Source organism: Rhea pennata, chromosome 2 (genome assembly GCF_028389875.1).
Source record: "Rhea pennata isolate bPtePen1 chromosome 2, bPtePen1.pri, whole genome shotgun sequence".
Lineage (NCBI taxonomy): Eukaryota > Metazoa > Chordata > Aves > Rheiformes > Rheidae > Rhea > Rhea pennata.
This window is the reverse complement of record NC_084664.1, coordinates 16,979,032-17,123,210: the sequence shown is the minus strand read 5'-3', so window position 1 is coordinate 17,123,210 and position 144,179 is coordinate 16,979,032. Positions and strand designations below refer to the sequence as shown.

Below are 144,179 nucleotides of genomic sequence, written 5' to 3'. Positions count from 1 at the left end.
AGAGGCCCGGCCTGCCTGGGCAGGGGAGCAGCCCTGTGTTATCTGCATTTTGGCCTTCCCCAGACAGAGGCGCCTGCTGCGAAGAGAAGAGGAAGGAGCATGTAGAAGTGCTCAGCTTTAAGGTGTGGGGCTGATGGCTGTTCCTGCTGCAAGAAACTCGTCCCTGGGATGAGTTGAGGTGGGAAATTCAGAGACTTGGTGTATGTCGTGCTGTTTGCTTGTGCCTTACGAGGCAGAGAACCCTTAATAAAAGGGTGTTGGCCAAGTTCTTGAATGCAGCTGGGTGCAGGTTACAGCATGGTAAGACACACTGGTGTACCTTGCTCATCTTCAGTCCTGTTTTCTTGGATGTGATTGTATTAATTGAATGAGAGACACTTTTTTTTTTTTTTTTTTTTTTTTTTTTTTTTTTTTTTTTACTGTCCTGATAGGAGGACATTTCAGCTTTCACTTTAGAATAGTCAAGTGTAATTATAAGTCTTAGAGCTGTATTCCAATGTGGGTGTGCATGCCTTTAAGTTTATGTGGCCATAATATCATCAATAACCTCTCCAATACAAGCAGGACTGAAGTGGGTGTGCTGTGTAGAAACTTACGAAGTTGCTGCAGGAAAACTATGGGCTTTTCAACAGTAAAATTCTGAATAAAATTCCTGTCTTCAGGTGAGTGTCAGCTTCTGCTAGACCCAGCCTGACTCCTGCCTTGCATGCTTTCCCTCCCCTGGGGGAATCATTTCATGCTATTTGTTTCACTGGAAGTTAATAGTTCAACTACACTGCAGAGTTCTGTGTGGATGCAAACTGTGCTGACTCATATTCTGAACAGTTGTAGCCTTTCTCCATGTAAACACAAGCACACTTCTAAAATATTTAATTTGTAATGTCCTCTGTGGAGAGCTATCCCACAGCTCCTGGCATAATTCCCAGAAGCAGCAGATTCTGGGGTACTGGGAATTTCAAAAGCTATCCGTGCCTGGTGGGATAACTGTCTGAACTAGTTCAGTGTAGTTTATGCTGGCACTGAGACAGTTCAAACTGAACAGGTATTTAATCTTGCTTAAAGCAAGTCTGCTTTGAACAATACTTGGTATGTGTATAAACCATTTAGTGCCTGTTGAGACATGGCTGTCAGGAGATCTACATGGTAGGCAAGTCTTTGTTAGGGCAAGTGAACTTTAGTGTGAATGCCTCCTAATAACTTTAAAATAATGTTATCTCTGTGTAGTTATAATAAAATCAGGAATAAGCTATCAAAAGATTTGTTTTCTTAGTTCCTCTGTTACAAATAATAACATTAATAAAACTAATAGTAATTTTGTGAGAGAGCTAAATGTATATCCGTGTGTAAGAGCTTTGTTAAAAGGAACTGGGTAAGATGGGAACTTACAATTGAAAGACCTACTATGGTGTGTAAATAACCTCTACAACATACGACTTGACTGGAAAGAAAGGGAGTAGAAGCAAGGAATGGTTCCAAAGTACTTATTTTGTCTGTTTCTGATACGTTTTAATTTTAAGACAAGTACCTTCTCCTTTTAAGGAGTAAATGGTTTAGTAGAGACTAACTAATGAGGAAGTAGAGTTTGTTAGCTGTTTGTTATTGTAATCTTGGTTGGAATAGTAATGCATAGTAGTGAGCGCAGGGAGTCACCTGAGATTCAGTGCACATCTCACTTGATGTTGTAGATTGACTGTCAGTGTGTTACATGTCACTGTTAAGTCAGCTGCTTGCCAGACTGCGCTAGACTTCATGGATGTCTTAACTCATTCTGACATCCTGCTCTTGTTTCATACTTCTATTTTTAATTTTTCATTTTCAGAGCAAGACCTTAGAGGCAGAGTAAGGGGAGGCACCCGTATCTGGACAAACCTGGATAGCAATCCTGGTTCAAAATTTTGGCGAAAAAGCTCCTGTTACAGATGGGGCCTAGACTTCATACTGAGGTTTCTTGGGACTTTAAGACATCAGCCCTGCTTGTGCAACATGGCTGCACTAGTAACTGCTCCTACTTTAAGTGCAGCTGGAAGAGCGAATCTGTTGTTCTACCATAGTGATTGGTGGGATTTAAGGGTAGCATGCCTGTGCATGGAAGGGCACCTTGCTGTAGCAGAATATTATTTTGCTACCAGGAAGCATCTTTTCTGGAAGTGTGGTCCAAGGCTCTACTTATTTTCCTCCTTTACTCAGCATGTATGTATTTGGTTCATATGGAAATGTATTAGAAATATGGCTTAATTCGTGAATTGATTTCACTAGAAAATCTGTATTGGAAGTCTGAACCTGAAGTATAGGGATGTAGAATATTGTTGCTCGGATATGCTGAAAAATACACTTACCTCATTACATTGCATAGCCTCATTAACTACAAAGCAGTCTTACAATCCATATTTTCAAATCCTTCTTTCTGTGACAGCCATTAGTGGCACTTATCTTTATAAAATCAAAGGAGGTTAAAAACTGTGCCTGCATCTGTTATTGTTGCTATGACAGCTGTCTCTGTCCAGTTTTAACTACCGTACTCTGAATAGCTCTTCGCTGGGATTTTAACATTAATAGTTACTTGCAGAGGAAGTAGAAGAGGAAATCTTTTAATACCATCTCCTTGTTTTGCTCAGAAATGTTTGTTTTGAGTTGTATCTATTTTTTTTAATCAAGATGTAATGGAATGTTTCAACCCACTGCTAACTGTGTTTTGGTGTCTAGTGTAATTAGAGGTGGTATAGTTATGGTGTAAAGTAGTAGCCAATTTGTCAGTGCTGCTTAATCACAACTTGTTTTGATCAAGAAAGATAGTACCACTGGTATGTTGCTTCTGAGACTTGAAAGGTAGGAAGACAACATCAGATGATACAATTCTTGTGCAAGGTCATATACAAAATTGTGTTGGACTTGCATGGCAGTTGTGAAACAAGTGAGCACTCCTAGCCACTTGTCAGTGATTGCATAATCAGCAGCAAATAAGGAATATCCTTCTGTCTAAGGCGTAAGTAGTGGATATACTGTCTTCAGGTACCAATTTATTTTCAAACTGATGTGCAGCACTAGTATAAAAAAAGCTATACAACAGTCTATTCAAAACCTGTTTTCTAGCACATTGAACTTTTTTTCCCTCTAAGATAGCTGACTTCTCTTAATCTAGATATTGACTGTAGAATTCTGTTTTCCTAATGCTAGCTGGAAAAATGCTGTAACAAGAGAAAAATCTTTTATATGTTAGATAGCGACCTATTGGTCTGAATAAAGCCTTTTGGGGGTAACTGGTGGTGGTAAAATAGCAGCAGCTTGGAAAGCTCTATGAGTTTAATTCTGTTTTAAAGGGTAATTTGTAGTGTAGGATCTCATACAGTTTAGTCCAGTTGGAGGAGCAGCTGTCTATTTTGGTAGTCAAGCTGCCGCGTTTCAAGATGAAAGCCATCATACTTCAGTGAATGTGAACTTTTTTGTATCTGCTCGCTGTGCCTTGTCTGGAGGAAGGAGCAGCTGTAGTGCATTGGCCAGACCTGCGTTTGGCTGTTGCTGCCATTGTGTTGTGTGTAAACACGTACCATTATTTTGGATCACATAACAGCCTGTTCAAAAGGGTCTCGCATTTCCCAGCTGTTCCGCAACTTTTCCATCTCTGAGCTTGCCAGCTGCTTAGAACAGGCAAATGTAGCTACATTTGTTGCTCCAGTGTTAGGTATTAGTGGAGATAAAATTGACTTCTTGTTAAATGCTAGGTGCTGCGAGTCCCTCTGCTACTACTAATAGACTTAAAGCAAAAGTAGACCATTTTTCTTACTATAGAAAGATTGTCAGGAGAAACTGTCTTTGCTACTAGTTGGGGTGATTGCATAAAATGTTTTCTTATGTTTGGCACAATATAAAATATAAGTGCGTTTACCTATGGATATACTCACACAGCCTGTGGTAGGAACTAATCTAAAAGAGCTGGAATATGAAAAAGTGCCCCTTAGAGTAATGTCCATAACTTCTGTTTCCCCACTTCGAGCAATGTTCAGTTTAACAAGGCATCTTCTGCTCACTTGTCAGCTAACTCTTTCACTTACTTAATTGTGAAGTGAGTTTCATTTTGGTGATGATCCTGCTCTGGTCAGATGTTGAGGAAAGAACAGTAGCAGTGAAATGACTTGTATCTGAGGGGAGTGCCCAGTCCAGTTGATGGACCATAAGCTTTTCCCACCCAGCATGCTGCAATGGAAGGGATAGGAGGTGTCCAGAAAGCAGCTTGGGTGACTGAACTCCTCTTTTCTGCACCAGGGAATCCATGACCATTCCACTAGAGACAGAGAAGTTGAGGGCAGCCTTTGTTCTTGTGTACTTGACCAAAAGTTTGAGAGAGTAAATTCAAGCACCTTTGGAGAAGGGAGGTGATTGTTTCAATGACTTGAAGGTAGTGTTTTAAACGCTTAACTGTTGTACAGTCTTGGTTTAAAACTTTGGATGAGGGGGAGTGTAAACCTATTGCTGCAAGAGATTATTAAAGATAATGATAAAGCTAATATTGGTTTCATTAATGAGTATTCCATACCCCCTACAAGAGGATAAAATCAGGCACTTCCCTGAAAATGTATTTAATGCAATCTCTAGTTTAAGAATGTAAATTTGAATTTCGCTGGCTGTGTGAATTACTTCATGAAGGAAACTGGGAATGAGTTGTCCTTTCTTGCTATCGATAAAGGCTGGCTCTGGCCCAGGTGCTAAGTTACAGATTGTAACTGATCTGAAGGCCCTCCTGTCCAGAGAAGAAATTTTCAAGTGAGTGTAGAGAGATCTCTTTTTTTCTTAGGCTTTTTTCTTTTGCCAGGCCTACTCCATCCTAGCCAGTTCTAACTTTCATGTTGGTGTTAAACATCAGTACTACCTAAGTTATGTTAATAGGAGGGTGCCTCTGGCTTTAAAATAGACCATTGCCCTGTAAATACAAATTGAAAGCATGAAATGAAGCCTCTTAATTTAAAATAGCATATTTCAGGGTCTGTTTTTCATATTTCCAAATAGCCAAGATTTTGAATTTTTTCCATTCTAATGCTAGTGTCTTAAAAGAAGTTGAAATATTGACTGTCTTTAGCTAAATGTTTGCTCTTTTGGGAAAAGAGCATATTTATTCGTGTTCAGTGCTGGAGTACTAAACTTTGTGTTTTTCTGAAGTCATAGCAGAAATACAAGCTAACAATTTGAAATTATCTTCTTAGATACATAGTTACATTAGTTGAACACAGTCATGAATATTACTTTAAAATGCGTAGTTAATATGGAAAAAATATAAAGTGAACACATCTTCTATGTTTAATAACCACAAATGGGAATGGCTCTTCAGAAAACATTAGAGGAGTCCTCAAATAGAGGAGGAGAAGTGACATGATAGCGAGGGCAGGGAAAGATGAGTGGGGTGTGAAGGAGAACCATCTGTCAGAGGGGGTTAGGGAATGCATCTTAATTCGTATTTTTAAAGTGCTATTGACTAATCCATAAACCCCTTTGAAGTGAGTCTGGGGAAAGGACATCAGGAAGATAGGAGAAGAATTTGAGAATTACGAAAGTAAAGGAGTGTTGGTTTGTCTTCAGTTGAGCAGAGGAGGAAGAATATATCTGATTCATAAGAGATGTTAAATTATTAAGGATTTTAAGAGAAAAAAAATTACTTATTTTGGAAGATTGTGGGAAGATGTTAATAGGATTAAGTGGCTAATCACATTTAAAAGCAAGAAGAAGGAGGGTCTCCCCCACGCCACACCTCTAAGAGTTGTTCTTATCTAAAATTGGTGGAACTTCTGGAGAGATGAGGAAAAGAAACCAATCACTGGAAAACCTTTTTTTTTTTTTTTTTTTTTTTTTGAAGATTCTGCCTTCTGCCAATGCTGTTAAATTTGCTCCATCCCCTGAAGGGGAAAATATTTATTTTAAAGCTTCCTGTAAACTTTAATTGGCTTCCCAGGCAATTTAAAGACATGCCTGTCCGTGTCATGCCTTCCAACTCCAGGAGAGCTGGCAACTCCTCAGCAGAGGAGACCTTATGACTGCACAAGAGAGCAGCATTACCAGCAGTAAGGGAAGTTGCTGTTCTGAAAATGTTACTTGAATCCATCCCGTCAACCTTTGTTTCCTTTTGCTGTAGTTAATGATTTCCCCTGCACAGCTAGTGGGAAGTGCTGCATTGCCTGTCTTGCTTCACTGCTCCTCCCATTGTGCTCCCAAACTAAAAACTACAGCTTGTGTTAATTTAAAAACAGAAATAAACCTGTGGCAGGTAGAGTTGCTTCCCCAAGTCCTAGGCTGATGCTTGCTGAGAGTTGTCCTCTCTCTTAACTTTGGCAGTTGAAGTTGCTTCACTCCAGGTAGCTCCTTGCAGCTCTTACAGCAGGTTCCCGTGTGCTGGCAGGCTCAGGTGCCTGGGGGGTCGCAAGCCCCCGCTGCGGCAGCTGCTCGGCCGTGTGTAAGGCACCAGACTGCCTCGTTACACACGGCTGCCTCCATCACCAGAAACGCTCAGAGGCTTGGAAGAATTTTACTTCAGCGTAAGTTTGCAATAGTAAACAAAATTACAAAATACATTTACTGAGGTACTATCAAGCAGTAAGGAGCTGGCTTAATTAGGCTACTGCTTTTAAGATTGCCTGCTTTAAGTGGTTGTGCCCTGGATACTTTACCTTGTTTGTGTGCTGCTTAAGAGAGTCTGTGCATGCGTTGGCATTGAGATGTTGTGTGCTAGTAAGTGTTTATTCTTCTCCCACCTTACTCCACAAGACTACTTAACTTAGATATTCCTGATTATATTACACTCTGGTTTAGGCTTAAATTAGTTAATAATATTGCATATTTTGTGGTTAGCGCTGAATACTGTGACAAATATTACTTCATAGGAGTTTGTAAAAAGCTTGCAAATCTCATAGACTGAAGAACCCGCAGAAGTCAAAACATACGGACGGCACAGCTGCACCAAACCCCTCACTCTTGCCCTGCCTGCCCTCTCCCCAGTGGGTTAGGTTAGGGGAACTCCAGTGTACAGACTGGAGTATAGATGTAGGCTTGCAACTATTTGTGCCAGTCCCTCTTCCTTCCTGTTATATTGTAGAGTGCCAGTAGTTGACAAACAAAGGATTTGGTTATTCTTAAATACACTTGGTTGTCTTGTCTCTGTAATATCTGGTGCATGCTTGACTCTACAACTCACATGCAAATGCCTATTTTGTATTATTTTTGTGGTTTGGCAGCAAAGTTGTTCTGGCTTCCTACTCCAAGCAAAAGCCTGGAGTATGGAAATAACTATTGTTTATATGGAGTCCTGGTATGGAATGCAAGTTTAATTCTTCTAGCTTGAAACAAAGTTACTTTGAATAAAATGAGCTGTGAATTAAGTGGGACCGAATAACAGCTAAAAAACTTAGAACTTAATGTTAAGAAAAAGGAACTGTAGCATAACTAACTACTGCTGGGTATGCGTTTTGCGTTCTTAAAACTTGTGGTTTAGAAGAGGGTAATACTACCTACTAATTCTGTAACAAATTGCAAATTCAAAACCTATTGGGTAGCATACTCTGCTGGATAGTACAGGCACAGACAACTTTAAGGGGGTAGTGTGAGCAGGGAGATGGCAGATTAAACATCCTTGGTGAGATAAAAATTTCCAGTAGTTAGTTTAGGAACCCAATCTGCCTGCCAGTTGGGAAATGGGTTTAAAAAAGTTACCAGTGTTTCTGTTCTCCCTGACTTACTGTTGAAGTCTTGACCTAATACCCTTTTAAAATAAATCTTTGAAGCAGTATTTGGTTGGACATGCCCATCCTGGGTTCCCAGGAGGTGCTTGCCACCAACAAGCTGCTGAAATCAAAAGCAAACACCAAAAGGCAGGTACACGTGTGTGAAGTAAGGAAGCTGTAGGTCTGAGTGCTTTTGTACTTAACTTCAGCCTGGCCAAAAGGTCTCACCAGATACAATACAGAAAGACACCTTAAATATTATCTTCCAGAATTAGGTTTACTTATGAAATTCCTAGAGCAACAGATATGCACTTTTATGATGTAGTAGTAGATAGTGTCTGTGTAGTAAAACAAATGCTACATTCACTAAACACTTCTTGGGCAAAGCCTGACATGAGAATTTACAGTCATGCCAGTCTCTGCTGAAACAAGTCAAGTAATCTTGGTATTACAGAAGTTAGATGCTAAAGGAAGCCCCAGAAAACCCTTTTTCCATGAACAAGCTGGTATGAATTGGCTTTCTTCCTTGCACAGGAAACCACAAATTCTTATTGTGGAAAACTTCTAACTCTTGTAAAAAAAAAAAAAAAACAGCCATTAATGCGTGCATTGAAGTTGTTCAGAATGTTCCAGCGTTTTTGGTGTAGCATCTACAGAGCTGCTGTAAGAAACTCTACCGTTTTGATAGACGGAAGATCACTTGCTCCAAGCTTTCCAGTCTCTTGCATTTACTCTTCACTCAGCATGTTACTAGGGCTTGGATACTTGTCAAATACCTACAGGCCTGAGACCATATTTATTCCATATTTAGTAAGTAGCAATTGAACATGATCCTTGTCATATCTATAGCATGGTTTGATTAGTTCCTTTGTTGGGATTTCTGAAACTGGTTTACCTGGGAATTGCCCATGGTGGTAGGATAAATAGGAAGGGTTGGTGGGGCAGGGTTAGTTAATTCATTTATTTTGCTTTTCAATGGTCACTTTTAAGGGTTTTCTGTGCTCTTTGTTTCATCTAAAGTTTAACACATTGTTCTTGCTTCTTTTTTTATTGCTATTCTTATACTTCCAAAGATCAGTTTTTCACTCTTTAGTGTAAACCTCTTAAATAAGAACTGCACCCATTTGTTCATTTCAGATATACTATCAAGAATATAACTCAAATTGCACAGTACATTCTTCTTTTTTCCTTCTTAATGAAAGAGAAAGACCAGTGGATAGGGATGTAGTGAATTGCCTAGGCTAGAAGTGATGAGCGTGGCTTTTGCTTTGCAGAGCAGGCTACTTTTTTGAAGCTGATTTATCACATCATCTTCATTAAAGTTTTATTCTTTCTGCTATTTTGGAGTGTTCGCTGGGCTCTCAAATACTGGAACATTATTGCTGCTATTTAAGGCAGGACATCTGTCATAATGTGTCTAGAGTCTGATTTCTCCAAGCCTTGAATAATTCTTGCCTCTATACTCTACCTATGTTGCTGCTGCTGTTTCTACAACCAAAAAATACGGCAAATAAATGAAGCTATAAAGAGGTTAAGAGACTCATTGAAAGCCTAATTTTTGAGAGCAAGAACTTGCCAGTAGCTGACTTGTCCTGTTGTCTGGGTAATACTCTGGCAGAGTTTCAGGTATTAAGAATTTGCTAAACTAGACCAAATTAACTTTCTTGTGTAGTGGGACATAACTTTCTATACTAGGAGGCTGTGCACAAAATAAACTCATGCTGAGTTTCCTCTCGCAGGCTGTGCTCTGTCTCCTGCTGCAAGTGCCCAGGGCTCTGGGCCCCAGCCCCAGCAGCATCCTGTTGGTGTGCTAGCCCTGTGCTTGCTCTGGTGCTGCTGGAATCATGGCTTGCGTCCTGACCTCATTCGGCTTTGGGACTCTTCCCTTGCAGTAGCCTCAATGTTGGCTGCCCTCTCAGTAGTAGTTTGTGTCCCAACAGCTATCCAGTTTGCACATTTTTACTGTAAAAGCTAGTATTACCGAATACCCCTGCAGAGGATAGTGAGTGGAGCTTCTAAAAGGGACAGACTAGTAATTTAGAGAAACTAATTTCCTTTTCCCATTGAAACCCAACTCTGAAAACTTGTTTCTAGAGGTAATTTTAATGAGCTTTGAAACTTGTATTACAGTTTTCATCTGTGTGTGTGGCTTTGCAATAATACTATTTTTGGAATGAGATTTCACAAATATAACAGCTTCCTGCCCCCTCCATTTCCCTCTTTCCTTCCTTCTTACTCCCAGCTCTATGCTTGTGCTGATTACATGGGAGGGTGGTCTTGGCCTACTCATTAAACCTCTCAGAAAGCTGTTTTACCTATGTTTTTAGTTGCTGGGTGAGCAGATCCATGTTCTGCTGGATTAGTGAACCATAGAAGCTCCTGGAGGTTGCAGGAGCTGGTGCAGTGGGAACAGCCCAGCTGGGAGTGAGGGCAGAGAAGGAAGCAGGAATTGGTGGGGTGAGGCCTCCTGACCGCCTCCTCTGACTTTGAGGCCTTTTGGGCTTCATGCTGGCTGTGCAAGATGAGATGGAGCCTGACTCAAGAGGAAAAAAAAATAAAGCGACCTCTTTGTAGTTCATTTTGTTTTAACTGCAATGCGGACTTGGATTTTCCCATCACACCTGTGATTTTGACAAATTAGAAACCTTCAAAAGGAAAACTGAAGAAGTGTTCCTTAATGCTTAAAATGCTGGAGTGGGAATTGGAAGCTGGCTTTTTTCCTTGTGTTTGTGGCTTCTTTTCCATGCTGTTTTTAAAAAGTCGTTTGTTTTAAGGAAACTACGGTTTTCAGGGAGCAGAGCAGCTAGAAAAGGCCAGAAACTAATGTAGTTGTGTGACATGGTTTGGTTTTATTGGACTGCATATGACAAGTGTTTCTGTTCTCAGTCTAAAATTGTGGATCCTTTACTTGCTCTTCAGATAGTAAAGATGCTGTGAGAGCATTTTTTTAAAGACAGCATGAACTATTAAAAGTTTTTGGAGTTAAAATAGTCATAGTAACAATGTGTATCTTTTATGTTTTTAAAAGGTGGATGAAATTAGAATGAGAAAGCAAATGCTGGGGAGGGAAGAGTCAGGAAAACTATAATCGGGTCAAGAAAAATATGATAGGAGGTTTCGGGAAGCTTTGTTAAACTTAATCTGAGTACTTAAGTTTACTAGAGAGATATAATATGTGTTACTTAACCTGATGGCTTTGGCTCTTGCTTTTTGGTGAGGACCTGTTTTTTCACCTAGTTTTGCAGTTAGGGATTTACTTTGGCACAAAGGAAACAAGTGTCTTGTTTGAGTTAGCATAATACAAGTGTCTGGTTGGAAGTGTTCCCAGCAGTGATCTGATTCCTAGCCTTTGCTGTCATTGCTCAATGGTGCCACCAATGCATATTTGGCAACCAAAAGTTATAACAACCCGCATAAACTCCAGGATTTGTGAATGTCTCAAACATCTTAACAAACAGCATATTAAAACATTGGCTTAAAACAAATTAATGGCATTTTTAACATGACAATTTTGCAGACTCTAAGTTTCGAGTGTGCTAGTTTCCAGGAAATTGCTAGCTGTGTTAACTACTGCTTCTACATGATAACTTTGTGGTGTTGCAGGTGTAGCTTGGTAAATTGACCGTGAATGACTGTCAGTGCACACCTACTTCACAATATAGAAACCTTGTCTCCTAAAACATAATCTTTCAGACTAAGATCTCTAGATCAGCAATACGCTTTGTCTACAAAAGACAATTTTGCTGGTTTTATTGGTGGCTGTTGCAGGTGTTTAACTGCCATAGTGTTTTAGAGAAGGCTAGTCTTACTATCAGTACATTCTCCAGGGTAATTCATTTAAAATTTTTTTACTAAAATAAAAGACACTATCGTCTTTAAAGAGCAAAAGCTTTGTTAAGGTCTGAAAGAGTAAATGGAGCTATTTGAGTTATAGTGAAAACAAAAAATATTTGATTTATTGCCTCATTCTAGTAGTAGATGCACATCCACTATGCAAAGGGGAGACAAATGGTTGTGTCAAGCTGCAGGTGTGGGAGGGTGTGCTGCATTGCAGGTGGCTGAAATCAATTTTGGAGCCATTTGGCAAGGAGCAGAGTGCAACTGCTTGACTTCATTGAGCTTTACTTGTATAAACAAGCCTCAGTAAGAGGTTCACTTTGAATTGGTTGTTACAGTGTCCTGAAAAGATTCTCATTAAATTTTTTGCATTATTGTCTGGTTATCTTACTGTCCAAAATATTGCATAATTCAGATCTGATATTGAGACTCGGTTATATCTACTGAGCAAAGTCCAAGTTGCCTGGAGATGGTCTAGCGTTAATTGTTAACAGGGAGCCCTCCCTACTCGGCTGAATTGCTAGGTGTGCTAGCTGAGCACGGCTTACGCTACTTTGGTAGTTTAGATTCCCACAGCGTTGATGTATTTGACTTCACAGGTGTGAAATGGAAGACCCTTATCCTGAAATCTGCTGCTAGAATGTTAAAGATGGGAATATTTGGATTATGAGCACAAATATTAGTTTCTCCAAGGCTAAATACAGCATTTATTTGATTTGTTCTGTTTAAGTAGTGTACCATAATTAATACTAGAGGAAGGAGAAATGACCTGAGCAAAGAGACAGAGTACCTCCTCAGCAAGTTTGCTGATGATACTGAGCTGGGAGGAGTGGCTGACACACCTGAGGGCTGTGCTGCCATTCAGAGACACCTGGACAGGCTGGAGAGCTGGGTGGAGAGGAACCTCCTGAGGTTCAACAAGGGCAAGTGCAGAGACCTGCACCTAGGGAAAAATAACCCTAGGCCTCAGTACAAGCTGAGGGCTGACCTTCTGGAGAGCAGCTCTGCAGAGAAGGACCTGGGAGTGCAGGTGGATGACAGACTGACCATGAGCTAGCAATGTGCCCTTGTGGCCAAAAAGGCCAGTGGTCTCCTGGGGTGCATTAGGAAGACTGTTGCCAGCAGGTCGAGGGAGCCCCTCAGCCCTGGTGAAGCCTCACCTCGAGTACTGCGTCCAGTTCTGGGCTCCCCAGTACAAGAGAGACATGGAGCTACTGGAGAGAATCCAGCAAAGGGCTACGAAGATGATCAGAGGGCTGGAGCACCTACCCTGTGAGGAAGGTGCCTAGAGAAGAGAAGACTGAGGGGGGATCTTATCAATGTGTATAAGTACCTTAAGGGAGGGTGTCAAGGGGACAGAGACAAACTCTTTTCAGTTGCCCCATGTGACAGGACAAGAGGCAATGGGCAGAAATTGAAGCACAGGAAGTTCCGCCTGAACGTGAGGGGGGATTTCTTCACTGTGAGAGTGACAGAGCACTGGACCAGGTTGCCCAGAGAGGTGGTGGAGTCTCCTTCTCTGGAGATCTTCAAGGCCCACCTGGACGCAACCCTGTCTAGGTGACCCTGCTTGAGCAGGGAGGTTGGACTAGATGATCTCCAGAGGTCCCTTCCAACCTTACTGATTCTGTGATTCTGAGAAGCTGAACTTTACTTTGAGCACGAGATCTGACATTATCTGATTGTTTGCGGAAATGTGAATACTGTGTTTTGCTTTGTTTTTAATCCTTTGAATAGCCTCGATATTGAGTGCTGTAGTTTCAAGTTGTTCCGTTTTTTTTTTTTTTAACCCATAGTTCTAGTTGTTGTTTAAAGCAAGCCTATATTTGTGTGTGTGCACGACTGATTCATGAGAATCACAATGATGTTCTTGTCTTCTTAAGCACTTCAGAGACTTGCTTCAACTTGTCTCTGGCTCTTGCCTCATTTGTTTCCGCTGTGTGTGGTACTATCTGTCTCCAGAACCTTGGGGAGGGATTTTCAGCTGTATCTTGCACTCTTGTGCAAGTCTTTAGCCTTATTCTTCAATTCTTCAGGGAAGAGAGCTGTCTCAGATTTGTCAGAGGAAGCTGAGATGCTTTGAAGAGTTACAGATCAGAAAGTAATCGGAATTCTGTCAGTTCTCCTGTTCTTTAGTTTAACATAACCTTCATATCGTTATCAGATTGAGAATTTTTGAAAATCCACCTAAGTGAATAGAAGTGCAATAGGCTGTATGATTCCCATGTGACCCTAATAATGTTCCGTTAAAAAAAATCTTTTTTTTAAACTTTAGAAATTCTTAAGCTTTTTATTAGTGAGTAATGTTTGTAGTTATGTCATCCCAAGATGCTTAAGCCCAGGAAATAAATCTTAAAAAATAATGTCTCATGTGCATTGTTAAGAGGTGATCTGAATAGGCCAGTGCATGGCCTGCTAGATAATGGTTCTGCAGCATTAGTCATGTCCTTCTGCCTTATCTGAGAGAACTAAATATTTAATGTTCCTTCCATTTCTGAGTCTGGCGTTTTCTAGAGACTGCACTCAGTTGCGACTGTTGTCTTTGGTAGGATATTTGACTGTTTCTATTTTGGATTTTATAGTCTGTTTCTGTCATTAGTCCGTTCTTGAGTGTTTGGGTTTTTCTTTTTTCCTTGTTTTATTTGGCTATGTGTTTCTCTCTTACCTACTACAAAGACTTCATCACTAGACATTCAGACCATGTTCAGTTGATCCACAAAGTCCTGGCAGCCAAAAAAAATTTTGCTTTCTATGGGATTTGGATGATGTGCCTGTGCGTTTTAGGATGGTGCCTAACCTGAGCAGGAGAAATGACTGAGTTAGATGGCCTCTCTGACTTTAGGGGAAGAGCTGCTGCAAAGCAAGCGTACAGTTAAAAGGCTGCTCTTCTATCAAGAGATGCACAGCTTTATTTCTTATTTAAACCTTTTTTGGATTACTGTTTGGATTGCTGTTCCTGTCTTTATCCAAATACACAAAAATTTTGCTGTGGTGACCCACTGAAAGATGTTGTTTCAGTACAGAGCTGTGCTAACTGCTGTGCTACCTTGGGCAGGAAATAGTCAATGCATAGCTATCTCTGCCAAACCCAGATCGGATTCTTGCTTTGTTGAGATATAAAAGGGGTATGTCCCAGCTAGTCCCAGCTCTTCTGCACGAAGCAAGTCTTATGGTATGGCTGAATGTAACTGAAAATCACAGCTACCTTCCAGACATTATAGTAGGTGATATGTGATGGGTCACATGGAAACTAATTTAATGGAAACTTGGTCCGTTTTACTGAAGACTTAATCTGTTTGGAATTGACACTTACTACCTAATTTGAGTGAAAAGGCTTTTATTTGACAAAGACTTTAAACAGCTTGTTCTCTTCTCCCTTTTCCATTCTTTCTTTGTATAAGATACTTCTGGATTTCCACTCGCAGCTTGGCTTGCCATGCGCTCAGAGTTACCGACTTGTGCTCTTGCCTGCCCTGCGCCAAATTCTCTCCTTTAGCCTCGCTTGCAGTGTCTTTCACTTCTGGCCCACAGAAAGCATGGTTGTTTTGGTCTTATTCCATTTTTCGGTTTGTGCCGCCCTCGTAATTGCGCTCGGATGGGGTAGCGGTGTGAGCGGAAATCCTCTGTTCCCTGGCAGCGCGGTGTCTTCCTTCCTCGCGTCCGCGGGACAGGCGGCCCCGAGCGCTGGCCGTGACGCAGCCTTGCTTTCCTTCTGCTGCGCCCCGGAGCCGACTGCCTCTGCTGACAAAACACCGCTTCTCCGAGGCGGTCCTTCCCCACCGCTTCCCGGGAGTGGGGTTAGCGGGCCTGGAAAGATCAGCGGTCCTGCTGCAGACCTCTCCTTGCTGGGGACACCTACGGCCACTTACCTAATTCCTTTCAGCTTTTAGGGGGCGTATAATAACCTTAAAGGCCTTTGCTTACCTCTCAGATGTTTGAGACAAGCCTGTGGCCCCGAAATTTGAGAGTTTGGAAGGAAGGAGGGGGACACAAGTTATATGACAGATACTTTCTCATGAGTATTCCTTTTAGAAGTAAAGCTCAAGGAGTGTTTTTTTTTGTTTTTTTTTTTTTAAGAAATAAGAAAAAAGACTTGAAGGCTAGTTTAGTAAGTGTCCAATTTTGAACTTTAAATTTTCCAAATATAGAACCTTTTTTTAAAGAGTTCTCAGACTTTTGGAGGGTTTTTTTTTTTTTTTTTTTTGCTTGTTTTGTTTTCTACTTGAAGCACAGAAGTGAACACTTGCTTATCTTATCTATTTGTTAGTTTTAGCAAGTTCAGATCTGTATGTGTTGCTGGTGATAGAGTAGAAATCCAGCGGTGAAACCTGAGCCAGCCCCCTTGCCGCTTTCCATTTTCAGGGCTTGATGTAGCAAGCCTGTCCCTCTGCAGCCCTGGTGAACAGTTGTAGTAACTGCTATTTCGCAGCATACAATAAGCACGATATATTAAAGCAGTAACATACGTTATGCTACAAATGGCTTTGAACTAACTAGATTAAATAGGAAGTGAGAAGTTACCCACTTAAATAGTGCTCAAGATCTTGTTTCTAAGTCCTGTTTAGAAATAAATGATGTGTTTAGGGTTACAGACTTTTTCCCTGTATTTCAGCTGAAGGAGACAGTAAGGTATTAGAGTCAGTGAAAGCAGGTGGAAGCTGGTTTGTGTTAGAGGGAGAACAGGAATGCATTTTAATTTGAACGAATGGATTTTCTAGATCTTAATGCTAGGTATTAATATTGAAACTTTAGACTACTTCATATGCTGCAAAATAAAATTACAATAGAGAGGTAACATGGCTGCAAACTGAGGTGAAGGTGTGAGAACAAACTAAGCAAATCAAATAAATATTACTCTGTGGTAATGAAGTCTTGCACGTACGCTCTTAAAGAGGTTGTTAAACACTGTAAAATGCAGCATAACCCAAAACGTCTTCTGGAGAGAAAACTGCTACTAGTGTGAAATCGGAGGATATGAGTGTCCATGAGCCTGAAGAACACTTCCAAAACCCATTTCCAGAAAACTTGGAAGACTGTCTCATGAGCAAAGGTGGGAATCTGCTCTATGGTACTTACAAGATTAAGACAGTCATTGGTTTACATGTCAATTGAAATATCTCTTTCGTAAGTGTTACTACTCAAGTAGTCTAAGAACTTCATAACTCAGTTTTACAGCCATTTCAGAAGGTATCCTAAAAAATTGATGTCCCTTCTTAAGGGGCTAAAAGAGACACTAGTGGAACGATTTCTGCTGTTGTCACGTTACAATTGCATATGAGCTTTAGTAAATAAACCTTTAAATCTAAAATCTTATTTTGTTTTGGCTAAAATTAGCATTTATTTAATTATAGGTATGCTCTAGTTTTAGCTGTTGTATGAGAACTTTTTGCAAGTTGAAAATGTTTTTGCAGTAATACTTAGTTGAGTGTGGTGGTTGATGTGCAATGAGACTTGCTGTAAATGTTTTCTTTTGTTAGAACAGCAGCTCAAGATGGGCTACTCTGTGACTTGAATCAGTGGCAGCTGATTTACAATATATTTAAACAAAACCCCTTTTCTGCTAGGTGTATCTTATTCAAAGATGTTGAAAATATTTAAGCATATGGTCAGCTTGTGTGCAGGCTGCTGTTTAAAGACTTAAACGACATTGTCACTGGCATACCCGCACTCTCACAGCGTTCAATCTTAATCTATCTAGAATATGTAACGTTACTTAACTCTCTTAAACTGGATTTTGGGGATGAACTAGTTTATGTAGCTGATTCAGGCTTTTATTTTGATATATTTAATCCATCTGTAGAGGATGAGGAAGGAATTCAAACTGAAGATTAAGGAATTCAAACTGAAGATTAAGGAATGAGTGTGCCCAAGAGCGCAAACAATATGATTTGTCGTCAGAACGGGTGCTTGACACTTTAACTGCAGTACATGTTTCTGGCTACTCCATCTGTCCTGGAGCCCTCTGTCAAAAGAGATTCCCACCTCTGTTGCGTAGATTGACACATCTGAGGTAACTCTCAGAAAGAACATACGTTATAAACATGCACAAGTCTGATTTATAATCTGTGTCTGCTTGAGCAGAAAACTGAGTTTTTTACAGCACATACTCTCTGAACTTTGAGAAGGAGATTGAAAAGAATAGTAGATTCCTAGACTGACTGTAAACCCAAATCTTTTTTGTTTGTTTGTATTGCACTGTGTTTTTTTTCCCTCGCTGCTTTTCTTTTAGCCTATAGGCAGAGAAATTCCAAAACTGTTTTCCCTGAACTTAGATGAAATGCGAAGATAATACAAATAGTTACTCATTTGCATCCAACACAGCGAGTTACCTAGCTGAGAGGGACTGGCTTTTTTGTGATGGGGCTAGCTTGTAAGAAGTTTACTTGCCTAAAAATAGCACCTTGCTTTTAGTAACTTCAGGTGAAGTAAGGCCATCTGAAATTCAATCCAGAAAGCATGCCCAGTTTACTATTCGTGTTGTAGTACTTTATGTGCAGAAAGTGTGTTTGTTTGCTACTGCCTAACTAGCGAACAGACCATCTGCTATAATAGTGTAGGCTACGAATTTGCATGAAGTTAGGGAAGAGCAGAAGGGTGAAGCTCCATGAAGAGCAGGAGCTGGTGCTGCCGTGCTTCTTTCTGCAGAGTTTGAAATAGCTAGGTCTGCTCTGGTCCTGATGCCTTTCCCAGCAGTGAGGGGGGAGGAGGAAAGGGGTGCTCACTGTGCTTGCCGGGAATGCTGCAGCAATCCAGGTGGTGATCACAGTAAACCTACTGTGGGAATCACAGCACTGCTTTCCCAGCAGCCACCCAAGGCAGGGATGTGCTTCGGTCACTTACAGTGCCGAATAATTCTTGGCCCGAGCAGCTAAAGGACATGTAAGGTAATCAAACTGTGGCTCGTCTTTGTTAGCAGCATTCTGGCTTACGGCACTGTGCTGCATTTTCAGAATGGAATTTGTCAACATAGGCAAACTACCTCACTCTAAAAATGTAAAATTTCATCACAAGTGCTTCTTGCGTTGTAATAAACACATAATTTCCCCTTACAACGATAGTTGAATATCAGACTTTTTTTGTTATTTTTTTTAAGAGTCTGCCAAATACCAATCTCCTAAAGAGATTAATGCAAAGCTGGCAAATGGAGTAGTAATGACAGTGCTTCCATTAAATTCAGAGTATTGTCCTTTACATACCGTATTCATGGTTATGTACTGGAGAAGGCTGCTGTTGGCTACGGTGAAATGCACCATAAATTTTTTTCTGATGGTAGATCTAAGCTCTAATTTGAGATAACTACCTTAAAACATGAGAGCCTAAGTCTGTAAATAAACTGTGAGCAGTGTAAGCTTTTTTAAGAGCAGAGACAGTTAGCAAGGAACTAAGAAAATCCCACAGGACTTAATAGTCTGTACCATAATTATGCAATCCACTAAGAGAGTAAAATTTCCAAAGCTTAATTCATGAATGAGATCTGTTTGTTTATATTAAGCAAGTTGTGATTTCCTAAAACAAAAAAAAAGTTTCAGTGAGGGAGACTAAAGGCTTTAGAGGCTACTTAAGGCTTTGCAGAGGGGCTAATGGATACTACTGAATTGTTTAAAATGTGTGAGGCAATACATAGCAGTTATAGAAAAAAAAATCAAAGAAAACTTCTCATTGGATAGGTGCTCAGTTTCTTTACCCATACAGCTGTACTTCCAACACTTTCTCTTCTGTCCACTATGACTTTTAAATGTTGAATGAGGTTTTTCACTGCTTGTTCTGCTGCCTAATATATGCTGCTAAATTATTTCTAACTCCTGTGTTATATTCATAAAGAGTATATTTACTGTGACATTTCTGGTCCTGCTCTGCTACTGTTAGCCCATACATATTGACTGCACAGGCCCCATCCAATCAGTTCACCTTGGACAGTTGTGCAAGTGGAAGAAGTAGGAAAAAATGATGATGCTTGCAGCAGTCCAGACAAAAGCACTCTCCAAAATACTGATGCTGGTGGAGAGAAAGCTGAGAAGAGATGTTCAGCCATGGAGTTGGTGGATTTCTTAATAGGTTTAATAGTCTTTCTTGGCCTTCAGGGAGCCAGACGGAGACAGCAACGGAGGCACATTAATCACAGTGAAGATCATACAAAGTTGTAGGCTCTCTTTGGGGTTATTTTAAGAAAGGTCCATCCAATCTGTTCGTGAGGGAGAAGAACAGAGGTTCTACTTTTGAGTGACATCTCACATAGGGAAACTCCTGAAGATCCTGTCATACCTTTTTTTTAGCTAGGTGTTGTCTGATCAAGATAAAGCGGCATGCATACTTCTGGCATAGGTACGTGCACTTGTTTGGGTAGATCTGCTGTGTACTACCCCTTACCCAAATACAGAAGGAATCAGAGAAGCAGCAGCAAATGGTGATCTTGTTGGGTGTGCAGCCCTGTGGAAGGAAGGGCTCTTTTCTACCTGTTTCCTTCTGCCTGTCTTGTACTAGAACTTCCTAGCACATAAATATTTGGCCTGGACTCTCCTGCCTCAGCATGGCTTTCTCAGAAAGCTTTCTTTTGTTTCAGTAAGTCATTGGCTCCTCATACAAAATTTAGAAATTTGGGTGATGAGACTCACAGGAATCTGAGAGGTATTTTGTGAAGAAAATCCCTTTTTTCATAGAGATATCGTCTATAGATTGTTCCAGTGGGTTAACATGAATCTTGGTGCCTTTTTAACCTTTGTTTATTCATCCTCAGGAGATCTCTATGAAATTGAAGAGCTTTCTTCATCTCAAATGACAGACTGGGAGCCTGAACATGGGAACTAGCTGTCATGGTTTTATCCACATTTACCAGCTTTCTCCTGTAGAACAACTCTGCTTTTTGGACCTAGCACTGAGTCATTTGTGTGCTGAATGAGTAAGGAATCAGTATGATGTTTTTTGTTGTTGTTTGACCCTGCACTGACTCATTTCAGAGCAGCAACAAATTGTGGAGCAGGGGAAGGGACAGACTCGTGCAGCCAGGGAGAGGAGTTAGAGGCTGGCAGCCAACAATTGGCTTAGACTGCTGTGAGGCACAGGCCAACCCCTGTGATTTCTCCAAGGTCACACAAACTTGTGTTGGTAAGAAATTTAAACCATCTCTCTCATCTAGGACACTGATCTGTGGTCTGTCACATGCAATAAGTGGTAGGAAGTGTCTTTGGATTTATTCTGCTTGGATTTCTTCCATGGTTACAGGTAACGCTGTATGAGTTAATCAGTTCTCTCTAGTGTATGCAAACATCCAAATGTACTGAGTTGGCCATAACTAAAGATCTTCATATATTTGTGTGTCTTTGAAGAAAACAGTTAACTTTGGATGTTTCCCTAGAAATATGTTTGTTGGATGGACAGTGATCTATCAATTACAACTCATTTATGAGTAAGGGCTACCGACTCTTAATCAAGATAGCTCAGGAATTAGTGTTTGAAACAAATCCTTATATGGCATTAGATTGCTGATTCATTAAAAATTGGGTCAATACAGTGTTGCCTGATAGCTCTCCTAACCTGCAGCGTAGCACTTTCAATGGTGAAATATGAAACTTAGCATGAAGCGTTCCATTAACCCTGGACACAATTTTCTGAACAGATGCAAAATCTTGAGCTATAATCCTTATGATTAAAGCCATGCTGAATGTAAGCTCTGCCCTCAGATCCTTACAGGTAATGGATTTTGTTTTCCATTTCCTTGCCTTATTTTTGTTTGGATCCATTTTAGAAGGAATAAACTAGGAAACTTCTTTAAGTGATGTTTTAAGAGCTCTGTGCTGACTATGACTTTGTCCGCTTCACTCATATGTTTTTACAGTTTCTTTAGAAAAATGGCTAGCCAGAAAAAAAAAAATCTGGATAAAATTTTATGCCACGTATGTGCATTTGTTCGGTCAAATTTTGTCAAGCTACCATTTGACTAAATTTCTATATGCTTTTTTTTTTTTTTTTAAACTTACTGAAACCAAAGAAAGCTTGTTGCAGTTTAAATAAATAAATAAAAGACATTGGAGAAATGTCTTCAGCAATCTAATGTATTGACAAATGTTCTTCTAGGAACAAATGCATCATATGTGAATTTTTATGTACGAGGATTTTTAGACTGTTAATAGTTGGGTGTTGGCCACAAGGTTCATGTGACATGACAAATGTGGAACATCTGTGTACTGATGCTCACCGCTGTTCTGAAACTCATTCCATCACCACATGCATTGAATTAAGTACAAGAATTTTGGGGAAAAAATAGTTGGAAGAACATATTTGTTCAAATACAACTACAAGGATCTGTTGTATAAGCCATCAGAACTTGCTTAGGTAATTCTTAGGCACTTTTTATTCGGAGGTCTGATGTGCTCTACAGATTAGTTGTTGCCTGCTTTGGACCAGGAGGAGCAGGACTGATAAGTGCTTCCCTAGCCAAGGGCAAAGAATTTGCACAGTAGAAATGACAGTTTGGCATTTGGGAGTTCCAGGTACATTTGCTCGTCTAAGTGATGTGTTTGGCTCTGTGTGAGATAAGCAGCAGACCGAGGTGGCACACCGGTGTGACTGAGTGGCTTAGGCCAGGATCCCCCATATTAAAGCGTACATTTTATTCATAACTCTGCCTGAACTGACCTAACTTTAGCTACTAATATCCTTCAAATTCTAATGCTCCTGTTCGACTTCATGCTGTAGCTACAGTAAAAGCTTTTGTTTATACAGTAAAAGTGTGTAGAAAAGTGATTATTAGAGGTGAGTTTTGGTCAAAACCTTTCAGTTTATGGACTAGTGGCCAGGAATTTTGTTTCTTCTCCACTGTTTACCACCCCACGGGAGGAGAGTTGCACTGCATTGCAACTCACATACTTGTTCTCATCACTTAAGCCTAGCAGAAGAGGCTGCCAGATTTAGTTAGAATGAAACTTGTTGCAAAATGGAACAAATCCAGAAAGCAGGATTTAGGATGCAGGTTGTGGCTTTTGTTGTGGAAGTCATTGCTGGTGTTCCTGTGTGGCAGCATGAAGCTAGCTGTTGCGTAGAAGGCAAGTGTAGCAAACGTTAACAGTTGTCTTCCTAGTGACAGATAAGTATTTATTGAATTCTGGTACTCGCAGCTAGGAACCACTCTTAAAAACGCTGTCTTTGCTTTCTGGGTAGTATTCTGGGACTTCAGTCTGAGAGCACAGGCATAAGGGATCATTTTCAGTCGGAATGAAGTTCGTTTCAGATGTCTATCTTTGAAACAGTTTCTGAATACTTCTTTCATACTTTGAAATTGTGATGGCTGTTGTCAAGTTGTACTTGATTCTTGTTAAACTTAGTATTTCTACAGCTTTTTAATATCTTGTTCAAAAGAGATTTCAGTTTCTGAGAGCTGCTGCTCTAATGTATAAATTCTCTTGTTCCAACATAAGCACGTATGTCTGCTTTTCAGAGGAAATGAGCACGGAAATCTGAATACTTGGCAATTTTGAGAAGGTCACTTTACTCAGAAGCAGCTCCTGAAAGACTTCCTGCTTTTAAAGGAAGGCCTCAGAACCAGTTTGAAGTAAATAGGAGACCTCTGGGATTTGTCCGTAGCCTTCTGGACAGGCACTTAGGGAGCAAACAGAAGCAGTATAAAAGGATTTCCGAAAAGAGTGTGGGCGTCCATCTCAACTGTCCCGTTCAGTAACACCACCTTAGAACTTGCTACACTTGCATTAAATAGCTGTTACTGCGAAACTATAGCTAGCTTATGACAAAATGCTGGGTTTTTATCAATGAAGTTGGGGGAAGTGTTTTTGCATGGGGGAGTTTAAGCCCATGGTTTTGAAACCAACTTGCTGTTTTGTTTCTTTGTTTCTTTCCTTCCCACCCCCTAAAGCAGTTAATCAAAAACAAGCAAGCACTCTCCCACCCCAGTCTGCACGTAGTCCCCGTAAGGAATGGCCCGCTCTGGCTGAGCCCTGAATTGTCTTTAGTTAGTGTCTTTAGATCTTTGAGGATTTTTGTATCATATTGAGGATGACATTCCCTCAGATTCCTAACAGATTTTATCGTGAATATTGGCTGCAGTAAGTACATCTGAGTCAACAGCTCTTTCCACATACCCTCCAAAACTCTGATACTGAATCTGGGCTGATTTAATTGTTCTGTGAGGTATAGGACTTGCCCCAGCCAAGTGTTCCTATTTCAAAAGGTTTTATTTGAGCATTGTAAAATTGTAGTTAAGAAACAATTCTGTACATCCAGAACGTTGAGGTGTTAAATTAAGCTGGTGTTCAAAGCAGTTAAATGCTGCTTTGATGTGAGTTGCTTTATGTAAACACAGCAGTAGCCTCACATTCCTAAACCAACTGAAGCTTTGTAGCTTCCCCTCTGCAACATGTTCCAGCTTTGTTAAACAATTAAAAGTAATCCTGTGAGACCTGTCTCACTTCAGTCTATTTTATTGCATGAAGGAGCCCTTCAGAGTGCTATGAAAATAACTTGATAAATATTTTTTAAAGCTTTGAAGAGACTTCTGATGTCTTGAGTCTTTATTACACTAGAGGTCAGTGTATGACAGGAGCTTCTGCAAGGTGGTGTAGAGTTTCTTGCAGAATCCTATTTCATCAAATTTGAAACCAGATTCTAAAAGAAACTACCATGGAAAAAAACCTTCACATTAACATATCTCATGATTTCCTTGGCTAAAAGGCTTGTTTGAACTTCCTGCTTTTAATTCTCCTTGCTTAAAGAGTATTTGGCAAGCATCAATAATAGCACTTTAATGTGGTAAGCACGAGCTCATATGCACAACTGTTCCAACACACTCCTCAAACTCATGTTGTGTGGCAATAACATTACTTTTTGGGTTGGATATCTATGTTACTTGGTATTTACAGAAGCTATCCTTATCCCATGCACTGTATAACTTACTCTTGGCATGGTGGGAGAATTGCATGTGCACCTATTATTCTTCAGTGTAGTTGTCAGCTTCCTGAGCACTGAGCTGATAACTTTAATATGAATAGTTTCACCTGTGGGTTTTGGGGGAAGTATAGTCATGCATACTTTTATTATGGTACTTGTAAAGATTGGCTCCTAAGCAGGTCTTTTCTAGCTCTCTAGAGAAATAATTTCTTTAAACATCTAGAACATGCAAAAGCATATATTTTCTGAAAACCTCATTGGGCAGAGGAACTAAAAAAGATGGTCTAGTTATGACAGTGTTATGTGGAATCAAACGGAAGAGAAATTAATTGCAGGGAAGTCCTGGTGACTGCAGCAGATCATTATCTTGGGTAGATACTCAAATCATCATTTTTATATGATGATGGAATAAATAACAATAGGGGTGGTTTTGAGCTCTTGAATGTGTTTTCTAAGAATTGGCTACAAACAGAAGCATCTGTGTCCTTTGGTACTCTTGTGTTGGGTTCTTCCTAAACAACTGAAAAAACAAGAAAAATAAGAACATGGGATGATCAAAGTTTACAGGCACACTTCAACGTTAAGCATAGGTGAAGGCATAAAACTGAATCTTGCTGTTCTTAACAGTGATTTCCTTAGAGTTCAAGAAGGACCCACAAAGACTTTGTGGCCTCTTTATGGCAGGGTAGAAAGGGGGAGGGACTGTAAAATCATAACCAGTAGTCTGAAAAATCTCCCTTGCTTTTGACTGCTGTCTAGTATGATTTGTTACATGCCTCTGACACAGGAAGGGTGAAGAGGGGTGATGTCTCAGTTAAGGTAGCATGAAAGAGGTATTGTAGACTGTTTTAATTGAACTCCCTATGAAGATTCCTGGCTTCACAAAGAGGCTGTTGCATTCCTCTGACTCCTTCCCAAGTCTTTCCAGGCTGCATTATTATTATTATTATTATTAATTCTCTATAAGAAATGAAGATGTACTAGGACTTTCCAGAAGAGTGCCTTATTGTAGCATCTGTTTAAGAAGTTTGTGGTATCAGGCTTATTTGGTTGTGTATGAAGAGTGTGAGAAAGGTTCAGTGTGACTTATGTTATTAACCAATAAATAAAACTCTAAAAGTGTCTTGCCTTTTCCTGTGCTTTTGCTACTGGAGAGAGGCAATGAGAAAACTTATCTTCTAGGCTTTATAAATGTGTTTTCTGCTAGAACTTGAGAGCCCTTTTGAGGAAAGACCTGCATTCAAGGCTAAAAGGAGAACTTGCGTTACATGTATTTAACTTGCACTAGAGTGGCTTTTTGCACTAGTTTTGGTGTGACAAAGGCTTTTTCTGAATCCTAGTTGGTTTTGCCTCTTTAGGAGAAATTTTAGATCTAGTAACTAAGACTTGTCTTATGGCCCATGAATGTTTAAGGGCAACCCCACTTGTTCAGCATGGATTTCCTTCTTGCTGGGTCCCCTTTCCTTTCTGGTAAGGACGTCTGAAGCACTTCTGAGATACAGCTCCCTTCTGTACCCTGACAGATTGGAGTGCAGTGCAAGAATGACAGAAATGCATTTATTACAGGTGGGCCAAATCGTGATGATGAAATAAACATTAATCTCAATTTAGCAAAATCTCTTTTCACAGTGCCACACATACATACTTGCCTTCCTAGTCATTATACTTCAGGGAGGTTTGATGTATAGAAAATGATAATGAATGAAAGTAAGTTGGAAATGAGGAAACAGTACTATTTTTGTGGGCTACCAGTATTCAGGGAGCTTTGGACTAGCTTCTTTGCTGAAATACAAATGCGAGTAGACCATAAAAACTGGATCGGTGAAAATATGTGAACGGCTGCATGACATCGGGGAGCAGGCTGACTTGCTGCCTTACCTGTTCCTGTGGACTATAAGGACTACTATTTTTTTTCCTTTCAAATAATTATTTTTGTTTTGACCTCTTCTCTAGATACTGGTATTAGTGTCTGACATGTTCAGCAGCTGCAGTGGAAGCAGAGCAATGATCTGACCGTTCTTCACAGTTGATATCCTGACTGATCAGAGCAACAAAACTTGATTTTATGCCTCTCTAGATAAAGATTAAAAAAAAAAAAAAAAAAGAAAGAAAAAAAAAAGAAAAGCTTAAACAGGCAGCTTGATTAGGCACAAGTGAAGGACTTGAGCAGTAGATTTGATGCTTAAAGTTAGTGTGTAGGTAAGCCGAATCTTCGCTTAGAACAGCAAAAATTATTACTACCAGTTGTCACAGGAGGAGTAAGTAATCTGTGCAACAGCACGCATTTTCGTGGAGCTCAGTCCTGCACGAGACAGCTGTCCTCCACTGCTATATAGAAACAAACAACTGCATCGGTGGCAGAGAACATAGTGACAAGCCAGGAGTACCTGTTTTTTCTGAGTTTGTATTTTATAAGAGATTGGCTTGCTTTAGAATACAGAATAACGCTGAGGTAAGTCAGCTAGCTTGAAACAACCTGGCTTGGATATTGCAAGCAGTCTAACCGTGTCAATATGAATCTCCACATGGAGATTTCACCATGCAGGAAAGCAAATTGCTAAAGGCATAGCCAGCAATGACCTGCTGTTATCACAGAAGAAGATAAAAGCAGTTATGGTTCAAGCTGTGGGCGTCAGGATTCAGGCCATGTTGCAGGTTGTTGAAGGCAGAGCTAGACTTGTTTGCTGACTCAAGTGCCCTTTTGTAGGAGAGGTCTCACTGCTGTCTCCTGCTTGGTGCTCTTCTAGGAAGAAAACTGACTATTCCAGTTGCATCCATATATCTTTAAATACAAGATTTTGATAGTCTTTTGGTAGATGCTACTGTCTTGTTGTCGTCTTCAGTTCTGGAGTTTATTGAAAGGTGTAATGCAGGCTATTTTCTGTGAGGGAGTTAACTGAAAGAGAAAACTGCTAGTTCCAAGAATGTGTGTCTTGTTAAAGGCTCAAACTCTGATACGGATATCTCTACTAACTGAAAGGTCGAGTTCTTTTGGTTTCCTAACAAATGCTGCAAAAAACTTCTCTCTTGCCCTGTGACTATAGCTACCCTACGTCAGTAGCTGTGCTTGGAAAGGTGCTATTGCTTGTGGTGAGCTTCTTGTCTATATGAATGAGTGAGGTAGCAATATACTCTAAGCTACTTTTTTTCCCTGTAATCAGGTCATCCCTTTTATGCAACTGCCTTAGTAGTTCTGAAATTGTTTTCGTATGTCATAACAAGTAGAAGTCCTACTCATTTTCTTGTCTTTTTCTGTTATCAGAAGATAGTTGGGATAAATTCTGAGTCTCTGATGATAGTTAACTATGCTGCTCCTGTGTTTTTCTTTCTGATCCAAGTTACTGCAAAATACCTTTGCTGAAATGTTTTCATCTTTTTGGAGGCACCGCATTCGAAAGTCCCATTCAGTCAAATTTGCAGACTTTTGCTAGGCCACTTTGAACATGTTTGAAAGGACTGCGGTTGAGTGTAAAAGTCGAAGTTTTATTTTTAATTAAAAAAAAAACGTATACATTAAATACTGAAGTTTTGAACTGATAACTTAAGGCATAGAGATTTCTCCTAAGAATGCTTCTAGTAGTGCTCTAGTATTCAGTACCAGTCATTACCTGGTAGGAAGAGAACAGAAAAGGAAGCAGACTTCCTTCTGAATTCCTTTAATACAAATGCTTCACTCTGATGTTTTAAAAATGTGTTAGTTTTACAGTAAACTTAAATTAGATCTATAGTTGTTACCCTGGATGAAGAAAACAGTCCTGCTTATGTTTGAATTAAAAGAAACATGCAAAAGCATTCTTTGACAAAATTGAAAACACTAATTGGTCATCTAGTAATTGGAGTGCAAAAGCAACTTGAAATGGTAAATCTAACAAGTAGATTAAAATTTTGTTTACAGTCGCAAGTACTAACTACTTCGTAAATAGGAGTGCAGAAGAAATCACATCTACTAGTGAAATCCTCTGCCGTATAGAAAACAGGGCAGCCCTTGTTGGCTATATTTGCTTTCTGTGCATTTATGAATACTTTTAAGTAGCACAAGGAACGGTTTACTGTGGACATGGAGTTTTCTGAAGTAACTCTTGCTTGAGGAATGAGCTTGAGTATCCCTGACTGAATGATAGGGTAGAAACTGCCATGAGATGTGCATTTATGGTTCTTATGTGTACTTCTTCCCTGTGTTATCCTTGTAGGAGGAGGAACATCTTTTGGATTGTGAGTCACTTCGACATGGCGATGCAGACCTTCCTAGAGAGTCAGACGTGGATGGTTGGGATTTAAGGTGAGCCTGTAATGAAAAATCGGTGCAGAGCTGAGCCATGATCTATGTTATTTTCCCAGAGTTATCAGTCATCTTTCTGTATCTTTCATTTAAAGAAGAAGCTGTGTGTGCCTCACGTTACATGTATGGAAGTAATAATGTGGTTTAATGGGTAAGATCCCAGAATAGCTTTTAGGGACCTACAGAACAGACGTGGTATTTAAGTATCTAAAAAATGCTGCTGCTTTAAGAATAAATCTTATTCAATATGAAAGTGACAATAGGAACTCCTAAAACTAATATTGAAGTGAGCAGAAGAGCGTTGGGAAGAGCACTATAAATGCTCTGCCTACTATGTGCAGCTAGAGACACCTCACATGCAACAGCTATGAGCTCTAGCAGAGCAGCAGAGTCTAGCAGACAGGGTGTAATTAGTGCTCATGTTATTTATCAGCACTGCAAAGGTATTTAAGGCATTGCGGTCAGATAAACAGGGCATCTATACTTAAATAACTTACTTCAATGAAGACTTGTGTAAGTCAAGCCTCCAGAAAATTTCTTACTGTTAGTACACACTATCATAAAATAGTTGCAACCCTTTAGAAAAAGATGCTCTCTGACTATGTGAGTGGTTTTTCTGGTCGTATTTTAAAAATAAGTAACTAAAATCATAAAGATTATTTTGGTAGTCAATTTGAGCTATCAAAGATTGTTATTGGTACACAATATATAGACTTGCATGATTAAGATAAAGTTTGAGAAGTTCTGATAACTAAAACACAGGCCATCTGTATATATAATTTTTAGATGAACATATTTAGGTTTTTCTGCAGCATGTTGAAATACTGTGCAATATTTACTGTATATAGTAACTGCTTTATAAGATATATTCAGTAAGTGATTACATAGACTCCAGATTATTAGACCATAAAGTGACAGTGGAAGAAAATTTGAGATCTCTGGAGGTCATGGCATAGCTTGCTACTTTGTCACTGAAGATGCATCTCAGTAAGACTGTCCCATTGTCTTTGGAGTGTGGGAGATGATCAGATGGGCATGGTCAGATTTGACTAGTAAGTCATTTATCCTCTCTATTTATATGACGTCAGTTGACAGAGTTTAAGAACAAGTGTTTTGTTTTTTCTGTTCTACAGAATGTTAGCTTGGTTACGTTATTGTCTAGCTGCGTAGCATTTATCAAGTACTGAGTGTATTGTATAACTTTCTGAAGGATGGCAAAGCCAAGGCTTCTTGAGCAAGTAGCTGTTGTCGTAATGGACGTTTTAGCAATCCTGCTTGTGTATATTGGAAATAGAATAAACATGCTGTGTTCCTTCTAATAAATCTTTAGTTACAGAAATTTCAGCCAGCTCTTCCTGTCTGTGTAGCTTTGCAAAACAGTAAAATCTTTCACTTCTGCCATTTAGGTTGGAACTGAAACATGAAGAATTCCCAGTCTTTATAAAGCAGTATCAATAAAGTTAATGTCACGTGCTGAACCCCTGTGCTAAATTCTGTCTAGCCTAACTGGAAAACTTATGTTCTCTCTTCTGAAGATAGAAGATAAAACCTTTATTTTCTATTTATTTTCTGAGATGTCAGTTAAACTGTTTCTGTTATGGTTTCAATTCAGCTATCTTTCTGAATACCTTGTAAGCTAAATGATAAATACTTGTGCCATTTAAAAAATAATGCTGTATGGTACCTCACAATCTTTTACTGACCCAGAAATTACTTGTTTTTATTATTCTGAGAACAGTTTACCTGGACTTGTATACTTTACTGCTACAAAAATTTAGCACTAGATTTCTTACAGCCAAGCATACAGTGAATGCCATCCTCCTGAAAATGAGCTTTGCTCTTGTACAGTTTATTTTAATGCTTTTATTGAAAAGTGTGCATTTGGAGCTGCAGCTGTGGTTACTAGTGTTCTCCTCTGGTGGTATTGCTTATGCTTACTTTGCCTGAGGAAAGACTGATATCTTGGTGTTGGATTAGCCTGGCTTCAAGCACAGGGAGTAGAGGATTTCCACTGTGCTTAAAACTTTTAAAGTGTTTTCTTTTCATATTGTTGGTAAGGTCTAGTGTTTTATTTTCTTCATAGGGTTCCTCTCAGGCGTTGTCATTGTACTTTTTGAAGGCATGCTGAAAACTTCATTTTTTTTGTGGTCCATTTCTTGTCTAGAGCACTGGGAGTTTCTAATAAAGATATTGCTGGGTGAAAACGATTGGGGTAGGTAGCTCAGTAATAGCAAGGAAAAAATGGACTGGTGATGGAAAACACATAAGATTTACCCTTTTTTGAGCAAGCAAAAGCATCTTTAAAGATGCTCTTTTCAGATCAAAAGTTACCAATAAAAAAGGAAGCTGTTCTTAAGTCATTTGCAGAGGTTTAACATGTATTTCTGCAGGTGGCAGACGTTGCCAGATAGCTTTAGCTATTGATTATGCAGAGCAAAACAGCATCCTGGCAAATTGCAACAACCAGAGGAAACCACTGGTCCATTCGATCTAAAATCTTTTCCGACACTGTGCTTCTCTCAGAAAATAGAAACTTGTAGTAAGGCTTTCTGAGGAGCAGTTTGTCCGCCTGGGGAGCTCTTCCTAATTGCTGTTTAGTGATAGCTTTTGATTTTGTTTCTTGAATCTGACTTACCTGTGCTTCTTTCCAAAGCTTTTGTGGGAGTGTCCTATTGCAAGTGTCAGAAACTTTTATCTTTAGGAATGTTTTGGTTCCCCCAAACTGTAAATGACTCAAACTGTTGGTGTGAAGGTATTCAAAGAGTAGGTCAGGAAATCTGAGAAGTGATGATTAAATTATACTGTTCTTCCTAATTCATTTGAATTGTTGATTCTGACTTTGTTAGTGGCTTCATAAACCTCAGTGACTGAATCTTGCCAACTGATACCTTTTCTAAAAACAGGAGGGGAGGAGAGGGAGCACTGTTTATTTCAACAGGCACATGCAATGCTTCCAAAATACGTTTGTGGCTGTATCACAGAGTTATGAATCTTAGGTTATCTAGTGGTGACTAACATGGTGAGATGGTAGCCTAATATGTCCACTCTTTATTTAGAAAAGGTAGTTCTTATCTGAAGATGAACAGCAGCGGTATTTCATTCAAAGTGTAAGTTGAGTCCCCAAGTACAGACATCGAGCCTGTTGGCAGTTCAAGCTGAAAGATACATAAACTCAGCTTTGAGTTGCGTTCTAAGATCCTGAGAATTTTATAGTACACAAAGCAACTCTTCCCCTGGCCCGCCTTCTCTGCTTACAAGGGCACACTTTTTAGGCCACCCTAACATTCGATCAACGATTAACAAAGAATTGTTAATTTTACCTTGATTTCACCTGCATTATGGATTTGTTTATTTTTAACTCTGTGTTATCTCACTAGCATGGTAGTTCAGAAATAGATAGTAACAACTTTCCAAATTCTTCAGGCGGAGCCTAGGTTATAGCAGTTACTACATCCAGAGAACCTTGCGAGTCAAGAGAAAACTCCGCTTTCCTTATTGCAAAGTTTAACACAGAGTTCAGGTGTGCCTCTTTAAGAGAGCACTCTCATACTGTTCTGCCTATGGGAAAATAAATGCAAGAACAAATTCTGAAAAATTCAAAGGAGACCCTGAATTTGAGGGCATATACAGTTTGCACTGAAGGGAAGCTGGGTTGGAAGGCATAGGCATTGGCATCAAATATGCAGCCTTGTTTCCACAGACAGGCAATTCAGCAGAACTGAGGGTTACTGAAGTCTGTGCACTACCCTGTCCTCCTCGATTTGCCACCTTCTCTTAGATGCAGAGCACAGTTGTTTGGCCCTGTGACAATAACACCAATTGTAATATGTGTCTGACAGGGAAAGAATGAACTATTCATTCTCCCAGAGTGAGAAAAGTTGGTTGGGTGAAAAAATTCTCTATGGGTCATTTTAGGCTCTCACAGAACCGTGAATATGCTAAATGAGCGTGGTTCCCTAAACGAACCAATAGGGATGGCTAGGCACAGGCAACCCTCTTATCCCACGGGAGGGAGGAGGGGGGAGTGAGCTGGAAGATATAAACTGAACAAAGCGCTGCTGCCCTTCGGAGTCACCCGGTGCACTGGATGGGTAAGGCTTCCTGCTTCCTGGGACACACAAGTGGGGTCATGATTCTGACAATGGATGCTGGTAAGTTATTTTCTATTTCGGTTTGCCTCTCTGTTATATGGGAAGTCTCTTCTCCTCTTCACCTCCTCAGCTGAAAAGAAATCTGTTCAGTTAGAAAACCTGAATTGTTCAAAATGCTCCAGGCATCTCAGGCTGTGTGCACTTTGCTATGTGTTACACTATATTGTTATTTCTTGACTGATATTTGTTGAAGCACTTACTCTCTGTATCATCTTTTGGCACAATGGTCTTGAATTGCAGGAGTGTGTCTGTTAATATGTGCTTCTGTCTTTCTTAATGAGACAGACCCAGTGGCCTGAGAAGTACATGTGTCACTTTCTTTGAAAGCAGAGTGTGATAGTTTTGGGAAGGTGTATGCTAACTCCTAAGCTTGCTGTAAAATCCTAGCAATAAATTAATGATTTTGGCTGTGACTTTATCTGCATTTACAGAAATTCTGTATTGGGATAGAAGAAGGAGGAGTTGCAGCACTTCTGAGTTAGTGGGTTCTGTTTTGTGTGTTTATAGCCAAGGAAGCTTATATGAAAACAGCATATGCAAGATTTATTTATCTATTTATTTATTCTCCTGTGCAAAAGTAAAATCCGTTAACATAATGCCCTGTGTGATAGGGAGAATGAATACTAGTAGTTAGATATAGTGTGGCTTATGTAAAATGAACAAGTAATCTCAGTCCTGCTCCTTGAGAGGGGGTGTGTTTCCATGTCATAACTTGCATCCTTCAAATTCCTTATTAATAAAAGACCTAGGATTTTAAATGGTTATGGATAAGGCAGAAAGTGCCAGTGCTTGTGCTCTGACAGCATGCTGATGACTGCTCTTTCTCTTACCAGTTGCGAGAATGCTTGCGGCATTTTAAGAGCTCTTTTGAATGTCCTTTGTCAGCAGTTGGTTCAGTTACTTTTTTAAATCAATGCACATAAGTATAATGCAATAAATTCTAAAAGTGGTGTTCGAAATGATAAACTTACTCTATTTTAACCTACTTGTCATATGCTCAGTCAACTCCATGCTAATGAAAAGTTCACTGTCCCCTGCTCTTGTACAGTTGAATAAATTTTGTTGGGCATTTGTTGGGGAAAAGTCTCAGTGCCTGCTTCTGACTCTTGACTTTTCCTTAAGGCTTCCAGGAGGTGACACAGCTAGGTTCTTCATTCGCAGTTTAGAGGAGATAACAAACCACTTTATTTAGCTTAATTGAAGTTACTTTGTCATCATCTGTGTAGGCGAGATTAAAACTAGTGACTCTTTTTGTGTTCAGTGTATGTTACACACTTGGCAAACCAATTAAAACTCAGGTCGTTTAGATGATAAGATCTAACACAAGCTCAGACAGAGGAGTAGGATCACAGAAGGACATAGACTTTTCTGTGATGTGGAGGCTGGTGATTTTCATATTTTGTTACTTTTTGCCAGAGTAGCTTCTAGAAGTGTTAATAAAAAGCAGATCAAATATTGGGAATTAGTAATGCTCTTCTCCCCCCACACCCCCTTGCATAAAAAGAACTGATTCCTAGATGCTAAGTGATGTGCCTGGTGTTATAGGAGGATCTCTGGCAGTGTTCAGGACTTAAGTGGCTGCAGGAGGCATGGGTTCAGCCTTACCTACAGAACACCACTTCCCCTTTGAAGTGCTGGACTTCCTGTATTTTACTGGTGTAACTTAACTCTTTGTTTTGGAAAGATTGGGGAGGCATTAATAATATATGGTTAAAAATGTATCCTTTTATTTATGTATACTGATGTACTTGCTCAGTGTGCTATTTCTTTGCACTGTGGTGTGAACCATAAAGATAATGTGGCTCACCTGTGCTTCGTTAGATCCAAACCTGTGTCCTCTTTCAGGACAGTGTTGTTGCATTAATTTCTCAGTTGTTGTTGTTGTTTACCAGTAGTCCTGGTGATAGTTTTCAGAGATACTCTGCCTTGTATTGTCAGCAAACATACATTTGGGAAGCTTCTTGTTACTTTTTTTTTTTAATTAAGAATTCCTAAATTACAGTTTTCAACTTGTTTTTGAGAAAATGATTCCAAATACGTGAAACAAAACATTGTAATATAAGTGTTTACAATCGTGAGTTCCAGTACTTCTTGATTTATTTAAGCTATAGAAAAAATATGCTAGTAATTCAATGCCTTAATTTGGGACATGGGTAGAACCCCAAGTAGCTTATCTGCGTGGTTTCACTTGTCTTGTAAAGCTGAGCTTGTTGTTCTTGGAACTGTTACTTATTTCAGATTGTATGTTTGCATTACCAGTCAGAGCTGATAATTTTTTTTAATGCATATCAAATTCTTAACCTGTTTCTAACAGAATAAAACTTCTGTTCTTTAAGCTAATTGTACCAAAAGATATAGAAACAAATGAACTTCTCATGCTTCTCTTCTTCCCCTCCCCCCAAGTATATTTTTATTCTCCTGCATTTGTATTTGCAGCTCTTATTTTCTTGCAGGAGCAGGACTGAAAATTTTGGTGGGGGGGTCAAAATAAAAGCTGCAAGATGGAGTTGACAGTGTAATTGGATTTGAGGCAGCTACAGGCTGGGGCTGTTGCAACAGCTGATTTGATCCTTCTGAGTTTCAAGAGCTATTTATGGTAGATTAGCTGTATCAAAGCTCTGCTGTTCCAACCATAAAAGGTTGGTCCTATGTGAAGTTGCCACACTGCATTTGGCTTAGTCCTCCGAGGTTGGAGAGCCTATAGCTTTTTGTGTGGATAAATCCAGTGATGGATGGAAATACTAAAAGCAGATCAGGGAATAACATTGTTGAGGACTTCAGATGGCAACGAACTTTTAAAAGGAGATTTTCACTAATAAATTTTTTCCTCTAATGTTTGGAATCAGCACTTGGAATATAGCTGCTGCATATTTACTGCATTTGCTGAACACATGCTTTTAGAAAAGCACTGTTCTAATTTTATCTGACTTATCTGAATCATCTTGACTGCACACGTACTTGCCAGCCTTGCATATTGATATTTGGTAACTTTTGTAATGTCACTTTTTTGTTTTCTTAGTGGCTGAATATTAAGTTGTTTGGAAGGGAATCGTAGTTGAACTGAGGAAGTCCTCTAAAATAGGAGTTATGAAATTTTTGGCTAAAGAGTTTCAGGAGTTATCAGTGACTGTTTTGAGAAGACTTTGACCCCTTCGCTGCATCTGTATCCTCTTCCCTTTCTGCTTTGAGTAAAAGCAGACAAGTGGATTTTTTACAAGATTCTGAAGTAAGTAGCACCTTGTTTGGAGAGCTCGCACGCAATCCTTGGAGACAGTTGTTTGAGAATATTTGAGGCTTTGTCAGGTTGAAATGTGAGTGGGTTTATTCCAGCCTGTGCATGCCAGTCATACAAGTCTTCCTTGAGGCATTTTGTGTTTTTATTCTTGTGGTTTTGCTTAGAGGATGAGTTCATTCTGCTATGAATGGTAAGTCCTGTCACTGGTTAGTCTGTGTGAGGTGACTTTTTCCCTTTCAGTTTTAATACGTGTTAACCTTGGCCACAGTGCTCCAAGCAGCTGTAAGAACGCTTTTATAGAAACTATTTTTCATTAATATTTTTGTCTTGTGTTCAAGAAGTTTTATGAACAGATGTGAATACTGTTTCATTAGATAACTGTTGTATTTTGACACTTGGAGTTTTCTGAAGAAAGGTTTCTCCAACTTTCCTTTCTCTTATTTTTAAACAGTATCAGGTCACCGTAGGTGAAAGTTACTGGTACTACTTTTGCCATCCACTGGTGTAAAAATATCAACTGTTAAAGGAGGGGGAGAATGGGGCAGAGGAGGTTCTTTGCCCCAGAGATATTTCAGATGTATTTTAATGCAACAGAAAGGCAAGAAGAGCGTCCTTGACAGGGAAAAACGTTTTCTGCTTTAAAAATAGCTCTACTTATTGCCTCTGTTTTCCTTTTGGGAGCTAGTAATTACAAAGCTATCTTCCATTTCCCTTGGATTGCAAATCTGTATTCCTCTGTCAAACAGCTCTAGAATTTTTTCTGAATTATACAAACTTGTAGTATCACCTAAGAATGCCAAAAGACAGAAAATATCTAGAGAGATCTTTTTTAAGAATAATTTTAATCAATTTAGTGCAAGGGATATTTATAGGGAAAAATGTATTTCTTAAAATCTTTTCCTTTCTTACACAGACTTAGGAGATATCTCATTAAATATTCACTGCCATATGTATATTTATAGGAGACTGAATCCTTCGGTGTGCAGAAGCAGTGAGTGGTAGAAGAAAACCATCTACATGATCAATATTCTCCTTCAGATAACCTGTTAATTCTTGTTTTATGTTAACAGACATGTTCTTCAGTTTGCTTCTGAACCTAACATTTTTACTTTGTTTCAGAAAAGAAAAAAAAATATTGGGCATCCATTTTGGTTTTTTATGCAACCTGATATTTTTTTTCTTGCACTTGCATTTGGAAAAACTTAACAAAGATTCCTGCGTCATGTTAACATGCCTGTGTTGTGCTCATATAAACCTGTTAAAGGTTGTTGGAGACTTTATACCTTAAAAGTCTTAAAGCAAACCCTGAGGACGTCAGACATGAAAGTCAATAACCCTTGAATCTGCACAAAACCAGGAAGACACTGTTAAGAGTCCTTAACTTGGGTTTCACTAAAGGTGTAATGCAGGAAATATTTTAATTGATGAAAAGTAATAATATCAGCTCTGCTTTGTGCAGCAGATACTTAAACTTGTTGGAACAGGTCAACTTCCTTCCTTGCTCTCTGGGGATTAGATGGTCAATTTAAACACTAATTCTACCTCTCTAGTGCTGTTTGTCTTAAGTGTATTGCTAAATGACATTCCTGGCAGAAATTTCCATTGTGAAGGAGGATTTTAGGTTTCCAGGAGACTCAGAAGAACGGTAATTTTATATTTGATGTTTCTCTGCAAAATTCTTTATATTGAATATAGAGGGTGAAGGTAGTGGGCCGTGCACAGAGGTTTAATCTTGCTATTCGATCTTGAATTTTTATGTAGATAAGAGAGATTACAGTACAAACTTAAATTTTGGGAGCTCTGCATACAGATTATCTAGGTGAGGGAAAGTAAAATGGCAGTACACATTTATTCTTTTCAGCAAGTCAAAGATAGACTCAAGGATGGTGGAATTGAGCCATCTGTGACCAAGATGTTTCCAGCGACAGGCTTAAGGAGTCTTTTGCCAGTTTTCTCGGTGTGGAAAGGATACATGGTTTATCGTGCTTACTACATTGTACACATTAGGAGTTGAGGTTTCTCTCTTCCTTAGATTTATGTTGATGAAGTAGTTTGAAGGTTCTTTATAGTCTCTGTACGTTTGTTTGTGTAAAACATACATACTAACACACGTAATTTTTGAAATGCGACACTTTCATTTTTTCTGCTTAGAACGGGTTCACAAGAAAGGCTCCTGTCTATTAATACTTCCATATAACGAACATAGGTAAAGAAACACACAAAAGCTTGCTTACAATTTTAAACTGTTGGAAAAAAATCTGGTTCCCCAATTCGTTGGCTGGTAACAGCTGTGCGTGGCAATTTCATTAAAATTTTAAGAGGCAAAAGATCTGGAATACTTTGTGGTAACAGGGCGGCTGAGATTGTTCACATTCTCGAGGCACTGCTGTTTGTAATGTGTTTGTGTGTTGAACGCCCCGGCTTCTCGTTCTTCGTTGAGAAGAACCCATCCCTTTGGCAGAATGAGCGGAATAGTACACTTTTACAGGAAGCTGTGAGACAAAATTCTCTCCACTTAATTGAGTGTTTCTACTGCTTTCTCAGCTGGACAGTTTAGAGTTAACTGACACATTCCCTTTTCTTTTTTTTTTCTTTAATGAACAAAGCATGTCCTAGTTGGAATCTGTCTTAAGCAGATAAGAATGCACTGGGTAACTAGTGATAAAACCGCTTCTGATGTCATTCACGTGGTGTTATATTCGAGGGAGTCTTTCAGTAGAGAGGACAGTGATTATACATTAAGTCCAGTACACCAGTTTATTTGTATTTAGTTGATGGAATGGTTTCTTTCTTTTTGCTATGATGCCAGTTTTGTAGAGTATAAAAAATAAAATCTGAAAAGTTGGACTTCACATACGCACATTCAAATAATTAATGTCTTCCATGGTTGTCCTTCTTCAGGTATATGAAAAAGTATCATGACAAACATGGACATAGAGCATCATATGTTGCAATAACTGAGACTGTGTACTTTTAGGAGAATCATCAGGCTGTGTCAGACTGTCATGCAGGAATTATGTAGCTGCTCCACAGAATTGGGCAGTCTGGCACCAAAAGCTGGTCTGTTGCAAGGGAACTTGATTCAGGTGTTACGAGAGAGATTGTGTGCCAAAGTACTGTGAGAAGTTAATAACACTTCCATGGAGCTAAATTTTTTCCTAATGGCTTATACCTGTAATAATCCTGGCAGTCAGCAAGGACCTGCTGGGCTTCATTTTTGCTCAGTTGTATCAGCCTTAGATTTAGACAAAGTTGTTGCTCATTCCCCCAAATTAAACAAAGCTAGTACCGTCTTCTATCCTCTTGCCAGGAGAGGGCCAGAGGAAGGAGGAGGGGAATGTGGATTAATGTTTATTAAACCATTTGTTTCAATTGTTTTGAAATACTCAAGTAGTATGTGGTTTACATGTTACTACTTCTGCCTTGCAATTTCTGGCAAGAAGTTCAGTTAAGCCTCTGAGACGGTTATAATAACTATTAATTGTTTAATATATAATTATCCCAATTGTTTATACAGGATTGGAGGTGGTGGGGGGAGAATTTCAGTATTGTCTTCCATTAAGTACCAACCAGCCCCACAAGCAAGGCAAGGTCCTCCTGGAGGCAATCTTTCAGCCAGCTATTGACACTCCAGTGGTAACTAGGAATTGGTAATGGTAATCCTAAACAACTTTAGCTCTGGGAGCTGAGAGTCTTGGATTTATTTGGCTTTGGTGTCAGTCATCCTGGCACTTGCCTACCTTCAGTTTCCTGCTGTGAAATGGAACTTGTAATTACTGATGTCTATTACAAACTTAACAGTGTGAGCAGCAATGGAAAAGGTTCATGTGTATGATATGTGCAATTTCTACAGGACAGATGAGTGGATAAGGTGTCTAGTGCAATGTACCTAGAAGGAGACAGGACATCACAAACAGCATGACTAAAGCAAGGAACTCTAGATCTCACCTCTGCTATCCAACTTGTTAACACGGGTGACTGAAGCTGAACAGCTGAAGCAGTTGTTTCCCCAGCACCATCGGATTTCACTTTCTCTTCCTGTTCATTGTGAAGACAAGTTCTACATTTTCTACAGTGGATACATCACACAAGGTTAGCTTTATTTCTTGTAGTCAAACCACCTACAGCATATAACTCATTTGAAAGATAAAGACTCAATAATTCAGTGTTAGTAATTCTGAGCAACACGATAATTTTTTAGTTAAGTGCAATATAGCTTATTGCATGCGGAGACAATTCGAACTTAAACTAATTTAACTATAGTGTTGGGTTATACTAAAACAACTTCAGGCAAGGCACATGAATTTGCTCAAGGTTACATACAACTAATGTGTGCAGTTAAGGAAAATATGCAATAAATAAGATATATGGATTTGAAGTCAGTCAAAAGCTTAAGGAAATTACTCAAACATTTTGTTTCTTTCAACGAGGTTTACATACTCGTTCCTGTGAAGCCTGTAAAAAAAAAAAAAAAAAAAAAAAAAATCTGAGTTTCATTCAGGGAAATCTGTGAATTGTGTAAGATGATTTCGAAAAACAGCTCAAACCCAGTTTTGTCATTCTGATCATATGGTAAGGGTGATTTGGGAGGTTTTATTTTTTTATTGTTGTTTTGTTTCTTTAGCGAAGAATCTGTATGTTAATAGCTGTAGAGTTTTTTTCAGAATGTGAAATTCAGCTCATAAATTAACACAAAATGAGCTTGAGTCTTTGAAGATTTCATTCATCTTGAGTACTGCATCCAGTTCTGGGCTCCCCGGTACAAGAGAGACATGGAGCTACTGGAGAGAGTCCACCATAGGGCTACAGAGATGATCAGAGGGCTGGAGCACCTGCCCTACGAGGAACGGCTGCGAGAGCTGGGCCTCTTCAGCCTGGGGAAGAGAAGACTGAGGAGGGATCTTATCAATGTGTACAAGTACCTGAAGGGAGGGTGTCAAGGGGACGGGGACAAACTCTTTTCAGTTGTCCCGTGTGACAGGACAAGAGGCAATGGGCAGAAATTGAAGCACAGGAAGTTCTGCCTGAACGTGAGGGGGAATTTCTTCCCTGTGAGAGTGACGGAGCACTGGGACAGGCTGCCCAGAGAGGTGGTGGAGTCTCCTTCTCTGGAGATCTTCAAGGCCCGCCTGGATGCAACCCTGTCTAACATGCTCTAGGTGACCCTGCTGAGCAGGGGGGTTGGACTAGATGATCTCCAGAGGTCCCTTCCAACCTTACTGATTCTATGATTCTACAGCATTAAATTCCAAAGTCTCAGCTGAAATTTCTCCTGTTTTCTTATTTCAATTTCTCATGAATGTATCAGTGGGGAAGCACTAGTGGAAAAAAGTACATACACAGTTTATACATGAACTGTATAAAATAGCATAGAATGTGTTTTCACTAGTGAGCTCTGCATATTAAAATACTCAATGATTATCAGTACACAGAAGTTTTAAATATAGGAGGCAGTTGTAGTTGTGGCAACAGCAAATGCAATTTCAGTATAGTCAAAATGGTTTTCCCAGTTTATATATGAAAATAGTGGAGTTGCTGATGGCTTTAACAATTACTTTGTTGGTATGAGCGAGAGGGATTTCCTACTACTCAGCTATTTAAAACTGAACTGAGGAAGTAAAGCAAAAATATTTCTGTATCTCTGCAAAAATTTACAAATATTGTACTTGCAGTAAGCCCTAAGCGATGATTGTATTAATGAACAAAACCATTAGTGGATTTTTTAATGGTCAGCTCTACTTATAGAGCAATCATCTAGAATTATGTTTCAACAGTGATTTTATAACCCAAACAATAGCGAGTCAAACATTTCCAGAAGAAAGGTATTTTTTCTGCAAAATTTAGTGTGTGGGAGAACTTTTTGTGTTGAAATTCCTAGAAAGGATAATGGTCTTTTAGCGTATTTTATTCCAAGCAATAATGGTTAACTGAAATAACCACAGGTACTTATGTGAATAGTAGAGCTAAGGTTATTCAATTTTACAAAATAGCATATAATTTATCCTTGAAATCTCCAAGAGATTTTTGGGGGAGTATGGATCAGACATTCCAAGGGGAAGGACATGTCTGTAGAGGGAAAACAGACTCACTCAAACTTATTGCCACTTTCATCAGATATGAGTGACACAGTGAAGAGGCAAGCAGGCTAAGAGTGCTGGTGCCAGCCAGAGTAAAGAAGGATCGAATTTAGGAATCATACCAAGTCTGCATCTAGCTACTTACTGTCATGTATATTTGAAGAGTGACCTGTCCAGCCAGAGATCTCAGATGGAATTGGGATATTTCAGGTACAGAGAATTTGAGATTGGGTTTGGAGGGAAGTCTAACTTGGATTCTGTGCTTGAAGAACAGTTAGACCATGTTCTTCTGTTTTCTTGAAGGAAAGAATTGTTGGTGTTGAAGTGTATCAGAGCTCAGCAGAAGAGATTTCATGATCATATACTCACATGTAACATACTGAGGGGCAGATAAGAGACATGTCCAGTGAAGAGGGGCTCTGATAACTTGCAGTTGTGAATTTGAATAGGCTCCCATACATGCAAGTGGCTGGCATTCTTCTGCTGACCAGCAGCTAGAGGGCTTTGCTGATGGGTCATTAGATGAAGTCACAACTTTTTCTGTATAATGGTTCTCTTTAGGTGGGCATAGGAAAAATGATCTATCCTGGCACTTATTCAGAGCCACAGAGGCTTAGTTTTTCCAGTGTTAATCATATTTCAGGCTATTTGTACTGTGCATATATGCTGGCTGTAAGGATTCATAACGGTTGAGTCAAAGGAGAAAACACAGCAACAGGTCATTCAGCACACTTCAGTCTAACATTTTTTTCACCAATTTAGTAATATTTTGTCTGGCATATTAATAATAAGAATGAACAGTTACTAATTGTAGAAATACATAAATGCATCAATAAGACTTCCTGTATTCTTTTGAATAACTGCCCTGCTTTAAACAGGGGAGGTGAAGAGCAGCCTTGTCTTTTGCTTGCTTGTAGACTGGTGCTTAGGGTTGTCTCATGGAGTTTGGGTTCAGCTCTTCCAGACTGATGAATTTCAAATCCAGGTCTCTCCATTTCCTGTGGGAATGCCTAGACAAGCAATAGTCTTTCCCACTTTTAGCTGAAAGCAATGATGATTGCTGTGCTAAACTTGCTGCTGTCCATCTATGTTAGATATACCCAAACACATCTACTGGATCGTGTTCGTGCAAACACTTAAGGCTTGGGGATAACTCATTTGTTCTTCAGACTGCTTTGGACAGCTGATGGCTTTGACTGGCAGATCAGAACGATGGAGGTGGTAATGCCCCTCTACGTGCTGTTAGAGAAGTTGAGGTGCCTTATCCTACATAGTTTTGTCTTTCTTTAAAATAACAGCTTAGGAAACCCTCCCACTCATATTCTCCCTCCTTCCCCCATGGACAGAGATGTTGTGGGGACATGAGTGTGAACAGTCTTTTATGTGAAATTACTTCTGGTTCTATACCTTTCACTCAAGATTTAAATTTTTGTCTTGAGGTGTGAAGACTTACATGCTGCCTGTGCCTCGTTGTTTGGACTGCTGAATTAAAAATAGGTGTAAATGAAGATACGCCATGATTTCAAAGTCCTGATACAGAAGACTTGTCACAGGAACTTTACAGCTTGATTGAAGCTAGCACAGAAATAGCTGGTTTCTACTGAAATGTGAAATAAATGAGTAGTTCCGAATCAAATCGAGCACAGGTAATTGAGCAACTTTTTTTTTTTTGAGTGATTTGCAATTGCCTGTAATGATGTGATACTTAATGCAGACAATAAAGTGTCATGACAGCATAATTTTGTGGAAGTAATTGTCAGGAAGGAAAGTGACTCCATGCACATTCCTCTCCAACACTTGAGGTAAAGCAAGAACTATTAGACTTCATTGCCCTGGCTTGTCTACCTGGCTTGCCAAACAGCCTTCCACAGCAGGCATTTGATCCCTTCTGAAGTTTTGGAGAGAGAGGGAGAGGTGGAAGCCACTGTTGAGAGAGATCAGGGATTAGGGACCAGGTTTTGAGATTGAAATATAGAGCTGATTTCAGGGAGAACCAGGGGAAGTACTTAGAAAAGAGCAGCACTCATTCTTTTGTTTTTACTGCCTTGATTGGATAAATGGGCTAGTTTAAACAGGATCTTTGGGTCACCTATCTGCTGGGAGGAGACAGGTTTGATATGCTGGGATAATAGTCTAAGATTTAATCTGAGTATTGCATCATGGGATTACACCCTAGGAGGTGTAAATGGTTAGTGTTTACCATGACTCCTCTTGTATGCCCTGTATCCTGACAATGTCTTGTTGAGTGCCTCAAGATATTTTACTCCTTATTTACCTTTGAGTCAGTAGCTGCGAAATGCAGCCTGCTGCTCAGCTGCAGTGTAACTCCTGATGGATCAACGCTTCTGAATTGCATCTCTCCTATGGCTTGAGGCAGTTGGTTCAGTTACCAGGTAGTTGTCTGCTGTTTGAGTTGCTTCTGCAAACTTAGATTTTTGTTTTGAACAGCGTTTCCCTGTTAGTGGAGGAGCAAAACTTAGAATGGCCCTTGCTGGAACTGAAATCTGAAAGTCTGTGGAGCCAAGGCGTGCCCTTCTGTGCACACAGCAACAACGCTCGACTGCAGCTCGTGCTGGGCGGACTTGTGTCAGTCTTCCTGATTCAGAGGAGTAGTTTTGTCAGTTCACTGGGGGCTACGTATATTCAGTAGATTACAGTAAAATACAGTGTAGTTGGTGGTACTGTTCCCATGGCCGTCAGGCTGTACTCTCTGCGGGCAGCCTAGCAAGGCGGACAAGCTCTAACTGTTAGGAAGTATTTACCTAATTCAGGACCCTGACCCTGGCCAAAATAGCTGTATATCCTACAAGAATGTAAGGTGCCAAAAAAACCCTGAGCTTTCAGCTTTATTCAGCCTATCGTGTTTTTCCGTGTAGCTAAAAGCCCTTCCTACAACCACCTGCCAAGTGTTGAGGCTGTTTAGCTTTAAGGGTTGACAGCTACCCAAACCTGGTTTTGTTGCAGGCTGAGATTTGTTGCAAATCTCAAAACCAAACAAACTGGAGGGGAGGGCAAGGAGTGTTTTGCAGAACAGGAAAACACTTTCTAAGCTCTTAGCAAAACAAAAGTCTAGCTTTTTAGCTCAGAGACTCGTGAAATAAATTATTTTAGCCTTCTGTCGTTTAAAATAATAATAACCACCCCTCCCCCACGCACATTCTGCTTCTAAAGCAGTTCTCTTGCAAGGTGCCCCTTCCCCCTGCTCTGGTTAGAGGAATCCCTCGCTGGTTAGGGCAAACGGCGGCCTGGGACGGGAACAATAAGTCTTTGTGTTCCGGAGACAGCGTAGATGGTGTGCTAGTCATTGGGTGGGTTTTTTTCTTTTTTAAGAAAGTCTGGGAAAGGAAAAACAAGGCCAAATAGTCTGGTTTCCCAACAGAAGCAAACCACAAATGCTGTAATGTAACCGAAGTGATGTACCCTGTTGTGCCCTGACCAGTGTCAAGGAGTGCCTGTAGTACAAAAGCTTTGCACCAGGTTCAAGTAAGAATTTGCTGTTCTATTCCCCAAAACAATCACTGGCCAAAACTCTGGCCTAGGAGGTAAAGAAGGCATTGAGTGGAAAAAAACCCACAAGTTTTCTTCTTGTAAAATGCTTACTTCTGTAAAGCATTTTATTTATTGTACTTCAGACTCCCTGGATTGGCCAATAGACGGTTGTATCAGTCACAATTTTAGCCTTTCCCTTTTTAAAGCAGGGTCATGATTGCATTCATCAGGATCTCTGACCTTTCTTCTTGACTGCCGTAAAGTTGCTGGTCACTAATTTTCCCCTCCCTTTTTCTCTCCAGGATTATATCCTTTTTTTTTTTTTTTTTTTTTGATCACTCAGGTTATTCTTTGTCTGTGTTTTCCTCCCCCCTTTTCCCTGCTAACTTTGAGTACCCTGTGGGTTCCATTAGGTGAAACCTTTAAATATTACATTTGCCAAATGATAGTTTTGGAAATGACTTTTACAAATTGAGATCTTTCTATTGCTTTGTAAGTATCTGGAGCAGAAACACGAACAAATGAAAAAACTTAAACTTCCCTTTTATGACAAATCAAACCTCTTACTATTTTGTTTCAAAGTAGGGGGGAAAGGGAGTCACATAATTACATAAACAGTTTTAATGTAAAGTGTTTTGGTTTGGTAATGGCTTCAGAAAGACTTATTTAAATTCATTTTGTCAGGAAATGACAATGGTAGGATTTCTGAGCCTTTTTGAACTTCTCTCCTGACAAAAGGGAAGCATAGCCAAGGAATAGATAAGAGAAATGACAAATACTATCTGGCTTTCCCATTTTGCTCTCCAGTTTGCATGAATATTAGCATGAGCCTTCTAAATAATTGATAAAGAATGCACCTGGCTTCTTACATTTAATGTAGCTTTAAATTTCATATGCCTTACAAACTTGGCTTCTTATTAGTAATCAAAACCAAAGGGACAGTACTTCTTTGAGGAACATTGTATTATGTAAGAACAAACTGTACTGATTTGCTTTTTTTTTTTTAATGTGCTCTAAACATTTGTTACATGGTTCAAGTTCGTAAGAGCTTTCGATTTACCTGCACTATGAAGTTTTATTCAGGTGCCCTTTTAAAGCTGGAGATGTTGTATATGTGGGGACAGCTCGGTCACACTTTGGTGACATATGGTAATGCCCAAGCCAGTGGTTTAGAGCTCTGGTACCGTCACAGTTCAGAAACTGAAGAAAAGCAACTGTCAGATGAATTATGCATTTCAGTACATAAGACCTGTTTATGCCTCTTGGTAATGGAATAATGTGTCACAAACTTTATTTAGCTGTTGCAGTGTGCCAGCTTCATCAGACTTGCAGCATATGCTGAGGCAAGCTGTGCGTGTGAATAGTTGTCTGTGCAAAACTCATTAAACCCCTCGTGGTCTGGGTTTCAGGAGTGTGCGGCTTGGTCCTCTTACCTGGGAGCAGCGTTTGAAGGGCTGGTTACTGTGTGTGGCTTTTAATTCCAGTGGCTCGTAAGAGAAGCGAAACAGGAGGAGATAGGGGAGAAACTGGGTTTAAAGGCTGGAAGGGATTATGCATGTGACGAAGCAAAATGTCCAGCAGGAGGATTAATGGGCATCCTTTGCAGTAACACTGGGATATCTGCTGTGTCCATTAATCTGCGTAAATGACCTGGATGGTAGGACCAGCTGCAGGCGTGGAGTACTTTCTGACAGCATAAAATTGGTTTGTAATAAATACACTAAGCAAGCAGCAGGAGTAACAGAAAGGATTTGGGAGCTGTCTTGCCACAGGGTTTTTATAAATCCCTGGAAGTGTAATTCTGGCAAATTAATATTCATGAACTAGGCTATTAAGACTTTAAGAGAACCTTAAGGGGGTGATGATGTCAGACTGCAGAGTTATTTATAGAGGTGGTGAAATTCTTGGCTAACTAGATTGAACATATTCTCACAGTAGTTTCTTACACGGCACAACAATCAGAGGGAGCCACGGTTGATGTAGGCTCTGAATCTTTTTGAGTTATTCTCTGAGCTAAAAGTATACCAGTGTAGAGAAGAGGTAGTATTTGCATCTAGTTACTGTGTAAATAAATCAGCTGTGAGTACTTGAGGAGCTGGTCTGTCTTTTGTGCTTGTTTTTGTGACCGAATTGATCAGTTTCTGGCTTGTGTGGCGCAAAGTGCCCTGCTGGGTCAGGAAGCCTGTACAGATGTAGCTCCCTTGAAAACAGCCGGTTGCTAGATACAATGTCTTGTATATGGTGTTCACAGGACTAACTACGGAGAAAATTGCTTATACTAGGATAACCTTAGTTAATCAAGGCAGTGACGGATTTTAAGGATTGTTGCTTTGTTTTAGGGGACTATACTTCTTAAAGGAGCTAAGAAAAAATATCTGATTTCTATTCTGTAGGAGAGCAGTATTTTATCCTGCTTTCAAAACTGCCGAGGCATTAGAAAGCTGCAGCTGCTACAGTTCAAGTCCTCCTTGGCAGAAAGGAATTGACAAAAACCTCTAATTTTTTTTCTGATAGTCAATGTACTGTTGTTTTTGGTGTTCCATTTTTTTTCCATTGTATTGATTAAAACTTCAGAACAAATGCCAAAGCAAATCTCCCATGTATGTTCATTTAGTGGTAATATGGGCAAAGGCACTGAACTGTTTGAAATTAGGGCAGTTAAGGTCCTAAATTTAGGACTTTATCTAAATTAATGATGCTATTTCCTTTCTTAAAATAGGTGCATTTCCTTACGTATTTTAATATGTGCATTTCCTTTCTCAAATAGAGAGGGTGCAAAAGTGGAACATCCCGTTGTGTTGCTTAAATTAAGCTCTCTAGTATAGGACACCCTTAACAGCACAAACCTTAAGAAGAAAAGGAACGAAGTAATACTTGGATTTCCCCCCTCCATGTGATACAAAGTTGATATTTAAAACAAACCAAACTAGTCATTTGTTTTAGTCCAGGAATTGAAGCAGCCGATTATCCCCTTTCTTTTGCCAGAGCAAACAATAGGAAACACTGTAAACATAAGATGAAGTAATTGTTAAATCCTAGCAAAAAGTCTGAGAACAACTGTAAATTTCAAAACAAGCCAAATAAGAGTCTGAAGGTTTGAGAGGATTTAGGCCATAGTTTCAACTTGCTTTGAAGCCGTAATCTTGCCTTTTAAGAAGCAACTCTTCAGCAGGCAGTAAGTTTAATAGAGATGCTATGTGGCCATGAAAATGCAAAAAGCTTCTATTTTAATTTTAAAATGTGCTCTATTAAAATTCTTGTAATATCATAAGAACCCTCACCAGCTGGGAAACTGCAGCAGGAAATTACTAATGTCTAGTGAGACTTGCTTCAATTTTGAGAGAAGGAAAAAGACTTACTACCTCAGCTTTCAGCAGCACGGTTGTAGGGAGGCCAAGGAGATAGGTCAAAAAGACGGGCTGCATTCTCCCCAGAAAAGCAGACAAAAATGTCTGCTTTTGGAGGTGGGGGGCAGAATGCAGCCCGTCTTTTTGACAATGGTCTTCAGAGTCTTCTGCAAGGAAAATATATTTATGATTTATAATCTTGCAGTTTGAATGATTAAGCATCAAGTCTTCATACTTACTCCTTAGTCTTGAGCCATTTGGTACAGTGACTCATACCATGGGAACTGGCTTTCTTCCACCCACCCCTTCCCTCTTTAAGCTCACCAAAGACATTTTAACCATGTGGCCTCTCTGTGTGAAATGGGGCAGAGCAAATAAATATACATATTTTCAAGGTGTGTTTTGTGATAGAAAATGAACTTCAAGACTGTTCTGGGCAAGAGCCATTTTGCATGTAACTTGCAGTCAGTCAAAGTAGTCCTGATTGCTGCTGTGCAGGAGACATTGAGGCTACTTGTGGAGAAAGAACTGATGGTGGCTTGGCATCTGTTCACAGGTCTGTCCTCTGGGAAGAAAAGCCTTGTTTGGTTAAAGTCCAGGCCCTCCCTTAGCATATTAAATATTTAGTAGGTATGTCCCTTTCTTCCTCCCACAGTTGCCTCATTGTTTACTTGGTTTTTATTGTCTTAATTATGGCATTTTCCACGTGAGTAATCTGCATTTTTATGCAGATGCAGACTTTGTCTGGTTGAGGATATTCTTTCAGTGCCTTTGGTTGCCTTCCAGGAGGGAGGAGTATCCACAGGCCTGGGGACTGAAATAATCAAATCAACCATCCGTCAGGGGATGGATGCAGATGGTTCCTTGAGACACTTTGTGCTATCATAGCCAAGGGTTTCTGAGATGTTTGTGGTCTGAAAAGGCAGAAAGCGAGAGGCTCCATTTGTAGTGATGGTCTGCCCAGCACACGTGCCAGGCACCTGCAGTGAGCTGGGTAGCGGTGTGAAAGCTCACATTTTTTCTCTCAGTTCAGCAACACAAAGCCAATGCTCTGAAGGAGGCTAAAGACTATGCAGAATGTGAACTCGACTTCTGCAACAAGGGTTACTCTCTGAGGAGGAGGAGAGTACCTTTAAATGGATACACTCTTTCTGCTTTGCTTTAATGCTTTTTTCCATGCTTCCTGTGTCTGGCCTTGGCAACCTGAGAGGAAGGAGATGGCAGGGGGAGGAACCTGAATGGAACTGTATCACAATGTTTTTCCAAAAAAAGATTGTTGAAAATAAGCAACTCTCCTAGTGACAGCATTTCTTAGTACGAGAGAAGGTGCGATGGAGAAAGGAAATGCAAACAGATCTTTGTGTCTCACTTGAGGTCGGGTGAATGTTGAGGGTTAGTGACTTAAAATTCTTAAAGTCCCTATTTTCAGTTGATCTCCTCTGCTGCTAATATTCCTTAGCCTCTTGGAAGACAGGAATATTAGGAAGAAAGTTCATCTCAAGTTTTAATTCCGTTTATTTTTGTCAATGCAGTCTGGGTCAGTGGCTGTGTAAAAATAGTCTCTCCCTTCCCTGGCTGTGGAAAGGAGGGAAGGGAGATGTGAGCCTGAGGAGTCATCTTGCAGGTATTGCACTGATCAGATGAGTGCTAAAGCCGACGTATGAGCTGAGTCTTATTCCTGCATTTTAGTACACTGATGGTACCCAATTTTAAGTTTTATATCAAGCCATTTGGCTGGATTTGCGTTAGCTACCTGTCCCTTCTCTCATTCATAACCAGTGCTGCTTGCATCTTTCGAATTACTGTACGCTCTCATTTGGAGCCAGCCCCCGCTCTGAAGAGCAAGTACATTGCAATATTGCAGACAGCACCGTAATACAGGCAATAAATAGACTAAAGTATACTAGTGTGAACTTTAAGCTTTATGGGATTTGTGTGGAGACCTAAAAGTGGAGATTAGAATTCTTCTTTTCCCTTTAATAATTCAGTAATTAATTACAAAAGGAGAGTGGGGATTTACTCTTTTCCAATCTGTAAACTCTGCGTTTATTTTTGTAAGGGGATGGCTGGAGGAGCATCTGGCTGCATCGGCTGTTTTGCCAAGCTGCCGCTGATTTGCACGTGGCCGAACAGCGGTTACGCGGCCGGCCCGGCTCCGCGCTGCTTCCAAATAAAGGCATGTCTGAAGGGCGAGCAGAGCCTCCCGCCGCCGGGCCCTGCGAGAGGGGACCTGCACCCAGGCACTGCACAGAGGTGGCTTATCCGCAGCAAGCGGCTTGTTACCTCTCCCCTTCCCTTTCTCAAGTTAACTGGGAAAGTTGCTTTTAAACTGAAATCATGCGAACTGGCCATGCACTCATACTTTATAGCAGATAGTTTAATAACATAACCGTTAAGCCTGGAGTCTCTTCTAATTTACAAAAATGTACAGTCAACATATCTATATTTTGTGGGTCTGAGCAGTTTAAACAAAAACACTTGTACTCCTGTAAGTTATTTAATGATAAATGAGCCTTTCCTTATATATAAAAACTCACATGTGCAGTGGACAGAGAATTTGAACGGGTATCTTTTATTATGTTAAGCAGTAAGTAGTTTAGGTGACTTTTTAAGCCAAAAGTACATTTTTATCAAGGTTTAATACAAGTTTGAAGTGTGACGTAATAGTGTTTTGCTGTATGATCTAAGGACATAGCCAACACAAGGTTGTTAGGAAGAGGTAATTTATTAGACCAGCTGGCAGAGTGGGGGAAAAAATGAGACAAGCTTGCAGGCACACCAGCACTTTGTCAGGTCTGAAATAGAAGCAGCAGATTTCAAGGTTAAACAGAAGTTAAGGAAAATTACTCAATTTAATCTGATACTCATTGGACGGTCTTTGAAAGAGGAGCTTGCTCGTATGGTATTCTTTAAGTGGAGGAGGGAGGATGAAAAAGTAATCATTTTCCTGGGGAATGGGATACAGATTTTACAACCTGTTAAACAGGGAGAGGCTATAAAAACAGTATTGGTTCTATGGCTGATTTTGGTTTCTAGAGAAGTTATGAAATATTAGTTCTTAGTATTCTCTTTGGAAGAATTTGTGGGTGGGGTTGTTTGGGTTTCTGCAGGTTTCTCGAGAGTCAAGATTGCAAGAACAGAGGTGGAATCATTTTTAGGCAGATAGGGCTGGATTTATCTAGAAGAACTTTGTCCTGCAAATTAAGTTGCGGGTGTTCTTTGCCAACTCTGCCTACAATGAAATTGCCCGGTAGTCAACTAGCAATTGTAAAAGTAATGACAACTTTGTTTTCTATTGTTTACTCTCTTAGAAACCAAAAACATTTACTTCAAAAATCAATTTAAAAACCGTTCAAACGGAAGCCCTGAATGTTAGTGGATTTTTTAAAAATTCATAATTTTGCTCAAACAAGAACAAAACAATACTAAAAGGCAGTTTCAAGGTGAGTGCTTTACTTGTGCTAGTAATAGTTGGCCGTCTGCTGGATTTTAAACTTTGAATTAGGATGTTATATCAAGGTTGTAATAGCAATATATATCTGATGGTGCACTGCCAACATATATTGGAGGAGACTGCAGGGAGGAGAAGAAAACTACCCAGTACTATTTTCCTAAAGCTGCTTCCCCCCCTCCCCGCTTTTGTAATGCTCAGGTGATTAATGATGTGATATCTGGCTTTATCACACAAAACTGACTTTCAGTATCAATTTAATATTGAAAATCATTAATACTGTTTGAGTGGTGTCAAAAGAGTCCCAGGAACCAGCACTGCTCCAGGCTGAGCTGGGAAGGGCTGTTTGCTCAGCTGTGTTCTGTTAGTGCCACAGGGACAGACTAGGTAACCCCTGCATTTAACCTAAGCTCTGAATGGGTGGAGGAGGTCAGAAGAGCTTAATGTAACTTAGATAAATTACTTGCCAAGAAAGGGGCTTACTTCTGCTAGCATTTGTCTTTCTCTGCCAGAAGCCAGCGATCTAGAAAAGGTAGCCTGTACTGGGAGCCATTTATTGGGAGCAAATGAGAGGGTGCTAGTTACATCAGTATATCCGTGATCCTTGGTGATGCAGGATGTGATTTCTGTGTCTTAGCTTCCTTGAAGACAATTTCTCAGAAATGTTCAGAGATCAAGGTATGTTAAAATAACCCTTTCACATGGCACTTCAGTCACACGGCTAGAATGGAACCTGGATGTTTTTGTTTTGTGCTCAAACTTTTGCAGAAATTACCTGTGTTTAGTTGTGAATCCCCTCCACCACTACCACTGTCTGCTTTTATAATTGTCTTAGGGATCTCAGGTAATTTCATGTGCAGGTGGTTATACAGGAGCACATGTCCTGTGTAAACTGAAAACCAATGCTGGGCACTAGGTCATCCTAAGATTAGTCTTCAAGCATTAGATAGCTTGAGTATGGTTTCTGTGCAGCAAACTCAAGGGAAGCTAATATATTGTTTTAATATTTGAATAAAAAATAAGTAGCACAGGGCATGCAAATAGTGTCTGTGGAACCAGTTACAGGAAAACTGTAATCTGATTAGAGCTTAATAGAGCTCAGTTCTCACAAAGGTGAAGGTTTGGTTTGAATGTTGTGCTGCACATGGTATATGTAGAGTGACACTAGCAAAAGGTAGCCATCATTCTCTGCAAAGTTGGGATATGAGTGTTTATAGGAGCCTGTCCTGATGAACTTAATGTTGCTAGTGTTTGGAAAGAGAATAAACTGAGGTGACATTTGGTGGGATTAAAAGTGGGGAAAAAAGCTGGTAGCTGTAGCAATGGAAGTCAGTATAATTACACATTGTTCCTACGTAACGGGACCCAAACACTGTTCTGAGTTCTCATTCTTTATTTTATTTTCCCAACCCTAACTCTCAATAAGGATAGCTGAAAGGAAGTCAAAGTTCTGCTATATTCTCCAGGCTTGAAAACTAAAGTATTGTTATGAAGCCCATGCTTGTTTTATCTTTTTTCCACAATCTAAGATACTAAGGCAAAAAAAAAAGCTGTCTATGAACAGGAGTAGCTATGCTTTTAAATAAAGGAAAAGGAGATATGTATGTTATATTACTTCTTTTGGAGAAATTGTTACACTATTGAACAGTTTAAGTTACTAGATGTTCCTTTTTTAAGATACTTGCTGCCAAGCAGAGAGCATAACATCAATGACGTGCTTCACCATTAGCAAAAAAGTGTGACAAGTGACAGTATCACCAAAACAAAGAAAGAACTGCTTGACTTTAAAAAAAAAAAAAAAAAAAAAAAAAAAAAAAAAAAAAAAAAAAACAAAAACATAGTCTACACTGATATTGCAGATTTCTGGCATCTCTGGTTCTGATTCACTTTGGCAGCCCACATTGAATCCTATCCCGTCCTTTTATTCTCCTGTCTTTCTGTGTTTGGAAATCATTTTTCAAGGTTGCTTACTAAGCTGTCTGCCTGCTTTCTGTTTCTTTTTGCTTCCTGATTATAGGCTAAAGAGATAGGACAGGTGAATAAGACTCTTGCAATCAGTAGGTGTGTGTTTTTTTTTTTTTTTTTTCCCCTGACAGAAATCCTTCTTGACCCTTGAAATATCAGAAACCATGAGTGTTCTTGCCCTGATCCTCATAATGACTTACAAGAAATGCAAATAGTTCTTGGCAAACAAAAGCTGCACAGAGATTGATTGGTTGAGAGCTCATGTATGTCAAACTATTTAATAGATTACTTTTTTCCCTTTTGAGGGAGAAATGTGTGAATTTGTCTATAAAAATGAAATTATGCTTTCCACGTGAAATCCTTATATAATGTCCTCTCTAGGAGCTACCTTTCTAGTTTTGTTCAGGGTTCATTAAATAGCATTGTAGTACTCCAGATTTTTTTGGATAGGATTTTGTTACTTTATTGCATATTGTGAGCTAATGCGACTCCTGGATTGACTCCAATTTGTTCTGTCTGAAATCTAGACTTTGGGTATAAGCTGCTGATCGTGATTTCGAACTTCTCAAGAAACGAAATGCAGAGCTAAAGCAAATGCAGCAGCTTTTCACAGTGATCTCATGCATTGGCCACATGTTGTCAGGATGTTTAAGTTTGAAATACTACTGTAGTTTGACTTGAAGCCATTGGTAAGCGATACACCTACAAGATGGTCTAAGTGTCTTGAGTTGTAGCCTGAGTGAGCTTTTCTTCTTATTTGACTATTTAAGGAACTCGGTTTTGAAGTCAAAGCAAGATACATATATGTTTAAGTGAAAAACAAATTGTTAAAAAACAAATTGTTAAATCATATATTTAGAGGAGCTGCTGGATTCCCTAACTTTTCTACTGCTTTATTTTATTCAGTTTTTCCATTAGCACATATTAAAAAATCAAGCCAGATATAGAAAAGGCAGGGAGGAAAACAATCATCTTGCTTGGATTTCAAAACCCTTTGTGTGGAGTGTTGACACATATGAATTTAACAGTAAATGTGCCAGTGCTGCAGTTGTGCTGAAATCAAGTTCCCAAACAGCTGTTGGAAGGCTCCCTTCTGCAGTAGGGAGGGCTAGTCCCACACAGTAAAAATACCTTTCGGCAGAGCCTGTGAGCAGGATGCTCTGCTAAGAACAAATCAGGTGAATTTCAGGGAGTTTCTTGTATACCTGTCCCTATAGGTGTTCTCTTAAAGTGCTAAAGCTCATACAAAACTGCAGAGTGCTTGGACCGGGAGCTGTGGGTACATCCTTTGCCGCGGTCATGGTGCTTGTAAGAAGTGATGGGGCATTTAACAACAAAACTTCTTGGGGTCCTTCCACTCTGAAATTTCCCAGGGTCTACTGCATTTCTTTGTTTTTTTTCAGACCTACAAGGACTTTCATTTGGGGAGTCAGAGTGAGAATGTGTGGTGTGGGTGGGTAAGAGAAGTCTTACTGCAGTGTTTGTCCTGTTTCCCTGCTGGGTTTTGCAGCCCATATTGAGCCATCTCCTACTGCAGTGAAACCTGCTGTTGCTGCCCTGTCCAAGCTAGCTGAAGATTTAGCTCACAGCTGGATTGCATTCACGTGTGACGTGCCCCATGTGACTGAGGATTTGGTAGCATCATCTGCCACTGGGCAGTGTCCCACTGTATCCTGCCAACGAACAAGCCTTGTACTGTACTTGCCTGTGACTTATATGAAAGCGTGCTATTGCTAGGGTGTGTTTTTTCTCACTTTTAGACAAATACTACCGTATGTGTATTTCCACAATGTGGGTTGCAAGTTTGCTTTGCAAGGATCTAGTCTGGCACCCAGCAGTGTGGAATCCTTTCTATAACTGTTGTTTACTGTATTACTGTAACAACTGATGGCCATCAAGACATCTAGGGAGTCCTTCATTCTTTCTGACTCTAATTTGTCCAGTCTGGCTGTTTTCTTTCCTCTCTTGTAAGGATTGTCACTATTTGCCATTACAAATGCCTAGTACCTTCCTTTCATTATCCAACACAGCGCTCTCTTGGTGCTATTCATGGGACAAACAATTTGACTAATTAAGGGAATTCAGCTGCAAAAAAAATGTCCTGGCTATCAACATGCTTATACTATTGCACTCCAGCTTTTCAGCTGACCTGTAGCTAGACTGGGCAGCCTTTTACTGAAACCTGCCGGAGATGGAAAACAAGGCCTTGCCATAGCCAAGGAGTCAAACAGGAGGCAGGAGGAGGTCTAGGACAGAACGGAGCGGTGGGATCAGAGGTGTCAGAGAAGTTGGCCTGATAGGGTGGGGGAGAGAGCCATTAGGGTTGGACTGAGTATCAGATGGAAGAGTCTGGAGTGGGCGAAGAGCCAGAAGAGCCCAGATATCTCACTGAAACCCCATCTGTCTTCTGACCAAATGTGTGCCTGTAGCATGTCAGTTTTGATTATGGGATAGATATGTTTCAGAGGACTGGGTGGGAGTTGGCTCTTCTAAGGCCACTTGAAGTGACCTGTTCGTCTGGGGAAGCACTCTTCAGCATTGATTTAAAGCAAAGGACCAATGTGAGCCCTTGAGCTGTTAGTCTGCTGTTTAGGTGTCACCTCTGATACGCATAGACATATTTTCACTCTCTGAAATTACCTTTTTGCCTTGTTCGGAAGAATTCAGTGAAAACTGTGCTGTCCAGCTCTTCAGTCCAGTATAACTGACTCAGGCAGCTATGCTTTGTTCTGAGCGGTGAAAGATGCTGCGCTCGTAGTGGGAGTGACTACCATACCACTTATGTAGAGTCCTTTTGCCTTTAAGGCTATTCAGAATGAAAATAAAAAGAACTAGTTTCTTTTTTTCCTAATTTTTTTCAGTCTTTAGCACAGTGGAGAAAATACTGCTAACTGTCCACAAAATTCCTTTATAAATTGTAATTTTCTGGAATATTTTAATATGTTTACAGTGCTTAATGTCTGCAAGCAAAAGATGGATTTTTTTCCTTTCTAGCACTTCCAATGTCAACAATTACTCTACCTCACATAAATTCAAACAGATAAAGCATAAAACCTCATAGAATCTGCTAGCATACAGTTACACAAGCTACCTTAAATTAACTCATGCCAAATACATAATCACCTGTAAGAGTGTCAGAGTGGTTTTCTAAATCAGTCTGAATTTGTCAAGATTGACCTTTTAGAGAAAGAAAGAGAAAACTCTCACTGCTAGTGTGGGTTTGCTAGTACGAACTCTGAGACAGACTTGAGGAGTTACCACAACCTGTTTCATCTAGTAGGCTCTGCCTGTCCAGTAGAGGGATTTCTTCTTGTCCCAATCTTGATTTCTGTAGTTGAGTGCTACCCTCACTTTTCCAGACTTAGTCAATAGGTCTGTTTAATGCACACACGTCAATCTGCCTTGCTCCTATTGAGCAGGTCTGTTTCCTACCATATTAATTATTAATATTAAACAGTAAGAATATACTGCGGTATAGAAGGTAAGAAGAATATAGTACACTGCACATCGGAGCAAGTGGGAGGCAAAGCAAGGTAGGTTAGTTTAGCACTAGCTGTGTGTAATTTGTTTGCAAATTGTCTGACTGGCTCTTCTTAACGTGTCCTATTTCTTTGTATTAGTGAACCATACTGGGTGAGAAAACACTGAGCAGAAAATTGACAGTGTTGAGCCAAGATCTGTGTGTGCATCTGGGCACAGCTTCAACCTGAAATGATAATGGCTAGGCTTACAAAATGTCAGCGTGATTTCCAGCTGTATTTTTTTAAAAACCTGATCTATTTATAAGCGTGATTTGGCCAAGTACGCTAGTGCTTTAACAGTATGAACCTGGGGTTCACTGCAGGAACAGGACGTAACTGTGGTAGTTTGGTTTCTTTCAGTGGGGTGATAATCACGGCTTCACTTCACTCATTGTGAATTGGAAATCTTTCTGGTGGTGAGAGTCATTTGGTAAATGTAGCATTATATCTAGTAGTATTAGACAGTTATTTAGGCCTTATAGGGCTGAGATTTTTGTATCCCTCCTCCCCCCCACCCACCGTCGTACTTCAGAGCTGTGATAGGGAATTTACAAAACACTAGGACTAAAAGTTTCCAGGCCAATGTGCAGAATTTGTTTGTTCTCCCATGTGACCTAGTGACACGTCTACGTCTCCTGTAGACTTCTCTTCTTTCACAGCATGATCTCTCTGCTGGAAGGCGACAGTATCTACCAGCCCTCTGGGAATAAGTTTGCAAGGAATTTTCATTCAAGGGAGAAAAGTGCTTGTAAGATTGGACTCTATAGCTGTGCACAATTAACATTGGAACTGTTTTGGTGTCTTACTCTTCAGCATCAGACATAGGGTATTGGGATGGGGGAGAGGGGTGAACAGAAGACAGATGCTCTCTCTGTACTGACCGAAATGGGAGAAGCAGCTCTGGGCACCCGTGTGGAGGGGGAGATCTCAGCCGTGCTGTGGGAGGAGGTAAGCTGTGCTGCTTTCCTCTCTGATGCCTCCAACCACAGGAGAGTCTCGCTGCTTTCCTGGCAGGAGCTGCATGGTGAAACGGGACAGGATGGCATCGAAAGGCATCTTGAAAGTTGCTTTGGGAGAGATGCAAAGGAAAAACTAGTCTGAATGACGAGAGAAGCAGTGAGCAGCAGGAGCGCTTTTTTGCCAGATAGCTATTTTTAGGGAAGTAAATTTTGCTTTAGAATCAATCTGACCGAATTCAAGTGAATCTCTTCGTAATTGATCAACAGTGTTAAATAATTAAATAGTATTATTCAAATGAGTATCTATACTTTGCTTTCATCTAGTTCGTTTGGCTCTAGTGTTTGACAAGTACCTGTCTGCTGTCTAGAATGGTGAAGGGGGCTGTTTATACCCATACTGCTGGCCTACTTTCAAGCAATTCTTGCAGGGAAAAATGTGATTATTTCTTCAGTCAAGTGGTCCCAAGTAAGCGCTATGTTGGAAAGCTACCCAAACGCGCTGTGGTTCCATGCTGCCTGTACCAAAATAAATTGAGATACACCATCATCAAAAAACGGAGGGACGGTCCCCCTTGGCTGCGAGCCTTTGCTCAGGTGGATGAGGCTGACGGCTCGCGTAGAGCAGAAGCAGCAGCGGCGCCAGTCCGGAAGGACGCGAACGCGCGGGGTGGTTCTCGCCGCGCGCGGCGATGCCGCTCGCTGCACGGCTGCCGGCGAGGGACGGCCGCGCGCCCGCTGCCGGCGCGAGGTACCCGCGGGGCGGCCCGTCAGCCAGGCAGCTGAGTCGCGCGTGGCCTTGTTAGGCGAGTCCCAGCAGTGGTGCCTGGGGACCAAGCGGGCTGGATGGCAGCGGGAGCGCTCGGCCCAGAACGGATCCAGCCCAGGCCCCGGGAGACGTGACCCAGTACTGCTAGACTGGCAGCACTGCCAGGAAACCGGCTTGATTTGGGTTTTCAGAAGGGACTGAGCTTTGTTTGGCAAATACCAGGAATTATGCTAGAGAGAGCTTTCTACTTAAAAAAAAAAAAAAAAAAAAAAAAAAAAAAAAACTTTGTGTAAATGTTAGTAACTGTAGCTTTCTTTGAAGTATTTTCACATGCTTAGTTATAACCTTAAGATACAGTTGATGCTATATATATATATATATATGTATGTCTATGTATGTATATGTATGTATGTATTCACATAGGAATGCCTTGCAGTGGTGGCCTGTACTAAGAAATGTTTTTTCATTCTTTCCTGTGCTACGTGTTTTTAAAGAAGCAACTGAACTAAAGAATGCTGCTTGGATGGGTTTTTTGTTTGTTTTTGTGACTTCAGGACTGTTTCTTCACTCTTTCTGCTGGGTTTTGCCCTCTGTTGGAAGGCTAGTTTTTGCTGGCCCTTGTATGCCCTTGTTCCCAAGAGAAAGGGAACACAGGCACTTGTTGCCTATGCAGATACTAGAGCTTGCGTAGGTTGCTGCATATCCCCTCTTAAAAACAGATCCTCATGTGGAGGAAGGCTTCAATTTAAAAACAAACAAACAAAAAACCAAAAATCTGCATCTTAACTGTGTGTTATTCCTTTAATAAAATCTGTATAGACTTAGTCAAGCACAGTACCGGCAGGTGCTGTGCGAGTTTGCCTGTGCAGATCTCGTAATGCTCTTAAGATCTTGACTTGTGATTAACTCGCTATTAGTGATTTGCCCCTCTTTAAGTATTGTGCAAGCTTGTGATTTTTGGAGGGGGGTTGGGAGCATATGAGGGCGTTAGAAAAGGTCATGGTTGTCAGGAATTTAAACCCGGTCTCTGGAGAGCAAGCTCCAGTGAACTGTAGTGTCACTGATGCTAACCAGATTTTCTTTCCTTGTGAATTTTTGCTTAGCCATGCTGTTTGCAAATTAAAATTGATATATGTGCTTATTCACACAGTAACATTATTTTCAATGACAGAACTTGTAGTTGTACTGTCCTACCTTGAGCATCAGCATTTGACTGAAGCACTTTTTTTTTTCTTTTTTTACATTGGATTTTCTGAGCAAGCATTGCGACATCCTATAAACAGGATGGCACTGACTCATGGATTTGTTGTCTGTAAGGTTGCTGTCTGTCTAAGCCTTGGAAATTACAGTTATATTTCAAGGTAGGTATGCAGGGATGATGTGGCTGGTAAAACGTCAGTCACCGTGGTAAACAAAATTGATGTTTTCCTTAGCTGACTATTGAGAAGAGCCAAAGAGGTTTGTTATAAACTCTTTCGTGTGATATGTGGCTCACTCGCTCTTCTCCTTTATTGGGATTTTACGTGTGTGCAGAGCTACAGTGCAGAGGTGTTTGAGGGCAGCTGCGAGGGAAGCTGGTAGTGTAGCTCTGCTTTTCCCTGGGGACTGCCTGGTGCTGCTGGCTCTGGGGTAAGCTTACCCGAGGCCAAAGTGACCCGAAGTACCAGGACGTGGGAAATGCACCCTGGAAACCCTGATGGATTCATTAGGAGGATGGTGTTCAGCAGACAGCCTCTCCCAAGAGAGGTGTGTGCCCTTGGTCATTTCAGCAAAAAAAGCTTTATTTCACTGCACAAGTGAGCAAGAAACTGCTGCTTGTGGCAGGACTTCAGTGAAATGTCCACAGAGATGTCCACAGGGCCCTGGCTAACCCCATACTTGGAGGACATTTTGCTGAAGGAGGGTTTTCCTTGCTGTCTCTGTGTGTATGATTTTCTTTTTGTTCTGTTCGTGTTTTTTTTGTTTGTCTCCTAAACAAAAATACTTTCTAAAATCTGAATTGTAGCTGCTTTATAGTGAACCATGGTGTGAGATGCTCTTAGACACTGTTGTCCCATGTACAACCATTTTGTTCTTAAGGCTCTTGGACTGCTTGATCATTTACATTGCATATACTGCTAAAACAGGTGATCCCAGCTTACCCCTCACTTCCAGCCATTTGTTCACAGTCTGTTCCTAACACTGTCACTGTCCTAACAGTTGTTTTATGGTTTCAGACCCACCAACAGACAGGTCTGACTCAATTTGGATAAACTACATGCCTGACTGGTGCTTATGATTGCCACAAGTGAGAAGGTTGTATGGCATGTGAACTCCTTCAAAGAGTTAGTCCAGGCTATCTAATCCTACTGTTAAAGAGTTCTTCAACCTTGGAGATGTGTAATTAGGCTACAGTATTGACATACAGTTTCATGAACAGTAATATGAGATGTGGGAATGTGAGGAAATTACTGTTCATTATTCTGGACACTTTTTGCAACCTCTTTTATTGCTGAAATTTTTAACTAAAGAGTGAGATTTCTTGAAACAAGAGATAGTAAACCTGAAACTGAAAGGTTTTTAGAGTGTATATGCAAAAATAGTTATTGCTCTCCCAGTTTCTAGAAGACAGCAAATCAAATATTCAGTACAAAAAGACCATTTGTTTTCTTTCAACGGATCTGTCACCTTACAGTAAAATACTTGGTCCCCTCTGACTTCTACTGATTAGCTTTTTTGATCTCTTTGCTTGTGACCTGTTCTAAATTATGTCACATACATGATGAAATGTTGAAGTTTACCTGAAGACTTGTCCAAAACGTAATCACAAACCAAATAGCAGAAAACTTGCCAGAATCATTATTTGAAAATTATTGCATTGTAGAAGTGAGAAAAGCAAAGTGAAAATGATTAAACATACTTCCCACTTGAGTGATGATACCATGTTAGGAAACTTTATCTTAGATTAAAAATCTGTATAAATGACCTTCACTAAGGAAATGAGAATATCGCTATACATGGGGAGTGTATGGGGGAGGCAAAACTGATTGACAGTGCCAACTCAGAATATGTTTTTTATTTTCAAGATAGGATGCTTGGTATGACTTGGGATAGTGAATTTCCATTAAATGATTATACTGCATAAGTAATCTGGTTTTTGATTTGTCCATTAGCTTCGGGCAGATATTAAATAATTTCTTGCAAATCTTGAAAATGCAAGAGAAATTGCTAGAAGGTAGAGGGAAAAGGGAAACTAAGAAACTGGAAGGTTCTTTTAGTGCCTCTTGCTTAGCTTGCAGGCATCTCTTTCCGAAGGTAAGAGCTGGCAAGGGATATGCATGGGGTGGGTGAGCTGCCTGGCCAGATGGAGTAATGGAAAAAGATGGTTTAATTTAGTCCTCTCTTCTAACCTTTCTCCCTGAGATCACCCACATCCTCTTACATCTCAGCACAGCTCACTTTGATTTGCTGTTCCAAATGTGCTATCTCCTTGTTCAGGAGCACAACAGTGCAATGAAATTCATAATCTCCTTTAGACCTCTAGATGTGAAGTGTGGATGAAATTTTTTTTCCTCCTCTTGAGGTTTGTTTATACTGATCATCTCAGTTTTCTGTGCTGTTCAGACTCCTGTGTATTTAATTAGCATATTTACTGAGAGTTTGTTTGCAATCACTGCATGTTTTTCTGTGTTCTTGATCTTTATTTTTAGGTTTTCTTCAAACAGATGTCATGGGCTTCTTTGATTTTTGTTTTTATAAAATCTGCAAGTCACAGCAAAGTATCTCATCCTCCTTATCACAGAGGAACCCTTCTAAATATAAATTTGTAAGTGATCAAAATCTAGAAAGAAAAGAGACTTGATCTTGGTGGGACCTGATTCATAGCTCTTGAATGCTTTAGGGTTTGCAGCAAGTTTGGAACAGCTTTGCAAGCTATTTAAACTCCGTCTTTGATTACAATGATTAGTTTTGCCAGACAAAAGGATGATATTTTCCTTCTCTTCCTGTGGGAGGCTTCAGAATAACATTTAGCTGCCAACTGGTCTTTCATGAGCAGTGTCAGGTTTGAAATGTATGCGTGCTTAACCTCTAGCTCTCTGCTCAGATGACTGCAGACTTAACTTCCAGCTGGGTTCTCCCCCTCACTAACTGCTGAACTGGTGTTCTCTTTTTGTTTGCTTATGTTGGAGGCTACTAATGCTGAAGAAATAATGATGGTAGAGAAGGGCAAGAAAACTACTGTGGATTTGTAACACAACATTGATATGTAATTTGGCTGAGCATACTTACATGTCCTGGAGACTGGACCACTTTTAATGATAAAATACCCTTCCTCCTTCTCTCTTCAAACATTTGGAGATGCATTTGTTTCCTTTGGGAAGGACTTTCTCTCAAACCAGCTGTTTCCAAACAAGCAGCAAAAAAATAAATCCTAAGATTTCTTTTCTTTTATACTGCTGCTTGCTCCCATTAACTTACCAATTTTAACATAAAGGTCTATGAGCACCAAATCAAGATGTCTTCTCTACTGACAAACCTGGTTGGGCAGGTTTAGCTCAGCTGGTTAGAGCGTGGTGCTGCTAATTCCAAGCTCGCGGGTTCAATCCCCATACGGGGCTATGTTGAGGGTTGGACTAGATGATCTACAGAGGTCCCTTCCAACCTTACCATTCTGTGATTCTATGAAGGTCAGTACAGAGACCTCTTGCAATAAGAGGAGTTGCATACCACCCCTTTTTCCCACTGATCTGTGTGAAGTGCATAGCATACATGTAATGTCTTACAGCTTAAGCACCTCATGACTGCTAAGGCTTTTAATTTTAATATCAAAAGCAGCATTTTTTTGACTTGACACTGACTTAAAGTGGAGCTGAAGTAACTGCAGGGTTATAGATGCCACACAATGGCACAATATTTGATATTAATGCCAGTGACATTAATGTGTATTCATAAATACTATACAAGGAGCAATGATGGGTAGTTACCTTCCAACCTAACATTAATGAGCCTGACACCAGACTGTGGATTACTCTTTGATTTTTTTTTTTCTTTCTTTAAGAACTTGGTGCAGGTGTCCCTTTGTTGTATATCTTACTTTCCTTCTTAATAGTTCTCCTTGCTCTCATGAGATGGCCCCTGCATTCTTAACTGCTGTTCTTTAAATGGTAGGTGAGAGAGTCGTCTTCACACCAGAGTTTATTATAAGTATTCTCCCCTGATTATGTCTACAACTTTCTATATTCTGTGAGTAGAGTATAAGCAAGAACCCATTTAAAATATACATGTGTTTGAAAACCTCTTTAGAGTTTTTCTGTCTCACCACAGCTTTGCATGCTTTATCTTCTGCACCTTGCTCACCAAAAGGAGGTTGAGAACAAATTTTGGAGCTGGCTTGCAACAAGAGAGCATGAGATCCTGCAAGAAAAGCTTATCTTCACTTCCCCCTTATTCTTCCACAAATAGACGTACAATTCCAGCCCATCTTAAGGGATATCAGCAGAACTGGGCATGATAATCGAGCTGAGCTGACCACCTTTGTTAGCCAGTAGGATTAGTCCCTTTTCTGGTCACAGGGATCTTGTGCTTTTTGTTTGTTTGTTTGTTTGTTGTTCTGGTACCTACTGAAAAACAAACTCAGCAAAATTGAAAGGCCATGTTTTCTACTAGTTTAGTCATCTAACTGGCTCACTCTAAGGGAGCAGGTCCTGGCCAAGTGAAGAGAAATGAGTAGAACTGTCCTTGGCATCAGTGAGCTATTCTGTCAGCTCCGTTGTCAAGTCTACCTTCTCCTTCAACCTTGCTAAAGACTGCAACTACAAGATTTATCAAATGAGTAGTATTTATCTGCACTTTATGAAATATGTATCCCGTATTGCACAACAAATATATTGCAAGTACTTAAAAATGCTACAGGTAATAATACCTACATCCATAAGATCAAATAAGCAATATTTTCAAGGTTCAGAAAGTAGTGAACTTTTCGAAATGGGGCTTGATTCACCCTCATGAATACTGATCCAGAATGTCCAAAATAAATATTTTTGCCAGTTCCTGCAGTTTTTGTTATTTCTGCACTGACTTTTTCTCGTGTGCCTATTTCAAAATGGATTTTTAGGGTAAGGGCAGTTTTAGACCAGCAACGAAAGACTAAATTGTTTGTCACGGCTTTTGTATTTACTGGGCCTAAGTGCCTGCAGGCCTTTAGCATTGGTTAAGATGACACTGCAGTACTTGGGTCTGCGTTTTGTGGGGTGCTGCTTCGGAGTGGTTAGTACTGAATGCAAGAGCCAGTGGGCTTACAGGGAAGGAAGGCGATGCGATGCACACCATCAGGCACTTCTGATCAGGAATCTCACTCGGTGAATCAGAAGCTTTTGTGCCATATTCCATGTGTGGAGCTACTGTCACCATACGGCAGTCTGTACTGCGGAAAGATCAACCCATAGAAGGCCCTTCTGTTAAGGCCTCTCCATGGTTATTCATGTCTGTGTTGTATATATGTGCGTATACGTGTGTGTGTGTGTGTTTGTGTATATGTATGTACAAATATAGTTAGCAAACAGTGGCATTAGACAATATGGAACGCAAATTTTTATATCCATTTCAAGAACTTGTCAATATGAAAAACAGTAGTTTTGATGGTCTAGGCAGGCTAGATACAACTTCATGGTGAAGCAAAGAGGAGTTAACATTTTCTATTAGATTATATTTTTCACTTGTAGTTAAACAGTTTCTTTCACAGTATTGGTTTGTACGTTTTTGTCTGTCCATGTAGGTTCCAAGCATGGATCAGGGTCCTGTTGTATCAGATACTATAAAAATTTTTTAAAAAGGTCAAACCCTACCTACCTAAACTAAACCTCACACGCTTCAGTCTTGTGTTTCGAGGCTACCATTTCACTCTCCTAATAACCCCAGCTGTGTGTGTACTCATACTAATTTAAATCTTGAAGGGAAGAGGAGAGAGAAAAAGACTACCTTTAGTTGGATGGGGTTAAACGTGTGGGTCTTTTTCAGTCGCATATTTAATACTGCTTTATTCTTTTGATACCTCATGTGTTAGGTGATGGGATAGTTCAGCTGTGGATGGCTGAGCCAAAGTTATTACTCCATTTTGAAAAAAATACTTCCAGACTTTTAAAATGAACTGTGAAGGATTCTAGCTCATCTGTTTGTTTTGAATCAAAATCCATTGAATCTGTTCAACATTAAATATGGTAGCTAGACGGTACTTGTTAATTTTACACCTTCTGTCTCAAATTAAAATATTTTGAGCCTTGATGTCTGTTCTTAAATCCCTACCCCCCCACCAGTAATTTTGCTCAGATGTTACCCATATATCTTATCCGTTTTAAATATTCCAGCTAATACTTGGGCAAAACGTTTAGCATAATGATATGATTAACAGAGTCCATTTTTTTGGCAGCCTCTGTGCTGTTTTTCTTTCTGTTAAGCAAGCATTGCAGTTTATTCTGATTAGAGATAGGAAGGTATTATTCCTCTTTTTGGAGGATTTTTTTTAAAATATGAGGATTTAGGGGTTCTGCATTCATTTTGCTAGAATATAATGCGTGATTTGGCTGGATTTTTGAAGCTATAATATTATAAATCTCCCAATCACCATTGCCCAATCTGTTTTAGCATTCATGTGCCTAATTTCTGTTTGTAATCTGATTACTGGCTTGAGCTGCTCCAGCTTGCAGCCTATTGCTATGCGTTTACTGTACTCCCTGGGACGCAATAGCCTGACAGCTCCCGTCCTGTGCTATGAAAAATCTCTACACAATATTGCTAAGACGGGCCTAGGGCTGTGGCTGGTTGTGAATTAGCAGCTTTTGTAGTTTCTCTTTGCTGGATCCTTTGTTTGTGCAACCATGTTCAGAAATCCTTGGATCTCCAGTTATTTAGGAAATGGTAAATACTCTGAGGAGCAAGGTAAGAGTTCAGAGTAGATAGAAGAAAATGCAATTCATTTGTGTGTTTTTAAATCTGGTGTGTGTGTGTGTGTGTAAATGCTGTTTGATTAGATCCTTCTATAGCTACATTAGCTACTTTAGTAATCAGCATTCAGTTAGTCACCTAGACTGTTTCATTATTTCCTAAAGGACGTTTTTGAAAAATCCGATTAGATGGATTTTCTGATTAGCTTAGCTTGCCACCGATTTAGGCCTTTAAATATACTGAGTAACAATGGAAGGTTGCATCTAGATTTTCTTTTTTTAATTTAGGAGTTTTAATTTAATTTCATATGTGTTAAACTGCAGGTTGTATTTTTATTCAGCAGCTTGTATGTAAGAGGGGAACTAGACTGAATGAATGGTTAAACTTGTAAGCAAGTTTGATTTACACTTAAGTAAATGCACTCTTATTTTTAAATACAAATACTTAAAATTATTTTAATGGGATTGCAAGTATATTTCGAATCCTTTGGTGAAAGAAAGACCAAAATGTTACGATGATTTTCCTTCTGTATATCAGGTACTATGAGTTGGGGGGGCGCTTATTAACCATTAAATTAAAGACTATGTTAAACTCATGTTTCTATAGGCATACTTGTTTTCATTTGAAGCAGAATTATTTTACTCATTCTTCTGTGTTTGTATTTAAGACTTCCATATTGTAGAAAGTAAGTTTTATTGGACTTTAATCCTCCCACATGGGGTTTAATTTGGACAGGAGGAAATACATAAAAATAGCAAAACTGTATAACAGAAGAGAGTTCTCTGGATTTTGTGGGTGGGTTTTTTTTTTTTTTTGGTTTTTTTTTGTTTTTGAGATGTGTAGGAAGAGAAGAGCTTGCTTCTGTGAAAGGCAGCAAAATTTCAAAATGTTTTTGAGACATTCTGGATGTGTATGTGAATATTACTAAATGTGTTTAATAAATAGCAAGAGTCGGAACAGTTTGTGCCCCATTCTCAGCACTTCCCTTATCCACTGAAGCAATGAAAGCCACTTTCTTCTCTTCTCATATCCCCTCTCTATTTTTGGCTGGGGTAGGGAGAATTTCTCTGTGGTCTACTTGTGGTTTTCATGGTGGACAGCTGTTCTAGTGCCAAAGACTGTAGGATGGGTTATATCCCATTAGAACAGCTATAAATTTATGATATGCCTGGTTCTGACTAGCTAAATTCATGCTGAGTTGGGATTTTTTTTTTTTTCTTGGGGGGGGGGGGGGGGGGGGGGCGGCAGGGTGAGGTCAGTTATTGCATACTCTTCTCACAGTAATGTAAATGTGGCCTTTTTAGAGGATATTTATGATATGAAATATTCTTTTCTTTTTAATGTTTTAGTATAGTACAGTGTAGTATATAGTACTTTATAAACCAGTTCTAAAGTTTTGTTTATAATTGGCTGCACTGGTCTAACAGAATGTTTCTGTATGATTTGTGAGCTTTACTTTCCATTTAGTTGGAATGAGAAACTAAACCTTAACAAAAACAGGAAAAAGATGTCTATTAAATAAAGAATGCTGTTAGAAAAATTGCTTGAAATTTGCAGTGTCTTGTTGTAGCAAATATCTTAAATACTATTTTACACATTTTAGCTTCTTTAGGAAGCTGTTAAAATGGTCTGTCTGTTTTTTTTTAAACTGTGTACCTGGAGAGGTGGCAGAGGGAAAGGTGTGGAAGACAAGAGGGTGAAAAGTTTTGAATGGCATAAACAAAAGATACTTTTTAAAGAATTATGGTTCTTGTCAGCTATGATAAGCTTCATTAAACCCTTTCTACGAAAATAGCAACATCTTGTCCAGCTCTTAAAGTATTTTTACAGACAATGTTTGACAGGTAGCTCTTCCTCTGCTTCTGCATTTGTTTAAATTCTAGATTATGTAATAATCAGGTTCTGCCTCTGACTGAAAAATAAAACAATCACTGTGTAAATGAACAATTGTTCAATTATTTGTGTTCTTGGGATAGTTGAATTAATGCAGATCAAGGCTTAGAGCCATTTTTCCTCCTTGGAGGAAATTTTAGTAGCTCTATGTGTGTTTCAGTGTCAGATGCGGACCAGGTGCTCCTACTGCCTGGCTAGTAGATCTTGAAGGTCTTTTAGTAGTGTCGTTGTTGAGTGGAGGAAGCAGGACGTGGAGCACAGGCCTCCTCACAACAGGTCATCATATGGACCCTTTGATGATGCTCTCATCTATGGGGAGGAAAGTGGGGGAAGAAGTTGCCCATAGTTTGCTGTTTATCAACAAAGGTTTGGAGACTAGTGATTTTGTATTACATAGTTTTTGAATACAGGGCTGCCTCTGACATATCTTTGCTCTCAGTGTAGACATGGAATATATTCCTTCGTTCTAAAGTTATTCAGGAAGAAAACAGGAGCTTCCAACAGCGGACAACCTTCAGAAATATTTGTCATGGATGCTGCAATAGTGAACACTGAATCCTCACTCAGGCATCTCTTACTTCCACAGTGAATATGCATTTTTTTGTAGCAGGGTTAGTCTATAGCCAAGAAGGTTCTTGCTATATGCAGCATTCTCATTTTCAGACCTCTTTGTAAACATATGTAGTGTCTGTTTTACAAGCAGGGCAACTGAGTCAAGTAGTTTGAATGATAATCCCAGACTTGGTGCTACACAGTGGAAACTGGGATTAAAATTTAACAGTTCCATTAACCGTTGAAGTGTTTGAAATATTTATTCTCTGTACTTATTTTTCCCAGGCTTTGATTTGTCACCATCCTAGGCATGCCAACCTTGGAGTAGAGAGAAGGCCTTCTTAAATGCTTTTTTGGTGGAAAGGGACTACTTTCAGAGAGTCTAATTTGGCTTCAAAGCTCCTCACTTATTAAAGTACCTTCAACATGGTGGTGTTCTTTTTTTCTTTCACAGATTTTGACAAGGAAAACTCAGTCAGATTTAAACCTTTGCGATTGCTTCAAAGGAAGAGAACGCTAAGGTAAGGTCAAGTTTTCTTGCCCATTGAAGAGGATAACCGACTTAGTCATGCATTGGTTGAGTCTACATTTATTCTGTTGTCAGGGAAGATGATCTTTGGTCCTCTCACAGGACCAAGCTTTGGCATTAACCTGATGCTCTGGACAAATATTGAGACCACTAGCTGCCTCTTTAAGTAACAGAGTGAATATTTGCAGCTGGCATTGCTAAGGAAAGAAGTGGTTTCGCTCTCTGCCAAGCCTCCTGCCACTGCAATGCCTCTTTTCCTTGCCTGACACAGGAACAGTACAGACATTTAGTGAACAGGTTGAAAAACTGGTCTATCTGAAAAATAAGTTAGCCACAGTGGGGGAATTAATCATATAGCTGTGCAGAGAGCTTTGTCAGTGCGTGGGAGAGGAGACCACAGTGATGAAAGAGGAGGCCGTGTGGCCTCTGCCTTGCGGGACAGTGCTGCCTGCAGTCGAAGGCACGGTTCCACGAGGCTGGATGACGTGATATAGTTCACAGTTACACAGATGGGAGGTCTCATTCCCTCATTCTTCCCCTCCTCATTCCTACTGCTTTTTTGGTCCACCTCTGTACCTACTAGACTTGCTCATACTGGAGGGGAGTGGGTCAGGGGGTTGGACCTTGCCCCTTTCCCCAGCAGCTGGCAGTTCTGCCAGCTCAGCACAGGGATCATCAGGCACCCCAGCTCTTGTTTACAAGCATCTTTTCCCTGCCATATAATTTCTTAAGTACTATAGAAAGATAGAGAAAATGGATGCACAAGGTACATTGCCTTATGGAAGGCGAATAAACTTGAAGTGAGAGTAGGAGAGAGGGATGTAACTGTGGAATGGACTTTTTGTTTAAGAATCCAGGGATGGAATTTCTCCAGCAGATAGAGAAAGAGAATAATAATAAGCCAAGCACCTAGCTTGCAGGTAAACAAATGGATTTTCATGCATGTGTTTCAATCACAAAATCTCAGCATGTCCCATAGCTTTAATCCAGTCGGCAGAACACTCTGGCCAGTGGGATTTGAATGAAACTTCTACTTGCTCTTGGGCATGCAACTAGGTTAGTGGGACAGCTATTTAAGAACTGTATGCTGCTACTGCAGTAGATGAAGGTTTCAAACTGGAATCTCTGATGTATAGAAGCAGTCCGTATTTATTTCAGAACTCACAAGAAGAGCGGTATAACTAGGGAAACTGTCAAATCCTCTGCTAATGCCACATTTTACATTTACAGTTTTTAAAGAAAAACTGAGGTTGTGAAATACTGTTGTCATGTTTTAATAGGAACCATACGAATTCCTGAAAGTTGAAGAGTATAATGAGTCCATTAGGAATCTAAGGCCAAACCACACAAAAGTCCTGTGTGAAATGAAATTGTGGGACATCATGCTGTTGATCGTGATTCATGAAATGCAATCACAAGCTATATTTCAGTCAATGAAAGGAGGAGGATTTTCTCTCTTAGTATCCAGACTTAGAAGTAACTTTAGGAAGAGAGCATTCCTGCACATTTCTAAAACATTTCTTTTATGATTTAGAAGAACTCAAGTAATCCTTAAATTATTTAGCCTAGCTGTGAAGTGCAGAAACTTCTGTTGCTATGGCTTAGAATCAACACCCAGACTTGTAACATGACTTGAGAAATTTGGAAGAACAAGGTGAGTAGTCAGAGCTGTGATACTTCTAAAACAGGGTTGTGAATGGGTTTGAAGGTACAATATACCTGACAATCTAGGTCTGACTATCTGACCTTACTGTAGCAATGGAATTGATGCTGCAACTGCTATTTTAGCAGAAAAACTAATAAAATGGGACATCTGAATAAATCTGAATAAAGGGAAGTCTCAGTGAGAAGTTACTCATGAGCGTATTTTTTTAAACCCTTGTGACTGCTGACCTGAAAAAATTTTAACTATTTGGAATTACTTCAATATCATTCTGACTCAATTTAGATTGCTAATGAATGTTCTTATTGAATACTGTGACATGTCCTAAATATACCTCTTTGCTTTTTAGAGCCAATTTTGTGTGTATACCTATAAATACCCAATTGTTCGGCTTGAGTGAATTACCTTCACAGCAATATCCTGCCTCTGAATTCTCTTTGCAAATGAAGATAAAATAATTGATAGATCAGTTTAAAATACTTTGTTTCCAAATGCAAGTAAATATGTTAAACAGGAAATGCTACTTTGTACTTTGTGAGAGAGACAGAGAGAATGCAAAAATGCCCTTGAAGATTAAAAACAAGTTCCCTAGTGTGGGTAAAATAATAAAATGATCAGTATGGGAAAGTAGTTAATCATTAAAAAAATATACATATAGTCAGGGAGAGAAATTTTTCCAGTCTGTCCAGAGGGAAATAGGGGACTCGGATGTAAGGAAAAAGGGCCTTCAAAAAGTAGATAAGCTTAACTCTTAGTGGGTCACGTGGCATCACAAGGTTAAGAAGTTTGTGATTTATTACAAGAATTTTAATGAAAACTGCCAGTGAACAAAGGTTGGGAGCCACCCTTGGTACAAAGGAAGGCAGATTTCTCAAAGGAAGAACTGGATGACCTTGAAGAGTAATAGGAATGGAACTTAATGTAATAATACTAAGTGCATAGTTGTGCATTTCTTTGGGCAGATACATTCTTCTATCACTTGCAACTGATGAAAGCCAACCCTTGGCATAATAGTTTCTTATGCAGGACTGAGCAACCAATATAGTGTACTTATATATATGTAATTATAAAAAAAAAAAAGAAAAGAAAGAAAATGCAGTAGATCCCAGCATGTATCTGTCTATGGCTAGGAATACAATAATATCTGGCTAGGAATACAATAATGCTCTCCTTGCTAAAAATCTTGCTTCTAGGTGTTGGTAAGATGCAAGTAATGAAGACTGTCCAGTTCTGGTCACTGTGTACAAAAACATGAGTTAAACCTCTACCTGTTCCAGTTTTAAAAATAATCAATGAAATGGAGAACCTACCTTGAGGAAGCTGAGGAGATGTGGTAAAGGTCTGTTAGGAAAGATGAGGAAGGTAACCAACAGCACTAGCATGAGAACAGATGTGTATAAACATAATGAAAGGTGCATAGGCTGCAATTAGCAGATCTCTTAACTTGAGAGGTTCTGAAACAGCTTGGAGGAAGTGAGGGATGCTAACTACTTGACAATTTGAAAGTTTTTTGAGGAGTCTCAAGCAGTCAAATAGTATGACTCTGTATGCAGCCAGTAGGCTAGTCCTAGTCCTGATTCTGTATGTTTTTACTACTAGAAATTCATGTGGGACTTGGGCATAGTGGTGGATGTTAGTGCACAGTTAATTTAAACAGGTATTTTGCTGCATGAGTGAATGTTTTTCTGTTGAGTCCTGTGTTAATGCAATCTTGAGGTACTACGCTGTCGCAAGTATTTCAGAAGCAATTGGAGGTGCTGCCAAATTAACCCCAGGAATTCAGAAGTCTTGAATTGTGTCCCTCAGTACTTTGATACAAGTCTTAAGTAATCAAATTACTTTGGTGAAATAGATTTAGGGTTTTGTTTATGGCTTTATGCCAGTATTAATTTGCATTTTTCGAGCTTATTCTCAGCCAGAAGGAGTAGAAACTGCTCTCAGGTGGAAACTGGTAGTCCCTTGACTGGAACTCTCTAGAAGCTGTGTCTGTAGGACACAGAAAAAAATGTGTTGTGAGATTTCACAACATAGTAAAAATCAAGAGCATTTGTAATGTGGGGTTAGGCACACACAAACATATGGTTAACTGTCTGAGCATCTACTAGCCTCAGAAGAAGATATATGTACCCTTTTGCTTGTGGCTATGGTATGTTGTTTTTTATTTCCATTTAAAAGTTTCCATCCTATATGGATACACAGCTTTTTGTAATCAACAACTTACTGTAGCTTTTAATCTTCTATTTGCTATGGCTTATCTATAGTGGCTAACACTGCTTTTCTTGGCAGTGCCTAGAATAATTTCTGTAAGTACAGTTGCTGGAGACAATTGCAGCAGGTGGCATTGTGCCTAGATATGACATAGCCCAGTTTCTTTATAGTCATTTCAAGAGTTCAATTCTCTCCTCAATATCTCCTTACAAAAGATGATTATTTGTAAGTGACGAAGAAGCAAATACTTCTTTGAGTTTATGTAAAGTGTTATTAGTCATATGTTAAAATTGTTGTCCATGAGAAATATTCTACTGGAATAGTGTGTACAAACAGTTTGGGTTTTTTCTTCTTTTTTAATCAAATATCCATGAAAAGATTTTTGAAATGCTATTAAAAAATTCTTCTAAGGAAGAATTTTACGGTAGTAAGGCTGTGTAATTTGCCATATCAGAATGACAGTAACTGGTATGGCACATCACTTGGCAAAATGAAGAGCCTAGGATCACTGTGGCAACAGATTGTATCTGTTTCACCTGTCTCTGCAATTTACTGAATGTTTTAAGAATAGTATATTTTTGCTTATGCCTGGTTGGGATAGATTAGAAGTCAGAATGGCAGAATATAGCAAGTCTCTATCTATTTTTATGGGTAGAGAGCAAATCTCACTGTGTTTAACCACAAGGGAAAAAACATTTCCTCCTGGAGTGTTCATACTCCCTATAAACAATTGTCTGTTTAGACTATTATGACACTTATGTTTTACAATTAAATTTGTATATTTAATGAACATACATAAAGAAATATTTATTCTCATCTAACTGGGCATTTTTGCCATTTTGAAAAGAGAAGGTACAAGACTGAATGACCTGCTACTTATACATGTGTATTAGAAGCCATATGAGATCCTGAAATCAGTGCAATAACAACAATAAGGCGGTCATGCAGAAGGCTTCAAATTGGAATGTATAATACGATACTGCATTTGAGAAAATAGGTTTTAATATTTATAGAAAGTCATTATGTATAGATTATTTCAAATGTAAATACCAGTAGAGCATTTTGAAGGCAGTCTTCCATCAGTAATTTAATGTAAATTGTGTCAGTCAGTTCCAAACAAGTTTCAGTTTGTTAGATTTGGCTTTGTGAGTTTTTTGAAGTTATTTCTTATTTTCTTTCTCATGGAAAGTATTTTCTTTGGTATTTTTGTTAGACTATCTTACAGTAAATTGATTACATCTTGGCTTTACTTGATCTGTAGCAGAAACCTCCACAGTTCTGTAAACCAGATGTTGCTTTCAGTTTTCAGAAAGAGTTCTCGTTTGAAGACAAAGAAGAACTTGCAAAGAGCACAAAGGATATTGATGCTAATCTCTTAGCAGTACTTCCCAAAGGTAGGTAAAAGGGATATATATATTATGTACAACAAAAGTGGTGGAATTTAGTCTATGTGAGTGCAAAACACAGCTAAAATCACTTAGGCACAGATGTTTTGAAAATCATTTTTATTTCCTTGTGTAGTATGAACAGGGTATGAAACAGACATCACTATGCTCTTTCATAAGTCCCTGTTATATCCATACTTTATAAAATTCTTTTGTTTACTTTTTTTAAAATAGATCAAGTAGTAGTTAATATTCAAAACTTTGGATAGGTTTATTTGTACAATTAGATTAATACTAGATTCAGAGGTATTAACTTGGCTTGTAGTCTTAGATCTTTTCTAATCACCTTCAATGGATAGTTGACTCATTGTATTTATATGAACAACCATACAGCAGATTTCATCTCATATGCTAAAGGAGAATGAGACCATCTTAGAGAAAAAGTAGAGGAAAACTGTACCCCAAACCCTTACCAGTAACTCTGTCTTACAGGCAGTTTCAGTTTAGCGATTCCACAAGTAGCTCATGGCAAGCTTTTTGACTTGCGCCATCCACATAGTTAATTTGTTTGCAGTAGACAGTAAGTCTCGCTGTAGTCCAATTATACTAGAGCTGGTGAGTCTGGCATAACATGTTTTCATTGTGTTTCCTGGCTCTCATTAGATTCTTCAACATTTTAAGGTTGAGGGAAAAAAATCTAGCAAATTTTAAATTTTTTTAGGGGAAAAAATAATTTTTTAGGAAAAAAATTAAAAAGACTTCTTTCTTAGTCTGAATAACTTATGAAAAAAACAGTGTCAATTTTGTCTTTTGATATAGTTGAGATAGAAGAGAGAATTGAAATTCTCTTGAATTATTCAGAGAAAACAGCAGTCTGTTTGCAAATAGTTCTTGCAAACTATTTTGAATAAAGGATGGCATTTGAATGAACTGAAGGACTATGCATAACTAGCATAAAGATACTACCTTTACCCAGGCTATGTTGGAGAACTTAGAACTTTAACTACAACTATTTATGCTTGTCAAAGTAGAAGGCTAGATTTGCTTATCCCAGCAGAGTGGAACTAACTGGATTTTTCTTTCACATGTTTTTTTACAGAGTTTCTTTAGAAAGGAACTCTTCTTCAAACATAACATTTAAGTGATGTTTGTGTAATATTATTAAAAATGCTTAGAAAGAGATTTTGCTGACACAATGATGGAATAAAAAAAAATACTCATACAGATTTTGTGAGCGCCAGTCAGTAAGAGTGAATAGTGCTTAATTATTCCATAATTATCCTTATTCCTTATTAATGTCATAATGACGGCCAAGATGGGCACTAAGTTAATGTGAAAGAGACTTCACTTGAAAAACTTTTTCCAGAAGTTGCTTTTCAGTGAACTGATTTCTACTCCAAGGTGTCTCTTTCGTAAGAAATGATTCTTGTAACAAAGGCTTTGTTACAAAGGATTTGGTGTGTGCTAGACTTACGAAAAGGTTAACTGTGGTAGCTGACGGTTGCATTCTGAAGGGACTGCTTGCAGCCAAGCACTTACTGAAAATCCAGGATGTTTGCCCTAGCAACTTACAGCAGCAGCAGACTTTGATCAAAATTTTGACAAGTTGCAAAATGGGGCAAATATATTAAATTTTCAACTGATACAGACTAAACTGGGGTTCAGAGAGTCAAGCTGAAGTCTGACATACTGCTTTCTGCAATTAAGCATTAAATGGATAACCATGCTCATGATAGTGTAAACAGAAGGTAAATGCTTCCCCAACCTGGCTTGTAGAAATCCTCTTTTGGGGGTGAGGAGTGGAAGAAGAAGAGGCCAGTAAGCTTTGCTGTTGTGTAAAATTTTTCTCAAAATTAAAATGTTTATCCTTGCGTTGCAGTAGTACTATCTATATCTGAGAAGTTTATGCTTCTGGCAGGTAAATTTTGATCTACCTTTATGCTGACTTTATAAACCCTTTTGCCCTCCCTCTGATAGGGACTTCTGAAAGACTTCGTGTTTTTCTAATTTCCTTATTTTATTTTATTTCCTTTTTATAAGATGCACTCCAAATATACATGTGTTTTATTCTGAGGTCAGGCATGCAACAACTCAGCTCTTGCTAAGTGACTGGTGTTATAAGGTAAATTCTGCTCAGAAAGTCTACAGTTACCAAAATCTAGATGCCTCTTAACAGGTGCCTTAGAACATATTCTACTCCAGTGTTCTACTTAACATTATTTTAAATTAAAGCCTACAGTCCAGAGCCATTCCTGAGTGTTGCTGCTCTTCCTCTTGCCCTTAGCGGTAAAGACCAAGAATCCAAGAATGATAATGAAATGTTTTGACATAAAGTTACTTATATAGGAGATTTTAATGTGAAATGAATTATTTTTATACTTCTTAATATTTTCTTGCATACTTTAAGAATCAGATTTGGGTGCGGCTGTAAGGTAGGTGTTATCCTCTATCACTGTCATTGGTGTTTTTTGAAGTAGTGTAGTTTAGCTGGTCTTGTGGTAAAACACCCATAAACAGATAAGGAATTGGCATCAGCATAGTTGAGTTGCAAGCTAGAAAGGAGAAACCTAACCATCTAAGCTTGCAGGAACCAACCAATGTCCTTGGAAGAGAAATTTCTCCAACAAGTTTGCAATTCTTGAATTTCAATATTTTATTCAGCAAAAAGAAATCACTACAGTAAAATACTTATTGCACATTTCCCTTTTTGAGGGGAAAGGGGGCAGAAGGAGGGAATATTGCTGAAACTGCTTTTGAAAGAAGCTCCTCCGGTGTTGGCCAACCTGACAGAAATTACTGTCTGGAATCTCAAGTGTGGAAAAGTGTAATGCCGTATAGAGTAGTCTCATGCTATTTTTGTCCCATCTTGTTTGGGAAGGTGTTGGAGAGATGCTTTAGGAGTCCAGTGCTCTTTTTAGGCCCGCAAAGCAGTAGCAGAATCTCTGGAACTTCAACTAACACTTAGCAACAGGGCGTTGAGCTACTGCTGCTAGGAGTGCTTTGAATGTTCCACATTTCTCATAGGCAGATGACTTAGGTTAAAATGCTTAAGCTTTTTTTTTTTTTTTCCCCTATTTTTGGAAAGGGGACTTTATTATATGAAGTTGTTGGTTTTAGGGACTGTATAAATCAGTAACTGGGGAAGAAAAATGATGAGGGTCTGGATGGAACGTGGTTTTTAACTGTGAACTACGGAAGCCTTTGACCTGTCTAAAGAGGCAGAACAATTACTGTTTTTTGTTTTGACCATTTTATGTATGTGTAACCAAGAGAGAGAGTAGCAAAACCCTAATAACTGAAGGAACAAATTTAAACAAAAGTAGATCTGACAGACATAAAAGCAAAGAGTTTGAGAAGTGATTTCCTTGTGAATGGGAGATGAAGGTGAGGCTCCTGTGGATAAGGGCAGGAGTGGGAACTACTTGAGCAGTTTGCATTGAGAGAAATATCTACAAAACAGACACAGTGTAAGGGCTCATCTCTGCTTTGACATTAGCTTGAGATGTAACTTTAGGATTGGCCCAATTGAAGTCTTATCCATCTCTGAGAGCTCTACTTGGAGCTCACTGGCTTTCAGCAGCTCTCCTAACTTACACTGTCAACTTGGTCAACAATATAGACTTAAATCTGCTTACTTAAGGTTTGCATCAAAAAGGGGTTAGCACGGTTTAGAAGCTGTGTACTTACACACTCTGTGCAGCTAGTCACATCAAATGCATATATATTAGATTTTTCATGTCATGGTCACAATCTGTTTGAGCTAACCTGACTTGAGAAACTCAGATGGTAGCTCGACTCTGCTTTCTGCACAGATGTAGACAAAAGGAGGAGTTTCGGAGAGTGCCCCAGATGATCTTTCCATTGTTAATCCCACATTCCTTGTAGGCACCTCTCTGTAGTCTGAGACACTATATTCATACCTCATTAATTTGCTTCTGTCAGTACTTGTGACCTATTTCTGCTGACCCAAGGCATTTTACGTGGAATCCTAGTAGCTTTTCAGCACGTGGTGAAGTTGGTATGACAGCTGATGTCAGAAGTATCTGTCTGTACCTGGGGCTATGAGGTGTAAGTGCTGGTATTGATTACAGAAAATGGATGTGTATCTGCTGTGCGGGAACCCTGGCCTACTTATGCACAAAAGTCCTAGCAGTAAAAAAGGAAGCAGGAGAGAAAGTGTGGCTTATCTTTAAAACAGAGGTAGTGGGAGGTAATTTCAGTAATGTTTAATTGTTTACTTTAACTATCTAAAGCTATGAAGTCTTGTAAGAAAAAGTTGATGGATCCATTTCCACAGTGGTGTGGAACAGTGGCTTGCAGAAACACTGAGACATCAGGCTTTGCTGATGGCCATGCAGGGCTGATCTAGCAGCTTGATTTAAATTTTGCTCCCTGGTTCAATGGGATCAGAACCTGGCTGGGGTGGGAGTGAGGTAGAAGCAAAGGGAGGCATTTGCACACACTGCTTTTAGCTCTGCATGTTTGCTAATGCAGTGATATTTGGGGGCTTTAGAAACCCACTCCCCTACACACACCTCCATTGCAGCCCTTGTCAACTTGGATGATTTTTCCTCCTGGTGGAAAGAAGTCACACCGCAGTTTGTTTATATAGCACTCTGCTTCAGTGTAGTTTGCAAACATCACTGGTAGCTGTTCCCATATATACAGGGATTTCTTCACCCATCATGCCTCCCGTTAGTTCACCACTATTTTGTGAGCTGTGACAAATGTCTGCTAGCACATAACATGACCAAACAGTTTAGGGCAAGAAAAGGAAAGCACATCCAACTAAAACACAAGGGAAAATCAGCCAAGGAGACAGTGATTAACCATGCAGGAATACAGTGAGAGTGCGTAGGAATTTTCACATGTTGTCTCTAATCATAGACTTGTTCGATATAAAGGAGTGGAGGGGAAGTACAGAGTAGTGTTTTTCTTTAGACATAGCATCTTTTAATCACTAACCTTCATATAGATAAAATAAGCTGTAATTCCATATTACCTGGTTTTGGAGCAGGAAACACTTGCATGTACATTGACCTCTGCTAATGAAAACATAACTTGCCCAGTTTACACTAGGTCTTGAAAACTGTTAGGGTGTTGTAACAGAGTCCAGTTTAGCCTGGAAGGACTTGGAGGACACCTCACTGTTTAAATATTTTCCTAATGCATTTTTGACTGAGAAAGCAAAACTAAGAAACCAAAAGGAAAATGCTTATTCCCAGGCAAAAACTATGTGAAAACTCTTAATTTGTTTGGCTGTTCCTTCTTATTTTGAAGCATTTTGACAAGTTTCTGTGAGCTTCTAAAACTTATTAGTTTATAAACTGTATAATCTTTTGTTGTCTCAGTTTCAGAATTAAGAAAACTCTTTGAACCAAACAACCAAGATATTTTGGAAATGAAAAGGTAAAAAAGTCTTTAGTCTGTTTAAAGGAAAAAATAAAAAATAAAAGAATAGCTTGTTTTGTTACCTGCTCTTAGAAACCCTCTCCTCAAATCTTCAAAGATGTCTATATTCACATTTTTCACATCTTTTTCAGAAAAGAGAGAATAGCTAGACGCTTAGAGGGAATTGAAAATGATACACAACCCATGCTTCTACAAAGCTGTCCAGGATCAGTCACACACCGTTTACTAGAAGAAGATACACCAAGATACATGCGTGCAACTGATCCATATAGTCCCCACTTAGGTAGGTAATGTGCGTCAGTCAATCTTGCATTGCTAAATTACTTCATTTCCTGTCCCATCACATGCACAGTAGGTGGAGTGTTTTATAGAAGAGCTATGGTCAGGTTTGTTTTAACTTGCCTTTTAATTCACTCTGACATTCTTGTTTGGAAAAGGTCCATTATCTGTATTGTTTTAAAATAACAACAATTTAATACAAGACCTTTAAAGGACTCTAATTAATACACACTTCTTAATCACTGCTATGTGCTTTTAGAGAAGAGTGCAAAAAAGGTATCTATACAATTCACTAGAACGTTGTGGTTTGTAGAAAAATAAAAAACGCTTACCCACTTAATATGAATGGTGGGTGAGGTACTCTGAGTTTTGAGAGGGAATTGCTCTTATATGTTTTCCTTTTGGCAGGAAGATCAAATGAAGAGGAGGAAACTTCTGATTCTTCTGTAGAGAAACAACCCAGATCATCTAGATATCGAGCAGAAATCACAGGAGGAAGTACAGAGCCTTTGTATAGCACAGGAAACATGGATGCCCAGGGACTAGAGTCAAAAGCAGAAAGAATTGCTAGGTACAAGGCAGAGAGGCGACGCCAGCTGGCAGAGAAATACGGATTATCTCTTGATTCTGATTTGGATTACGATTACTCGTCCAGATATACAAGGGCAAGAAAAGATCCTGACGGTGTGGAAAGAAAGGGAGTGAAAAGTGAAAGGCAAGATGATGAAAGCAAGGACTGTAGCTCCTTGTATTCTTCCAGGACTGAGCCAAAGGAGTTAAAGGGTGTGATTTCTGAATCCAAGGAGCACTCCAGCCATGAGAAGGACGGTGTTTCAGATAAAGAAGAGCTCTCAAAGGAGGAAAGTGGTAAAAAAGCAGAGGATGTTAGTGCCATTAGACAGGCTTGTGACCCTTCAGCCACCTTGGATAGTTCTCTCTCTCTCACACTTTCTGGACGAGAATCTTCCTCCTATAACGAAGTGCCAATATTGCCAAAGCAAACCCCCAGAGAGTCCCGTTCTTCACCAAAGCAGGCAGCCTCACCAATCCATTTGCAGAATGATCAGCCCTCGCACAGTGACATCAGACAGGGGTAAGTGTGAGTGGCGGTGGTGGTGTTTGTACAGTGTGGTACTTCAACAGGAATATTCTCTGCAGCAGTGTCTACAATATTTATGAAAAAATATTTCCCTTTAAGAATTTCTTCAGTGGCTTTTGGATGTGTCAGGTTCAGTTCTTGTTTTAGATTGGTTGGGGCTGTTGAATTAGTATTTTTGATGCAAGGAAGTAAGTACGCATTACTTCTATTACAAAAGTACTTGGTTTTCTTTTATATTTACAGAATTTTTGCTAAAAATTAGGCCCTCTGGGGAGAAAGATAACTTAAATTTGAGGTATTTGCTTAAACTAGAAATGGGAGTAGTCACAGTTCTAAATGTTCATCGTTTTTCATTACCTGGTATAGCAACCCTTGAATTTTTTCTTTTTCTTTTTTTTTCCTCCCTCCATCCCTCTCTATCCTGCCACTTTTTTCCAAGTAGAGGCAAATTATTTTTCAAGGAAGACTTCAATAGGTTCGTGACAGTTTCTGCCAAAATAAAACAGAGGTCTTGACTTAAAAGCTGAAGTGTGTCTTGGGTCAGTTGAAACAATAGTTGACTTACTTTCCTGCTGTGAGAGCATAAAATCCTTTTAAACAGTGATGTTTAATCTTCCAGATAACATCAGGGTACATATATGAAGGGGGAAAGGGGAGGGTTAAAATTCCATGCTGAATTTGCAAAACATAGCCTCCCTTGCGGTATGCTAAATTACTTCAGATTTGAGAAATAAAATGCAGTAATAGGGTAACCTGATTCTTCAGGGCAGGGAAGGGAATTCATTTTCACTTTAAAACTGTAATGTAAAAACAGAGTATCAAAGTGTTATACTAACTGAAAATAAGACTTGACTAACAACTTTCAAAAAGTATTTTTTAAGTGTAATTCTTTAATTTCTAAGTCAATATATGAAAAATAATCACTAAAGTTATGTTAGTGTAGCAGATAAACATGGTATAATGTGCAGTGAGGCCTTTGCTGTCAAGAGATCTCTATCATGCAGAGTGATGCTGACCATTTCTGGACAACTGAAATGAAGCAGCATAAGCTGAACAGTTTACACATTTTACGGACTTAACTATAGTGAGTTCAGAAACAAATCACCTTGACTTGATTTCTTTATCCTTTCCATCATAATCACAAAACTTGATTTTTCATTTGAATGTCATTAAACAATTACTAGTTTCTTTATTAAATGATATAAGCACACATTAAATTTTGAATGAGAAAGCAATCTTCCATATCAAAGCATAACAATTCCGGTAGATTGATCAAATCATCTGTTTACCTGTAAGCTATTGAAATGTACTTAGTCACAGTTTGTTTCAGTTCATTGAATAAGACACACTGGTAGCTTTTTAATAATTTTGTCGGAGTTTTCTGTTATTCAAGTGACTTGTAACCCTGGTCATCTTTTACATGGATACTTAGCTATATTAGCTATCATTGGATTCTAACAATTAAGCAGAAGTTTTAAAGGAATACTGTTTTTTCAAGAAAACTGTCACAGAGGAAATTGAAGATAGTTAATTCTAAAGCATATAGTCACTTTTGGCTTATGTTTTAAGCTTACAGTTCTGCTACTGCAGTAAGAAAAGCGTTGATCTCAAGATCATGCATACAACTGAGAACCAGGTTGCACTGAAATTCCTTGAGCTAATATATTCCAGGCTCCAGAGGCTTGTCTCTGAAGCAGTTTCAAGTCAGATACTACAAAATATTATACCTTATCTTCAAATGGTCAATTTGTAAATAAATCTCTCTTGACTGATCCAATTACTGATAGGAAGGGATATTGGAACAACTAGAAGGAAGAGCTTCAGTAAGTTCATTCTTTTGTTTTGTAAGTCATTTTCTTGTTTTTTTAGGTGAAGGGACCCAATTTTTAGTCTTAGGAAGAGAAGAGACTAGCTTATTGGATCTTAGAGCCAAGAGCATGTCTGCTGCTGTGAAAAGGGGGATTTATTTTCTTTACTCTCATTAAGCAATCCTAATCTCTATTGCTGTGAGAGGAAAGCAATGAAATGCTGAACAACGAAATGCTTCCTGGGTTGTTAAGTCGTCCCCCACTAAGAGAAGTTCTGCTACCCAGATGATGGGGCAGCAGTTGTCCTGATGACACAGTGTGCTGACTCTGTAGAGAACCACCTAAACTTAAAGCTCCTTTCCTGATCAGCTTCCCATTTGGAGAAGTTTTTAAATTTCCCTCTTTTGAAGAACAAGGTCTTGTCTTCATAAAACAGTTTACCAAAATTTGTGCCCTAAAATAGTCATAGCTAGGTAGTGTGTGGGTTGTTATGCTTTGTTTTTGTTTTGTTTCTCTAGTGCAGCTCTATAAAGCATTTGGACGGAACTGGTCAATAGCAAATTCAGACCAGACAGGGCAGTGGCATTATCCAGGCATTCATGAATTCCAGCTGTTTTTCTTCAAAGCTGCCACTTCTAGCAATATCTATTTTTATGATACAAGATGCTGCAAAAGTTGGGCTGAACAGAAATAATTAAGGAAGGAATATATTTAATGGGGACAAAACCTGTGGTTCTGTCCTGCCTGTAGTGGGGTGATTTTTACTGCTCTACAGTAGCTCCATACTAACAAATGACAGACTGGGGCAAAAGCAACAGGCAGAAGTCGTAACTTGCCGTAAATTGATGATTGCATCATTACCAAATTCAGATTCTTTCTAGATGAGAATTGGGTCAGTATTTGGTAAAAACAAGTTTCTTGCAATTACTGTCTTTCATATCTTTTTAAAGAAAAATATCTGCACACACTAAGACATCATGTAGTTTCTTACAGTAGGCAAGAGCGTAAACTGAGGGATTGGTCTCCTGTTTGGATACCTTTGTAGACATTAAGCCAAGTTACCAAAAGGCCATTCTTATTCAAATACCTCAACAGCTTCCTGTGGTAGGGTGCACTCATGTGTGCAATGTGCAGAGATTTAAGAATGGTCTCTCAGAAACACTTGTCATGGTTTCTGAATGGCAGAGAAGTCATTACCTATTTCCGTGCAGTCTGTTTAACGTTATTATGTGGTAATATCAAATAAGGCCATTTGCACAAGTGAAAATACTGGTTACAGCCCGCTTGCCAGATAGCTGCCTTTTTGAAATCAGTTTCATGTTATAAGTGTTGAAAAACTGTTTTTGCTCAATGTAAGTTTGCTAAGTTCAAATAAGAGAACAACTTAACTTGCTTTGGAATACATATGAAATCCTTGTGCCTTCAGTCCTAAGAAGATTTAATAATTAATCCTATTATCCGTCACTGAGAAGACCAAAAAAAGCACTGAGAAGATATCGTGTGACATTGTCTGCATTTTGCTGCCGAAGTTCTGATTAACCCTAAATGCAAAACACCGCTTGCGTTCTTCTGCCTGCTCTCTTCAAAGGATGAATGGTCAAGTACAAATAACTGCTGCTCGTGCCCACTGCTGAATGTGCCAAAGTACACGTTAAGAGACTGGAAGAAAGTTTACTTGCTTCAAAGCAATTTAAGCTACTGGATCAACTTCTGTGGAAGGTGTTTGTCTCCTATTTGGTGAATGCCTTCAAGGACTGTTTGAGAGGAAAAACAAAAGTTGTTTTAGCAGCCAGTGGTTGACTTTTGTAACAAACTTGCTTTTGATAAGGTGGCAGTTGTGAGTGAGGTCTCAAAATAACAGTGCATTTTCTGCAAATTTTCTGCAAAAAAAAGGAAAGAAAAAGAAAAAAAGAAAAAAAAAAGAAAAGCAGTTTGTCTTAAGTTGGCATTTATTCAACTGATCTTATTAAAGGCCAGCTAAGACAAATTGAAGCAAGTGATTTGGAGCTCCAATTCAGCTGTTTGGTGGGATTTTAATTCCAACAAGCTCTGTTGTAATTCGAGGAGTCGTTTCGGCCCTGCCGTGGGGAAGGGAAAGCAGCCTGGCCGCCGCTTGTCCTTCCCGGGCAGTTGGCTTGCGAGCCTTAGTGCCACCTGAGAGCGTGTGGTTACAGGCCTAGACGTACTTTGCTGCTGCTGCTGAGGACTGTAAATTAAGGTGGGCATTAGAACAGCTTTTGAGAAAGTATGCAGTGAGCCTGCGTACGTTGTTTCCTTTGGGACTTTTAAAAGTTTGTAGGGTGGTTTTTTTGTTTTGTTTTGTTTGTTTTTGGGGGGGTTGTTTGGTTCTGTTTCTGCTTTGGAGTTAAAGTTAAGAAAACGAGAGGGAGTTGGGGGCTCTCTTTGTTTTTTAAGTTTTTAGTTTCCGCAGTGATCCAATGCCGCAGTGTATGCTTGGGGAGAGGAGTTCCAGCAGCCCCTCCAAGCTTTTGGGAAGCGTGGTACCACCACCTGCATTTCTAACCTCATTAAGTTTGTCTTACTCCTTCATTTTGCCCCAGTCGGCTCTCACAGGTCACAAATGAAAGAAGTGGTTTGAGTGAAGTGTAGATGCAGTGTTGCACGTGCCCTTGAAACTGGTCTGCGAAGGCAAAGCAGCTATAGGATGCTACTTTTGCCATTCATTTCTCGAATTCTGGGCAGTGTATGCTTGGTGAACTCACCTTTACAAAATACTTCGCATTCAGAAAAACTTTTTAGATACTTGTGGAAAAAAAATGGAGGTTTGTTTCTAAGTTCATCACCTTGCAGTTCGATTAATATGTTGTACTTTTCATGAACAGTTCTCTGTAATTGACTAATTTTAAAAAAAGGTGGTTTTGAGGTGGAGGAGTGGGGTGGGAAGAGTGGGAGAAAAGAGTGAGCATGTGTTGATGTCTTCCCAGAAATTATTTGAAGTTCTGTTTTCTGTAGTAGTGCAGGGAAAGCAAAACCTGAATGGTTCCTTCAGAAAGATTCGGAAGGGGACACACCTTCACTTATCAGCTGGCCCTCCAGGTATCATAAAGTGCAGCTGCGTGGCTAACGGACTATAAACCTGCCCTTTCTTCCCCTTTTCCCTGTCATCTTTTAACACTTTGCCTTTTATTTTCCTTTAACAGCAGTGAGTTAGAAAATACTGTTTCTGGTGGATAAACAGCTGTTGCAACTTCCCTGAAGCATCTGCTTTTATTGTGACTTACAACTGAGCTTTTGGTGTAGAAGTACAAATGCCTCTAACTTTTTTTCACAGCTGTGATACTGGTTTTGGCTGATTTCTGCAGCTTCTTACCTTATCTCACCTTGCACTCTGCAAATGAATAGATTTTTACACTACAAACTAATTATATCTTAACATTCCCTGTAATTAACACCTTGAATTCCAAGGAGACAGTGTAAGAGAAATAAAAACGTAATCTTGAAAATTAAAGCAAGATCTTGATCAGAGCTATAAGCAGCTGCTTTTTCCTAGTTTGATAACATGTACATATAGCCTAGCATGCGAAGCGTTGCAGGCAAGACTCCCTCACATCAGTGTGAATGTTCTGGAGAGTGATTGGTACATGCATAATACTTTAAAGAATCACTTTTTCAGGCTGAATGCACTTTGCTGTGCCTACGTAACTCAGAAGTTTCCCTCATAAGTGCAGCAATCCTCAGAGATAAGAAACACCAAAATATTAGAAAGGGTTGTGTTTCAGATAACTCTGGATGTCCTGAATTATCCCTTTAGACATTTATTTGCCCTTTAGATCTTTTTTTTTTTTTTTTAATAATGTAAACTTTAGGCTTGTTGCTGGCAGACTTCTTAAAATTACACATACTTCGAGCTGGATTGCTTGTTTTTCACTGAAGAGCTATTTTTGTACTTGAGTTTCTGCCCTTCCTCAGAGCTAAAACTGTTTTTGATCCCCATTTGGAAGGGGAGGAAGTAAAGGGATTTCATTTTTAACATCATGTATTGTGATATTTACAAATGCTTGCCCTTTAAGCTGTCTGAACACTTTACATGACTTTAAAATTATGCTAGCGAGCTTAAGTACAGGTCTAATTATAGACTTAAGGGCTGCCTCCAGGTGCATGTGCTTGACTTCTGTTGGTGAGGTATATAAAGGTAGAGTATGGCTCTGTATTTTGCATGCATGTTGCACAATTTCAGAGGGGCTTCTAGAAAATATACTGAAGTAAAGTAGCTTTTTTTGTACATTCTTGTAAATTTTGCATGTTAGAGTGTGGTGAAACATTGTGTGAAAACATAACGTGTTGTCTCCTTCGAGCCCTCTAAACAGCGACAGCCGTGCCATAGTTTCACTCAAAGCTTTAAGGGTTGTACTTTCAACCTTCCTTCTCACTTACATAAAGCAGATTGTGCTGCAGATGACATTTTAGACTTTTTTGAGCGTATCATGTAAAACAAATAAAAAAAATCTCTGAAAAAAACATCTGAAGGGCTAGGTGGAGATACCAAAATGTTTTCTAACCCCCTCTTGCTCCCTCCCCAAAACACTAATATGCTATAAGCTGCTCAATTTTTAGAAACCCTCAAAAAATCTTAATACATGATCATAAGTTGGCAATACAGGCTGAACCCAACACTTTATCAAAAGCAGGTATTTTTGTTTTGTTTTGTTTTGTTTGAGACTATGGGTACATGTGCTGTTTGACACACGCAGCTGTGACCTAACAGGAAAGTACTGCACATTTCCCGAGCTTGCTCAGTTACCTTCTCAGGAGTCATGCATGTTCAAGGGCCTGTGAATCACTTAGCGGTAACATTGCTCAAAAATATTAAAGATTTGGGGGAGGAAGGGGATTGCATCAGAATATTGCTGTCATTTGTATACTGACTGCTTTTACTTTTTAATATGATTTTGCTGTCTGTACCCACAATAGGTGTCTGTGTTCCTTCCCAAATCGAGTAATGCTGTTCACACCTTTAATCCTTTTTCTTTCTTAAAGAGTAAAAGTTAGAGAGAAACTGGTGAAAGAGGAAAGTGCTCGTGGAAGCCCCGAACTTGTCACAGACACACTATCTCAGAGAAAATCTCATCCAGTGCCAGCTCACTACATGCCTCTTCAGAAAGAAACATCTACCTTTGATAGGGTTGTAAATCCGCCCATCAGTTCAGTCCGCCAACCGATTCATGGCTATATTCAGCCTGCTGGCATTGCTCTCACAGCTCAGCTGATGGCAACAGAAGAACCAGAAAACATCTCTGTTAGCAGCCTTCTCCTACCAGACAATATCAACCTCCTAACAAAATCCTCAGCAGCCACTGCATCGGAGAATGAAAAGACGGAGGCACGAGATTATGGAGCAAAGCTTGATGAAGAAAACTTCTTGGAGGGTGAACAGGCTTCCAAAGGCAGAAGACCAATTTTGCCATCTGAGATTCGCAAGCAAGGAAAGAGCCAGGAAGGCCTCTTTGGAGGACGCGATTTGGACGCCCCTGTGGGGAGTTCCCCTTTTGTAAGCAAGCCAAAGGGTAACTTGGAAGGTCAGAGAGAGCTAGAGTGCCATAAGAGGCAGGTTACTGAGCAGCAGTTTAAGACCCCTGAGAACATAGAAAGGAGTGAAGCAGTTATGTACATTCAGAGTGGGTCTGTATCGCAGCCTGCCAAGGCGAAAGGTCCTACTCGGAAAGTGTCAACAGCAAAGCATAAAGTCCTGACTCGCTCGATGTCTGACTATACTGTGCCTTCTAAGTTTGAGGCTTTTAAAAGTAAGGAATTTGGTACAAGAAAGGAGACAGAGTTTCAGAGCACGGAAGCAAATGCACCAAATGGTGAGATTGGCATGGTTGACACAAAAGTCTCTGTTGCCCAGCTCCGTAATGTCTTCCTGGAAACTGCTAATGCCAACAAGAAGATGGAACTGTAGGTGACATTTCAAACGTTTTTGTGTGACACTTGCACGTCCTTAGCAAAATGACACACACTCAACATCAGTTGTGTTCGGCACTTAAAGCACACAGCTTAGCTCTCACCAGTGTGTATTGGAGGCTGAGCTGGTTTGAATTCCGCTTTTGTGCTTCCGCTCGCTAGTGCAAGTTGCGATGTGGGGTAGCTGGAATGGCTACGTCTGTGCATGGTACCGGAGGAGCATGCAGAGTGGTCTGTAGTGAATCGTTGAGATGCTTACGTCTGTGCTTTACTTCTCTCTTCTATTTTCTTTTCTATGCAATTTCTATCGTGTGGTTTAAAAGAGAATCTCGGTTTGAGATGTCAACGTCAGGTAGCGCTTTGTCTGCCAGTGCTGACCGTGAAAGAGGGCCACGAAGGCCGAGGCGCTATTTTTCTCCCGGTGAAAATAGAAAGACTTCTGAGAGGTTTAAAACTCAGCCTATAACATCAGCAGAACGAAAGGAGACAGATAGGTAGGCATGTATGTAGCTCTGTGTAGCATTCTGGGGCAGGTGAACCTGAACAAGCTTGTGAAGAGAATTTTATCATTTGATAGCCAAAACACTTTAAAAGGTTATTGTTTCTCAAAAAAAAAAAAATCTTTGTTGTAGGATTAAATTCCAATTAACTTGGGTGTGCAGCTTCTTTTTTTTTTAAAAAAAAAGTCTATTTGTTGCTAGTGCCCTCCCCCTCAAAAAATGCTGAACAGTGAATCATCATAAAGTATTGTAGCTGATTTGCTTCTTTCTAATGATAAACGCTTTTGTCTGTTTTCATATAAAAAGTTTCCATTTACTCTGCTTTATCGTTTACTTTTTCTGTAAACAACCAAAGCTACACATTTTATATATAAAGAGCTGGCAGCAAATCTCAGACATTTACTTTCTACAAGATGACCTGGAAATCATTTTCCTTTATTTAAGTTTGGCTGCAATTGCTTGCCTTTCTGCTTTATTAAAGGATGTTATAAGTAGAAGCTGTTGAAACTTGAAAAATAGACATGGTTTTCTTGTTCTTATGACTCCTGAGTTCTTGCTACTAGAGATGCATTTGAATCTCATTTTGCTGTCTCATTTCCAACTAACTTCTTTCTGTTTGTTAATTTTTTGCTAGGTCAATTTTGAGTCCAGAAATGCCAACTGCTGAAGGTATGTTGCTGTGCTGTTTGCTAAGGAAGAAATGGAAGCAAATTTGTGTTTATTACTGAGGAAATGTTTGCTAATGCAAACAAGTCCACTAGAAAATAAGTGTCAATACCTATGATGTTTTAAGTACCATTCTTCCTTGGGCCATACCTAGTACAGACTTAACTTAAAATTCCATTTTAACTCTGTTGTGGCTTCCTCACTGCTTGGTGGGGGGGAGATTGTTTGATAGTCCTGAGCATAATTTTTATCAGATTTACACTGTAAATGAGCTAATTGGTACTAAAATACTTTTAAAATCATTAATCTAAGGCAAATGATTTTTAAAAGCCTTTATTATAGTGGGATACTGATATTGGTCAAGTATTTTCTAGCCAATGAAGTTGCAAGATAATGGATATTAAATTATATAATTTAGTCCACCATTTTGCTGCTTTCCCTCTTTTCACTCATGGCAAGTCTGGCACTAATTAAGAAACTAAACTCGTGAGCGGCTAAATTTAGACTTTTATGCCTTGTGTTATTTGAAAGCTGATATTCTCTGCATCTTTGAGATGATAGTTCTTAGATTTAGGGGATGCTGATTTCAGCTGCTAAGCACACCAGTAAAACCTTTGAAAAACCAGGAAACAAGATGGTATCAGAATAACCAACTTCCAGGAAAGACTGTCTTGTCTGTTCAACTGTTAGAAAATAAGTGTTATATTCAGCAGGTTGACTGCTACACCTTGGAATAGGGGGTTGGTCTTTCAGTATAGAAGTACTTTCCTAGTCCATGTGATATCATAGACCAGCATAAGAAGTTTGCTGATTATTCATAAAATGTTATTTGGATAACTGAAGACACAACTATCTAGAAGAAAAGTCTTTTATGCTTGGATCTTGTTCAGAATTTTACATACATTTACATGTATTGAACTGGAGGAAAATTTACACAGTTTTTTTGGTGATGTTTCATTAAAAGGGAGTTACAGTCAATTTACTTGCTGGTGATGCTTTTCTTTATAGTTTTTTTTTTGTTTGTTTTTTTATTTTGTGAGGAGTCCAGAAATTGCAATTCATAAAACCTTGCACTTAATGTGAGTTTGATTCATTATATTTAACCTCTTTCCTTCCTCGCCTCTTTATAGATGAAGAAAAGATGGATGACCGAGCCAAGCTAAGTGTAGCTGCGAAGAGACTACTTTTTAGAGTAAGTTTTCTTAGTAGAAGACTCAATTAAACATTTCATAAACATAACACTGAAGAACCCTAAGCGCATTAGAATGAAGTGTAATGTAGTTAGTCAAATCCAAGTTATATAACTTTTACTTCATCTCTCTTATCAACACAGTAGACCTATTGCTTTAAAGTAGTCTTTTAAAAATATCTTTTGTGCAGTTCAGATGCGTAGTTATTTTTAACTCCGTGGTACTTACTGTGCAATTATATCCTGCTTCTGAGATGGACATTCAGGAGATTGATACTTTGTATCCAAGAAAGCTGAAAAGAAATTAATGTTCTAGTAACTTTTCTTCCAGGGTTTTAATTGTGACATCTGTGCTCTTAGGAAATGGAAAAATCATTTGATGCAAAAAATATTCCTAAACCACCTACAAGGAGTTCAGCAGTAGAGAGAAGGCTGCGGCGTTTGCAGGACAGATCGCACACACAACCAATTACCAGTGAGGAAGTGGTCATTGCGGCTACGTAAGTCTTATTCATATGTTAGCTCCAACTCTGGTTCCTGCTTTTAATAAGTTTCATATATGTAGTGTTTACAATTTTGTATCAAGAAAAAAGTTCATTGTTAAGGCCCACCTTCCTTTAGAACCCCAGAAGAACCTGTATTGAAATTCCCCTTTAGAAGTAAAGGAAACTATAAAGCATAAATTGTGTGAACCATAATCTGGCAGAAAGTTTGTGGAGCTGTAGTTTAGGAAAAGAGATCAGTCAAAACATAGGTTTGTATCCCAACTGAAAAAAATATTGTGCATGGAGGAAATCTGCATACTTTGTTATGGAATATATTTCTATTGGGGAAAATCTCTTATACTCTGAAATCTCAAGTAGACTTTTGAAAATTCATTTCTTGCACTCTGGTCATATGTAATTTTTCTATGGAGGGGAAAAAAGTAAATTTGAGAGGAAAATAAAACAAGCATGTTCACCTATTCATCTGCTAAAAGATGGTTTATGTTATGAATAACAAGCAACCTCAAGAGATGACCTGTTTGCTCCCCTAGGTTTTAAGTTCTTTCAAAGTATTTGAAGTTATTTTGCAAAGCTCGCAGCAGATAACTCAGTTAATTATAAATCATTGGGTTTTCTGTTTTGTTTTGGTTTTTGGTTTTGGTCTTTTCTGTAGTTAACACTTAATGTATTGCTTTTCTTAATGCTTTTTTCTTCTCTCTCCCTGTGAATTTTCCTTCCCTTGGCAATTCTTTAAAGTGAACCTACCCCTGCTTCACGTTCTGTGAATACCCACACAGTAGTGACAAGAGTACCTAGTCCCACTGTAGTTAAGAGCACTGTACAACCTATCAGGTACTGGGGGGGATAAACATGCATGTACGTGGAGCACAATATTCCTCAGTAGCAGATGCATCTTTAAAATCTTGAATGTCTTTTCAATGTGTCAAGTTGATACTCATTTCAAGAATATTTAAAATGTATTTGTCAACTTCACTTATGTCTGCATGATAAATCATTATGGCTTTTTGTTGTCAAGCATATAATTTAGGACCTTTCTAACCACATTTAACTCTTCTAGAGCATATTGTTCTTCTATGTGAAAGAAATGAACTTGCATGTGAACAACCCTAGCAGAACCCTCTTTGCTCTCATACTTTTTTTATACAGTAGTGTCATCTTGACATGAAAATACCAAAGCTGGGTGCTTGATTTCACAAGCAATATATATCCTCTTTGTCTGTCTCTACATATTTTTGGCTTCTAAAATTAAAAGAAAGATAAGAAATTGCACCACCTATAGGTAAAAATACAGAATACTGTTTGCCTGTTCTGAATGAGAGCGAATTTTAGGAAAGAGAACATACCAGGAAAAGAATGCTAATTCCATGAATGTGACTGAATCTAGCTAGAGGTGAATAAAACATGTTGTAGAGACAACTGCAGTTGCAGCTTTTATGAATGAACATGTCTGCCTTCAGCATTGGTCAAACTATCTTTAAAATTAATGCAATATATTTCAATTGTGTTTTGTTGCTGAGTTACCTCAAGTAACTCAAAACAAAAGTAACCTTGAGTTCTGTTCCACTTTAAATTATAAGGGGAATTACAATTTATGCTAACTTAAAAGCAGTACTTTCTTGGAATTTAAATCCATCTTTTAATTCTTTTTATTGTATATGTTCCTCCAATTATTTCTAATAAATTGAGTTTTACATAAATTGCACTGCAGGATAAGTATTGGCTCTACAAGAGGCATCTTTAATGTGTCTCTGTAACGATGCATTCTGTATAGTGATTGATCTGAAAAGTTTGTCTTCAATCTTGAGTTCCCCTTTCAAAAAATTGTGTACTGATCAGATGAATTTGTGAATGAAAATTTAACTTTCTTTAAATCTTCAGCTGTTGAATTAGAATTCATCATGCCAATGTTGAACCACTGCATAACCATTAGCTGCTATATTACATTGGCTATTATTTTGCTTCATGTGCAGTTCTTCTGCCTCTGTCAAGTTGAAATTAAAGAAGCTGTTGTGAGATTTTTAAAAGCTCATTTCCAGTTCTGTTTTTTCAGCTTGCAGGCATCAGCACACCAAAAAATTTTAGCTAAAGAGGAGATAAGAGCGGCCAAAGAGGCAATGGGTCAAGATCAGTCTGATGAACCAGATTCTTCTACCTTAAGCTTGGCAGAAAAGATGGCTTTGTTTAACAAACTGTCTCAACCAGTGTCCAGGGCCATCTCCACAAGGAGTCGAGGAGACATTAGGCACAGGAGAATGAACGCTCGTTACCAGACTCAGCCAGTCACTCTTGGAGAAGTTGAGCAGGTAAGTGTAATATTAGCTTTGTTTCTTTTCTTTTTCTTTTTTTCTTTTTCTTTTTCTTTTTCTTTTTTATCTTTCTAATGGAGAAAATATCTTCAGTGTAAGATGTCATAACAGCTGGCCTTTCCTTTGCTCTGAGCTACATACTGGGGTCGTGACATAATCACAGGAAAAAGCTTGTCAGGAAGCAGTCTTCTGACATTGAGGAACAACATCCTCTAAAATGTTCGTGTTTCATTGATGTGTTTTTCCTTTTTAAGTAATTTAAGGGTATATTGTCTTCCTGATGTCATACCATTCATAGTGTCTGTTGTTTCCTGAGGACTATTACATGTCTTCTAAAAGAAATTTCCTAACCAAAAGGATAAACTGTGACATACATCATTGTGGTTTATATATATTTTCAGGGAATTTCGAAGCTTTGCCATGTGCATGTTTATGATACTGTCCTGATATCATAGTATATTTCTATTATTAATCAGGACATTATGCTGCCTCTTTCTTCTAAAGGACATGGAGACCTTTTTTTCAAAAGCAGATTTTTTTTGTGAATCTCTGAAATTCACAGTTGAAATGATCTAATTTGTGCAGTGGAGCTGATCATCCTTTCCCATTCTATAATCCTTTATATTATTGGAACAGGAAAAGAATGCCTTTTTAGTGAAGTTCGAGCATAAAATAGACAAGCAATGGTCTTTCAAAACTGATGTTCACAACAGCAGAAATATCGGTCCATTAATATTACATCCTTAAAAGAAAAAATACTTTAATAATGAAACACAACTTCAGTTCATGTTCTATATCCAGGGAGTGGGATCAGAGTGTTAAGAAGCTCCTACCCTTCTCTTGCCTTATGCTCCTTCTGTGATGATACATTTTCCATACAACAGTAGAATAATGTGCGAGAAGGCAGGATTTCTTTGATACTTTGATATTTCTTTGATACTGGTGCAAAGCTGCACAGATATATAATTGTCCTTAATTTACTCAGTCATGAAGTGGTAGTAAATGTTTGACGTATTTATCTTAATAAGACTTCAAGAATCTTATTTCCATTCATTTTCCTCATGCCACTACTGTTGTAGCCTAGAATCTTTAACGGCTGTGCTACCAGCTTGTTTCAGGGCCAGGAAAGTGATTAACAGAAATGTGTTCAAGCAGATGGGAGAAAAGCCAGTGATAGTCACATTAGTCTGTCAGGCTTTTGCAGGATGAATTTGCACTTCAGGCAACAAAACACATGATGATGACTTGTCATTTCTTTCCAAACCTAGCAAAAGAGTCATGTCTGAACAGAGTAGAATGGGAATGTATTTGCAAGAAGACTTTCTATAGTGAAGTGTTCATTTGGAGTCTTGGGATTTAGTTATAGTGTTTCTAGGAGGAAACAAAAGGAAAAAGCTTTTGAAGTAGATAACTAGGGGTGCGTTACCAAAACAAATAATTGCAAATGTAAGTATCTACTAATTAAATCTAAAATGCCTATGCTGATCTCCTCTACATCTCTAATTCTGATAGATGCGATGGAACAAGAGTAAACTGGTAACTATTTTATTTACTTTTCTCTAGGTAACGTTGTGTGTACAATCTGTTCTGCTTTCCATTTTGTTAACATATTATTGTTTTTGTCCACATTTGTTCACAGATTTTGCATGTGCATCTTCAGTTTACAGTTGATTTGCTCCTACTTCTGGGATTTTGTCTATTGCTCTTTGCATGCTGTTCACTAGCCCTGCGGTTTTAAGAAAAACAAAAAACAAACAAACAAACCCATCCTGATTTGTATGAAGGCATGTTTGGCAATCCCTTGCACAGACTTTTTTCTTCTTTGAGAAGACAAAGCCGATCTCAGTATTTCAGAAAAATTTGGAATCTTAACTGTCTCTAAGACAACTGTTTTAAAATTATCATGTTAGAAGAGTAGAAAATAGTTGTTCCCCTGTAGCAGCCAGCATAGCAGATATGAAGGGTGTTTTTTTTTTTTTTTTTAAAAAAATACTACTTAGAATTCAGATACTATGTGTTGCTCAGAGGTGCATGAGGCAGCAAATGTTTGATATTTGAAAAAGTTTTAGATTAACGGTAGTGTGGTGAAGGTGATTTATATGGCCAAACTGTCATGAAGATCTTCCCAGTATACGACAACACTGAGCAGAATTTCTTTCTGGTGCTGAGCTAGCTCCAAAGGTGGAAGCTGCATAACCGTATCAGAGTAGAGCTATGCCGAAGGTGACTAGCCCTGCTGAGATACAGAGTTGATGAATCTGGGCACATGGCCTGTCATCCTGCTTCTGGAACCTGAACTAACTCCTTTGCCCAGTGCTGTGCACTACCTTGTCAGTATAAACCTTTTTGTGGAGTTTGACACGATGTATAGCATGCTGCACACATTTTTTGTTACTAAAGATGTTGCTACTCCTGCACAGTTGTTTCTTCCTTGGATGGAACTGACCAATCTGCCGCCAAAATTATGGGGGCATTGCTGATACCTTCATCTGTTTCTAGTATATATTTATAGAGTACTATTCGTACAGAAGCGCATTTCTTGCCCTGGAGAACTTATGTGATAGGCTGTTTGGGGGAACTGACGATTTCAGAATTCTTCAAGTCTTATCTGTATTTGTTGTTGTTGTTCATAGGTGCAAAATGAAAGTGAAAAACTTACTCCCCTGTCAGCTGCTGTTGTAACATCGGTTTCAACAATGGCCTCTGCCATTTCTCCGCTGTACGCTGGAGACCTGCATGTGAAGCCAGTGAGCGACAGAAGCATGAGCACTGCCCCCAAAGCTGATCTGAGATTCCAGCCCTCAGCAGAAAACACAGACTCTTCGGGGAAACGCACGCTGAAGGCGGACCAGGGGCAGCCCTCAATGGAAGCGGTAGAAAGCAGAAGAGCATCAAAGAAGCATGAAGAAGAGAGAAAGAGATTTCTAGTGCATGAAGCTAATGAAATTGCCAAGTACAGCTCCTTTGAGGAAGAAACCAAACATCCTGTTCCTGAAAAAACAGGGGATTATCATAAAGAGACAACATATAGCTTCCTGAGGAAGGGCAGTATGGAACTGTTTAGTCCACAAGCACTTTTTCAGTCTCTTGAACAGAAGGAATTTGATACTAGTGTGCAGGGTAAGTGGGAAGTCAAAGAAAAATATTCCTTTGAAGAAAAGATGGATTTGGAGAGTGTTAGGAAAAGCAAGACTTTGCAGAGAGGTGCAGACTTGCTTTTAGTGTAGTATAGATCAGCAAACAACAGTGGTTTCAGACATCTTGGTGTTTCAAGCATTATCAGGACTGATTATTTTTTCTTTAACACTATTTAAAGGTAGAGGTAGACCTGTGGAATGTTAAGTTTTGCAAGTATAGTTTTTTTTCTTACTCCTTCTTTTAACTTCTGAGCCTTTGAAGATGGCTCAATTTTGTTCAAATTTTCTTACACAGAAAGAGGTCATACTGTGTGCTGGAGTTAAGATTTATCCCTTCCTCCTCTTCTCCTTCCCTCTGTTCTTCAAAATGCTGAACAAGATGAAATTGCTATTCTGAGTAAAGTGTCTGAATTCACTTTTAATCGTTACCTTCTTGTGTGTATATAGTTATACTATGCATTAACTACAAATGTACATATGTAGTTAATGGATGATTCTCAGATTATGAATTTTTCACAACTGTATTTTTCTCTTTTAAACCAAGTCATTCTCAAAACAGTCATTTATATACCCACTGTATAATTCAAATTCAGATTAAGTAAACTCATCTACCTTTATTTAAAATGCTTTGGAAGTAATCTTAGTGATTATTAGTGAACTTAGTTATCACACAAAGCCTTCCTTTCTGTTGTGTTTAGAAGGCTTTTGTATTGGTTTCTGTTTTATTATGATTGAGTACAGGACCAGACTACCCTATGGTGCTAGAAACATTTTTGCTTTCGTCCCCTGTAGTTTAATTTACATTGAGGTTAAATCGTCTCAGAAAGGAGCAAGGAGGAAGATACAGATCTGTCTGTATTTCCCCAAAGCAGGGTGCATTCTCTCCAGTTAAACTTCTGTGACTGTGGAGGAGGCAGAGATAGGGATAAAATAAGAGCAGTTGTGCATCAGACCTGTGTTGTGGTCATAAAATTTCAGAAGGAAGAATGAAGGTAACCTATATTCCCTTAAAGATAACACTGTAATGTTAGATTCATTTTTCATCAAGGCATATTTTCTTGCATTTTATTGCTACATTAAAAAAAAAATAAGAACTGTGTTAAATTGTTAAATATTCTGCTAACATGCTACTTATGCCTTAAACTGCTTTACCTACAAGTTAATTTCTGTTCTAAATTTTGCATCTGCTTCTCTTCCCATACTCTCTTCACCTCCTTTTTTCTTCCATTCATTTGACAACAGGAGCAGGAGTTTGTGCCTGGTCTATATAAAATTTGGAATTTTGTATTGAACATGATACTCTCTGATTTCATGTGAATTTCAGTCAAAATCAGCCAGGCTTTGCAGTGGCTGATATTGAATGATCAGTCTTTATACTCTAGCTCAGCCAGAAATTTTTTGTTTATTAGGATAGTATGTGATTTGAATGTTTTAAAAAATCAGATTTGCTTCTTCAGAGTTAGTAATGTAAAGTATACTTGATATAGCACTAAGTGTTAATTGCTCACTTCTTTTGGATGGGCAGACCATGTTGAGTCTACTTCTGAGCTCACCAGCACATCAGCATTGAGGACGGTTTCACACACTGCAGCTGTGGAATCCTGTAGACTGCAGGAGCTCTCTGAACAATTAGAAGGAAAATTTTATAAGAATTCCTCTGAGATGTTTTCTGTTGGGGAGAACAAATCTCAAACAACTGAGGACGTCCTTGATAATTCCAGCAAAACAATGTCAATTAAGGAAAGGTAATTAGATTTCACTTTTTTGAAATGATCTCTATAAATGCACTTAGTAGAGTAATAGTATAAAAAGGAGCTTTAAATCTCTTTCTAAAAAAGCTGTGTAGTGATTGTTAGACTTTGTTAGATGTCAAATACTAACAGCAGAAACATGCCGCTAATCTGTCTGACATGCTTACAAGGCAGATGGTGGTGAATGAGAATTACCATTCAAAGGAATGTGGTAATCTGATTTTGAAAGAGCCTCTTGAATAACCAATAAGTGGTTCAGAAAATGAAAGTAGTAAAAATACATATTATAATTACATTTGTACTAATATACTTAAACTTCTTCAGGTTCTGTTTTCAGTTACAACAGTTATACCATGATTTATTTTATTTTGATAGCTGCAGCTCTGCTACTCTATGGTAGTAGCCTCTGTTTAATAAGCTCAGTACAGGGAGTCTAGGGATTGACTCTGGTATTTCCCACCTCTACTTCAGAAATATCTTTGCCATTTTGACTTCCAAAAGCTTACTGCATAGGTTTCAAAGGGTAAGTTCAACAAATTTGTGGAAGTGTTAGAAATATTTTTTCCAACACAAGATCATTCTAATTTGATATAAAATCTTTAAGTGTTCTGTGCTTGTGCAGACAGTAGAGGGTTCATATTTGGACATGACAGGAACAGCTGCAATAGTACCTGTGAAAGTGATTCTAATTTAATTAAAACTTCACGAGCAAAATCTCAGGCCTAAACTACAAGGGGATTGGGTAGCAGTTCAGTGAGCAGAGCTATGAACTTGCTTCAGGTTGACCCATGGGCCTATTCTTCAGTTTTTCTCCGGTGAAAGTAGAATTGAGAAACAAAACTAGCTTCTTGCTTAAATTTTCACTCTGTGAAAGTATTGTCACTTTCTTCAGCTAGAGGTGATATTAGGAACCGCAACCCACTCTTCTAAAACAAGATTCCAAAACATCGTTCTTAGATTCATGGATCTCTAGGACATGAGTGAGTTATCGTCATTTTATAGCATTCTTCCCCTTTTTGTTCTCCCTTTAATGTAAGAGAGTGAGGAGGGCAGGGTTGCAGCTAGAACAGCTGTACAGACTTATTCCCCTTTTTGAAGGATCTACTTATATTTTTCAGTTTACTAGGAGAGATTTTCTGGTTTGTTTTGAAGTTACCTTTTCTGTCTTCTGTAAGTATGTCAGATGTTTGGGCAGATAAGAATTAGTCTACTTCTTGGTCAAGATTTATAAAAACCTGCAACCAGTTATTTTCTTTTGCTTAACTATAATTGATGCCAAGTATTCATAAACCTCAAAGAACATTTCTGCTAAAGATTAACTATTACACTTTGGATTTCTTTTTTCCTTTTACATTCATTATCTTCAGCTTCCCATCCAGTGGATTTTACTGGCTGTGTCAGACATTCTTTCACCTTACAGAAGAACAGCTTTTCCACAGATGTAATGATACTTGGGCAGGATACATGCATGCTGGTCTGGATGAAAGTGATTTTCCACAAAGACTTATTTCACTGAAGTAATATGATCCTGGTGGAGTGAATTCATACCTGATATTCTTAGAATTACCTATATTATGTGAAAGAATGAAAAACTGTAATCTGCAAGGAAGATAACTAAATATTACATAGGCTTGCTATCACAGGCTAAATATTAGCTCTGTATTCTCAGTCAAGTAAAAATTTTCTGCTTAAAACACACTTACTAGTTCAAAGCATGAAAAGGAATAAAATATTTAAAACTTGGTAGTGAATGGAAGCTTTAACCCTTGCTTCAGTTTGCAGGTGACCTCTCTTCTGCAGATATGCAGCCTAGAAGTGAAAGGAGGCAAAGGCTCTTATCTCTGAATAGTTTGGGCTGTATTTTGTTTTAGGCAGCCAGTGATAATATTGCCGGTCCACTGATGTGTTACCTACCACTGGTGAAAGCCTTTTCCTATTTGTCGGATGTTCAGGCAGACAAACAGGGAGTTTGGGAAAGGCTTTCAGGAAGAGAGGAGTATGGGAGGATTTTGTGCGGAGTGACAGTTGTGTATAATTGCCTCTCTCTGGTGTTTGGGAACACCAAAGCTGCTGGAAGGCCTCCCTATCCACTCCTGTTGGGAAGTCAGCTGTATGTCACAGTCACCATGGTCAAAAGCTACAGATACCTCTCTTAATGGGTGGACCGCCAACCTGTGCTCATCAGGAAAAGCCCAGCCTAAACTACTAGTTTTCAACCTGTTTTGGTATATGGATGCCAGAACAAGGCTTTCTGGTATAGGCTAGGCCCCAATATAGTGAATTTATGCACTCTGACAGTTGGCTTTCTTTTTGTAGTTACTTTGCTTATGATGGCCTCAAATTTATGAAGGACATCTGAAAGCAACTGGCCGTAGCACGTGTGTGAAAGCCAAGTCTGTGTCCAGTTTAGCCACATTTCAAGGTTAACGCTAGCAGCTAAGATACTACAATATTACCACTGAAGAAATATTTGTCACTTTTGTCATTTTTGGCTTAGATTCTTGCCAAAGCAAGAAGCATTCTATCTCAGTAGCAGATGAAAAAAATCTGCAGAGCAAGCTGACACAGATGGACAGATATATAAAACCTTTCTTTCAAGAAAAGACTAAAAGTAATTTTTCAGATTGGAAAAGGAAGTTGTGGAGACAGAGGAGGAAGCAGTATGAATAGAACTGTGAAAGTGAGTAATGAATGATTATTCATTATTTATCAGAGGTGGAAAACTACAGGTATGCAATGAAATTAGTAGACAGTATGCCTTAGATCCAAGGGTTAGGCCTAGCAGTTGCCGTATTTTTGCCCACTTTCCGGAGAATCAGTGGCTGATTGCTGTGCACATTAGCCTGTTGAACTGATGGGCTGCGTGTGTGATCCAGTTCAACAGTTCGTGCATCTTTATGCAAGAGGAGGCCATTTAATTGCTGCTAAGTTAGAGCAATCTGAATTTATTACTGTTTCCATGTTTTAAAATAATGTATTGCTTTATATTTAAACAGCAGTGAATTTTTCAGTTGTGTACTGGGCATATGTATTTCTTTAAAAGGTGATTTCACCCCTCAAGACAGCAAATGTGTGGTCTCGTTCTGGGACCGAGTTGTTCTGTTACAAACATAAGTGAGGAGTGGAGGACTAGTGTGAATCAAACCTTATGATAGCGGAAAAAACAAAGTCTTCAGAGAGACAGAAGCAGTTTTAGATTTTTCTTTTCCTGATCAGCCAAGCTGTTTGGGGCAAAGGTAGAGAGGAAATACCCTGCAGGACTGTCAGTGTAAGAAAAAGAGCTTTTGTTTTTGCCTGCTATGCTGAGCAGCTATAGAAGTTTTTAAAAACAAAGCCATCTTAGCCTGCAGCTGGCCAAAGCGCTGCTCATGGCATTTGTGAGGTATGGAGCAAGAGGGCAACGTGCCACCTGCTAGGACTGCCTGGCAGCAGTCTGTTTGGGTGGGAAAGAGGAAGTAACTGCTGTCTTGAATACTAACGTTCCTATTGCCATTGTGTTCTGTGAATTTACATTATGATTGTAGCATTCTTTTTTTGTCTACGTTCTTGTTTTTTTCTCGAATGACTGCCTTAGGGCCAGTTGGTCATTCCTGATTGTGTCAGTAGTGTAGTTGCAGGAAGCAGCTGTCTGAAACTTGGTTTCTGGCTAGACCTATGCAATCTCACAGTTTCCTTCTGCTCATCATTTCAGGACAAGACTTGATGTGAGGATAATCAGTAATCACATCTCTAAGACCTCTGTGTCTTGTGGTTGCCAATGTGTTAGCTGCCGAACCCATTCCAACAGTAATAGGAATAAGAGTTTTTGTATAGTCTTTACTGAAATGCTTTAGCTAAGTTTTATTACATAACTTTTTATTCCACTTGAATCGGTAAGAAAAATTGATTAGTGAAGCAGTGCTACTGTTTGCAGAAGCATTACAGATATACCTTATGTGGAATACTCTCAAAATTATTTCTGAAAGCTAGGAAATTCATGTGGATGAGTTTCTGAGGGAAATAAGTTGAAGACCATATCTCTGTGCCCTTTGTATTCCTTGCTGATTCCCCCTACCCCAAAACTATTCAACTCAAGTTTTGTAGGACAGTTAGGTTTTATTTCCAACAGAATAAAATTGTACTGTGTCCAGCATAGCTAATCAGTATCCCTTAGTACTATATTCAGAATTTTCGTTAAGATTAGGTAGCAGCCCTTTTAAAAGATCACGCTGACCTAAGAGACATTACTGATAATCTACATTTTTAAATATAAGACATCCTTTAAAATAGTTGAATCTCACAGGTAAATTGTTCAGTCATAGTATAGTTAGCGTAAGTTTTTAGTGCTTTGATATTACTCTGATTTGTATAATAGCGATACCCAAAGTAGGGAAGGAGAGACTAAATGATCCATAGCTGTCTGATGGTGACCTCCATTGCTGGACTTCTAGTCCAAGCAGAAGTTGCAGAGTTATCATCTGATGTACCTTATGAGACCTGATTGGTGGCTAGCTGCTGAATAGACCTCTTTCTTCTCAAGTTTTAAAGAAAATATTTTTTAATCTGTTTTGGGGAGCAATAAGTACTGAAGGAGGGATTCATCTCATTAACTTTAGACATCTACAGCATAAGCATTCATATCTGAGCTAGTCCCCCTAAGTATCTTCTAGTCAACAGAAGGGTGAGGGAAATGATCCATCTAACCTATCTGTTTGTTTGCTTTAGGATGATCTATATCGTACCCTAGTCTCCCTTGACTCTATTGGCAATTCCTGCTACCTGTCTTGATCTAGATGTCTGGTTTGTCAGTTGATCCCCATTCAATATGTTCAGTAAACCATGGTATTTGTGAACTTTATACGCGTATGAAATTTAAATAGCTTAGTAAGTGTTAGAAAATGTTAGTAGATTTTAGGGACTATTGAAATTACAAGGGTAGCTTTTGAGAATAATGTTAAAAATAGTGTTGAAAACCACAGTGTTGGCATGTTTTTCTTTCTAGGTTGGCATTGTTGAAGAAGAGTGGTGAAGAAGATTGGAAGAGCAGACTCAGCAAAAAGCAGGAGTATGCAAAAGTGTCTGTCACAGATCGTAGTGCACAGATGCAAGAAGTTGAGCAGCTTTTGAAAAAGAAGGTAACTCTATCCTTGTTAAGAAAAAACATGCTGCTTGAAACGCTACAGCTTTGAAGATGCATCCAGCTAGACAGCCATGCCTAATATTAACTACCAGCTCTGCTGCTACTCTTGGCTTGTTTAAAAAACAATTTTCCCATCATGAGAGCTCTTTAATTTAAAATACAATTTTGCTGTCTTGGTTCCTACAATAAGTTAGAGAATCTTTATATCAGCAGAAGTAAAGAAGTAAGTGGACTTGTAAGCCCTGTGGAGTTTACAGGTATAATGACTGAAACTCTTCCCAACACGCAATATGTATGAAATTGGTTTAAGATTTTGTTTGGGTGGTGTTTTTTGGTAAGGGTGAACTTGTAAAAATTTCACATTACTAAAGCTGTCATTTCTGTGTATGTACTCCTTCCCTCCCCCATAATTTTGGTTCCTAGGAACACTGAGTAAATACAGGTACTTGAGCATTTGTGAGTTACTTGTCTTTTGTTTTATCTTGTTTTATCTATTTGTTTTATATGGTCTTTGTTGTCTGTGAATAGCCAGAACTACCTGGACTACAATTTTGTCTGTGGGCAGAAAGGCGTGAAGGAGAGGGAAGTCCCTGCTGTTAGCACACTCTGGCTGTACCTATATATCAGTAAGTTGTGTGACACAGTAGGGCAGAACAGTTACTGTTGAGGACTTGGTATCCATGCCATACTATCTAGGGGAGTTTTGCTTCAGACTAAGTTCAGTCTGCTTCTATGGCCTGACTACCAGTTAGCAGCTGTAGTGTTACCTGGGGTCCAGGAGTGCACTCTGAGACTTAGTTTCTTCCAGAAGTCTGTGCATTCCAAGACTGCTCTGCAATGTGTACCAAACCGTAGTAAGAAAGAATGACCAGGAGATAATGCTTCAGAACAGTACTCCTGGTTCAAACTGAACGATTAATGAAAACCTGCCTCTTTTCCAGTCTAGTATTTTGGAAGTGACAGTGTCAGATAAAACATGCTGTTCCAAAAGCCTTTAATTTGAAGGGATATTTGCATAGAGAACAAGCGAAGATGAAATTTATTTTATGAATTTTACCACTGGGGACAGTAATTTTTGGATCTAATCATCTGGTTATGAAATGCTGCTTCTATTAAATAGTTAGTATAAGTAAGCAGACAATAACAAAGTTTCCTTGTTCCACCAGTGTATGACAAATAAGGAGATGTTGCACAGTCTCTTGTTATTGAGGATAATCTCTGTGCCTGAACATATGACTCATCAGTGGTGGTGTGTTAACTGTAGAGAAAAATGAGAAAATTGATTTTGAAGTTTACTTTGTGGATTTGTGGATTTGCTTTGCTTTTTGACATGTGGACTTGGTCAGAAATGTTTCTAGCAGTTCCTAGTTTGAAGATTTCCAAAATCACACGGTTTCAGTGAGGAAAGCAAAATTGCAGTCACGTTATTAACAGGCCAGTCTTCAAAATGACAACTGTTGAGATCAGATTATAGATGTTCTCCATCTAAAGACAACGGGGTCAAGGAAAAAGCTTTAAGCAGCTGCCAGGAAGGCAGAGACAAAACCTTTGTTCTCTCTCCTTGCTCCCCAGCACCCATATCTTCCCTGCTGTGATACCATGTGCAGCAACTTCAACTCAGCATAGCACAAGATAGGCTTTTAAAGTGAGTAAGAGAGCGTGAAGGGCTTGAAGGGTACAGGCTTTGATGTGACAGCACTAGCAGTGGGAGCTTCTGTGACACTGGGTCACCCACTGTGTTGGGTCATCTTAGCATTTGGATATTTAGAGCTTATGCCTAAGGATCTGCATTTTTGCCAAACTGTCGCTCTTGGATATATAAGAAAAACAGCAATTTTATTAGACAGGCAGCTCCTTGAACTGTATTATGTTTGTAATGCTGATTCATTATATGATATACTAGAAATTATGTAAAGCTTCACTAAGTTGACTGAACTGCTTACAACATATCACTGTCAGCTGCCCTTGAATCTGGAAATACTGATATTATTCAAAGTTTCTATATTTTTAAAAGGGCAATGAGATTGCAAATGTACTTCAAAAACTTAGTGCCATTTGTTGCTGGATTAGTAACGAGAGAGCAGGAATTGTATTGGCTGCTGTGACTTGAGCAAGTTAAAATACAGTTTCCACATGCAGCGGTTACATGTTTACCGCAAGAGTGTATAAACTTCTGTCATACCCTACTGGTTTGAAATAGTGGCTGAAGTTTGTTAGTTGCAGTATGTTACTCTTCTGATTAATGTGGTCAGGAACCTTTGCTGTTGTTTTTTAAAGAGGTTATCTGATTTGTTTTAGAGGTTTGATTATTGAAGCATAGATATATAAAATAGAAAATGTTAGTGTGCATTAGATTTCTTGTAAACCATGAAAGTTGATGTTTATATTCTTCTTACTAGAACAGTTATGTTAAACAGTGCTATTTGGACAGTTCCAGTCAAAATACTTCTGCACAGTTGTCTGTATGTTGAGTATTTCTCTAAATGTGTTATAGTCATTTATATGTGGCTAAACTGTAGAAAAGCCATAAAAGTCATGGAAAAGTTGACAGAGGAACTTCAAATGAGGGTTAAAAACAGAATAAGGAATTAAATGGTGCAGATGAAGATTTAGAAGGAAAAAAAAAAATACTGAGATTTACTTGGAGGTCCAGCATCTGTTTTGATGATCACTACATATAGGAGGAAAGCTTGGAAGCCATGAGACTTTAAATTTTTCATGTGTATAGAACAACATATTTGGACAATTCACAGAATAGCCCTAACATCAAGGGAAGAGTTACATACTGTCCAGCTGAATAACTATGATAAATGTCTTGGAAAAAATGACATTTTATTTGAGAAGAATATTTTGTATTTGGAATGTTTGTATCCATCATCTTAAGTTGGGTTGAAGTTTAGTGACTTCCAGATTTTGTTTCCTGGGTGGAAAAATTAGCTAACTTTAAAATCCTTCCTTATTATCAAAACACTGAGATTTACTGGACTGAAAATTCCTATTTTACATTTTTAACAGAGTCCTTGATTAATGTCATTGCCAGCTGCACCGCAGTAGCATTAAAGCAGCAAAGGATATTTGAAATGCAGTTAATTCTTACAGCAACTCATTGTAACTTAGTACTGGTGTTAAACACATTTGTACTGCGGTTGAACAGTCATTTCAAATTACTCTGTCGATGAAGTGTATAAGGATTTGATAGTGGTAAGCCCTTTAGGCAAAACATTAGTCTTTCTGTACATGGCTTTATTTCAGTTACATGTGTGGCATCCAGTGGCATCCAGTATGTGCTTGTATTCAGTTCTAACTAAAGCTCAAAATGTAACAATTTAGACTTCGTTTTGAGCACTTCTCTTATGAACTACACTTTACAACATTCTGTGCAATATGTTTTTGTTTTCTTTAACCTATAGGACGAAAGAAGAAATATAGATAATGCAATGTCTAATCAGCTTTGGGTAAACCTAGCCTTGATGCAGAGGTTATTGCGGTAGAATGACAAATTCACTTTTGAATGCTGTGGGCTTAGCATTTTCCTCCAGATAGTTTTTGAGTTTCTCTTCCAGTTTTAGCAAGCATTCCTTCATCTTATCCAGAAAGCAGATGGTTTGTTATTTAGTATTGTGATTAAACTTGCAGCGGAAATATTCACGCTGTTGTGGACATGGTTTATCAATTTAATGGCACATGAAAGCAGAGACAAAAAAAAAAAACAAAAAAAAAAAACTATCAGCATATGAGAAGTGTATTTTCTGCCTGTGCAGTTTAGTTTTGTGTTGAGTTGTAGTGATTCTGTTACTAACTTGCATAATTCCTGCATGGAATGGCTTTGATAAATATGTGGTTGTGTTATAAAAACATCTCCTCATCTCTGACTTTTCAGTAGAGAAAACGTTTCTAGAAGATTAAAAGAGTGAGATTTGATCCCTTTTAAGAAATTAAGAGGAGAGGGCTTATTTCTTTCCCCCATGTCCATTTCTGGCAAACAAATTCTCTTTTCACTCTAATTCTTTTGCTTTGCTTCTGTCCTTGTCGTAGGAACCTGTGTATGCTTCTACTTATTCTCCTGCTATACCTGCTGTCTATAAATTTCATCCTTTTCTACTCATTAATCAGGTGAGCAAATGTCTGCATATTTTAAATGTGCTCTGTTGAAATTGTTGAGCATTATGGCTTTTTTTTTTAATGTAGGGAATTAATTGTCCCCTTAATTGATCACTCAGCTTAGAAAATGCTGCTTTTTTTAAAAAATGTAATATTATACACTATGTTTTATACTATCCATCAGTGTATATTCTGATATTGTTCATCTTAGGGTTACCTTTAAGAAAAAGACATATCTATTAGACTATATAGATGAGAAATTAAATCAAGGAGATATTGTTGCACTCATTATAGCATTGAGGACTTGAAGTTATTTAAAAAGGATATACAAAAGGAATAATATGTAACTGCTCAGCTTTTCTTTTAGAATAAAATACCCAGCCTTGTCTTTAAGGGATGCACATACACAAATATAAGGTGTAAAATCATCTGATTTTCTGAACAAACAAAACAAGCACCTTTTGTTCAGAGGAGACTTCCCTGCAGTGCTTTTCCTTAGTCTCTGTCTGAAGAATACTTTCCTTGCACATCCTGCCTCTATTCTTTGAATCTCCCACCTTCCTGATTCTCTCTTTTCCTTTTTAAGGTCTGTAGTACTAGTTTGAGAGAATCAGCCCCTCTGATCTCTGATGAATGTGCTCCTTGGAAATGGAAGGTGAAATGCAGTGCAAATTTCCTGTTTAATTAATGGAGGGAGGAATACGATAGAAATACCTTTGAGTTCTAAGATGCACATTCCCAAAGCAAGTTGTGGTAACAGCTGAACTGCACTTTTGCTTGGGAATAGAGGTCTGCTGCTGTTCTCTGCAGTATACTAGAATGCGTGTGTCAAGTTTTCCTTGAAGTTGTGCCCATACTTCTGCAGTTCCATCCTCAAAAACAATTAGAGGAGCATATTTACAAAAAAATAGGTCATGAGAAATGTAAAATAACTTGTTTTTTTCAGCTAACTACCTAAGAAGGTTAGTGTTCTGGCTAGCATGAGTAATAGTAATGAATCCAGGGGGCAATTACTCACTGCTGGAACAGAGGGTGGTGATGACAGGAGAACTATTTGACAACTGTTGTTTACTTTTCCACATTCAATTCCATAGTTATTTGTGAGAATGACCTTTTACACTTTTTACTAAAAATTAAATGTAGGATTAACAACTGAAATGTGTTGGTGTTACCTTTTCTCTGTAAGCTCTGAATTTAGTTTAGCTTTATTACTATTTGACTTCAGATCAACTATTCATTTTGTTGTGACAGAGTTTGCCATATTTATTTATCTACAAGGAAAATATACAGTCTACCTTAATTACCTAAGGTCCCTCCAGTCAGTGGAGAGAGACAGTCCTTCAGTGGGTTGTTCATCCTGTCTGTCTTGAAAGGGGAACAGTTGTCCCCAAAAGTGCTTCTCTTTCCATTGATCGTGGTGAGATACATCCTGCCTTCTTAGTAAGCTGCTTCTATTCCACTGTCCAGGCATACACATACTATTTCTGGCAAGATTAACCTTTCCATTGGTTAATCTCTAAACACCAATAGAGTAAACTTAAAAAACAAGCTGTTCATGTTTACTTGGACTGTTTTTGGACCAGAAGCTGTGCATTTGCATTTGAATTTTTTGCTTGTATCAAGACTCATATAAAGTTGCAGAGGAAAGCAATGCAGTAACTTTCCCATACTTGTAGAGTAGTTGGAATCTTTGTGTTTTTACCTTAGGTGTCCAAACTTGAGCAGTTCTTTGCATTACAAAGCAAATCAACGTTTTTGGACACCTCTTTTGTGTAACTCATAACATTGGTTTTAAAGGGGTTTCCCTTTCGAAAAATACATTCTTAGTTCTCATTCTTGATTTCAGATTCCCCACCTAGGGGCAGTCTTGATCCTCAACATGCAAAACTGAATTCTCTTATTTCTTGAATTATTAAAAAAAAAAAAAAAAAAAAAAAAAAAAAGAAAGAAAGAAAAAGAAAAAAAAAACTAAAAAATCATCTTGGGCTGTTTTTTGTTACCCAAAAGTTGGACTGGAAAATTGTAGTGCACAAAATGTGGCATTGCCTAGAGGTAGGCCACAAAAGCACTCTCAAGAAATGCACTGCAGTGCTAGAAGAGACCAGGATGATCATCCTACCTAGCCAAGCAATATGAGTAAAGTAATTCCTTGTCTTAACTATTCCTGTGTCAAGTCCACAATTCTTGCATAGGCTGAAAACAGATCTTTTAGAAACAGACAATCTTCATTCAAAAACCTTCAGAGGATGGAAAATTCACCACAATATGAAGTAATTTTTCTTGTATAATTACGCTCTCTCAAAAAAAGGTCAGAATGTCATCTGTGATTAAGTCAAATACACTAAAGAAATCAGAGGTAACTATGTTAACATATTTAATCATACCTGATCTCATCAAATTTACCATTTTGATTAGACCTGTTTTCCATAATGCCATGTGGAATGGCATTAATTATGCTACTGTGCCTTGATTCTTTATTGATTGCGTTGTACAGCTGATCTGCCCATGATTCTCTGGAACAAAACCCAGCTTATGTGACATGTATTTACCAGCTTCAATTCTGCTTTTTCAAAGTATTGTCCCCATCTTGGCATTTACAAGTACCGTGTATGAAGGTTCTTTATAAAATCAGTGCTTGTGTTTGGGGGATTTCCTATGCTACTTATTTCATGTGGTACCAACTCATCTGACTCTTTTGCGTGTTAACTTTGTTTTAGGAATTTATTTTTTGTCTGAAATAATTCATATAAATAAAAACATGGATGCATTCTTTCCATTACAAATTAGGATATTTCTTTGAATGTAACTACCTTTTCTGCTTAAAGAAAAATACATTTTTCCAGTTATTTGTCTTGCTAAGTCTTTATTGGTTCCTGATTAAACTAAAATAACTTCTTGCTTTGACTTTAAGTTGGTGTCTTTAGCATCCTGTATTCCTGTATCAAGAGTTCACATTTCCAAACTTCAGATTTTATACTTGATCTTAGATCTTTTTTTTTTTACTTTAAAACTAAACAGGATGAGAGAAATAAAACTTGTCTTTCTCCCAATCAGAATGTGCTTTAACCAACTCAATCCTCCAGAAACACTGCCCTTTGGCAAGTGTAAAAGCTACTTCCAATTACCAACTATATTTCTGTCTTAAATTCTTCTGACAGTTGTCTTGGTTAATACTGGTTTTCCAGCTTAGAAAATTGTTCTTGCTTTAAACACCAGCTATACTTTTGTTTTCATCAAGACTGTTACAGATTAAATGGGTTTGAATTGTTTGCATGTATTCAACTATCAGTTTTCCCTTTGATTAATAGGGGCATGGGGAAGGCAAGAGTTGTAATGCATGAGGCTGAAGTCTAACGTGGGTTTGCTCTGAATTTTGTGATGTGTGCGCCCAACCTGATTTTTAGGAGTACTAGGATATTTTGCCCAATGGAACACCTTGAAATCCTCCATAAAGCAAAGTTTGTTTCTGCATAAAAGAGAGCTACTTACTCTGTTCTGTCCTCTGACAGGCCTCCAGAATTACTCATGATCTTTCTTATGATTTATATGTCATGATTAATGCACAAACAAGCATTTCAACTCTGTGCCTTCAGAATTTCCAGTAGCTTTTCAGTCACTGGAGCTTTTGGTAGTCTCTAGAGACAAAATTAAATCTCTTCGGACTTGTATCTTAAAAATAATTAAAAAATTTAAAATCCCTGGCTCTGCTTCTTCCTGCCTCTCCCTCACTTCCCCTCCCCCCCCATGTTGAAATTAAAGCCAGCATCCTCGCCAAGTTAGAAGTATTTTTTTTGTGTATGACATTCCCATTTGTGGTTTCATTAGGCTAGTTGCCTGCCCAGATCTCTTGTGGTATGTTGCTGTGATTTGTTCTACCAGCAGTTTTCACAGAGGTGGCTAGCTCTGACATTAGAATAGGTGCAAATGGGGGAAAGCAAACAGAAATCACTTTAAATATTTTCCTTATTTAAAGAATTCAGACCCTTCTAGAAAAGGAATCAGTAAATGAATAAACTTTTATCTTGTTATTTGTATTGAAAATTTGGAGTTCTAGGAAAAAATGAATGTTTTATCCTGATTATCATGTCTTGCAGGCATAATGTCTGCTGCTCAACTATCTTTTGTAATAAAGTGAAAGCAGATGATATTGCAGAAGACTCTGAAGGTGCACAGAGCTAGAGAAGGGAGTGGAGGGCTCATGTGTCCTAGTCCTTTTACAAGCTGTTTCTTGGCTTGTCTTTCCTTGGATGATGCTCTTACTAAATGCTGAAAACTAAAAAAAAAATCTTCATTTCAGTGTGTACCCACCAGCCATGATTTTTCTATAAAATATTAACTTGGATTGGTTTATTCATTATTGCTGATTTCAGTGTATATTTTTCTTGTTTCTTGAGCCTGAGAATAGTATTTAGTGCATGTTTACAAACTTTTCAGTTCTTTTTCATTTTCCCTCTGCAGTTTTATGAGCTAGAGCTGTTCTAAAGCTTCAGATTTTCATGCAGTTTCTCAATTCTAGCAATTAAGTGAAGAATGAAGAAAAATGCCCCAAAGCACACAACTTGGAAGTAATTTTAGAGTTGACAGTCTTGTGCTGTAAAAATACTATTCCATGCTTGATTTCTATGCAATATAATCCCTGAAGTATTACCTACGTTTTAAGATAAATGTGTTGAAGCAATATGTCTTTGGCCTGACTCTAGCTACAGCAGAATATGTAAATTCAGTCTCCTTCCTATTTAATGTATCTTCATCAATGCTTTGTATTAGGAGGGTACTAAGATGCTTAGTGCTCCTTGCTGTTTCTAATCAGCTTTTGGGTGCCACCCTGTAAAGCAAGCAAGGAAAGCTTAGGGTGACACTGCCTTCCCTTCCCCTCCTTTGCCCCCCCCCCCCCCCCCCCCAAAAAAAAAAAAATCACAGTCATAGTAGAAGTATTGAGAAGAACAACCTGACAGAAGTCCCGAAGTGAGCTGTCTCTGGAGAGAGAGAAGGCTGCTAATCCTGCCTGGACAGTTAAGTTATTGTGAGAGAGCAATTCAGAAATCACAAACTGAAGTTGCACTTTTTAATTGTTCTCAGTGCCGCCCACAAATCTGCACACTTAAAAACATCTGTTGAAAGTCAGATCAGTGATCTCACTAGAGTAGAAAGTAATATTTGAAAAGAACAAGGTCTATAGAAAATTATAGTATATACAGAGTAATTTGCTTTCCTTAGAGGGAAAGGAGGCTATTTGCCTTGGCTGGCAGTTTGAAGGAAAGATCAAAGAGCATATAGACCATAGACCAAAATTTCTCCTTCATGGTGTAATCAGACAGCAAAATAATAACACTTCTAAGGGCTAGGGTCACTAAGCTGTATCTGTGGCTTTCCTTTAGTAGCTTGTATTCCTGTTCTTGCCTGTAGAGCTAGCAGCTGAAATGTTCAGCCAATCCTTTGCTGTTTCATGGCCAGTTGATCTATTTTTAAACATCATCTTTCTCTCTCCACCCAAAAAAAGCAGAGAATGGCAGATAACCAGGAGAGTCAAATGACCATTGAAGAAAGAAAACACCTGATTACAGCTCGAGAAGAAGCCTGGAAATCCAAGGGTAAAGGAGCAGCCAATGATTCCACACAGTTCACTGTAGCTGGCCGAATGGTAAAAAAAGGTCAGTGAAGAAATAATCCAAATATAAACGAGCCAGGCTTATCTGTCTAGTCAAAATAGTCAGGCTAAAGTTAAGCAGAAACAGTATCCGTATTTAGCAAGAGGAGGACTGTTTATCTTCAACTGAATATCATGTCATAAAGTTGTTCACCCTAGCTTCTTGTGGCTATTGGTATGGATCTGTTCTGAGTTGCTATGCTACCATCCTGTTATTACTGGGCTCTTTCTAACTGGTAGTGGTCAATCACTTGAACATTCATATGTGTTTTTTCCTCTAATACAACCCAGAGGGCATAGCTGGATTATTCTTATTTGACTCTTGCTTGAAAACCAGATGCACTGTCTGGAGAAAAAATGGAAAAATCTAGCTGGTGCTTCCTCCACCCCTAGAATCACTGGGAATATTTGGCAGACACATGTTATTTTTATGGACGTTGTTTTGGACAACAACTTGAAGTGTTGAGTTTGGCTGAAGAAATGACTGAACAGGTTGTTGTACAGAACGAGGGAGTAAAATTGATCTGGGACCAATGTTGACATTTATGGGATCTCTTGAATTCAGCCGGTCACAGTTTCCAGATATGGTTATTCTCTTGAAGTGGACAGTGAAGGTTGCCCATGGTAGAAACATAGCTATTCATGCAGGGGACCTGGGAAGATGATAGCTTTTGAAAGAAGGCACATAACCTGCAGGATCCATTGTAGGTGGTGAATACTAAATCTTGTTGTGTGATAAGAGCCTAAAGACAACAAGGAACCTCAAGTTATGTAACAACTACCAAAAAACAGAGTAACTTGTTTATGGGCACCCTTCCTGTTCCACATGTTTTTCCACAGGCCATTTTCTCTCCACAACCTCCATTTGTAATCAAAACCACATTCTTTTGGCAGATACACAGATTGGGTATTATTAGGAACTGCATGTATTAGCAATGTATTTTAGCTGTTGCTTGCATTGTTTTTTGCCAGAAATCCTAATGGTCAGTGTTTTAAGGCTAGCCAGTTTTGGAGGGCTATGAAGAACAAGGTTCTGTGGCCAAAAACTGCTGGCTGAGGTCTTTGACCAAATGGATTTGTCTCTGGGAAGGAAGGGAAGTTGACGGCTTTTGTAGTAATGAGGAAGAAAATGTGCTCTCTGTAGGTGCTGTGATCAGCCTTGTGGAGAAGCAGGGTAATCCAGTAACAGTGGCATCAAGTATGAGTAGCTCGAGCAGGGTTTTACTCAGATGTGTGCTATTTTTGTTGCCTGGAAGAAGTTACCATGATGAGCTTTAGTATAAAAGATGAGGAGAAAGCACCATGATGCACAAAATTAAATCCTTGTCATGTACATGTGCACAGATGCTGTGTTTTAATTGTTTCTTAGGGCTGAAAATCTTTCAGCCCTAACTAGAAGGTGATTTTTTTTCAGTAACATCTGAACCTGTTCTTGGTGTGGCCTTGTTCACTAAGTCCTAGGATAATTGCTTGAAAGCTGTGTCCTCTCAAATACATGCTACCGAAGGTTTTACCAATTGACTTAAAATCTACTGGAAATTTGAATCTCTTAAGTAGCAGGAAGATTTGTGGAAAAGCTGCTTGATTATATTCTAAGTTCAATGTTTGGCAATTATGACTTGCTTGTACTTGCTAGGGCTTCTTCGTGTTTCAGTAAAAATAGTGGAAACAACATGTTGAATCAGCTCAGCATCAGTTTATCTAGTGAAAACAAAGTCTTAAACTTATGTGACTCAGTAATCATTAAACTATGGCTAAGTGGAAAATAGATATTAGAGGAAGTTTAAATATCACAGTTTGCTTCTTCACTGAAAATCTAATCAATGAGCAATAATAGATGCAATTCATTGCTGCAGTATATTTTTCTGCCTAACCAAAAAGTAAACCTATGTAGTCCCATTCTTTTTACTGAAGCTGTGTAGATTCATGTGAAAAGAACAATCAAAATAAAGGAAAAAATCTTCTGCTTTTATCTGCTGGGTCCAGAATGAATTGAGTCATACAAGTTACTGAAGAGGAGGGAAGAGAATACAAATTCATTATCTCTCAATACGGTGGAAACTCTTTTTTTTTTTTTTTTTTTTTTTTTTTTTTCTATTTCTGCTTCCATGTGTACTTTAAAAAAGCCACAGGGCACAGAGTAACTGCTTATTCCAGGGATAGCCTTCACAGGTCAGATGCATTCTACTATGTTTATTAATAGAGATGGATTTAAATAAAAGTGCTTCCAAAGTCTCAATAGATTCTCTGCAAATGGTATAAATTTTTGTTTGGAATGGATACGTGTTTCTAAAACGTGGCCTGTGGTAAATGTCGTGCCCAAAATATAAACCATGTTAACTGTTTACCTTTAAAACTGAGGAAATTATGGTACTCAAGAGCTTATTTTCTGTATTAGCGTGCTTACGGACTCCTCAAAACAAGGTTTGACTATTGTGAATGGGACAGTTTGAGATTGCTGTTGGTTAAGGAATAAATCAGGCGGTACAGTCTGACATCGCTAGCGCAACAGTTGTGGAGGCCGGGGAAGTTCAAGGGACTGCCAGAAGTGGCCATGCTCACCTGCTTTCCCTAAATTGTCTCCCATATCATCACTATTGGAAATGTAGGTTGACCCAGTATTACATTTCTTATGTTCTTTGCTCTTATACAGGTTTGGCTTCTCCAAGTGCCCTAACTCCAGTAGCATCACCTTTCTGCAACAGGCAGAAGTCTACCACCCCAGTTACAAAACCCTTAGAAGGTAAGGAATAAAAATGTCTGAAATATTAAGACATTCAAGTTTCAGGCTTTTTGACTTCCACTTAACATTTTTTACTTTGTATTTTACTTAGAAATTGAAGCCAGGCCCGATATGCAATTGGAATCAGATATGAAGCTTGACAAGTTGGAGTCGTTTTTGGGAAGGCTGAATAACAAAGGTTTGTAGAGTTACCAAAGAAGGCAATGTATTTACTATCTGACTTTAGTAAATCACTTAAAGTATTTCTTAGTTAAAATATCTCACAATGGAAACTGAATATTTCTTTGCTCAGACTGTACTGGTCAGACAGTTTGTTTTCTTGATTCAGTCTTGCTGAATTTTAACAAAAATACCTTATACTGTTTCATTACAAATATACAATACAAAAATTACAAATTCTGAAAAACTTTCTTCTGTGTTTTTCTATGCCTTTGATGTGCACATTTTTCTTGATAGCAAAATTTCTTAAAACCACATGGACACTCTGAACCATATTATCTCATATAATGAAACAGCTTCAAGTGTAGTCTAATCTTTCTGAAATCAAAATGGGACATTACGCTGCCTCCAAGCACAGTATCCTACATCCATCTTCTTGCTTTTTTGAAAACTTACTTTTTTTAGCAGCTCATATAGCTCCTTCGTATAATTTGTTGGCTAAAGATGAAGCTGTCTGAAGTTCTCTGTTTCCATCTCATATGTCTGTCTTCCATGTTGTAAGGCAAAAATCCTTTTGTAATTTGTCATGTCCAATGTCATCAATGTATATGTTTCACCAGAGGAAGCACTAGCATTGTATTGCGATTGTGACACCCTTGCGAATCTGAAGTAGTCTATTTTCCACATGTAGTTCTGGTAGATCTTTTCAGGAGGAGGAGTTAATTTGATATTGTGCAAGGTGTGGCTGTAGCAAAGTGGTTGCATGAGAGTGGCAGTTACTGTCTTGTTTTTTATCATTCTTTTCTAAAAGACTTTACCCCCACCATCCCATTCCCCCAGAAATTTTTTCAACTAGGAAAAAAATACATCTTTATCTCTTTTGGAGTTAGAAACTCTAATATGGTTACTTACTAGAGGAGTGTTTTGATCTGCTTTTTTTCTGCAGTTGCAGGGATGCAAGAGACAGTGCTAACAGTTACGGGAAAATCTGTGAAAGAAGTGATGAAGCTGGATGATGATGAAACATTTTCCAAATTTTACCGCCATGTGGATTTCCCTTCCTCCTCAGTGCCTTTGGAGCTTGATGAGGACTTTGATGCCATCTTTGATCCTTATGCACCAAAGTAAGAGCTGTGATTTTATTGTTTTGAATCCATGAATAAACAATTTTTTTCATGATCTCTTAGGAGTCGCAGAATACTCTTTTACTTCATTCCTCTTCACTAGGAAGGTGGTTGAGTTGAGATAGAATACAACGTCCTTTTCCCTACTAAAAGGAAACCCAGTTGAGAATTGCCTATTTCTTTAATTCAGGAACACAAAGATGGTGAAAATGTTCAGGTTTAAGTCATTTTGTAAATGTCTTAATGCTAGGGATGTCCATTTCTTCTCTGCATCTCTTAAGTCCTTTCTCTGCCTGGATCAGCGAACTGACTCGGATACCCTTACAGATGTCACATCCTAAGTCAAAGTCTCTTGTCTTTGGATGCTTCTGACTAGGAAAATCAGCTGGTGATTATAAACACTGCTTGTTTCTCAGGTTAATATCTTCTGTAGCAGAGCACAAACGTGCAGTTAGGCCTGTGCGCAGAGTACAGTCCTCAAGAAACCCTCTTAAAATGCTGGCAGCAAGAGATGATATTCTTCATGAATATACTGAACAAAGACTGAATGTTGCCTTCATGGAGTCAAAGAGAATGAAAGTAGAAAAAAGTAAGTTAAAAGCTTTATTTGTACAAACCATTGTCTTGCTATTTGAGTAATAAAGAAAACCTAAAGGAATGGAACATGTTCTCTGAGAGGCCATAAATTAATTGTACTGTATAGGGCTGAGTGTAAATTGGCCTAGAAAATATGGAGAAAAGGGCATAATTGACTTTCTCAGGGAAAGCTAGCTACTACCACCTCCTGTGGCCAGATTTACTTGTTTGTTTATAGCATAGTCATCTTGTGCAGAGGGAGAACTCATCCAGGGTGAAGGTGGAAGATGAAGCAAAGCAAATCTAGTTCACTTAGGCTAGGAGAAGAGAGTTAGTGAACTGGCAAGAATAGATAGATTTTTGTTCAGGTTCACTGGCCTCAATTTGGGGTCTTTAGCTATCTCTCAGAAACTTGAACCGGCTTTCTTGGCTGCCACTGGTTGACTTCCATAGAAGATCAGTGCTCTGTGGCAGAGCTTTAGATGTTTTCTTGTGACTTTGCCTGAGAACCAAACTGTCAGTAAGAGATATTGCAAAATATACTCAAAGGTTTCTAAAGCCATTTTTTTTACAGTTTTGGGGAAAACAGTTCTTTTCTGTATTTGAATAAAGGGCAATCATCTTTAAGTATTGCCTGTATTGATGAAAGCATTAATTATACATGTAGTATTCTATTGCCATTTGAAGAGAAACATTCTCGTGAATTACATACTCATAAAGCATTTTGTCTTTGCTTGAGAAATAGGCAAAAGTTGCCAAGAATTTAGGCTTTAAGTTTACTGTAAAGCATCGCTAAGACTTTGAAATATAAATAACTGTTGCATCACACTGGCTCAGACAAATTTGAAGGGAATTTCAGTTAATTATCCTTGACTACTCTATTTTTCATCATTAATCATTTATATGGCACTGCAGAGCTACACAGTACTTCACAAAACATTGACTAAGATGTGTTCCATCCCAAAGTTGATATTTCTGCCAAATAACATAATTCTGACAGTTGGCTGTTGGATGGTACCTAGAAACTTGGATATTGCTAAACCCACATAGTTTTTGTGCTAGCAGTTGATCCAAGTTCAGTCTGTTTTTGCTGTTGTCATTAAGAAACAAAAAGAAGTGGAAATATTTTAGGAAAATATTTTTTAATGTAGAGACCAAAGAATATTCTTAATAATTTTTGGTCTTTTTCTATTTTTTTTTGTTTTGTTTTGTTTTGTTTGCTTTTCCTCCTTTTTCTTTTTCTTTTTCTTTTTCTTTTTCTTTTTTTCTGGTTATGTACAAGTGTCTGCAAACTCAAATTTCTCGGAGGTTGCACTTGCTGGATTGGCAAGCAAAGAGAACTTCAGCAGCGTTAATCTCCGGAGTGTTAACCTAACAGAGCAAAACTCTAACAACAGTGCTGTGCCATACAAGAAGCTAATGCTGCTGCAAATTAAAGGTATGCTAGAACTGCTTTATGCTAGAACTGGTTTTACTTTCTCTGCCTACTAGACATAGTAGGCTAACAGGAGTTGCTGTCTAGTTTGAAATAAGAGGTTTCCACCTCAAACTTATGCTCACAACCTAAAAGAGTCAGAATTATGTGACAAATATTAAAAACTCACATGTAAGTTTGCCTTGTGGTACTGGTACCTGTTTTGTAGGGAGCAAGCAGAACGTTTCAGGAATTCCAGCCATCCTCTATGGAAATTTTTGAACTGTCGCATTCTTTCGGGGCTTGTTATAACTTGGAAGTCATACAACAGTGTTCTTGCTCCATTTATTCTTACAATACATAGTAATATATCTTCTGTAAAATACTAGCTACTTTTTTTGCCAAAGTAAAATTCTTAAAACTTTACTGCCTATGGAGACTGTGCCATAGCTTCACTTAAGCAAATGTAAATGACTCTGGAATTTGGCTGCTTCTCTGCCACTTTATTTCTGTCCTGAAGGACATTAAGTTGGCAAAGCAAGAAGAAAAATTAATAGAAATATTAGCTGATAGGAGGGAACATCTTTTTGCTTCCTGTGAGTAAACCCTTCTCCCATCAGAGTATTAATTCTTCTGTAACAGTCCATTTCCATATATATTGCTGTATGTGCTGGAATCATTTTTTTTCATTCAAAACAATTAGACCTCAGAATATGACAGCAATATTCATAGCAATATAATTAACCTTGTTTTATCTTTAGGAAGAAGACATGTTCAAACAAGATTAGTTGAACCAAGGGCCTCCTCACTGAACAGCGGAGACTGTTTCCTGCTGTTAACTCCACATTATTGTTTCTTATGGGTAGGAGAGTTTGCAAATGTGATAGAAAAAGCAAAGGTTAGTACTCACTGAGTTTTGCATTATTTATTTTTAGAATTCTCATAGCTTATATCTGCCTTTCAGGTAATTGATCTTAGTGCCAGTTATCTCAATAAAGTAGCAAGTAACTAATGATCAGTGAGAGGCACATAGGCAGGATTCCTGTAAATATATTTTAGCCTGTGTACTGAATGAAAACTTGCATAGGAGTGTGCAGGCTGCAAAACTGCAAGAGAAAATAGGATATCCTCAGGAAATGAATTTGCACTCAACTAAAATACAGTCTGAATTGCAGGATGTCCTTTTTATTCCTATGTCAATTAAGTTCAAGTCTTGTTTTAAGGCAATGAAAGAATGAGTGTATTTCTGTAACATTTTCTCTAGTATCTGTTTATTTAGTACTACAGAAATGGTGACCAATTCTCCTGCTCTTTGCTGTATTGTATCCTATCTGCTTTTGCCTTCTCCCTGAGCATGGTATGCACAACTACACCAAAGACTTAAGCAATCTTATTCAGGTAATTGTTAATCTCTTAGGCTTCAGAACTTGCAACTTTAATTCAGACAAAGAGGGAACTTGGCTGTAGAGCTTCTTATATACAGACAATAGAAGAAGGAATAAATACCCATACCCATGCAGCCAAAGACTTCTGGAAGCTCCTTGGTGGCCAGACAAATTACCAGTGTAAGCATTCTTACTTCTAGAGTTATAGTATCTGATGTTTTATCACAGTAAAATATTTGAACTGATTCTCTCCAGTGAAGAGAATTAGATGCTAAAAACGTTACTATTTTTGACAATCTTTTCCTTAAGCTGCTGGAAGTCCTGAAGAAGATGAAATGTATGAAGCTGCAATAATAGAAACAAATTGCATTTACCGCCTTGTAGAGGATAAACTCATTCCTGAGGATGACTACTGGGGGAAGATGCCAAAATGTACCCTGCTGCAACCAAAAGAGGTACTGTGCCACTTATTACTCATGTAATATCTTATTACTCATGTAATAAGTGCAAGTACATGCAGATGATACAACTTGCAGTAACTACAAATGCTTATGGAAGGGCTTACTGCAAATTTGGTCCTCTGTATTTCTATAAAGATTCTGAATGTTTGCTATCTACATTATGATGCAGATTTCAAGAAATTAGAACATGTCATTTTTAAAGTAAAATCCTATTTTAGGAAGCTTAAATCTGTTTCACTCAGTCATGCAGTGCAAAAGAGGTGGCATTAGAAAAAGAAGATCTATCCTTAGCAGAATTCTTCTTTGAAACAGCCATTGCACCCAGCTAAAATGGAGTGAGAGCAGACTTCCAAAATGAAGACACCGTATAATAAATATAAACAAAAATAAGCCCTGGACTGCGTGTTCTTTCTGCCTTTTCCAGATATAGGGTAAAGTATAGGTCTAAACCTCAATGAAAGCTACTGTAATTGGGCAGCATTCAGGCATGCAACAGAATCAGTATTTTACTAGTAAAAGCTCTCTGGTCTGCTAGTGACTTAATTACTAGCTAAAGATACTCCTCACAGTATCCCCAGTACTTGCTTTCAGTCAGCCTCAACAATTAAATATCACAAAGCAGACCACTGCCCAGGACTTATTTTATTGATAGCTGTTAGTGTCACTGTAAACACTCAGATAGCTGGAGAGGCTTGTGTTAAATACAGTAGTTTCCTAACACTGCAGGCTGCCAGAGGATCAGGGCATTGCCTAACCTGATTGTAGGTTACTGTTTGATTTGATTGTATAGGTTTTGGTTTTGGTCTTGTTTTATAGGTGCTGGTGTTTGATTTTGGCAGTGAGGTGTATGTATGGCATGGAAAGGAAGTTACTTTAGCACAAAGAAAAGTAGCATTTCAGTTGGCAAAACATTTGTGGAATGGCACCTTTGACTACTCCAATTGTGATATAAATCCTCTAGACCCAGGAGAGTGCAATCCCATCATACCCAGGTACCAAAACTTGAGTTTAGGCTTGTTGTGGAAATGTGTGTATAACAAAGCTTCTTAGCAAAGAAGCTTCTGGGCTTCTTGCCTTTAATTTCACAGAGTACAAATTTGATTCTGTTTGTTTTATTTCCTTCAACAGAAAAGGACAAGGGCGTCCGGACTGGGCTGTCTTTGGCAGACTCACAGAACATAATGAGACCATATTGTTCAAAGAAAAATTTCTTGATTGGACAGAGCTAAAGAAACTCAATGAGAAGAATTCTAGTGAATCCCTTCACCAGAAGGTACATATAATAAGCATGCTATGTGTTTCAAACTAGACTGACTTGGTTGGGATGGAAGGCTGGTCAAGCTCACTTTCACAGATGCAGAGCACTTATTTTATTTTGCGTGCTCGGACCTGGTGGTCAGAACATCACCCCTGTAGAGTGTGAACCCACAGAGTCACTTCTTGCTCCCCTATAGTTGAGCAGCTGAATGAATGCTACCAGTATGGCTTTGCCAAGGCATCAAATAATGACAAGATACCAAAGTGTGGAAACATGTGAGAGTCAAACTGAGTGAAACTGGGGGTCAAGAAGAAGACGACTGTGCTCAAAGAAATCTCTTCCGTATTTTTCCACAGGAAGAATCCAGATCTGACTCTAAACCATATGATGTCATGCTGATGGTAGCTGTGCCCCAAACTACTGTAGGCACAGTCTTGGATGGAATGAATATTGGCCGGGGCTATGGACTTGTAGAAGGAGAAGATGGGAGGCAGTTCGAAATTATCACTGCGTCTGTAGATGTCTGGCATATCCTGGAATTTGATTATAGTAGACTGCCCAAACAAAGCATAGGGCAGTTCCATGAGGGAGACACATATGTGGTTAAGTGGAAGTACATGGTCAGCACTACAGGTGGGTGAACGATTCCATTTCATCCTGCTGAAACATTGATAACTGCAGCAAAAAATGCTGCTGTTTGTGGTGAGATCCAGACCTAAACTTCCTTGCATGTGATTTGTCCAGTTAAACAAGCAGTTTAGCAGCTGTTTCAAAGATTAGAAATGGTAACTTAGCCTTTCCATCCTATTAAGAAGTAGAGCTTATGATTTAAAAAAACTTTAGTTATTTTTCATACATCAAATGTAATATTGTCCATCTCTGCTTTTACCCAACAGCTATGTTGTACGTGTTCACAGGACAGCTCATTAAGACAGAATTGTGCCCACAGCTTAACACCAAAATAACTAGGCAGCTGGATTAATGACAGTGGTCTGAATGTCTTGCGAGAGAGGTAGGCTTAGCAACAAGGGAAGGTTTTGCTGGGTGATGGAGAACAGTAACAAGTGAAAGGAAAAGCCCTTGCCAACTCATAAAATTGAAGTGGCAGGGGGGAAATAGCTGTCCTGTTTGCTGGTTCTGGAAAGCCTTGCAATGAATTTCAATCTCAAATGGAAAAATTTTAACTGTGCTCTAACAAAGTGCCTGAGCACAGGTAGATGTTGAGAATCAGTCAGCTTGGTGTGGCTTTTGGAACTCTTGCCTCTGGCTCCAAAATAAAAAGAGGTGAGATTGTGATAAGTAAAATAGGAATAGTCTAAAAAATGATTTCTCCAAATAGGAAAATATCAAAATTGGTGAAAGCAATACAACAACTATACAACCTCAGTCTTTTAGCTAGAAAATACAGCTTTTATTCAAGATCCTTGGTTTCAGATACTGGAGAATCCAACAAAAATACTAAAACTTGTAAGTCTGGGGAGAGGTGAGTGAAGTCAGCACTGAACTATAACAGATTCTTTATTCATATGGATGAAAATATATTTTGTTGCTCTAAAATTTAAAATAAGCTTTGATACTTAGTTTTTCAACTTTCATCTTGAAAACAGTTTAGCCATCAAAGCATAAATATCTGGATTTGGGCTGGATTTTTATGTAGGAGAAAGTACTAACATGGGCTGAATGCACAATGCACAGATAACAATGAAACCATAAATTTCAGAAGTAACTAGTGATTTGAGTATTCTCATCTTGAAAAAACAGGATGGTCTCTCCTAAGTATTTCAGTTGGATGCTACTCAGCACTGCTGAAATCAAGGCAGTGGAGTTTTATTTCTTTATTTTTTTTAAGAATCTGGTTTAAAGCTCCTGGTTTTGAGAATCTTGGATTAATTATATCTATCAGTTGAGTATTCACTGGAAAGAGTGAAATATTACATTACTTATTTTATTGTTGAAGTTCACTTACTCTGAATGTTATTGGCTAACTGTAGATACCATTTCTCTTTTTTAAAAAAGAGCTGCTGCTAGCCCTGTTTCCAGACCAACATGAAAAATTGAATTAATTAAAAAATAAAACTTAGTTATCCAAACTTTTTTTTAACCCCTGCAAAACATTGCTTTTGTGTTCCTTGTTCTTCCTCTCTATTCACTCCATAGCCAGCTATTCTCCTGGTGCCAAAGTTAAGTATATAATGTGGATAATGAGCCATAATGCACTCTGGTAGCATGACTGGACATACCATTTCATGTGCAAATTCGCTCAAGCGATGTCAGTTACTGTTGTCCTGGCAGTATTGGTTCTTTCCACTCTCTTTGGGGAACACGGGCATCTCTGCACATAGGCTTACATCCATCTGATGAGACAATTTTGTCATAGGAGTATATTGGCTTGGGGACCCAATATTCCTCCAGTTGGGCATTTTCTTTGCTGTTCTGAACAAGACAGTACTGAGCTGGCAAATGAAATTAAGCCATGTGCTGTTCATATCTATAGCCAAATTTGTTGCTTCAGTATATGCCTTCTGTTTTGCAGTTGGAAGCAGGCAAAAGGGAGAGCAGCAAGTAAGGGCTGTTGGAAAAGAAAAGTGTGTGTACTTCTTTTGGCAAGGGAGACACTCCACAGTGAGTGAAAAGGGGACATCGGCACTGATGACAGTGGAACTTGATGAAGAGAGGGGAGCACAGGTGAGCTTCCTGCAAATCTAGGTGGAAATCTTGGTAAGATTTGTCTTCCCAAGTAGCCACTGGGGGTAAACGTGAGTGATCTCTTTTTTCCCTTCTCCCTTTCTGCAAAGGTGGTATTCTCACAAGTACAAATAGCTAGCCCTAAAAATTACTTTTGAATTTATTCCAAAAAAAGACATACATCAGCTCCTTTATGGACTGTCATTCCCAAATCCGTCTTGTGAAGATGATATTCTTAAGGTTGACTAAAGAAGAATGTCTCATCTCTCCTCACAGGAGTAGGTGAAACATAGTTAAACAATTTAGTACCTTCCATTCCAGTACATGTTCAGATAACAGGACTATGTCTCCCTAGTGCTGAGAACATGAGAAGCACTCTGTTTTGTTGAATTCTGTCAGAAGTACTTTCTGTTAGGCCTAGACATGCAAATGAATTTGAAATCAAGTTTTCCATTTGTTTACTCTGCAATTTTGGAAGTTACTGCCTTGTCGTGCAGGTTAGCCTGCTTTGTCTTCAGACAGAGTTAAGTTTTGCTGTGGCTTGATGTTAACCGCACACAAGATGGGAAAGGTAAAGTTAGTTTTCTTATCTTGATTGTGCTGTAATTAGTTCAAATACAGCGTAAATGCAATGAGCAGTAAGACAGGAGTTCACAGATGAGAACTGCAGTTACACTTGACTTGGAGTGTGGGACACCGTGCAGCGCACCCAATTAACAATTAACGCTACCAGTTCCATAACCATAACTTGAAGTTTAGTAAGCAAAGAAGATACGTGTTGGTCACATAGACTAGTTCTATGGAAAATTTTAAACCTACTTCAGTTCCTACAGTATTTCCATAATTGGTTCAAATAATCCATGAATATGAGCAAGACTGTTTTAATTAAACAGTATTTGAATTATTTACACACACAGGTTAATTTAAATTAAAATTTATTTGGTATTGCTTATCCTTTGAAACTTTTGATTTTTTTTGGATTCCAGATAGAGGTTTCTCTTAAATACACATATGAAACACATTGCATGTTGATGTACATAAAACTTTAAACAGTCAGCAGTTTTAAAAGTACAAGGAAAACCATCTTTGGGGTGGCCATAACTATGTAACTTTTAATAATCCATAGGGAGAAGTTTTCCTGAGCCTGTATGCTTGCTTTGTTTTTTAAGATGCTTTTGATTTCCAGGTGCAAGTGCTTCAAGGGAAAGAACCACCATGTTTCCTGCAGTGTTTCCAAGGAGGGATGATTGTGCATGCTGGAAGAAGGGAAGAGGAAGAAGAAAATACACAAAGTAAATTACTGTTAGTTAAGAGATTCTGCCCCAAAATCCTTTTTTTACCTATTGAGTAGGACTTTAAAATCATTATCAACTACTAACTCTGTAGAAAAAAAGGAGTAATGAATGCCATGATAACCATAAGATAGCTTTGCTTTCAAGGTAGCTTTTCTCCCTCAAGCTTAGAATGGTTTTTGTCACCCTAGAGCAAGCTGACTATACTGTACCAACATATGCATAAATTGTTCCAGTTGTATTTTAATTAAGTAAAGTGCCTGTTAGCTTTAAAATACGTTCTTTTCTATATAGCCCAATAAAATTAGTGTTTTTATGAACTTGAAGTTCTCCTGTAACTAAAATACAACTAAGCTTTTGTTACTCATCCACTGCTTTTTGCAACTTATTCCTTGAATACTGCAGTTAGTGTGGAGAAATGTCAATACAGATGTAGCTTGAAAGTGTTCCAGTTTCCATCTAATTGTAACCTCCTGTACATAAGGTGTACAGAGGAGGAGGACCTGGATAGAAGCACCACTGCATTTGTTTCTCTTTTGGTTCCTGTATTAAACAACAGAGTAGGGAGAAACTTAACTCTTCAAGTCACTCTCATAGAAGGTTTCATAATGATTTTTTCCTGCAGCTTGGTTTTTTAAGCAGTTAGCCAAACTTGATGCTTTAGCTAATTCATTCTGTGAACAATGCAGACATGTGATATGTGAAATTTATCCAGTATGAGAACAGCTGTTCCAGAGCAGAGATCTTGAATTTGAATTCCATGGGACTATATAATACTTCTGTGCCATTCCTGTCTGCTCCAGGTGATTGGAGGCTATATTGCGTGCGAGGAGAAGTTCCCAATGAAGGAAACTTACTTGAAGTAGCATGTCACTGCAGCAGCCTGCGTTCCCGGACATCCATGATTGTACTCAATATAAATAAAGCTCTTATCTACCTGTGGCATGGCTGCAAAGCACAATCTCACACTAAGAATGTAGGAAGAACAGCAGCCAATAAAATAAAAGAACAGTGAGTGTCTGACCCATACTTTGAAGATTATTTGTATCAACTACCGATTTACTAAAATGGAAGTCTGCTTCCAAGAAAAATTGAAAGATATAAAGCTGTCCTCAGTACAGTTGCATCACATGCATGTTTGATAAGGAGGAGGAGTGACAGGTAGTCAGTTCTGTGGAGTACGGGAGATGCATGTTCTCCAGTCTTTTTCATTTAGGGTCAAATGCACTTATTCTTCCTTGTATTAGTTATGGTTCCAAAAAGTGATCTTTCCATTTGGAGGGAGATGCTCAATAGCTGACTAGCAAACCAAATTTCAATTGATAGGAAGTTCAGAATCAAGGAAAATGAACCTTGTGACTATAGGGAGAAGAAATTAATTCGGGAAATAGTGAAGAGGAGAGCACTGGTTACAAAAATGAGCTATGAGAATTACTACAGAGAGCTCATGTCAGCTATGGGAATGGTTGCTCAAATTCCACATCTTGTTTATTTGTATTCTTGTCATCACTTTCAAAATATTGCATTTACATGGAGTGTGCAACAAGCTTATAAGGTTGTCTTGGGGTGTAATTTGAGTGCCCAACAGGTTTGTGAAGCTGTGTTTGGGGCTGGAGAGTTGGGTTCAAACTCTTTATGTTTTGTAGGTGTCCCCTGGAGGCAGGGCTGCACAGCAGCAGCAAGGTGACAATACATGAATGTGATGAAGGATCAGAGCCCTTGGGATTCTGGGACGCACTAGGAAGGAGAGATCGAAAGGCCTATGATTGCATGTTGCAAGGTAGAACTGTGTTCCAGTGTTCGGAATTTATTTTTTACTTTACTGGTCTACAGTATTGTGAGATTTAATGTAAACCTTTTGAACAACGTTTTGGTAGTTGAGATGCTCCCTTCAGAGAAATGTTTCCCCTGCTTCCCCACCCCCAAAATCTGCAAAGTTAAGTAATACTGTTGTAGATAAGAAGTATTGGAAAACTAAGTGTTTCATTTTCCTCTCTCCCCCTTCTGCAGCCCCTCATGCAGCTCAGAAGAACAGTTAACATTGTTACCAATTCATTTTGCTTCTCTTCTTGAAGGGATTGGAGGGTGGTTCTGCACACATTCTTGCTGAATCTTTGCTTTGAAACTGCCAACAAAGGTAGCAGGGGGATTGATTTATAAAGTGGAAAAATTGTCAGCCAAAAAGTAATCTCTGAAATGGGTTTGCTTCACTTACGCCACGAAACAGCTAGCCATGAAGTTAGTCAGGATCAGATGCAATTGATGGCAGGCAGCCGTTTAGCTTGGATTCATCACAGCTATTGCCAGTTCCCCAAGACATCTGGTCATCTTGTTCATTATTCAAAAACCAGAGAATTTACAGCCACTCAAAGTTGATTTTTACATTCAATTCTGTCTTTTCTATTTAAAACTTTTTTTTCATTCTTTGAAGATCCTGGAAAGTTTAATTTCACCCCCCGCCTGTTCAGCCTCAGTAGTTCATCAGGAGAATTCTCAGCCACTGAATACATATACCCTTCAAGAGATCCCGCTGTGATCAATTCCATGCCATTCTTGCAAGAGGATCTTTACACTGCCCCACAGCCAGGTATATGCTTTAAAATACTTAAGTAACAAGAAAACAAGTAACTGTCCTGCTTTGGGCAGAAATTCAGTAGCTATAGTCACTTTAACTTGATTTATGGCAAGAAAATGCGTGTATTTGATGCTTTTACAGCACTAAGCAATAAAAGTAATGTTTCCATGATAAGAGATGCTGAGAGCTAATCAAATATGTATCCCAAAAGCTTGCTATAAAAAAATACATCATTCAAATCAGAGGATTTGAGTTCAGCTGAGTTTCACTGGATCAGTAACAAAAAGGATCAGTAAATTTGAAATGATTTTCATCCTGACACTCGCATGCAAGGCTGAGATTGCGTAGGGGATTCAGAAACTAGTAAGTGGCTGATGATGAGTTTGTTATTTTTTGACTGCATAGCACTCTTCCTTGTTGACAATCACCATGAAGTGTACCTATGGCAAGGCTGGTGGCCTGTGGAAAATAAAATAGCTGGATCAGCTCGAATCAGATGGGCTACAGACAGAAAATGTGCCATGGAGACTGTGCTCCAGTACTGCAAAGGTAATAGATTGCTGTTCTGGATTGCTCTGAATGTTGTGGTATCTTTCCACTTGGTTATTGTCCTGAATTAAAAAGTAATTCTTCTGCAGAAGATATTTCTTCTGTAGCAAATAAACTTTACCACCCGTGACGTAGCTGGTGGCAACTGTCACATTCTACCATGGGCACTTGTACATTTGAAAAGGGGATATGATATCCTTGTTGGATACCACCCTTATGAGGATGGACCAGTCTCTCCTTACCAGTCTACGGGTCTAGTGGGAAGAGTAGTTGCTGTATTTCTACTCAGTTATCTCCTGTCACTGAGGAGAATTGGTGAGACCACTGAAACCAGTCTCCTGAAAAGCAGGAGGCACTGGAATGTGACTTCTGTTGAACTACATTATCACTCTGCATGGTTCATCTCCTGGTTTCCCTGGCAATGCCCAGTGCTGTTAATGTACCCAGAACTCTGAAAGCAACAACAACATTTGTCTAGGAACAGGGGGCTAAAGACAGGGCAGTAAGACAGTTAGAAGGGTCTTTGGCAGAACTGCTGAATTCCTAAAGAAGAGACTAGCTACTGCCTTTTTTCTTCCCCCAGTTTTTGTAAGCTGTACAGAGTGTGATAGGATGCATCTGTTCTTGAGATCAGCTCATAAGACATGCTTCACAGCAGAAGTGGGTGTCAGAATAGAGGAACTTCATTGCATGAATGCAACCTCATTGCATTCTCATGCAATTAAGTGCCCACAGCTGCTCAGCAGGCTAATGGGGGAGATAAATAAGATCTTGGTCTCAGTGTTCCTGACCCAGTATTATAATCTCCTAATGAAAATCATGTTTTCTGGCTTGCCTCAGCCAGAGTGGAATCTGAAATTTATTTTGAGGCTTGGATATTTTTCCAGATTTCTTGAACTTCACTGAGTTAGATGATGGGATATGGAATTAATACCTTCCGTATTGGATTGAATTTGTTGCATCTGAGTTCCTTCTGTATCAGATGCACAGTGGAAGGCTCTTAAGTGGCTTTTCTGTGACTTTTAAGTTTAGAATATGCATCATAAGACAGTTTGTTTTGCTGGATGCTACCTTGTTAACCTCTGGCCATGACTTTGCAGCAGTGATGGCTTTCTGCCTTTGCCTTGAGGTAGTTCTCAAAAGCTTTAGCCTGTGGTTGGATAAGCTCAAAGCAAGTTTGCTTCTATTAAAGATCTCTTCTACTTTTACCATATCTCTCCTAAAGTTAGTTTGATCTCCTTTAGCATGAATGGACATAGTGTTTTAATGTATTAGTTATGCTGTTCTGGTGGCCGATCACTTTCATAATCTGGGATTGGACCGTTCTGCCAACCAGTTCTGACAGCTTGACCCCAGTAAAATTTCAGGACTGACTTAAGTCCTCTGTGTCATTAGTTATCAAGGTAGAGTAATTAAATATCAAGAAATATTAATCTTGCAGTTATTTTTGACTATCACAATATACTTGGGGGAATATATGTATCTTAAAAGGCTTTTCTTTTACTTTTATTTCTGTTTTTCCCTTTTCCTTCTTGACCCCCTTTCCCATTCGTCCCCCTGCCCTCAACTTGCGGTGTTTAATTACATGGTGGTATGAAAAAAACTGATTTACAACCCTGGATATCCCTTGAATTTACCTAGCTGTTCTCCATGTACATAAATCGTATTTAAGTTGTGAAAATTTCTTAGAAGGTTTTGGTGGTTTTATCTGCTAAATCAGCGGTGTATTCAGAGTGCTGAGCTGCAGAGATCCAGGAGAAGGAAAAATCTAGTTTGCTCTTCAGCGTTTCTTTTTTTTTTTTTGAGGACATCAGCTTGTATGGAGGGCAGAGTTCATGTAATGAAAATGTTTCTCCACTCACATACTAGGTCATCTTACAAGATGGCTATGGCTATGCCTATACTGGAATACCATCAAATGCAAGTCTCCTTATGTCTTAGTTACTGAGACTGGAGCAGTGCAACTAGAGCAGACTGGAATATTTTTTAAAATGCAAAATTTTGAAGTATTTGTCAAATTATTCATGGTAGAACGAATACATTCTCTATACTGAAAATATGTGGAAGAGAAGGCTTAAAATAAAATACTCAGATGACAAATCTCCTGTCTAAATTGTGTAGTTAAAGGATTCATGTTTTAATATGTTTGTTAGACTATTCCACAGAGCTTTTATCTCAAGTATTCAGTTTCATGCTAAAATATTCTCTCTAATCAGTTTCTTCCTGGCACCTGATGTAGAGCCAAACCTATAAGGTTCAGGTTTTGCAAACGTACTGGAAAGGTGATGTCCACCTGCTGCCAGGCTCCCCATTTGCAATATGTGTAGGTGGTGCATCCATTCTGTGGGGTGCCCCTTGGCAATGGATAGAGGGTCATGTCTACAATCTTGTAGATCCCTCTGCATCATGGCTCACGCAACTGTAGACAGAGACTCTGGTGAATAGGGTCTTTTAACTGACTTAAATGCTCCTGTGGGAGATTTTAGTATATTAAATATGTTTTGAGACTGAATGTGAGGATTAACAGAATTTTACAAGAAACAGTTTTTACAGGAAGCTACAGCCTTTGGAAGTGAGGTGCTATCATGTTGCTCTGTTAGTTTCCCAGACTTTGCAGTATCTGAGGCTTTTCATTGCCTGATGGGAAGGAGGATTTGATTAGACTGAGTTGCTTAAATTCAAATAAAATGCAGGTGTAATATTTTTAGGGATAGTAGCTTGTCTGAGCCCCTGACTGCCTGTTTGCCTCTTTCTAGAAATATTCAGAGCTTATTAGTGCTTTTGAGTCCTGGTGGTATAAATTCATTTAACCAGTAGCGCCTTTTCACTTTACTTGGGGTAGTGACTTCAGCCGTTTCTTTGATATGGCATCACTCCTAGGCAGGCTTATTGCCCTGCTCTGTACAGCACACTTGCATATTTTATAGAAGAGGAGCTGTCTGAAAAATCATTGGTAATTATTGTCCAACTATTGCAATATCTTAATCAATTTTCAGATTCTGTTGCTTCTAATTTGTAAGTATAGTCACTGTAGCAGACCTCAGTATCCCAAAGTAAGGACAGCTTAAACATTCTCACAGAAGTCTCTAAACTTAAGTTTAATGTACTGCTGGCAGAACAGTTCTAGAGGATATTGGGAAGCTTTATTTACCTGAACTTGGCTATTTTCAGACCATTGTACACTGCTTACCATATTCTCATTCTATTTTTGTAGACAAGGCATACACTGGGTTAGGAAGTGACTGTGATTTTCTTCTCTGTGCATAGCTTGGTCTTTGTGCTCAGACACAGTGAAAGGCAGGTTTAAAAATGCTGAAAAACATGTTAATATCTGCCATACCGTATTAAATACCTGGTGAAATAATGCTTCCAATGACTTTTCAGGAAATAATCAACTAAACATGCTTACAAGGCAGTTTTGTGTGGTGGGTGACACTGCAAAATACAATGCTGTTTATAATTTGTCTCTTTTCCTTTCCTTTTTTTTTTTTTTAATCTTGAATGTTTTTAGGAAAAAATGTGAAGAAGCCCCCAAAATCATATTTAATTCATGCTGGCCTCGAGCCCCTGACCTTCACTAATATGTTTCCAAGTTGGGAACATAGGGAAGACATTGCAGAGATCACAGAAATGGTAAAAAAAAGCATTGCACACTTTTTCCTATCTCTAGTAATTGTGTCTGATGTTGTCTGTAGCACTGTTTTTCTATGCTGTCAAACCCCAAAATCCAAAGGATTAGCTTGACCAGTACAGTTCTGGAATCTGCACAGATCTGCAAACAACGATGTAGTTAAGTTCTGACTGAATGAGAATATCAGAGGCATTTCTGAAGCATTCTCACATTGCTTTTTGTTTAAAAATGGGGCATCGCTGATTGAAATGTTGTTCTAATCCTACCTTAGAAACATATGTGCTAGAGTTCAGCTGAACAATTGTTTTTAAGTTTGCAAAACCGGCAGCAAAGTGCAGTTCTGGTCTGTCCACCATGCTGGAAGAGCAGGAGAGCAATGCCCCACACAGAATAAGCTGGCTCAAAGGATTTCAGTGTTGCCTTCCCCACCTGGGAAGCAGAGTCACTGCTGAATTATATGCGACTGCTTTAAAAAGCCTTCACTGAAGGGAGACTTCAAGGCAAATAGCACTTGCTGCTTTGTAGATCTCCTGCAGCTTTGTAGATCTCCTGCAGCTATCATTAGTGGAAGATGATGCTTCCTGACTAAACACAGAAGTCAATCTAAAACTTAGGGTTTTTTTTTAGTTCTTTCTTTTAAAAAAAAAAAAAAAAAAAAAAAGAAAGGCATAGGATACTCTCCTGTTGTTATCACGGCTATGAAATGTCTACATTTAGTTAGGGCTGCAGTTATGGCTTTGTGCTTCGTGGGCCAGGTAGCACAAGTTGATTCTATGCCATCTGCAAACTGGTGCCAGCAGTTGGTGGCTTTTAGCAGTATGATCCTGAACTCATTGTTTTTCTCTTTTCCCTACAGGATGCCGATGTTTCTAATCAGATAATCCTTGTAGAGGATGTGCTCGCCAAGCTGTGTAAAACTGTGTATCCACTAGCAGATCTCTTAGCTAGGCCTTTACCTGAAGGAGTTGACCCACTGAAGCTTGAAATTTATCTTTCAGATGAAGACTTTGAGGTAGGGAGAGAAGGAGTAGACTGTTACTCTGCATGTGTGAAGCCTTGCTGTTAAGCCCTTTGACAGTTTTGTTAATTATAATTGTTTTCACTAATGGTATATTTTCTTGTTTTAAATGCAGGTTGCATTAGACATGACAAGAGAAGATTACAATGCACTGCCATCTTGGAAGCAGGTTAATCTGAAGAAGGCAAAAGGACTTTTCTAAGTTGTGTTTATTGGTGTGCGCATTAAAGGGATGTCAGTTTTCACTTTCTATGCCCTTTAGCAGAATTTTACCCTACACTTGCAAAACAAATAGAAATACTTTGAAGTTATTAGTGACTACCTATCTGAAGGCTTGTAATATTGTAAAAGTCCAAGAGAACTCTTTGGAAATGGAATTTGATTTTGACTGTAAGTGTAACGTGTTTAAGCTCTGCTCTCCTATGCACTTAAACAGTAGTTTCTTGAACTACTGCTGCAGCTCTCCTTTGGCTATATACAATATTTGCCATTTTTGTTTTTGAAGAAGTTCTCTTTGTAAAGTGTTATTTTGTTAGTTTGTGGATTACAAAGAATTTATATTTATATAAACACATAGAACAAGTATGTATTTAACAATGCAATATATATTCACTTTCAAGACTTTCATGTTGAAACTACAGATAAGTAGCTGGATGGCAGTTGCTTGTACTGAATTAGCTATACCACCAATATGTATCTCTTACGCATTCTGAAAAGTTTCTCTTTGCAATAGATAAGAATTGTTCTCAGTGCTGCTTCAGGTGCTAAATTGAACAAAGCATTTGTATTTATAGCATGAGTTTCTTGAGAAACTATGCGAATCAACCTTTATACTTTAATATCCAAAAATGTATAGTGCCTTGTTTTTTTGTGTACAGTTTATATACAAAAAAGATTGGTCTGCATTTTGAAGATGGCTTAGAAAGGTCTCCTATGTTACTTTTATAATAGTAGAAATAAAAAACATCTCAGTTTCTAATACTTGTTGTAAACATTAAACATGTCTTTTGTGATATAAGAACTTAAAGTAAAAGCTTCTGAATAAACTCTTAGGAATGCTCTGATTTGTCGTTATTTTGTACTGTAAACGTCTGTAACATGGTACTTGATCAAATTTTTTTAACCTTAGATATTCACAGGTCTTATACAGAGTTGTAATTTCAAAAGCCGATAATGTTGAAAAACTCTTTACATGAGATAAAATTAGATTGTGCAATACTTTAGTGCCACTTGTTGGAATAGTCATGCAGTTTTATCCTTCAAGATGCCCTTTTTTATAGATGATACGAAATTATTATGCCAGTTTTGCTTTGAAAATCTTTTTGACCTTTGTGCAATTGGGAGTAAAATTTGAACTGAAATAAATATGGCATTGTGTCCATTCTTTCAATTAGCACTAGAGTCAGAGTTCTTTTAATTCATCTAATGAAGCTATTGGATAGAGTAATTGAGTAAAATTTTTGTTATTGCTTGACAGGTTTTTCAGGCATTTGACACTTTTATATGAAAACTGGTGGTGTTCCTCAGTGATAGCCTAGTGGCTTTCATATTTTAAGTCCTGCCAGCATAAATAAGTAGCTTTCTGTAGTGCAGCCATTTCAGAGCTCCTCCTGCCTATTTAAAAAGTAATGCCTGTACTGGTGACTGTTGTGGCTTTTGTAACTCTTCTCTCAGGCCTGGGGAAATGAAGTAGGATCTTTGAATGCATGAGACATAGGTTTCATCAGCCTCTGTGATAAATAGTTTCACTGTTAAAAATAGCCTGTTCTGACATATCAGTTGATAAGCTTTACCTAGTCTTTACATAAATAAATCAAAAGTCTAGAAGTACATAAGTAGTATTAAGCTGATATGAGATATTACAGATGAATTCAGAACTGGTGCATTTCCTTTATTACTGGTTTCTGTCAAGAACTGAAAATAAATAAGACTGCAACAATGTTCAGAACAACTGCTGTCATACTTCTTACATAACCCCTAGAAGAAGGTAAGGTGTTTAAATGCGTGATAGTTCCTCTGATGTTCTCAGCCATGTCCTCTGCATGGGATACACTCTTAGTTTGAAAAGGCGTATTGCAGAGCTTTACATCAACAAGATTATTTTTCAAGCACTAAAAGCTTTCCAAAGTCACTGCTGTATTAATGCTATTATCCAGGTATTTTTGCACATGTGTGTGTTCCTCTTTCAACCCTCTATAGTAATAAAATCAAGCAGGAATTAAGTTTTGTTTATTCATGTTCAATTTATACTGTGGGGGTAGCAGGTTCCTCTGTTTTATTTTCTCTCCAGAGAGCTGATTTGCATAGCATGATTGACCTTGTTTTTCCTTCTGTCAGGGTAGCATCATTTGCTTCTGTATTTCTGAAAGCACCATCAGTCCTCCAAGTGCTGCTCAAGGGCAAGACCCACACTTACAGCCTTTGGAATATTGAGTAAAAGACAAGACAAGAAGGTATAGAGACCTGCAGACATTAACAGTGTGTTTAGTGTTGTTTGCTCATGGAGTTTCCATCATTTTAACACTGTTTGATATCTTGTGTGCCAGTTCCTGGAACTGGGACACAGAATCAAACTTCCTACTTCAGTGTTTTGTTCCTCAAGTTATATAGAAAAGCTTCAGAAAGCAACTCAATAGTTTTTGTAGGAACTTTTTTTTTTTTTTTTTGTCCTTAATATACTTGTTCTTTGTCAAATTACGTTCCTGAAATGCGAAGGTTGGAAAAATTGGCAGAGGGGAGTTTCATGAAGTTCAACAATGGGAAGCAGAGTCCTCCACCTCGAGAAGAATAACCCCATGCACCAGTACAGGCTAGGGGCTGACCTGCTGGAAAGCAGCTCTGTAGAGAAGGACCCCGGAGTCCTAGTGGACAAGTTGATTGTGAGCGAGGATGTGACCTTGTGGCAAAGAACACAAATGGTATCCTGGGCTAAACTGGGAGGAGCATTGCCAGCAAGTCAAGGAAGGTGATTTGTCCTCTTTATTCAGCACTGGTGAGGCCACATCTGCAGTGCTGGGTACATGACTCATCAGTAAAAGAAAGATACAGAGCTACTGGAACTAGTCCAGCAGAGGGCTGCTAAGATGATTAAGGGACTGGAGCATCTCTCATATGATGAAAGGCTGAGAGAGCTGGATTTGTTTAGCCTGGAGAAGAGAAGGCTTAGGGGGATCTTATCAATATTTATAAATATCTGAAGGAAAGGTGTAAAGAGGATAGGGCCAGACTCTTCTCAGTTGTGCCCAGTGACAGGATGAGAGGCAGTGAGCCCAGATGAAACATAGGAAATTCTGTCTGAATGTATTGAAAAAAATTCATTGCCTTGAGGGTGGATGAACACTGATACAGGTTGATACATGTTGATACAGGATATAGAGGTTATGGAGTCTCCATCCACGGAGATACTGAAAAGCCACCCGGACGCGGTGTTGGGCAGCCTGCTCTAGGTGGCCTTGACTGAGTGGGAGGTTGGACCAGAGGGTCTCTAAAGGTCCCTCCTAATCTCAGCCATTCTGTGAAGCTGGCAATAGAGAGCAAGTCAGCGTAAGGCCTCAGACAGAACTGGGGTTACACTTTAATTTTCTACTACCCTTGCTCTCTGCTGTGGGAATACTGTTTGGGGCTAGAAATGGGAAATTGTCATTAAAATATTCAACTGTTACTACAGCCCTGCATGAGAAACAAACCTGAAACAGGCTGTGTTTGGGCATGGAGAGTGGGAGGGAGGAGTTTGCTCAGTTGAGTTTTCTAATGCTATTTCGTTGTTTCTGAAAACTTCTAAGAATGCACCTAAAAATACTGAGGGTGAACTCAAAGGCAAATTATCTGTTACAGGGGCTCTGCATTTGAAAAGGTAGAACATGACATTCTGGATTTTCTCTCCATCTCACAGCCTGCAGGCTTTGAGCCATGATTCAGAATCTTATCTCATATGGTTTTAAACTGCTTAATTCTGACTCTTAAAAATATTGCTCTTTGATTACACGAACATTCCTGCACATGTAAGGATTTGTTAGCAGTGAAATGGGCTGGAAACTTGGATACATTAGTATGCCAAAGCAACAAATAAAACATTATATCTGAAAAACTTGAGGTTGGTATGCTTCAACCAGAAGAGGAAGGAAAACAGAGCATAGGTAGAGGTAAGAAAAAAATCACATCTAATCTTTAATGATTTGGGAGTTTTATTTGTCCACTACCACCCTGCCAGTCTCAAAAGTTGGTATCTAGAAAAGCAGGAGCTGTGGACCAATGTGTAGGGTGGTGAAATCTGATTGTGAGCTTCTCTAAGAGCCAGCACTGCTTTGTGGGAGGGCACCAGTGGCAGATGCAGAGTAACCATCTGCCAGCACTGTGATATCCACCACCTACACGGCCACTCTCACAGGGTGGTGAGCTGGAGCCTGTGCTGAAGAGCCCTCAGGGAGAGATGTTTTTTGTTCCAGTTGCCTGACTGCTAGGCTGGCTAAGAAGTTATTCCTGGGAGCTCCTCACGTTACACAGTTAAGCCTACTTGACTGGAGCAGGCAGAAGGAATGATTTGACCAGATTCTACTATTTATCTAAATTTCCTTTTGCATAAAATAACAGATGAGGTGAAACTACTAGAATAATATTCTATATGCCTGTCGGAAAATGCAGAAAGCATCCTCTTGTGTAGGGAAAAAAAGCAGCAGATCTGAGCTAATAGCTTGCTGTAGCCCAGAAGTAGGAGAAGGCGAGTGTAGCAGGGAGGCAGCCTGTACGCTTAAGTCACGGCTCAATGCAGAAGGTGTCTGCTCACCTGGGTCCCTTGGATGGGGTGACTGCGGGAGCCAAGAGCTGAGGCTGCAGGGAAATCCCTTTTGGGTGCAGACTGAGTCTGGTGCTCAGTCCACCAGCACTGGCTTGGCTCGGGAGCATTAGGCCCTTTCTGTTTCTCATGTGGCGGTAGCATGTGAGCCAGAGGTGCTGCTGTGAGTAGATACACATTTTTAAGCTTCCTCCTAAGATTATACTTTAGTGATTGATGTTTGATGGGGATGAAGGAGGTACAATTCTAATGCCAGGTAGCTTTTTCCTCCTCTGATTTCTTGCCCTGGTCTTTTTTTCTGTTCTCATGTTTATGGAGCCTATGATTTTACTGCTGGTTCTGTGTTGTTTCCCAGTGATTTAATCAGTGGGGTAAAATGAGCTCCTAGGGGAAAAGCTAATTGTGAATAACTACCCTGTTGCTACCCCAATGAGGCAGCAGACACAGCTCCCCAGAGGAGGCTCTGGAGATTGCCTGATTTGCACTGGGTCTGTGGTTAAGCTTTGTTAACCCCTATGACTGCGATATATTGCAGTCATAGTGTTAATTTCTCTCTCGCCAAACTGTGCTGGCCCTGTAGTAATAATAATACTAAAACATTAAAATATTAAAATATTTTTTTCTCTGTGTTCAGCCTTAACATGAGCTGTGCTGACCTGTTGCTAGTGCTACCCAGGTGAGCCCACATACACCTTTTTTTCTTTCTGGGTGCTGACTTTGAACTCAAGGTGAACAAGTTTAAAAATCTCTCCAGGGGAAAAGGTACAGGCCAAATATCTGAGCAGTAAATAAGGCCAGTCCCAAAATAAAAAGGATAAAGTTGCAGCTCTTCCTGCTGGCAGCCAGGAGGGCACACCTGAGGACCGTGCTGGTTCACCACTGCTTTACCCCATGAAGAAATCTGCTGTCTGAGCAAGTGGTCCTTGCCCATAGCATAATACGTCATCCCCCTCTCAAGTTCAGTGCTTCTCTGGTTTAACGAGGGTGATGGTTGCAACACATTGCTGTTTCTCTAAAACTTGCAGTTGCTCTTAAACTCCCAGTTTGCAAGGCCCTGGCCCTGCTCTGTATCAGGAACATTTTGTGCAGGATTCTCCTGTTTGTTTTTGTGCTACCTTGGCAGGGGGGGAGGACGGGTATGCAGCCAAGAGGCAGCATTTCATCTGCCATGTAGCTGGCAGCCCTGTCTCGTGGGGAGGACAGCCCTCCCACAGCTACGCCACTCTGCTGGGCAGCTGAGAGCAGCGTAGCTGATTGTGCCGGGACTCCCTCATGGGGTCGCCTTTACTCCTGTTGTTCTGCGTGACAGCAGGGCCGACGGAGAATTGATCCCAACCAACCTGCACAGCTGCATACTTTGGAGCTGAAGCAGATCAAATCATTAATCTCCGGCTGGTTCTTCTGAAGCACAGCGTATTTCAGAGGACGGATGCAAGAGAGGGAGCGGCTGTTCACCATGTGCATGTTGCCACCTTTCCTGTAGCTGGGCTCCTCGGCCTCTGGGCTCTCCCGGCCCTTTATTCCTAAGGGAATCTGTGCAATGTGTGGACCAGCATCGGCAGGCACTTGCCATCTGCAGTGAGGACTGCATCTTCACTGTCCTTCGGTCCAAATCCTGTGCTCTCCACTAGGATGTGCAGCCCAAGGGGCAAAGATGGCTCTATCCTGTTTCTATAGCCAGAGACCCAAGCAGGAGCAGCCTCACAACTAATCATGAGCATGCAGCCTCAGTTTCCCCAAAAAACAAAGTACTAATTGCTTTCCTGGCGTGACCCTAAAGTGCAGTTTGTATTCAGCTTTATAAATCATTCCTGCTCAGTGTCACCCCTTTAGGTGCAGGCATACATTTTTACAGGAAGGACCAAACTCTGGACAAATTTCTTACATCTAGTTGCAAAAAGATACAATATCTAAGCAAAAGAAACAGTTCGCTACTCTCTGGTCACTATAAGCAACTTGGACATTTGAAGGAAACTTACCCTTTATTTTTTTTAAACAGAAGACATTTATGGTTGTGAGATATATGTTAAGAGCTAACAAATAAAGAGATGTAGCAGTTTCTGTGTACACAATGTAGATTGAAGAGCTTTAGGTCTGCTACACATGCTTGCATACACACACACACAGTTCAACCCCTGGGCTAGCATCCCCTTGAAGCCAGGCATTTCTATGATTTGTGCTCTATCAACACAACCAAGCTGGAAGAGGCCTTGGGAGGGTTATCTTCTCTGGCCACCTACATCATCAGTGCTGCAACGTTAACCACCCCAAGTTCTGCTCTCTTTTCTGCAGGGACCTGCAGTGACTAACCCCCAAGTTACTGAACCTTGGAAAAGCTCCAGAGAGCACACAGCACTAGAGGAGCAGAGGCAGGGAAAGAAAACACCCTGTCGTCCCCATCTATACCAGAGCTGTTTAACTTCAATTTTACATTTACCTAAAGGGCTGTGTTTGCTCATCCTCTGTCTCTGCAGCTGGTGGGCTCCAGGCTGTACTAACGAGCACATTCATTTTTCAGTAGCAACTGCTGAGCCACTTTTGCTGTGATAGGTGCACCCTGATACTTAATCACTTTAATTTAGAAACTGCTGTATAAACTAGTGGTTGTTTAAATATGGGAATATTAATTGGTTTTATGCATTCAGTAAACATATAGTATCCACAATGTTATTGTTACTCTAGGTAATGGCAGCATACTGCTAAGAAAAGCATCTGCTTCCTAACTCCATAAATTGGATGCTGTATATAATAATGTTGCTGAAGTGGTAACAGTTTATTTTAAGTGCCTCTGTTATCATGGAAAAATCATTGTTCATGCTATGGTTGATAAAATGCTCATTGCTTATAGAAAGAAAAGTAATTCATATGGCTTGGTTTATTTATGGGCACATGCAATATTTCATCATCTTATTTCTATGGCTTTCTTTTTTTCCTGAATTTAAGTCACTCAACTTAAGTAGTTCCCAAGTAAAATCTAAACTTGTCCTAATACTTCTTTTTTCCCAACTCAGATTGCTACCCCTGTTTCAGTGAAGTCTTAAAAAATAAAAAATGGATTTTCTTTAACAAATCATTTTCTTTTCTTTCAGAAATACAATTGATAGTGCCTCACTATCCAGTTAGATTTTTCCCCCCAATTCTTTCAAAGCAATTTACTAGCAATCTGGGAAAGATGATTCACTATTTCAGGAAGGATTTTCAAAATTTCACTGCAGAACAGAAACTGAATCATGCTCTACCATACAATACCACAC

At 39.0% G+C, this 144,179-nt stretch overlaps 1 protein-coding gene across 19 annotated transcripts; it reads left to right on the top strand.

The window, feature by feature from the left end:
• Nucleotides 1-32,791: 32,791 nt before the first annotated feature.
• SVIL (supervillin) lies at nt 32,792-138,084 on the top strand. Of its 19 annotated transcripts, none has more exons than XM_062568960.1 (40): nt 32,792-32,861; nt 70,491-70,557; nt 75,739-75,830; nt 81,173-81,230; nt 81,365-81,516; nt 81,921-82,605; nt 87,393-87,476; nt 89,418-90,335; nt 90,665-90,835; nt 91,476-91,510; nt 92,638-92,699; nt 93,057-93,196; nt 93,938-94,033; nt 95,253-95,505; nt 97,021-97,044; nt 98,142-98,628; nt 100,171-100,390; nt 105,378-105,510; nt 109,551-109,628; nt 115,120-115,267; nt 117,917-118,006; nt 118,098-118,184; nt 119,112-119,289; nt 119,706-119,878; nt 121,148-121,303; nt 122,041-122,177; nt 122,697-122,844; nt 122,974-123,119; nt 123,942-124,117; nt 124,254-124,398; nt 124,740-125,016; nt 126,917-127,068; nt 128,255-128,360; nt 129,164-129,371; nt 130,007-130,140; nt 130,792-130,947; nt 131,341-131,484; nt 134,996-135,117; nt 135,972-136,127; nt 136,249-138,084. In XM_062568960.1, the coding sequence occupies exons 1-40, from the start codon at nt 32,798-32,800 to the stop codon at nt 136,333-136,335; spliced, it is 6,945 nt and encodes a 2,314-aa protein (XP_062424944.1). In that variant the 5' UTR covers nt 32,792-32,797; the 3' UTR covers nt 136,336-138,084. The 19 variants fall into 19 exon arrangements, with proteins under 19 accessions (XP_062424944.1, XP_062424942.1, XP_062424948.1 ...); XM_062568958.1 differs by having other exon boundaries at nt 115,117-115,267; XM_062568959.1 differs by having other exon boundaries at nt 32,837-32,861; nt 87,396-87,476; nt 115,117-115,267.
• The last annotated feature ends 6,095 nt before the right edge of the window (nt 138,085-144,179 follow it).

What these genes read in the sequence shown, in the direction of transcription:
- SVIL (XM_062568958.1), top strand. Translation starts at nt 32,798, where the DNA reads ATGGGTAAGGCTTCCTGCTTCCTGGGACACACAAGTGGGGTCATGATT. An exon ending in AGCAGCTTTTGAAAAAGAAG is followed by an intron (nt 105,511 to 109,550) that starts GTAACTCTATCC and finishes TCCTTGTCGTAG; the next exon opens with GAACCTGTGTATGCTTCTAC. An exon ending in ATGAAGAGAGGGGAGCACAG is followed by an intron (nt 127,069 to 128,254) that starts GTGAGCTTCCTG and finishes TTTGATTTCCAG; the next exon opens with GTGCAAGTGCTTCAAGGGAA.